The sequence below is a fragment of the Coffea arabica genome, chromosome 10c (genome assembly GCF_036785885.1).
Source record: "Coffea arabica cultivar ET-39 chromosome 10c, Coffea Arabica ET-39 HiFi, whole genome shotgun sequence".
NCBI lineage: Eukaryota > Viridiplantae > Streptophyta > Magnoliopsida > Gentianales > Rubiaceae > Coffea > Coffea arabica.
The window spans coordinates 5,864,372-5,983,605 of record NC_092329.1 but is presented as its reverse complement, the minus strand read 5'-3'; the positions used below and the strand labels follow the sequence as shown (position 1 = coordinate 5,983,605).

At 35.9% G+C, this 119,234-nt stretch overlaps 14 protein-coding genes and 1 pseudogene across 29 annotated transcripts; 6 read left to right on the top strand and 9 right to left on the bottom strand.

Annotated features, from left to right (window-relative positions):
* The first annotated feature begins 9,526 nt into the window (after positions 1-9,526).
* LOC140015665 (LOB domain-containing protein 38-like) lies at positions 9,527-10,431 on the top strand. Of its 2 annotated transcripts, none has more exons than XM_072068413.1 (2): positions 9,527-9,710; positions 9,815-10,431. In XM_072068413.1, exons 1-2 carry the CDS (start codon positions 9,527-9,529, stop codon positions 10,225-10,227), a joined length of 597 nt encoding a protein of 198 aa, XP_071924514.1. In that variant the 3' UTR covers positions 10,228-10,431. The 2 variants fall into 2 exon arrangements, with proteins under 2 accessions (XP_071924514.1, XP_071924515.1); XM_072068414.1 differs by having other exon boundaries at positions 9,537-9,710; positions 9,826-10,431.
* A 7,064-nt stretch (positions 10,432-17,495) lies between these two features.
* On the bottom strand, positions 17,496-23,585 carry LOC113712648 (QWRF motif-containing protein 2). The gene is made up of 6 exons (XM_027236143.2): positions 21,621-23,585; positions 19,810-19,929; positions 19,133-19,249; positions 18,909-18,998; positions 18,087-18,194; positions 17,496-17,915 (listed from the first exon to the last, which is right to left on the bottom strand). Exons 1-6 carry the CDS (start codon positions 23,109-23,111, stop codon positions 17,841-17,843), a joined length of 2,001 nt encoding a protein of 666 aa, XP_027091944.1. The 5' UTR covers positions 23,112-23,585; the 3' UTR covers positions 17,496-17,840.
* An 8,821-nt stretch (positions 23,586-32,406) lies between these two features.
* Positions 32,407-34,840, bottom strand: LOC113711889 (uncharacterized). The gene is made up of 3 exons (XM_027235123.2): positions 34,243-34,840; positions 32,989-33,050; positions 32,407-32,803 (listed from the first exon to the last, which is right to left on the bottom strand). The coding sequence occupies exons 1-3, from the start codon at positions 34,340-34,342 to the stop codon at positions 32,612-32,614; spliced, it is 354 nt and encodes a 117-aa protein (XP_027090924.1). The 5' UTR covers positions 34,343-34,840; the 3' UTR covers positions 32,407-32,611.
* A 6,939-nt stretch (positions 34,841-41,779) lies between these two features.
* LOC113711706 (protein SYM1) lies at positions 41,780-44,053 on the bottom strand. 2 transcript variants are annotated; one of them, XM_027234875.2, is made up of 4 exons: positions 43,482-44,053; positions 42,822-43,050; positions 42,322-42,446; positions 41,780-42,176 (listed from the first exon to the last, which is right to left on the bottom strand). In XM_027234875.2, the coding sequence occupies exons 1-4, from the start codon at positions 43,842-43,844 to the stop codon at positions 42,093-42,095; spliced, it is 801 nt and encodes a 266-aa protein (XP_027090676.2). In that variant the 5' UTR covers positions 43,845-44,053; the 3' UTR covers positions 41,780-42,092. The 2 variants fall into 2 exon arrangements, with proteins under 2 accessions (XP_027090676.2, XP_071925865.1); XM_072069764.1 differs by having other exon boundaries at positions 41,780-42,071; positions 43,482-43,953.
* A 1,158-nt stretch (positions 44,054-45,211) lies between these two features.
* Positions 45,212-52,876, top strand: LOC113711653 (transcription initiation factor TFIID subunit 4b-like). 4 transcript variants are annotated; one of them, XM_072068892.1, is made up of 16 exons: positions 45,268-45,448; positions 45,540-45,645; positions 46,454-46,659; positions 46,846-47,073; positions 47,172-47,267; positions 47,385-47,475; positions 47,570-48,363; positions 49,832-49,965; positions 50,107-50,194; positions 50,340-50,475; positions 50,598-50,653; positions 50,765-50,821; positions 50,936-51,076; positions 51,168-51,233; positions 51,314-51,572; positions 52,603-52,876. In XM_072068892.1, the coding sequence occupies exons 1-16, from the start codon at positions 45,410-45,412 to the stop codon at positions 52,773-52,775; spliced, it is 2,670 nt and encodes an 889-aa protein (XP_071924993.1). In that variant the 5' UTR covers positions 45,268-45,409; the 3' UTR covers positions 52,776-52,876. The 4 variants fall into 4 exon arrangements, with proteins under 4 accessions (XP_071924991.1, XP_071924990.1, XP_071924993.1 ...); XM_027234820.2 differs by having other exon boundaries at positions 46,747-47,073; XM_072068890.1 differs by having other exon boundaries at positions 45,212-45,448; positions 46,454-47,073; positions 51,168-51,227.
* A 1,278-nt stretch (positions 52,877-54,154) lies between these two features.
* LOC140003849 (casein kinase II subunit alpha-2-like) lies at positions 54,155-59,806 on the top strand. Its single transcript, XM_072068893.1, has 10 exons — positions 54,155-54,386; positions 55,436-55,565; positions 56,115-56,309; positions 57,360-57,517; positions 57,664-57,754; positions 57,840-57,905; positions 58,557-58,639; positions 58,772-58,835; positions 58,936-59,004; positions 59,525-59,806. Exons 1-10 carry the CDS (start codon positions 54,301-54,303, stop codon positions 59,582-59,584), a joined length of 1,002 nt encoding a protein of 333 aa, XP_071924994.1. The 5' UTR covers positions 54,155-54,300; the 3' UTR covers positions 59,585-59,806.
* An 840-nt stretch (positions 59,807-60,646) lies between these two features.
* LOC113711652 (uncharacterized protein At2g23090) lies at positions 60,647-62,924 on the bottom strand. The gene is made up of 3 exons (XM_027234819.2): positions 62,667-62,924; positions 62,465-62,505; positions 60,647-60,959 (listed from the first exon to the last, which is right to left on the bottom strand). The coding sequence occupies exons 1-3, from the start codon at positions 62,740-62,742 to the stop codon at positions 60,840-60,842; spliced, it is 237 nt and encodes a 78-aa protein (XP_027090620.1). The 5' UTR covers positions 62,743-62,924; the 3' UTR covers positions 60,647-60,839.
* Positions 62,925-71,162: 8,238 nt separating this feature from the next.
* On the top strand, positions 71,163-75,420 carry LOC140015709 (uncharacterized). Of its 3 annotated transcripts, XM_072068489.1 has the most exons (5): positions 71,172-72,903; positions 73,696-73,801; positions 73,888-73,994; positions 74,959-75,027; positions 75,155-75,420. In XM_072068489.1, the coding sequence occupies exons 1-4, from the start codon at positions 71,414-71,416 to the stop codon at positions 74,978-74,980; spliced, it is 1,725 nt and encodes a 574-aa protein (XP_071924590.1). In that variant the 5' UTR covers positions 71,172-71,413; the 3' UTR covers positions 74,981-75,027; positions 75,155-75,420. The 3 variants fall into 3 exon arrangements, 2 of the variants coding, with proteins under 2 accessions (XP_071924590.1, XP_071924589.1); XM_072068488.1 differs by lacking the exon at positions 74,959-75,027 and having other exon boundaries at positions 71,178-72,903; XR_011822329.1 differs by lacking the exons at positions 74,959-75,027; positions 75,155-75,420 and having other exon boundaries at positions 71,163-72,903; positions 73,644-73,801; positions 73,888-73,995.
* Positions 75,421-77,270: 1,850 nt separating this feature from the next.
* LOC140015710 (protein arginine N-methyltransferase 2-like) lies at positions 77,271-79,833 on the bottom strand. Its single transcript, XM_072068491.1, has 3 exons — positions 79,490-79,833; positions 78,529-78,924; positions 77,271-77,770 (listed from the first exon to the last, which is right to left on the bottom strand). Exons 1-3 carry the CDS (start codon positions 79,761-79,763, stop codon positions 77,457-77,459), a joined length of 984 nt encoding a protein of 327 aa, XP_071924592.1. The 5' UTR covers positions 79,764-79,833; the 3' UTR covers positions 77,271-77,456.
* A 3,722-nt stretch (positions 79,834-83,555) lies between these two features.
* On the top strand, positions 83,556-89,547 carry LOC113712341 (uncharacterized). Of its 3 annotated transcripts, none has more exons than XM_027235724.2 (6): positions 83,556-84,112; positions 84,312-84,426; positions 84,694-85,341; positions 85,445-85,628; positions 87,723-87,783; positions 88,628-89,547. In XM_027235724.2, exons 1-5 carry the CDS (start codon positions 84,036-84,038, stop codon positions 87,746-87,748), a joined length of 1,050 nt encoding a protein of 349 aa, XP_027091525.1. In that variant the 5' UTR covers positions 83,556-84,035; the 3' UTR covers positions 87,749-87,783; positions 88,628-89,547. The 3 variants fall into 3 exon arrangements, 2 of the variants coding, with proteins under 2 accessions (XP_027091525.1, XP_027091524.1); XR_011822399.1 differs by having other exon boundaries at positions 83,558-84,112; positions 87,723-87,880; XM_027235723.2 differs by lacking the exon at positions 88,628-89,547 and having other exon boundaries at positions 83,558-84,112; positions 87,723-88,307.
* A 402-nt stretch (positions 89,548-89,949) lies between these two features.
* On the bottom strand, positions 89,950-93,016 carry LOC140003846 (protein TRIGALACTOSYLDIACYLGLYCEROL 5, chloroplastic-like). Of its 3 annotated transcripts, XM_072069497.1 has the most exons (5): positions 92,736-93,016; positions 92,525-92,585; positions 92,352-92,405; positions 90,308-90,340; positions 90,094-90,216 (listed from the first exon to the last, which is right to left on the bottom strand). In XM_072069497.1, exons 1-5 carry the CDS (start codon positions 92,773-92,775, stop codon positions 90,159-90,161), a joined length of 246 nt encoding a protein of 81 aa, XP_071925598.1. In that variant the 5' UTR covers positions 92,776-93,016; the 3' UTR covers positions 90,094-90,158. The 3 variants fall into 3 exon arrangements, with proteins under 3 accessions (XP_071925596.1, XP_071925597.1, XP_071925598.1); XM_072069495.1 differs by lacking the exon at positions 92,352-92,405 and having other exon boundaries at positions 89,950-90,216; positions 92,525-92,569; positions 92,736-92,924; XM_072069496.1 differs by lacking the exon at positions 92,352-92,405 and having other exon boundaries at positions 89,950-90,216; positions 92,736-92,917.
* Positions 93,017-94,422: 1,406 nt separating this feature from the next.
* On the top strand, positions 94,423-97,132 carry LOC140015663 (uncharacterized). Of its 5 annotated transcripts, XM_072068411.1 has the most exons (6): positions 94,424-94,733; positions 95,008-95,044; positions 95,303-95,596; positions 95,697-95,795; positions 95,926-95,985; positions 96,089-97,132. In XM_072068411.1, the coding sequence occupies exons 3-6, from the start codon at positions 95,428-95,430 to the stop codon at positions 96,691-96,693; spliced, it is 933 nt and encodes a 310-aa protein (XP_071924512.1). In that variant the 5' UTR covers positions 94,424-94,733; positions 95,008-95,044; positions 95,303-95,427; the 3' UTR covers positions 96,694-97,132. The 5 variants fall into 5 exon arrangements, 3 of the variants coding, with proteins under 3 accessions (XP_071924510.1, XP_071924512.1, XP_071924511.1); XM_072068409.1 differs by having other exon boundaries at positions 94,423-95,044; XM_072068410.1 differs by having other exon boundaries at positions 95,008-95,596.
* A 1,377-nt stretch (positions 97,133-98,509) lies between these two features.
* Positions 98,510-107,016, bottom strand: LOC113712611 (uncharacterized). Its single transcript, XM_072068533.1, has 5 exons — positions 106,838-107,016; positions 105,584-106,720; positions 103,312-103,336; positions 100,276-100,370; positions 98,510-99,889 (listed from the first exon to the last, which is right to left on the bottom strand). The coding sequence occupies exons 1-5, from the start codon at positions 106,874-106,876 to the stop codon at positions 98,759-98,761; spliced, it is 2,427 nt and encodes an 808-aa protein (XP_071924634.1). The 5' UTR covers positions 106,877-107,016; the 3' UTR covers positions 98,510-98,758.
* Positions 107,017-111,209: 4,193 nt separating this feature from the next.
* Positions 111,210-113,054, bottom strand: LOC140015717 (uncharacterized). Its single transcript, XM_072068532.1, has one exon. It carries the CDS (start codon positions 113,052-113,054, stop codon positions 111,210-111,212), a length of 1,845 nt encoding a protein of 614 aa, XP_071924633.1.
* Positions 113,055-116,249: 3,195 nt separating this feature from the next.
* LOC140015574 (F-box/LRR-repeat protein At3g48880-like) lies at positions 116,250-118,145 on the bottom strand (annotated as a pseudogene).
* Between the last annotated feature and the right edge of the window lie 1,089 nt (positions 118,146-119,234).

The window sequence follows — 119,234 nt, the reverse complement described above, 5'->3', positions numbered from 1 at the left end:
GAGGTGGGAAATGGTGACATGGGGATCCATATGGTACGCTAGGCCTATGAAGCTTTTGTTGGCATGTTGGTAGTTGATGCTTTTGGGCGAGGTGAGGTTGAGTTGTGTTGAGTTGTGGCCACTTGGATTTCACATGTAAATCTACGACCATTTCTTGTTTCCAAGTTGAAGATGACTTCCTTCAAAAAAAAACACAAAAGAGGGCCGGGGGGGGGGGTGTTCAAGATGAGTGTACAAAAGGCTGCGTCCATGAGGTTCACGCGTTACACCATAGTGCCATCTTAGCCGCATTTCTTTAGTGATTTATATATTGATTTCTTACTTCTTGCTACCAAATGTATGTGTTGTAGTATTTACTGAATTTACAACCAAAGTATTATACCCCCATGCCTTACGTGACATGAGTTTTTTGTGGTGTAGTGTAGTATGCAATTAGTATATGACCAAGTAAAGTTGACGTCAATGGGAAAAAAAAAACAGAGTATCTTGCATTTTTTTCTTATTTAAAAGGAGACTCCAAACTTTATAAAGGAAGAATGAGAAGAAAAAAATTCAGCATGCCTTTTGGGTTGGGCTGTGAAATTGGCTTAGGTTCTGAGTGTGTGTGTTATTTGCGGTTGGTTGAGAGAAGAAAAAAAGGTAGGGCTCGATAGCGAAATCAAAAATTTCGTAATTACTTAACTAATATTTCTACTAGCTAAATTGGATTTTAGGGACAAAGAGTATCACATATTTGACTAGAAGAGATAATGTGCGGCTCCGTTTGGATTAGCTGTCTTTGAAAGTATTTTTGAAATAATTTACTATAGTAGTGTATATGAAAAATTTTTACTGTACATGTTTTTGGAGGGATCTTTAGAATATACTTTGGAGTACCTTTTAAAATTAAAAATTTGCAGAATACTTTTTAAAAATTAATACTATCACCCACAACCACCCACACCGCCACCACTCCTCCCTCTCCTTCCCCTCCACCCTCTAGCCATCCCTTCCCCTCCTGATCTAGTCGTGACTAAATTGCGCCAAAAAGTACCAAATCTTCTGGTTGTGATCTGGCCACGACTAGACCATGGCTTCTGGTCATGACTAGCGACCAGATCGAGGGGAGGTTTGGAGGGTGGCCGGGAAGCGGAGGGAGCGAGTTAAAGGGAAGGGGAAGAGGGGAGGAGGAAGAAGAGGGAGGGGGAGGAGAAAGGAGAAGGTAGGGGGTGGTGACGGTGGTGGCAGTCGGGGTGGATGGTGGTGATAGGTGAAAAAATGTTGTAAAATTTATTTTCTTTATGTGTATTTGTGAGTTGTTTTTTTATATATTGTATGGATGAAGTGCTTTTTGAATTGTTTTTGTTTGTGTATTAATTGTAACATTGTATTTGAAAAATAGGTCAATCCAAAAGAGAAATTCTTTGCTTTTTATTCTTTAATTTTTTTTTTTTAGAAAAAAGAGTAAATAGTGTAAATGACTTGTTAATCACGATGAGTAACATACATGATACATCACATGCACACCTAGTGAGCTCTAATTTAAGTGCCCTGCCTCGCATGATTCCTGAAATCTTTTTTTTTTTTAAAAAAAAAGGGCTACTCTTAGCTAGACTCCAAGTTTTTTGTCTAGTTGAGTTTTCGGATTAGCAATGATGACTTGACAAATAGAAATTAATTTTTTTGATATAATACACTAATCAATAATTTGCGGTGCATTTGTTAATGTTTATCCCCTACAAAGACGGTGAGGATAGGAACTCGCCAGACCTGGATGGACGGTTTGGTGTGGGATAAGATAATGATATTACTGGCAAGTTGTTTCCCCATACTGATACTGGTGCTGATTATGACAACATATTAATTAGTGTGCTGTATAGTTAGTTGTTTTGCTTCCATTTTCTGCTTACAGTTGATTTTGGTTTCCATCCCAGCTGCCGGTCATCCAGTGTGCTAGCTAGCAAGCAGCTGGTAGCTTTGCTTTACTTAAGATGTAGGGAATAGAATAAGACTCTTCTATTCACAGCAAAACGTTTAATCAACTGTTAATCAGTCGTAAAGAATATATTCTTAAGAAGCTGTCATGAATTTTCTTTCTAAATCAGCCAGAGATTATATATAAATATATAGCAGTACAGGAGATTAATTAGGATAGTTTTGAGTCCCTAATCCTAATACTACACACCATCCTATGTCCATAAACTGAAAAAGAAAAAAAAAATTTGTTTTTTTTTGGGGGTTCTACTTCCGTACGATATTCAACTGTACCGACATTTTGCACTTCTTAAGAAACAAGAAATATATATACCGACAAAACTCACTTACACGTTATCGGTCACACAAGAGGCCAATAATGACTGGATTTTGCTAATGGTGACACTTGTTAGTATGGCAGATTTTAACTTATCATGCAAGGCTTTTGTTCTGGGCTGTTTTAGAATTTAATGAATCTGATTATAATAAAAACTGATGATGAAGAATAATCATAATCAGCAAAAGTTGAATGATTGTAGATTTTGATTTTCTTTTTATCATTAAAAAAATATATAATCAGAATGCAAAAGCAATAAAGAACCTCACAAAAATCGATTATTCAAAATCAGAATTTATAATCAATTACAATAATCAATCGAGAACGAGTCTTACGTATATTCACTTGTTCACATTTAGACAACATCCTTACATTTAGTACAATTTCTGTGTTTGTTTCACACCTTACCTCCTTCTGCAACTTTATACCTTGGTCGAATTATTCATGCAAAACGCTGTAGAACATCTTTATCGAATTTGTAAAATAATTTTGTAATCAATAATGGTATGACACAAGACCAAGCCATTCTCTACATTTAAACGTGTTAATTAGTGAGGTGAATAAAAAAAAAATGAAAACAAAAGAAAGCAAGCAATCCTTGATAAAGATTGGCGTTAAAAAGAAGGAAACACAATTAACATGCATGTTTACCATGCTATGCCCCGCAAGCAATTCCACACATATCACATGAAAAACGTGGAAGGGATTTACTCACTTCTAATCTTAATTAAACACCTCCCCTCCCTCATCAATGTAGTATTTATCTCAAACATATGAATTTTAATAATTAATGTGGTTGAACCCACTCTTTATTCTTAAACGCCTCATCAGCGTTAATTAGGAACCAAATCACACGCAGACAATTACGCCAGAAATCCGGTGGATTAGCAGAGTCATCAATTTGACTAAGCCTTGCCTTGGTGGCACCTTTAAATTAGTATAGTATGTGAATCTAACGCCTTTGTTAAAACTAAGCAATGCCCGGTGTCATATAGAAACCATTCCAAAGTTATGAAAGAACGCAAATGATCTAGAAAAGACAACTAAGCAAGGCCCGGTGTCATATAGAAACCATTCCAATTCATCCACCGCAGAAGCTAATAGCAGCCATCAACGTCTACTCGGAGGGGAAATGGGAATGACTAGAGACTTTCCACATTCACACTTTTTCCAGTGTTAGGCGTTTGGTTCACATTCATTCCCCCTTAACCTTTTTGGGTTTGGAATGGAAATGATTTCGTTCAACTGATGGATTAATCAAATGGGCTGAAGTCAAACACTTTTACACCTGTTAATATAATTGAGATAATTATATATATATATATATATGACAATTGGATGCATATGACAACGAATGATTTACCCAAACATTAGTTTTAAATGTTATTGACTTTGATTGATACTCATTCCTTGCCGATTTACCAAACACGCTCTAAGAAGAGTTCATCACACATACGCGGTCCAATTCACCGTAGTTGGAACCTAAAAGTCATGCACCTCAACTACGTCAAAACCTAGTTGCTTCGCCTTGACAGATTCGTGCTGTCGCCACGTCTCAACTCTCGCGTTTCTTTCTTATTATTTAGGTATTCCTTTTGTGTAGTAAGATTTGATCAAACTCTTTTATCTTATGTCAACCTAACTTAAATCGTGCTTAACATGAAGACTATTCCAGTATGCCGTGGAAAATTAGTGGTTGGCCACTTGAGCAAGAAATTGTGGCTTCAACTAACTTCGGCCTCCTGTTTTAATTAGTTGGTCGGCATTCTTCCCCTTGAAACGGTTCATAATTGCACCTACTTGAAAGAAAACTACTCTTAACAGTACTTGATGAAGTCTTCTCTTATTAGCAAATGTAGCTAGAGTAAAGTCTCAGAAAATGTATAAAAAGTTAATCCAAATCATTTTCATGTAAAATTACTCGTAGTTATTTATGTTATACATCATCAAAAGAAAAAAAAAAAAAAAAAAAGAAGAAGTTGTACGTTGTCCCTGGCTTTGAAATTCTAATGCTTACTGTCCTTCCTGTATATATTTCTTAAGTCTTAACCAACCAACCGTGGAGGATTGATGTGCTAGTACTTTTTTTTTCTTTGTCAATTGTCATCATCTACCCCTAATCTAACATATTCTAGGGGTGATCCAACAGGGTTACGAAAAATCGATTTGAACTGAACCACCACAAATGCATTACGTCCAAAATGGATTTAAGAAAATCGCATTAAGTGACAACTTTAATAGAAAATAATGTTTAAACTCTTGTCCTTTTACCTCACAGTACATGCATGGCAAACTACCGCAAAGGTAGTTGGTTGGTTTGCTAGTGCCTTGTACTTGAGTGGTGTTATATTGCTGATTAGGGTGCCAAATGGTTGGTCACGTTTCAATCCAGGAGCTCGTGTCTGCCAAGTCAATTTGAGCTATTTACGGGAACACCGACTAGATGCTTTGCCCCCACCGGAATCAGAAAAAGAGAAAAGATCTTTTCCGAAGGCTGTAGGTAGCATGTATACTCATAATCTTGCGTTTAAAACTCTTTATAATTTGCATAAGGACAAAAAAAAAATACTATTATTGCCCTGTTGTTCTTCAAATTTTAAAGTTTTACAAATCATCAATCCCATTTGGTGAGTCAGCAGCTTGGGATGAGCTAACAAAACAAGAGGCTTTCTGCCTACTTGGAATTTTCTCTGGCACTGTTTTGGACCAACTCAAGAAGGTGATCGATGCAGTTAAGTCACAAAGGGAATTCTCATTGGCCACATCAGATAGATACAACACCATTTGGATCACGCATGGCCATTGAAACAGCCACAAGTTTACAATTACTCCACCCTGTATAGCTTACATCAACCACCAACCAAGTCCCATTGGTTGTTCTTATCCACGGGCCACGGCAAAAAAAATCGACCCGGTCTGGTGGCTAATTAGCTTTGAATAATTATACTTGGTAATACCTAATTATATCCACCTTCTCCTTTAAAAAAAAAATACAAGCATTTAAAATCTTGATATAGTGATAACTAAGTTAAGGTATTTTTCTCTTTAGAGAGATGTCAAGTACGAACTCCGTACGTTTCTTTCTCAAATCAATCATTTTCGAGGAAGTTAAAGAAACCTTGTTTGGATTGTGATTTTCTGCAGAAAAATTTTTATATTTATCATGAATACATATCTCAATCACCTTTGTATTTCACATACATCAAATTAGTACAATACATTTTTTTTTAATAAAAACTTCTAAAAATAACGATCCGGATAGGGTTTAAAGAAATCTAACAACTCCATCCAAAATGAAGGTTGCACGCCTTATAGTCGATATATAAATGTGAAATCATGCCCGGATAACTAAACCATCATTATACATTTGATCGATGAGCATTGTTAATGGCATTTCAGTTATTATTAATAACAATCTTATGTTCTTTGTATTTTTTCCGAAAACATATTAAAATATGGAGTGTCATGGACAAAAATAGAGTGCCAAAAACAACAGTCTTGATCGAGTAATAAAGAAAAGAAAAAGAAGTGGTATATTCTTTTGGCTTTTATACACTAGAAATGCTTGAATAAATTACTGTTGGCTGATTGAACGTTCGAAGATTCATCAGAAGGTCCTGGAAGGTTATCAATTTTCACCAAACCTACATAAGGAGGTACGCCAAAATGGGGCTGTGCATGCTGAAAACTGGTGTTAATGGTCTGCACCAAGTTATTCAAGGAACAATGAAGGTAATTATCGTTATTTTAATCCTGATCCATCTAAACCAACTGCCGAGAGATTTAACTCTTTACAGTCATACATCTGCAAATGATTGTGCAGAGCTAATCGTAATGAATTCTAACAATTACGGCAATGCGAAGATTAACAAAAGGCACGTACTTGTCAGTTCAATCAAGAAGCTTATTTGAAGTCGAGCAATAAAGCTAGAAGAAAATCTACAAAAGATTTATCTTTACGTCCATCTTGATTATAATGATGGCATTTCACGAACTTGATCTAAAAAAAGTTGTTCATGCAAAAAGGATTATTAACTGACAACGTAGATTGTAGATTGCTTATATCTTGTAACAAACTAATAACTAAAAGTATTTCCGTATAGGAGTATCACTTAAGGTCCATTTGAAGTTGCGATGACTTAACCAAAAACCACTTTAATGAGCATAGAGGTTTTGGTCAAAGTACTTGTTAAGGGTTTAATCGTATAATTTTGGTGCATACTTGAATAAATATTTTTTTCTATTTGATAATGTGCAAATATAAATTTATAAAACGTATTTATCTCTTAATTTAGTTCAAAATTTGCAATAGTTCTTGTTAGTTTGGATAGAGCATTATTCCAAATTATTATTTGGAATAATGACTATAGCACTTTTTGTGATGTGATGTATGTGAGATAAAAAGGTGATTAGGAATATAAAAAGGTGAATTGGGAAATGTGTTTATGATGCAAGCGAAAAAATTTTTTGGAAAAATTTGCTATCCAAACATAGCTTAAAAGTTAGTTTTTTTTTTTATTTTTTGAAACTAAAATGCTGTTCTAAAAGTACCAATTTTGAATTTGTACTAAAAGTGTTTTAATATCCAAAAACTCTACTCCTAAATTCAATGAATTTAATATCGTCCAAAAACACTTTTAGCAAAAGTACCACAATGCCAAACAGGGTCAATGTAATTATACATAAGAGTAGGTAAATCGTTAAAAACTTCAGGTCCTGGGCTACTCTGTGGGGCGTTCAATTCCTTTCGAGGTTCAAAACTTCAAACCTTCAGCCACTGTCCATTGGGCTATGTAGCATTTGAGGCCCAATAAAGTATCCATAAGAGTACATTATGACGAATCTGCGTCCAGTTAGCCAGTTAGGGACTGGGTTAAAAATTGCTCCAAATCAAGTGTTTCGACTTTTGGGGCTTATGGCCCACAGTTCGTTCTCTAGCACAGAGGCGATGTTAGAATGGACTCTTTACTCTATGGGCACCAAGAAAAGGCTACATTCTCCACTCTGTTTGGATTAGCTACTTTTGAAAGTGTTTTTAAAATATTTTATTGTAATAGTGTGCACGAAAAACTTTTATTATAAATATTTTTTGTGGTGTTTTTGGAGGAATTTTTGAAATATATTTTGAGGTACCTTTTAAAATTTAAAAATTTTTTAGTGTTCTTTTTAAAAATTAACACTATCACTCACAACTACCATCACCCCCACCCACTATGGCCACCACCCTTTTCCTCCTCCTTTCTCCTCCCCTCTCTCTTCCTCGCCACCCCCGCACCTCCCTTTCCCCTTATCTCGATCTGGCCCCTCCCCTCTCCCCTATCACAATCTATTTGAAGCCAGATCGGAGGGGGAAGGGAGGGCCGGGGGGAGGGCAAGGAAGAGAGAGGAGGAAGAGAAAAGAAGGAGGAGAGGGGAAGAGAAACGAAAGAGGGGATGGTGGCAATGGTGGTGGATGGTGATGATTTGTAAAATTTAATTTTTTTATATATATTTGTGAGTTATTTTTTTATATATTGTATGGATAAGCTGTTTTGGAGCTATTTTTATTCATGTATTACTGTAGTATTGTATTTAAAAAATTAATTTTTGAAAAAACAAGTGAATCCAAACAAAGGAATTTTAATATTCTATTAGGCCACTCTTTTTGAGTTATCTTGAAAAAAATTGTCCACCATCGCAGGTGAAAAGGCGTTAACTACCCATTTCTATCAAAAAATTGTACTTTATTCTAAGATTTCTTTTGCCTAAAGAAGTTTGACTTTCAAAGTGAATAAATTTTGAAGTAGAAGGTCATTCCGTACTTGTTTTTCATCTTGCAAGTTGCTTTTGAACTGGCCAAGCGTAGTCATCATCGCAAATTGTTCAAAGAAGTTACGAGGAAACTTCAATAATTTCTCTAGTATTGAAAGTTTTGGAATCAGATGATGTTATTTTGGACTAATTGGGTATTTCACAACTGTTGTCATTCTTTTGCAATTTAAGGACAAACATGTTATGTGTAGAAATGTGATATGCTGTTAATCACTCTCTCCAAGGTTGAGTGACCAATTAAAGCCCCATCTTTCTCTTTTATGCTGGATGCAAATTTCAGCACCCTTTGCTTTGTTACGCTCTTGTTGGATCTTGCTTCTGCGTCATTTAGACAAATCATATCGGAGGGAAAAGAAATGCAAGTCAAGATAAAAAAAATCCAACGGTGCAGAGAAAAAGAAGGGTGTGGGATTGGATATCAGGAGTCTCATTCTATCCACCTCCGAGTCCCCCTCCCAAAGCACCACGAATAAAAGGCAGAGACAAAAACAGATGAAAGGGACATCCAAATCCAATGGTGGAAAATGACTCATCACGAAAGCCGCGGAGACACGCAGCCGCTCGAACCCAAAGTTTGGAAGATATATTCCGTCTTACCATCCATCATCACGAACTCGTCTTTTAACCCCACCATAAATTATTACAAACATCACATCACTTTACACTCGCACTCACAATTTCCTAGTAAAGAATAAATCAATTTAACCAACCATAGTTTTTTTTTTCTTTTTTTTGTTTGAGGGTAACCAACATAATTACTTCACTTTTTTCTCAAAAAACCCTTAAGCTGATCTAATATATCTTTAAACCATAGCAGAGGGATTAGGGCAAAATGACAGTTTTCATTTCCCCGATGTTGGTAGTCATCATTTAGCTATCAACACCAAAAAAAAATAATAATAAAGTGTGGAATTATTACCTACGCCAGATATTTATCACATGATTTGAGCTTCATAAATAACAATTAAATATTTTTCTTATACATACATTGACTAGTTTTTTTCAAATATCCTCACTACCTTCCAATGATCCCTACATCTCCACACCTTCACAATATATTAAACTAAACTCAGACTATCAATAAAATCTAAATTTTAATACTCACACAATTAAATGCCTCAGGAAGTAAAAATTATTATTGTAAAGTGTAAAATATTAATAAATAGATAAAACCCAAATGGTTTAATTATGATAGCATATTGTTGTGTCCCGCACACTTCTACAGTGCAACTCCCCACTATAACTTCAACGTCACCCCCGCTTAGGCTTTGGTCCCATTCACCCCTATTCTCCTATCCTCTTTCCTGTACTACTAGTATTTTGCTTTTGCTTTGGCTTCAAGAAATCCAAAAACACACCGAAACTTTTAGCTAATTAAATTCGAGGGAAATCAATATAAGATTACCTGAGAAGAAGAACAAGAAGATGAGCTGCAATGGATGTAGAGTTCTCCGAAGAGGATGCAGCGACAAATGCGCCCTTAGGCCCTGTTTGGGCTGGATCCCCACTCCCCAAGCTCAAGCCAACGCCACTCTTTTCGTCTCCAAGTTCTTCGGCCGCAGTGATCTCATGTCCTTCATCACCGCCGTCCCCGACTCCAAAAAACCTGGTAACTGAAGATCAATAGCAAATGAGAAATGCATCGTTTGGAATTTTGCTTAATTTTTTTAAGGAAAAAAAAAAGTAGAAATTTTAATTTGTTTTATCTTTTAGCTTTATTTCAGTCGCTGTTATATGAAGCATGTGGTCGTACGGTGAATCCGGTGAGCGGAGCGGTAGGGCTATTGTCGACTGGGAACTGGCCAGTGTGTGAAGCGGCGGTGGAAACAGTCCTCGCCGGCGGAACGCTGCGGCCTATGAACGGTGTCGGAGTATTGAGTCCTGATTCGAATGAAGCCTCGGAAGCATTCTGTAACAGCGGCGGCTTGTGGAGAGTTCAACCGCCGTTTTTCATGCATGGATCGGACGGTGATGAAATGATGGTTGAATTTGAATCTGATCAGAATATGTCTGCGTCGGCCTCGTTTCGGTCGTCGGAGGCGTCTGACGTGTGGGGGAGTTTTGGAAGCTGTGGTATTGAAGGAGTTGGTGGAAAAGAGCCAAAGCTTTTGAATCTTTTTGTGTAATTTCGCTGAATTTTGTGGCGGTAGTTACTAGCATATGACTAACGAGTGAACTCGGAACTCGGTTATTTTGTAGCATGTGGCTGAGTTCTGGAACCCGGTGAGTCGAGAATCGGCTAATTGTTGTGGTGGTCTGAGCTGTTAGCTGACCTGTTATGACTATTTTTGCTTTTTGGCGAATAAATAATTCTAATGGACTACTACTAATCATAACTCGTAATTTTTATGGAATTCCATCTGCAAAATATAGAACGGCCTTTGAAACCATAATAATAATAATAATATATTAATGCCTTTCAGTTTGAGAGAGAAATTATTGAGGGTTTCAAGTGTCATTTAATTGCCTTCTTCATGAAGGGCTTGCGTTTAATCTCGAAGGATAAACAACAATAATCATCACGTAATATTTGTTTTGGTAATAAGAATTGGTAAATTACTTGAGCTTATGGACATATTTATGAGAACAATCAAAATTTATGAAACCAATTGAGTATAATTTTTAAATCACGTTATGAAATGACTCAATATTTTATACACTGATAATTAATATACACTATCACTATTGAATCTATGATATCTGTGTAAAAATTGAATTTATTCTTCATCTGACGATGCTGTGTATAAATAGGAAAGATTAATCCTTAAAAATTAGACAATAAAAAGAAAAATACAACCAATAGAGAAATCATCAGTTCAAGTTATAGATTAAAAAATGAAGAGACGACAAAAATGTCCGTACAAGTTGTTTTGGAACTGGTCGAAGCTCGATTGCCGTGTAGTTGCACCGCCGAATAGCGGAGTTCATGTGATACTCATTCCCCAGCTTTAATTCTTTATGCAAATACTCATAAATTACTCCCCCATTTCGTTTCTGTCTGCACAATTCAATAATAATGTTTTGATTGGTTTTAAGTTTATAATAACGACTTATTGAGTTGTTCATTACTACCATAAGTCAGGTTTATATTATTCTTTAATCTATGCAGTACTTCTTGCGTTCCGCTGCTAGTTTGGCGTCTCCTAAACGTACATGATGGTATCGGGCACGGAGCACTTAGGAATCAAACTCACTTTCTCATTGGCTTCCGTCAGCAGAGGTCCGATTGCAAGAGACTCGATCGATTATAAGAAAATAAAACTTAAAACCAAGAAGAGGAAATGGACACTTTCATCTCTGCATTTCTAAACTTTGTGCCACCGTTTGGATTGAAGGAATGAAAAAGAAAAGAAAGGAGAGTAGAGGAAAGTGGTTTTCGCCGTCTTATTAAGATTAAGGATGGAAGGAGAAGAAAGGAAATACAGTGATTTTGAGAGTGTTTGGATAGCTATATTATTTTACATAATATTTCGCTCGTATCACAGACACATTTTTCAATTCGCATTTTTATATTTTTAACTATTTTTTTTATTTCACATACATCACATCACAAAAAGTACTATAGTAATCATTCTAAATAAAATTTCAAACTAATACTAAATTTTTATTAGAATTGAAGAAGCAAAAGAAAAGGATCAAGTGTTAATATATTGAAAAAATTAAGGAGAAAATGATCCTTTAAAAAATTCTAAATTATCTAATTAATTTAATTTCACTTTCCTCCGTTTCCCCTCGTTTTTGGATGGGAACCATAATTCAACAAAATAATTTAGACTTCTTATCCTTTCCTTTCCCTCCCATTTCCTCAATCCAAATGGTGCCATATGCGTTCGTCCTCAGCTGGCTTTGTACTACTGGTTTTTATGGTCCTGAACCTTTCTGAGCAGTCTCATAACTTCAAGAAAAATCCTTAACAAAAAGGGATTTGGAAGTCTCCACATTTCGAAAATTATTTTGGTCGCATTCGGGGAGTTGGATCCAAAGTGTGAGGCAAAAGCGATTAATACCCTTTCTGCACGGAGCTTTTCATTTACAGTCAACTACTTTATGATACTTTAGATAGTCTATTTATCTTTTTCTAATCCTCGAAAAAAAAAAATACAAAAATGATGATGTTTTCACAACATGCACCAGCATAGCCATTATCCATCATCTCTTTATTGATGCATAATTTCTTTGAAGGTTCCTAAATACTTTAATGAAAACTCGAAAACAAAAACATATAATCTAAGACAATGCTGATAGTTATGGACGCAGTTCAGGTTCTCAATTGAATTGTTTCCACCAATACTAAAAAAACATATATGAAGTAAAATCAACCCTTGTTATAGTAGAGAACCATTGAAAATATTGTTGACCATTATATTATACAACTCTAAGACCATGAAATGCATAGTATGAATCTATTTACTAACCTTTAAGAATAATTCATATTTAAAAAAGATGTTCCAGTCTTTCCTCTGCATTTTGTTTAGTATGTGATTAATCATTTATTTAATAGGCCTTGCGAGATTAACAAAAAGGAAAAGGAGGTCAATTCATAGCATATCATATCATCCAGTAGGGAAAACATGCGGTACGCGTCAGCAAGGTCCCTGGTTTTCTCCTCCATCAGCAGTGGGATCCACGTCATCCCTTTTTCTTTTCATCTTTTAATGTACTCCCCTCCAATAAAGATTTTGTTTGGAAAAGAGTCCGGACAATTGGAGTCATTGGACTGCAACAAAAAGGCGAGAGAAATCATAAATGGCAAACGATTCGCTAATGGTTGCACTTGCGTCGCGCCGCTTCCCCACATGAGGGTCCTACTCCCATTGCAGCCTCTAACTGCTACTTCTAGTCTACTTCCACATTTTGTTGGATAAACCTTTCAAAGAAAATTTGAATTTTATATACATTAACTATATATACACTCTTTCATTGTTAAATTTATGATACATGCATGAAAATTTAAATTTAAATTTAAATTTTATATCATTATCATTTATTTATACAAAAATAATAATGTAGGAAAGATTAATCCAATCTCTTATACATACATTAGCGGGTCTATGTTTACGTAACACATGTAAAGTTAATATTTAAATTTAAATTCATTAAATATAACATACATTTAGATCCGTCAGTATATATACATTATGAAAAATTAATTTTTTACGAGACAATTAGAAATAGAGAAAGGTAATTGAAAAAAGTATGAAGGATGCACCCAAAAATTTTCTCAGAAAAAAATTACAATCCAAATAGACTAACGTTCCGTTTTTAACCCCTTGATGGTTAACTTTTTTTTTTTTGTCAGCAAAAATACATACACAGACCCAACTAAACCAAAGAAGTGCTTTGGCACAACCCTTAGATTTTTTTCGCTGCAAATGAGGGTTCAGCCCAAGGAGGGACTCAAGCCCCTCCCTAATGACCACTGAGCCATTGGCCCAGTGGTTCCTTGATGGTTAACTCAAAATCGTTTAATTCCACCATACACATAAATATCTTGATGCGTTATTGTAGGGTTCTGATTGATAGAAAACCAGCTACGTGACCCACGAACACAAGCTCAATTCGTTTCCTTCCTCATTTTTCTAATAATCAACAGAGCATAAATAAATTTGCATCATTATATTAAGAAGAAAAATATACGATAAACTAACAACCAATGAACCAATGCATGGAAGGAAATTGAAAAATTGCAAAAGATGGGAAACATACGTAATTATCATTTGAATTTCGGTAGGGAATTCCCAGAGTGTGTTCATGAGTAGTTTAACCGAAATATTGTAGATTTAAGTAAACGTTACAGGAAGTTAACTTGCTCTTCACGTTAGACATACACCTTGATCTCAAAGTCAAACATCTTACCTTTCTAATATTCTTTGTTGAAGAACTTTTCATCTGTATTTTCCTCATCTCGTCTACAGACAAATAAGAAGATATTAGCATTGAAGCAATAAAGACGTTACATTTTTACATGAAGAGTTCATGGAGTACCCGTACCTGAATGATAATCTGGATCAAAGGGTGCTTCCTGTCTCTTTCTGTGGCCGTTGTCTTCAAGATTTCTTCCATTCGACGATCTGGTTCTGTGAGTAAACAAGATGCACGTTGAATACAGTTAAGAAAGACTACATGGAGCATTTCATTTATCATCTACATTGACAGAGTAACGGTAAATACTGGAGGAAAAATCTAGTAACATGTAATCTTACAGAAAGGTTTGTATATCTATGCTTTGCAGTGAGCAACTAATAATCTTCCACCCAATCCTAAAAGATTGTAAGGACGTAATCAAATTTAATGAGACTTTATGAATTTATTACTCACAGTGGCACTCGCGTAGAAAGCAAAAAGCATATTAGCGAAACAGGATTCTGACGACGTTTTCGTTTGATTGAAGAATAAATTTAAGAAAAACACGATGCTTGTTAATAATAATTGATAAAAAAAAAAAAAAAAACATCGCTGATAATTGGAATCACGCATTGATAACATCAACATGGTTGGTAACTGTACAAATTTTACTTTTATCATTTTTTTTTCAACGAAAAAAACTCGGTTAGACTGAAGACTTAAAGCAATAGCAGGCAATATTCAGAATCAAGTCAAACATCACAGAGTTTGTCTCTCGATAAATCTCAAAACAACCACCATCCAGGAGCAAGGAATTTTCCTCGGGCTATAGGTTAAAAAATCACAAGGATACCAGAATTGTCGATTGAAATTTTGAAAAACAACATCAAAAACAAAATTAAGAGCTAAAATAAGCCTTATCAGCAAGAAAGAGAGGAGAATCCTAAAAGCTTGCCATTCATCAAATTTTTAAACCAAATCTAATTTCCTGGTTAATCAACCTCTTCTTGTAATATTGATGTTTGCCTGTAAACCAACCTAATATTTCTCAAGAAGATCGTCAGTTTATGAGATATGGGAAAGAAAGGCCTTATAATGTGAATTTTCCAATTGACCGGTGGTGTGGACACTTCATCAGCCAAAACAAGGAAATCTTCGACACTTGTCTTTCAAACATGTTCAGGTTTTATCAAAATTACCTGAGATGTTCCTAGAATATGTAAACCAAACAATCCTTGCTACCAGAAATTCAAAGGAGAGGACCAAAAACTCCACAGATAGGCACAATATGAACAAGTTCTCAAAAGTCCATAAATTGGAATGAATAAAATTGTCAAGTAAAAGTACCATGTCCAAGAGAAGAACAAATAAAACATTAGATACTATAATTTGCAGTAGCTTAAGCCTTACCTTCCGAACTGCAAAAGCATAAACGAATATAATCAAGCTTAATTGAAAATCTTTCATCTGCTGGAAGATGCTGAATCATATTTGCTTAAACAACAATAACAGTGACTAAGTTTTAGATATTTTCCCCACTATCATGCATGAAAAGGGGAAATCTACAAGTAGTATATATGTTTCTTTTGGAGATCAGTATCCACATCATTTATCATGAATTACAGATTTCCAATCATTCTTTGTACGATCATAGCAAAACTAAAAATCTAACAAAAGAAAAAAATCAACACTTTGACCAACATATGACAATAGTTCCCGTATTGTCAAAATTATCAACCCTGCTCCTACTGAAAATTAAAGACGCTTGTATGTTACTATGAGTGATCCAAAAGGGGAACAACAAGCTGTACGTATAGGAAAGGCAAATAGGAGAGAAGTTTTTTAGCATAACTTTTCAAATTTTCATTGATAAATAACTGATACAGATGTCCAATATTTGTGGTCAATATATACAGCATACCATGAATCATTATCCAGTCCAAACAAGGGAAACATGTAACCTTCATCGCAGATTTTATGGCTTTTGCTATTGGATCTTCATTTACCTAATTCATCCTGCCATATAACACACACCATCCCACGAAGCATTATCCAATCCAAACATATTCATGAAATCCAGTCACAATTACCTTTTCTTCTTTTTCATAAGAAAACTGAAGAATAAGACCAAGTCAAAGTGCTAATGAAATCAAACATTAGTAATAAAAGTTCACTTAATCTCGACACTGCCAAGAACAGCAACTTCTACAAGTTACTTACGAATGGCAGCTTAGGAGATTCAAGGTTTTTCACAACGAAGACATATAGGTTGTTAATCATTTCAAGACCAATCATCGCAAATAGTTTATGATTATTCCAAATGTTCTGAATGAACCTCAAGGTAATGAAATAAACAACTTACATTTGCTAGTTATTACATTGGAAAACATCATATCTTGACCATTTCATCACAAGAAGGAACCTCTACTTAGTTATTTGGTTCGCTTCTTGTTCCCTATAGCACGGTAAAGGGGGAAAATATAAGATGGTGTTTAAAATTTTCATTTTCCTTTAAGCACTCGACATTCACATTGTATTGGTTTGTATGGTCCATTGTCTTGAAGTTTTCAGATAATCAAACCAATAAAATCTTAAATCCACTCATAAGAAAGAAAATCAAGAAATAAGAAAAGAGAAGAGGGTATCATCAGAATCCTAGTAAACTAAGGCATAGCATGCTGAATTTGAAGAGCCAATTGCATTAAAAAAAGTGAAACTCAAACCCAAAAAAGTTATCAAACAAATATATAACCTGACAATAGTGCTCCAACCATTAGCTGTTCATATATACACTCCAAATAATATTCTGTCCCTGCAATAATTCCCCGAAAATCATTAGTACTCCTAAGGATCACCCCATGAAGTAAACAATCAAAAAGTAAAAAAGCCAAAGTAGTTGATCAAGGCAAAAAGCATATGATGATACAGCAAAATCAAGAACACGAGAGGGCTTTAGGGCAGAATCAAAGCATATCACTGGAAATCAGAAAAAATTATGAAACATGCAACACTAATCTGGAGCAGTACATATAAAGATTAAAGACGCATTTCAACCTGCATCATTTTAACAATTGAACTCAGATACCAAAAATAGGGGGGGGGTTAAAAAATGCACTTACCGAGAAGAAGAATCTCAGCATTTCTCTCCTGTAATAGTGGATCACCCAGAAGAACAAAAGAGACGAGAGATGGAACAGAATGAGAAGATTACTGAGGTAGAGAAGGAAGGGAGTGGGAATGATGTCACAGGCAGAAAAAGTCTTGCCCCCATTGCTATCCTGCTCTCGCAGAAAGACAACAAAAAGCAACCAACCCCTCACATCTCAAGCACATGTTTGGTTAAGATTTATGGCGGAAAAGAAAATGAAAAATAGAAGGCAACTGATGGTGTGGGTTAAAAAAAAAATTTTTTGAAAAAAAACCTCTGTCAAGTGCTACTCACATGGGACGACCGTGGTAGTGTAGCAAAGTTAGCTACTTAGTCCATATGTGTTAACTAAAGCAGCCAAAATAACCAAGCAAACAAAAAAAGAGACAAGAATACACAGAATGATACGAATACGTGCATTTCCATACAAACTTGAGTGAGAAAGCCTTTGATTATCAGAATCATCATTAGAAATATTTACATATATATCACTAAGCTACTGAACATGAGCAGTATACAAATCTAGGTCGTACTTCAATGATTTCCTACCAACTGTGCATGCCAAATTTTTTTTTTTTCTTTTTTTACTACTTTCCAAAGATTGAAGAAAATGCCCATTCTTCAGTTCTTCAACCCAAAAGTTAACTGTTTCACTGTCTGTCAATCACCACCTCTCGTGTTATCCAAGGCAAAAATTGGCCTTTTGGGGAAGTTTTAGGATTTCACGTCAGTCAAGTTTGATCAGCTTTAGTCTTTGGTTGTTAAGACAGGATGCAAACGTCTTAATTGCAGAATGTGTGCTCTGAGGCTACAGTCCTTCACCTGGAAAACATAAAACCTTTATCAGGAGAGTCCTTCAGCATTTCAATTGTTAGACAGTGGGGGATCAAACACAATGATAGAAGAGATAGATACCACTACCAACCAAATTTGATATTAATTGTATAAGTATCAAAAATTTCCACAGAACACAAAACTAAATCTTACTGTTACCTCCATCTCTGTTAACTTTGACAAATGATCTCTGGATTGCTCAATCAGATTGCGCTCATTTGCTACCAATCTTGCAAGTTCGCAGATCCATTTGTTGACTTGCTCAACCTGTTGACCAAATTGTTCAGAACATAGTAGAGAAGTATATTCCAAGTTTATGGAGAACCACAAGTATGATAATGGAAGCATGTGTCTGTGATGTTACTTTGCAGGTATAACTTGAGCTGAATGTTCAGAGCCTACCCAAAGCATTAGACTAATTAAACAGTGGTACATCTGCCTACGAGATCTTGTACACTGGCTGCTTAAACCTTCCCGCTATGCAGTAGGAATTTTTTTTTTTTGGGGAAAGGAAAAACACAGAGAAAATAAATGATTTACAAGTAGACAAAACATGCTCATTCTATACGTAGTAACCAATATACATTTCTTTTCTTTTCTTTCTTGTAGACTTAATGTTTCCACATTCTGACAGGAAATAGGCATCTCTACAATTCCTTTTCAGTTTAGCGTTTTTTGTTTCAACATAAAGAAAAACACCTTGAACTTGCCACTCGTCGCATATGCGAAAACCTAGCCTATCATATAAGTTGAGCTTGCGGTGGAATAGTGTCCATCTATTTACCCTTCAATTATTTTCCCTTGCTGATAGTTTGATGGAAAGATGACAAGCTACTAAAACGATGCTCTTCAGTTGCAAAAGAAAAAGCGTAGAAGCAATAAGGTTAAAATGAAGACCAAACAATTAACAGTTAACAAAGTTTGCTACATATATTTGATAATAAACAGTAGCTCCTTGTATTTATTAAAAACAGAAATCACCTTTGGGAGCAAAGAGCATATGGAGGATGCCATTCCTTGCATCACATCAATAGCTGAATAAACAGCATTTTTAACATCCTGAATGTCTGCCTGCAAAAAAAGACAATTGGAGAAGGGAAAATATTAGGCCATCACATGCCAAACTTAAAAAATGATGGGCTGTCACACATAACACAAATTTTAAAAAAATAAAAATAAAAATAAAAGAAGAAAAGAACAAATACCCTGGCACCACCACCAACTGGAAGACGCACAGTGCTAGATTCCAAAGCTTCTATAGCCCCTGACAAAGCAGAGCAATGATCTCTCTCAATCATGTCCCAGTTGTCCAGATATGGAACCTGAAATAAATAGACACAAATTGAGACTTAGTACAGATCCAGACCATTGCTAGTAGATGGAAACGGTTCTTATCATGTTAACTAAAGCATGAAAGATATGCCAAACGTATTTAATTCAGTGGCATCCACATTCAGTGGCATCCACTAAAGATACATATAGCTGGAACTGGCCTCAAAGTCAAAAGGTATATGGGGCAGAAGAATTATCACTTTCAACATGGCTAAGATCAAGAAGCAAAGAAATTTTCTTTGTTATCATGAAATTAACCTGTTAAAAAGTTGCAACTATTGCAGCACATCTGCATTTCCAGGTTAAGCTGGACAAGCACGTGAGCATGCACAGATGCGCAGAGACAGAGAGAGAGATATATATATAGAGAGAGAGAGAGAGAGATTAAATCATCTGATGCACATTCAAGAAAGAACCAATAGATAAATCATGAGCTAAGGAAGAAAGGGTTAGAGCTTTCCAGATTATGGTGCTAAAAGCATGAAATAAGTCTTCAACAACTAACTAGTAATTCATATACGGCATTATAACAACAACAAATGAGTCTTACTTGATCATTAAGGATGGTGAATAGCCTCAGATTCTGACTCAGTAGTTGCAGCTCCATTCTTTTTGATTTGACAGAATACCGCAATTTTGAGACAGTCACCCAGGCATTATACAGACTTCTCTGGTGGATAAGTAAATCAAAGGAAATATCAGCCAACAGAATTGTAGCCTTAAGTAATTAAATTGTTGCAAGGAGCCCATATTATGACTGTCGACAAAATAAAAATTTGGCCTAGGATTTTTTCAATCTATGCCCTACAGAATATGATAATTATGGGGCAACGATGGTTTTAGTGTTAATGTCATAATAACCCAAGATTTCATGTGCAAGGAAAGAATGTACCAAGGCTGCTAGGTTCTCATTATAGAGAATATCAGACCCAATAGATGACTCAACCCATAGCTGAAGCAAATGTTAGAAACTTGATGATGTCAATAAAGATGTTTAGCGGCATGAAAAAATGCATTTGGTTACTTTGATTCATAAACTGGATTTCAGTAATCAACATAGATTGTTTCATTTGTATACTTAGATTACTTTCTTTCATTTATAAACTAGATTACAGGGGATTCATGAAAAAAAAAAATCTATAAAAAGGATCCTAAACATTATTGGTGGGTAATTTTTAATCATGTCAATCCAAAGTCCTTGTCCACGATGTTATCTACTGATTTCAACTAATTGTAACACATTATTCGTGAATTTTATGTTTTTTCTATACTAACAAGTAGTGGATTTGTTAAAGGAAATGCATAGAAGGATGTTAAACAGTCACAAGTAGGTCAATTATTGGTACAGAAGTGACACCATGTCTCAAATGAGGCCGAAATCACCTGAATACAGATAAATCTAACCACTAAGTCTACCACGTCATTGATTTGCACAGCTAGGAAAAACAATACCCATAGAATGATTCTAGAAAATAGCTATACTGTCAAAAACTTTATAAACAAAACCAAGTAATCAAGCTCACCCGAACTATTCCTTTTACTGGAGCTCTTCTTCTCCAGCTCCAGTAACTTGAAATTGCAAAACCAACTCACCTTGGGTTTCTCTTCCTGAACCTATTAACCAGGGTCTTATTATCTCAGTGCCTACAAATAGGTTTCAAATTTGAATGGGCTGCATCTAGCTATTTATTTAAAAAAGAAATTCCTAGCATTTCTCAATAATCATTTCTCCGCCTACCATTTGTATACTAGTATACTTCTTCTCTCAAGATTGGCAGCAGAAGTAAGTGCCAAATTATTTTTTCGCTTACGGTGTCATTGTCTAAAATGCATGAAAGCAATCTTTCCAATTTGAGTTATTATCAGAGAGGGAAGTAAATAGCCACCCTTTTCTGTCATGTCTCTTTAGCATTTAAGCTCCTCATCCCCAGAAAATTCCCTCAGAACTAGCCATCCTCAGACTCTATCCTAGTTATTAATGGCTTCATAAATGTTAGCAACAAGGCATCCACCTACACCTGACTTTCAAATTCGAAACCAAGTAGTGTTGTTTCTACTAGTGAAGGTAGCAAAAAGTATGCACAATGGTTCATTTCCCAGAGACTCATACGGCACTGGTAATAAACTGGTCTACGTTAGTCATAGTTATCTGCATTGAAATTTGATAATTCCAACCGCTTATTGCAATTGAAAGCCTCCACAGAGGAGCCCAAAGGAATGCAACAGAATACCACAATAAGACAGCAATTAAGTGAGGAACGAACTCCAAGCAAAGCTATATCCAAAAAGAGACAAAGCAAAATGTGCATGAAGGTGCAATCTCGTCTTTCGAATTAAAGAAGGGACAAACATTAGCACTACCTCTGCTGTCTCAGTCCGAACCAATTGAGCAGCCTCTGCTCTAGCATTTGCAAATCGCCACTGCAACTGCCTATTATACAATAACCTCAATTCATGTGCATCTTCGATTCTGTTCTCCCCCACCTTCCCTCTTCTAATATCAGCAGCAAAACTCAAAATAGACGGCGTGCTACATACATCATTACTCAACATACTTGCAACACCATTTCTCATCCTCATTGGACTAGTCATCCCTCTAAATGCAGAATTGATAGATGAATTCAAACTCCTATTTGGTGATGATGGCCTTGGGCCAGCTCGAAGAGGAGATACATACCCCGAAATTACTCGAGGAGATGATACAGGGGTATCGTTAAAAGATTTTTTTGCACCAATTAACTTTGAAACATTTTTAATTTTTGATCCATTATGTTTTGACAGTGGCGAACCAGGCTCCGGCACTCTTCGGAGCCTATTGTTTGTCTCTTGCCAAAATCTCGCAGGCACGATAATGCCACGTAGGCCTCCTCGTGATTGAGCCAAATTCCCACATTCCTGTAAACCTGTAGTACTCCCTGAAGAAACACTCTCACTATCTGAAGGCGCCGCATCTGTAGCAGCATTTGATAAAGCTGAAGTCCCGTTAGCAACAACCTCAGCTTTCTTCTCCAGCTCAACATCTTTCGTAGCTGGCTCCAATCTTTTTTCAGCTTTAAGTCTATTGTTAGCATCGATTGAAGATTTTTGCATTGATTTAACATCATTCGAAGATCCATTGAATCTGGATTTATCAGCAGCAGCGCCAAAATCCAAGCTCCGAGTCAAAAAACTCGAATTCCCAGGCTTCGATCTCCCAGGCCATCGCTGCTGATCATTAGGTTTAAAACTTGAATTTTCCATCCGATCCTTCACTGGCGTCGGTTTCCTCCTCTCCGGTGTACCTCTCCTCGCGCTACCCGCACCAATAACCGCCTGAGCAGAAGCCGATGCCGGAGCGGGAGCCTGCTTCGCCTTACTTGCCGACATCGAAAACGATTCACCTTGAAACGACACAGACAAACTCCTCTTCGACGTCAGAAGTAGCTTCGCAGCACTGGACATCTCCACCGACGAAGGCTTTGGAGTGACCGGCCTCCGACGCTCCGCAGACTGCGCCCGACGCAGGTAATTCTGCGGCGTTGGAGTCATCGCCGTCGTTGTCGTAGTCCTTGACACCATCGGCGAAGCCGACCGGCGCGAGGAAATGGAATTTCCTGAGTTCGAAGACGACGACGTCGAAATTGAAGAAGATGATGACGTGGACGAAGACGATAAGTACCGTGACGTAACCTCTCTGGATTTCGGCCGCCGTAGCTGGCCAGCAGGTCCATTTTCAGCTTCCGAAGGTAGCAATGGAGGTCTCTTTGGATTTAGCCGGACATTACTACTATCAATTCTACTAGTACTATTCTTATACGAGAATTCTGATGAGAGCTTAGGGTTTGGTGTTTTAGCAGAAATAGTAGCCACCATTGCTAACTTCACATTTCTTAAGAACCCTAATCCTCCGAAAAAAGCACTCAATTTAATCAGAGAAAGTGAAAATTACGACCGAGCAATGATGTTAACTGTGTACGTGTATCTAGCTAGCGCCTGAGAGAGAGTGGAGAGTGGGGTTTATGCATAGTTTTAGAGAGAGAAAGGACGGAGTGAGGGATCGGGAAAAATGACCGTTACCGAATCCGGCGACACTACACGCGGAAGTAAGGGAGAGAAAGTGCGGGCCTGTTAAGGACGAGATTTTGGGAAGCATAACCGTCGTTCCAATGTGTGACTGTGTGAGAGAGAAAAATTGGTATGCTTCCGGGGCTAGGCCTATTGCATTAAAAGTTGTACATAGATATGGCACGGACCGCATGAGCGAAGTCGTACTCAGACTCCTCCTTCACAGGCGGTAGAGTAGGATTTAGGGAGTATTTGCTGGGTTTAACGGAGTGAGGTTTTAAAAGGGTAGCTTAATTTAAGAGAGCGAAAGTTTTATTTGGTGACATATTATTATTGGTAGCTAGCCAAATCAAGCCGAATTCTTCATATTAAAATGAAATCTAATTTCAACTACTAACGTATTCATGCTTGGGTTGAAAATGAATATTAGAAATGGGTTGCAAAACAAGTTTTATAAATTATAACTCCATCAAACTTGGTTATTCGGAACGAATTGATCTTCCTCATAACCCGAGCATCCTAAATTCATGTCATCGCGTCCGGAAGAAGAAAGAGTCGTAATTCTTGAACTAAAATTCTGTGCCATCCATCCATCTAGATCTGAGAAAAAAAGAAAAGGAGTAATTCTTGAATTGAAATTCTGTGCCATCCATCCAAATCTGTTAGTATACAAAATTTTTTTTACACGAATAAATTAATGTCTATCTGATTGTTCATTAGTTGGTTGTAAGTTAATAATATTCTGTTGTGAGTTAATTGTGGTCTTATAAGAAAAAGTATTTTTCTCCAAAATTTCTTTTTTCTTTTTATCAACACAGGAAATATTCCAACTTTTTTTGTCAAATTAATCTCCCTGTGCGTCTGTGCACCCTGCCTCCCAATGATACATAAACGGTAAAAGAGGTGGTTCAAACATGCGATCTCGTGACTCAACTGAGCTACCCCAAAACCATTCAAGCCAATTCCAAAGGGCAATTAAATTAATATATTCAAACCCAAACTTTTTCAAGAAAGAGAATTTAATTTGATTCTTACATGGACGGACACGTGGAGGAAGAAAGCTGGGGTAAGGCGTAAGTCACTTTGGCTGCTAAGGAAAGTTGAGTGAGAGTGGGGGGGCACTGATGAAGGTTTTTTTGGTGAATCTTGGGAGAGACGTTACGATGATGACAATTGATTAAGGATATTCTTTAGTGTCGGTTTAGATGAAAATTAGATGAAAATAAATATTGGTGGAGTTTAGTTGGAGCTGTACTAGATACTACTGTTTGGAGCTGTACGTGACGTGATTGTTGATAGAGATTAGAGAATGACATGAGTGCAAAATGAGAGGATTAATTAAGAGGTTACAGGCAAAAATGGGTTAAAAGGGTACTTCTGAGAAGGCAACCTTTTCTTTGCTCACAAGGGCAGGCGAAAATTATTTACTAATTCAAGTAAGAATCAACATCATTACTCTTCCAATTAAAGTATTAGAGCTATCTAATGGTTATACTTTTCTTTTACTTCTTGTAGATTAGACGATAATAATGATTGTTTGTACGCTGTTTGATGGGTTTCTGATGAGGAAATGATGTTTTGGCGACCAATTTTCATTGTAGGATAATTACTCAACAAGGCCCTGTTTTTTCCCTTGACGTACACAAATCCTTCTCATAATACGGGTTATAGCATGGAAGGAACTAGACAACATCTGCGCTATGCTTACTCGGGTCCGTTTGGATGTCCAGTTTTTTTTTGCCTATTTTTAATAGACAAATTTGGATAGTTAACTTCCCCACATAATATTTCGCTTACAACATAAATATATTTTTGAACATATTTTTTATATTTTAAATTACTTTTTTATTTTACATACATTATATCATAAAAAACGTTACAATATTTATTCCAAATAATATTTTAAATAATACTCTATTCAAACACACTCAAAATTTTTCTTTAATTTTATCTACAATAACAACTAAAAACACCACAAAATTTTTAACATATGCATAATAAAACAATAAAAAGACACATGCTCATTCCTCTCTTCTACTATCACCTTCCCATTTCAACCTACAAGCGCTGTCACTACAGCCTTCTACTTTTTTGCTCTCTCCTCCTCTTCCTCTCCTCTCTTGTCTCTCCCTCCTTTCCCTGTCATTCTCTCTCTCCCCTTCCTCTCCTGGCCCTCTTTCCCTCTTCCTTGTGACCTTGTCGTGTGACCAAATCTAGTTGTGCACTAGTCTATGATCACGCCGAGAAGAGGGAAGTGGAGGGAGTGAGGTGAGGGAGAGATGAGAGAGGCGTAGCAAGGGAAGGAGGAGAGGAAGGAAGGGAATGAAGGGGGAAAGGAGTGAGAGAGAGAAAAGGGGAGGAGGCGGCGCCGCTAGCACCAATAGGGGTGCCAACTGGCAGTGATGGCCAACAGTGATTGAAGCATTGGTGGTGACAGGAAGGAAGAAGAAGAGGTGAAAGAAAGGGAAAAGAATAATTAAAAAAAAAAGTTCTTCAATTTCTCTACAAAAAGTTCTTCTTATAAATTTTACACTAAATTATAGTATTATGCAAACATCTAAAAAACATATCATCGAAATGGACTTGAATTAGGAGACAGCTCTCAGAAAACTTGAAAATATCTTATATTATGAGCTTAAAGATAAATATATCAAGATTCAACTTGCCAAGGTAAATTTTTATGATTCCATCTATCAATTTGTATGGTATTGAACCAATGTAATTGTCATTTCTAATTGTTTGAGACAATCAATAATCATGATTTCGATTTTGTCTGTCATAACATCACAACTTTTCTGATATTTTAGATCCATCTACTTTATTTCAACTCAATTCGCCATGCACAATTGTTTATGAGATGTCTTTAATTAAAGTTTTGCAACTGTAGCAGCTTACAATTAAGTTTACTTACTAGCGGTGACATAATGAATAGGCTATCCAACCCCAACTAACGCATAAGGCGTCGTGTGGGAGTTTGGAGTTTCCGCCATTGTTCTTGTCATAATAATTTGACAAGAAAGAAAATTATAAGTCCAATAATTCTTTCCAAATTATAATTATCCGCATAACGTATGATGTAGGAGCACTTTTCTTTTTTCAATTTTTGCTGCAATGATCTATCTCTTTATGACTATTCTTCCAACCAACGCTTTTAAATGAATAACTTGTTTGATTTTTTTTTTTTTGGACAAAAAGTAAATTTTATTAGCAAATTACTAGAAATCGTCCAGCATGATTTGATCTATATTGTTACCCTAATGATAAGTTAAACATGCATTAGAAATTACAAATTTGTAATTTAACAGATGGAATAGATCCAAAAAAATTATGAACAGATCTGAAAAATACATGAAATTTTAAAGTTGTCTTCTAACAGATAAATTGCTGCAACTCCCTCCTAGCATGTTGTAATCGTCAGATCTACCAATCAACGGTTTTAAACTCCAATAATGATGATGAAATTTATCAAAATAAACCAAGATTCAAAAAAAAAAGAAGTCAAATCTGACAATGAGATCTGAAATAAGTTCATATCTAAAAAAACACAAAAAATTCTGTAGGAACCCTTTGGAAAACAAAAAATTTTCACTAGAAAACCTTAGGAGAAACAGAAACCTCTCACTAAGAAAACTTATGCGAGACTTTATTTAAAAAAAACTAAAGTAATGTGTGGTGGTCTCCCTCTCTAAGAGAAGACTTTTGAAAAGAGAAAAAAAAGTAGAGAGAAATTAGAGAAGAGGAGAAGTGGAGAGAAGAAATTAATTAAATATATTTGGCCAAAACTTATACCATGAGTGCTTGACTGATAAGATAACAAATCCTACCAAGTTCCACCTTTAAATTATGAAATTTATGTATATCGATCAACCTATGAGAAAGTCAAATTTTGAAGGAAGACACTTTAATTAATACACTCACCATTGGACATATTAGTTCAAACAAAACTGAAATTCGAAGGTGCAAGAATGGATGATGATTAATTCTTGGTGAACCAACGGACAATTAAGTGATCAACTGCGAACATCTACATATTGAGTTATTGACCAGACGTTAACGTCAAGATTAGTTAAGGACAATTCATCTGACTACTAATTGAGTATTAAGGTTTCTTCAATCATCGGAAATTGAAAGTGATAAAGAATGTCGGCCGGCCCGTTTGAGTTCGTGAAACGCTAACCCGATCCTTTCTTTATGATAATCCCAAGTATTAGGCATTTCCATCAAGTGTACAGGTATAAAAGTATTTCTATCAATCAAATATACTAAGTTAATCAGGATTTCGATAGATAACAAGCACGCGACATTTATACGTCACAAGAGACGTATAATTGATTAATCAGTAACTAGTTGTACTAATTTAAACAGAGAATTTTTTTTTTTGTGGATAACTTTTGGTTTTCAGTGCAAATAGCGGATACATCTGATGAGAGCGTAAATGAACACACTTAGGCATTCTTTTTTTTTTTTTTTGAAAACAATAGAAGTTTTTTATTAATATGTCAAAACTGTACAGTACTTGAGTAACTACTCAATCAACTTTACATAAGTGTACCCTGACATCTAAGGAGTGACAAAAAATCTCTCCTTATCTATTAATATGCCTAACGCATATTCACTAATACTTTTACATAGATTCATACTACCGGTATTTCTTACATAAAAGGAGTACAATTGAAACAAACTAACTAGGTTGTTAATGTCTTCTATCAATGTCCACATTCTAATGTCTTTCATCATCCCTGCTTCAGCATTCATTGGATGCAATCCTTTGCCAGAGTGTTAGCTTAATTGGTAAAGATAGACCACTTTCTCGTAAAACATCATGTATTCAATTTTCACTGTCAATATGAGAATTGTGTTGGTGATCGATCTGTAATAATATAAGTCACTGATGATCTGTAAGAGTCCCTTTAAGCAATCTATGATTTTAGGGGGCATGTACTGACTCGTGATGGTGATTGGAATTGAATTTATCCAAACTTTTTCTTATATTAAAAAAAAAAATCCTTACAGCTCATCAACATAAAGCATTACTACATAGGCATCACTATGCTTCAGCTGCAAGGATAGTCATCAAATGTTTGTTACAAATAAAATGAGATAAAGAGGACCAACTCCCATACATACAAGGATACTTGAAGGCTATAATCCTTCAAAGAAATTAGTTTTTCATTTTATTTTATTATATATTGACGATGTACACATTATTATCACTTACATAACAATTAATTTGGATTTAAAATTAAGTTTTCATATATATCATAGATCAAATCGCGACTCTCTTGATTTTGGGTTAATATTACTTTCGAAGTGTTAGTTGTTTAGAAAAATGCAATTAATTGGGACACTATCTAAATACAATGAGGGCAACAACACATGTATTCGAATGTTAAATGTGATACAGAATAGGTGTACAAGACAGACAAACGGTCAACAGAAAGATCTCTAAAGCTGAATGCCGGAATCTTAACGCCGGGACATCAACTTTGATAACGAACGTGCCCGAATCAAAGCGCAAATCCAAGACATTACACATGCACATAGAAGGACCGCTTCCCCTTCTTTCATTCTTTGTTCTAAAAGTTCATACCTTCTCCAGCACGTAAGTGGAAATGCTTTTCTCTTTATCTTCTTTAGTTATCATCAGACAACTCCGCTAGGTTGTTTTCTAGAAATGAAAAGATACCCATTTTTCACTTAACTCCAATTAGGATCATGAACACATTTATTTTAGAACAAAAATTTTCAGCGGTCATTAAACTATTATCCGTATCGACTTTTGATCATCAAACAATTTTTCGTCACAAATTAACCACTAAATTAACTAATTAGCACACTCATGGCCATTTCATCAATTATTGTTCTTTATCTATAAAATATTCAGAATAAAGTACCTCTGGTAGACAAATATACCCTTACATTTTGACATGTGCTCTAATTATTTTGTAAATTAAGAGCAATAATCGACGAAATGACCACAGGTGTGCTGATTAGTTAATTCAGTGGCTAATTTATAATGAAAAATTGTTTGATGATCAAAAGTCTACAGGCGCTGAGGTTTTTTGCTCTTTATTTTATGGTCCAGCTTAACATCTCAAAGTTTTCTTTTGGATAAAGAAAGGACAATTGATATATTATACATGTAGTACGAGTTAAAATAAAGATAAAAGAGCCTTAATGATGGTTAATGAGAAAATAGTGAACTAACGTGTAATAGTGAGTAAGCGTCCATCTTTAGAGAAATTTTGTAATGCAAATAATAATGACTACGTAGCCAAACAATAATCATGAGTTAATAAATAAGCTGAATTTTTCACATTTTATGGAACATATGCTAATAAAGTAATAATTATGTAGTAGGACTGGAGGACTACCACAGTATATCATCAATTAATTGGAGAATTTAACATCCACTTTACAGCAAAAAGAGATGGCATGGATTATGGATGCTACAGAGTTATCATCATATGCTAGCCCTTTGGCCTTCTTGTTCGGTCCCGAATCGCCTTTCTTTGTCAATCAGTATCTTTACTTGTTATGCGCCTTTACTTGTGTTCTGTATGGTTTAGGTCCTACTCCCAGCAGGCACTTTCTCTGTTACCACGTAAATTTGCTCTTCTTTTTTTTTTTTTTTTTTTTTTTTTTTCAAGAGGAGATTTCAAATCTTACAAATTAATCATTAATGAGGGGAGCAAAATAGAAGGATACTTGAGAGTCGAACCAGGGAAGTAAATTTGTCTTTGGAGGATATGGGTTCTGCTTATTCGGAGCCAAATATCTTTTGGCTCGAGAGAGCATGCAATCATATCTGCTCGATGTGTATTTGCACTACATTTGCAACTTGAAGCCATAATAAATGATTTTTGCTTCCGATGGAAACGTTTGATTGAGCATATACATTGATTCCCTCTCACTACATCTCGTCTCCAACTCCAGTTTGTCCTACAAAGCTTGCAACCAGCATTCACGTACCTTTCCACCTTAATTTTTGTAGAAATACATTAACCCAATACTGGAATTAACACTTTCATGTATCTCTTGCCGTGCTACTTTCTATAATATACAGGGAAATTTGAGCACTAGCATAAGGAAGAAAAAGGGGAAGAAAAAGAGGAAAAAGAAGAAGAAGAAGTTCTTCGTCCCCTCTCCAAAACAAGCCACAAACAGACACATTATTGGCTTTGTAATGCATACTTGATCGGGTTTTTGTTTCTTTAGTAAGCAATATATATGAGAAAAAGCACGAATGAAAGCACAAATTTAGATTGACTGAAACAGAATCAACTGTTGCTTCTCCTTAGCAATCCATGTACCATGAAATCCCTCAATTTAGACGACCTCAACTTGTAGGTTTGACGAAAGTTGCATTTTTTTTTTATTTTTCTTTTTCAAATTGCTTTATTTTGGTTTCAAGAATAAACTTTGCTGAAGTCTTGGGAACTTTGCTTGTACTGGATTTATATACACGTATCGGGGATTTGAATTCTCGAAAGTTTTGTGAACAGTCAGTCATCAGTAGGTGAAGTTGTCAATAGTCCTTTCTTTCAGTTAAAACGTAGTAATTATATTAGCGAATAATGATAGTTAGGAGATGGAAAGCATCATACCTTAAGAGTCACTTCATATATATTGCCTAGTGTTATTGGTACTGATACTGAAGTAACTTAAGAAACTTCACTTAGAAACTCAATTACCATGGCCCAAATCCAGTCTCAAGTGTAAATGAAACGACAGAGAAAACTACACACACACACATATATATATATATATAAGAGGTAGTTTTCATATCTCCATGATCTTATTATCCACTTAATTTCCATCCCACCAAAGAAAGGAGTGAAAACAATTGAGATCTTTAGCGCCATGTCATTTTCTCAACGACAATTCAGTGTCACTTTTAAAATTATATCAAGTGTCCAATTAATTTAAATTATCACGTGATATCTGATTCTAACTTAAATTAATTGGACGCTTGGCATCAGATGAAGGAGTGATACTGAGTTGTTACTAATTAAGTGGCACTGATTATCTGATTTGGAGTGAAAATGTGGGGACTAACACAAAACACGGCCGGGTTTCATACTATTGACGATCATTATCATCATGCTAAGAGTTACTGTTTTATTGGACGGAGAAAGACTATACAGAATGATGCAGTTAGTAGGTTATCCAAAATAGAGGTTAATAACCATTTGGAAAAAGGAAGGAGAAAAGTTATGGGCTGTGGTGGGGAGGGTTTTGGAGTGGGCAACCATCCAAGTTTCAATAATAAAGGCTTACCCTTGAGGAAGAAGGAATCTTCCTTCCAACTTTCCCAACCACACTGCTTTGATTATTAGTAGTAAAATTTATCATTGCATCCACTTTAGTAGACTCACCCACTCCATTTCAGGATATTTAGACAAGAAAACATTAGTTTCCTTGCTCTCCTTTATCCATGCAATTGAGCATGATGTCTTTTGCCTTGATGCCTTTTTTCTTTCCGGGAAGGTGGGATTTTGGTTGTCTAAGAACCGTTTTATACAAAGAGCCAAAGATAAAAATATAATTGTTGAAGCAAATTAGTACATCCTTCATTCCAGTCACTAGTAAATTGACCATGGAATGAATAAATTACAAATTCCCTAGGTTTCCTTCTCGCATTGTACTCCACATTGACAATTTTTTTATGCAACTAAAAATTTTTAAGGTCAATTTGCGTTCGTTATTCATGGTAAAAGTCAAGCTGGCTATTCTTGAAAGGAAGCCTGACGGAAACCATTTTGCTACGACAGCTGCTAAGTATGCAGCCTAAATACTTGAAGTCAGAAAATTAACATTGGCGGTGCAAATCACGGCTAGAAAAACTGCAGGGGCTGCCATCATGTAGAAAATTTCCCGTATCAAGGACAAGGATGTTCAACAAAAACATGCCTTTAGCTATTGGAATTAGGATATCTGTTGAAGATCTATTTTCTGAATAGGATTTTTGATTGACTCACCAGATAAGCCTGTTAACTGATGCTGCCTCTGCAGTTTTACTGTGTGCTTAAATGCCAATTATCTGCCTAGAATCAACTTAATGCTTATGCTGATTTCCTAGGTTAATTAAACAATCAAAGGATTACAATTTAACACTAGCTATAATCATAATATATCGATCAACTATGGTTTTCTTTTAGGCAAGGCCTATAGGGGCCTCATGCAAGTTTTCATTCAACGTAGACATATTACATGATAGACAAGAAAACTAATAATCTCCGACACCTAAAAATTATTACATTCTTCCCCTTCAGGCACGAGCATCAAGAGGGAGCTTGGAAATCGTCTTAAGGGAAGCCGCCTTCTTTCTGGTGACCAGGGGGAGGAGAAGGCTTGGGGATGTAAGGCATGAGAGGAGTACCATGTTGGATAGGCCCAGGTCTTATGGAAGCCTTTGAATTAGGAGCTGGATCGATTGGACGGTAATCATCAAGCTCTGCATGGCCTGTTTCATCCTTATAAGTACTTGCAGTGTACTCCTGCATATCAGAGAAAGAAAGAATCAGATAAAACCAAGTGACTACTTAGGACTAATCTGACATGAAGGGGGGGGGGACAAAATATTGGAGCTGGAATGGCCTTTCAGGTATTTATCAATCAAATAGTTGCACGCAGATAGAAGTGACTTCCATGCCTGAAAGTCTGTCTTAATTGTTAAAAGTACCTTTAACTTCCTACTCTGGATAGTCACTGTTATATCACTCCCAAGTTGATCGAGAACCAAACCTGAGATTCATTTCCAAGTAGATATATCAGCATTCAGCACCTGACCTGGACTAGAAAATTATTCTAGATAAAATTCGTACTATTGTTTGTAGCATTCTATTGATACACTGCTTCTCTAACTATTTTCTGTTATACCATTGCTTATGAAAGAAACAACAATTATTCAGTTAACAGTTATGTTCTACTATTGGGATCGGTTCACGTGGCGATCGTCTAGTGTACAATGAAAAGGTAACCACAGGCATATGCCAGAAGAATACTGGGATCAAGAGACAGCATTAGCTACGAGCAGTCAATGACCTACTTGATCCTTTTGCCAAAAGTCCAATTGGCTGGAAAGTTAATTATACAGATAATCTCAGTTACGCCTATTTCTTAAGGACCAATCTTTATTATCATAGAGGCACAAGGTTGTTCATAATCCTTGTAAACTCCTGGTCCAAGCAGCTCCCTTGAGGAATCAAACTGGCGGCTGGGTGACTTTTGTCAATTTGGCCTTTTGTACCGATAGATTTGTGACAATTATGGAGAAGGACGAACCAAAACTTTTAAGCCCTTTAAACAAACTTGAATAATCTGGAAATTAAACCAAAGTGAAACCAGATAAAAAGATCATATTTTCAGAAGACAAAAGTTCAAAAACAGGACACTGAAGTTCACTCAGATATTTCTCAGTTTTATTTTTTCTTGATTTTCTTTTGAGGAAAAGAAGCAAGAGAAACTGTCCATGGTGTTTGCTTTGCTTCCGGTGGCATTTTTTTTCTTTTTATGCAATTCAATTACTGTTATCAAACATCTTCCGACAGGAAACTTAACTGCAATTCAATATGTTTCTCTTTTTTGGGCATACAAGGTTAGTTCGATATGAACAATCATCCAACAAAACCAATTCCTATTAGTATAAAAACACCAGGCCATGAGTTGAAACTTATGAAAGTTGAATTAAATGTAGTCTGAAGGAGAACATAGGCAAGCTCTTCAGAGGAAGTTCTATGAGTTTAAAATTGAATAATGACCGTAAATTGATCGAACCCCTTCTCGCATACTACTAAACAAAAGCATACATTTTCAAAATTTTCATGTAATCTTAACTTCTAAGTAGACGAGCATGGTGTCCTTATCTGGTTTATCCTGCACAGAGATAGAGAGAGACAAATTTAAGCATGAAAAGAAGAAAGATGGTAGAATTTACCGGGACTTGATGAGGTGATGCTGCTCTCAGTCGAGAAAGCAAAGCATAAAAAACCTGTCGAAGTCACCAAGAACAGAACCCATGAACCAAAGTTTTTCATGCTGCCAAAAAAGTGGAATCTAAGTATTAACTACCACAAGCGTTTTCTTGCTCTCTTGAAACCCAAAGGTCTGCACCTTTTCTCACAACCAAAAGCAATGTAAAAAATGCAAAAAGTGGAATGACTCGTATGTTCTTGACTACGAGGCCTTTAAATAAACTCAACCCATTAGGCAAATTCCTCAGAAAATTACCACCCCAGGAACTGAAACAAACCACAGTCGTCCAGAATACCCGCAAAGATAAGAAGAAAAATGGCTATGAGCCCATGTCTAGGGGTATGTCATGCATATTAAAGAAAGGGAAATTTGTATGCAGTATAAAAAATGATTTTCGGCTGTGAGTCATCAAGAAAATCATGTGGATTTCAATGTCTTCCATAGCTGTGTGAGAGTTGAATAGTGATGGGGGATGAGCGGTAGTAAATGGGAGAGTTATTGTAGTTTGTTTTGTGTAGCAGAAGATGGTGGGATGTGAAACGAAATGAATGCAAAAGCGCGATGGAAACTGAGCCCCCGCTGCCCCTGCAGTCTTGAAGATTGCCCTTTTGGCCCCGACAACCAAATCCAAAAATACTACTATTTTGGCGGTGATTACTTTTGTGCCATTAAAGAGGTGCGAATAAACTCTCCAAATTTGTCAATTTCCTGAATTTTTAAAAAATAACAAAAACAAACAAATTTTGTTTACTTGGCCAAAACAATCTAGTTTTATACGTCCAAAGGAAAAGAATATTAGGCTTCATCTTTTACATTTTACAGCATCAAAATTAGTGTCACCGACCAAGTTAGTAAATACGCTATCATCCCAATTTCCACGGCAAGACAAATATATACTTCCCTTCTGGTTTTATACATTCACCTTTACATTTTTTATCAAGTCAAATGACTAAAAAGTCCATCATTCAACTATTTTAACTTTCACATGAATAAATGAGGTAGTTGCGATTAGGGCTGTTCACGAATCGAACTGCTCCCGATCGACTCGACTCGAGCTCGAGCTAATCAAGTCGAACTCGAGCTCAAACTCAAGCTAATCAAGTCGAGCTCGAGTTCAAAAACATTAAGTTCGTTGGGCTCACGAGCTCGATTATATATATATATATATTTTTATTTTTTTTATTTTAATAGTAAAATTATATATATTCTTAATATTTTTTTATTTGTTAAAAATTTATTATTTTATTCATTTTAAAAATAAAATAATTATTATTTTTTTATTTTTTGAGCTCGTCGAGTTCGATATTTTGAGCTCGTCGAGTTCGAGCTTGAGTTCGAGTTTCATAAAATTAACTGGAGGCTCGGCTCAATTAGGCCAAAACTCTACTCGACTCGACTCGTTTGGACCCCTAGTTGCGATAATGATTGTTTTTAAAACAATTAATTTAGTAAAAGGTAGAAAGAATATACATGGAACTAAGGCCTTGTTTGGCAAACAAGTTTTTTGCCAAGTTTGTCTGTTACAAATTTTTTAACAACTTTAGCTACAGTAATTTCAAAAAATTTCTCAAAATGTTTAAACTATACTCTTCAAAATATTCAAAAATTTACACATTTCAAAAAAATTTTCTACAACTTTTACAGTAAGCTACAGTAAAGTTTTAGATAAACATCTAAAAAACTCATTTGTCAAAGATGGCCTAAATCCTTTTGTTGGCATGGCACTTATTTATATGGAATCCGGGCTAAATGGACAATGGTTTTGGATACACTACCGTCCTATGTGTTCAATTTAATTGGCCAGACAGAAGCAATCTTCTAAACTTAGAACGAGAAATCTCACTTAAAGACAAAATAATGCAAATTAGTCTCTTTAAAATCTGGGGAAATTAGTCTCTTGCACTCCTTGAAGGTATCAATACTATTTAGTAAGTGAATTGAAGTGCAAGAGACTAAGATGGAATTGCGAATATCAATTCCCAAAATCTGTCATCTTTTGCTTCAACTCCTAGGGTGGAACTCTTCAATTTCTTCAGGCAAATATACAGCCAAAAGGATGGGAAAAGAAGAAACTAGAGAGGAAATTTGGGAAACTCGGACTTCAGATCCATCTAAAAGACCATAAGGCCGAGGATATAGCGGTTGACTATTCCGCATGACACCAAACAGCCCAGTTGACAATTACGGAAGCAGCGTGGGCTCGTAGTGGGAGATCATGCTACGACTAGCAATTCACGGTAACGGCCCAAAGTCAAACCTTTGCTTTCCAAAGATCCCAAAGGCCACGGCGGCAAAATTGCCCATTCAGCTGGGCAGTGGTACCTACTAGAACAAGAAATTACAAGAAGTTTTGACTTTTCTTTGTAAATTCTCCAATATCCCTCGTGGCCATTATTTTAGTTATTAAACTCGGCCTAGTTGGAGATTGAATCCCTTTGCCCAGTGAACCGGGCATTAAGCAGGCTAGCTTCTATATAAGGAATTGATTTAGTCAAATTTAGTTAAAATGGTACAATTACTTATTTGAGCAGCAACTTTCATAATAAGAAACTAAGAGATGTTTCGACCTTTCTCTTTGTAAATTCACCAATCAAAATCATTTGGTCCACAAATTTCTCCATCAGACAAGCTTAATTTTGAAAAAATAACTTAATGTATACTCCAAACATTAAATAAGACTGATAAATGAGTTTTGTCTTGTCATCCAAAAATAGAACTTTTTGAGGGATGCAACCAATTGAAGCTATGCAAGACACAGACAAGGTGTAGCCTTCACCAACAACCTGGAAAAAGGATAAAAAGAAACTTACAACGCGATACAGAAGCTATAGTTGAAGACCCCTTTTGCACTAATTTCTTGGCTTGATATATATATATCAAGCAGAACAACCAAATAGGCTCGGAAGTCTCCTAGACTGCTACTGTTCGTATGCAACATACAAGCAGTTAAGATTATTAGTAATAAGACGCCAAAGAGCATAATCCCACAAATCACACTAACCACAGCCAAGAAATCAAATGAAACACACACCAATTTATTTTGCCACAGACAAGTGCGAGTGACAGGCCACTTCCCCCACCTGAGGAGGTTTTGATGCACGATCATGCGACCATGCACTCACACATCTTGCATTTTATAATCCTTCTGAACTCCAAAGTTGTAAGACAGTGCCAAAAAGTTTTATCTACCACAAGCATTTTGGAGCTTACAGAATAATCACAGCTAATAATTTGACTATACACCATGGTGGCAAAGCAATATTGGAGCAATATTTGCCCACTCAACAACCCTGCAAAATCGTCTCTTTGTGCTTCCTGCAGCTGTAGATGTTTGAAGCGGTGCGTCATTCTTCTTCAGCAACTCCCACAAGATGTGGACATCCTCGTACTCACAAGTCCTCACATCATGGCGAAGCTTAACAAGCCCTGCACAATTTTGAGTTTTTTCACAAAAATCTCTAAACGGGATTGGAAGAGTAAATCTTTAACAACATATGAAACAGTTTTTTTTCGACAAAATCCGTAGACATCAAGCTTCTCAAAACCTGTTTCTATCTTCTGAAGGCTTTGGAGACAGGAGACCAAAGTCTAGGTGACAACTTCATGATGCAGAAAAGATCACCAGCAAGAAAAAGAAAATGATGGGCTTTGACTATTACCAACATCCATAGTATAAACAACCCGAATAAAAGAATTTAAAAGGACAAGAAAAGCATTATGTCAACCTCTGCTTAAGCAACTGATCAAGACAGTTAGGTTACGTTTTATTTTTTTTTTCTTTCCTCCTTCAGTTGAGGCTATTATTACCTCTGTTCTTCTTGCAACGATATGACTCCCTGCCTATATTACACTAAAACAAGCTACGTACCCTGCATAAGGCTTTCACATCATTCAGAAAATGACATGTGCCACGTATGGAAAAACCTCCTCCTAACCTTGGCTGGGATAGAAACAAACCGCCCTCTTAATTTCCTATTTGTCAATATGGTCGTAGTAAACGCTAACAACAAGAATTCTCGGTTTCTTTCCTTCATCCTTTTTACCTTTCTTTTAACTTTTCCAGTCTCCGAGTCAACTAGACATATTTCCCTATCAGGAAACTCTAATACATGATCATCGCTCAAAAAATTTTACAACCCCTCAACAGTCAACACGCCTTCTTATGCAAATTGTACACTCAACACGCCTTTTATTGATTTTTGTAACGAACTAGAAATTGTGTAGACCAATCGAGCTCAATCGCCAAGTTTTAAATTGTCATTAGATGCAAATTGCCTTCAAAAATCACAGAGTCTAATTTGTTGAGGCCCCTCTTCCACCATACACCTACTTTGATCACTAGCATCATCCATTCATTATGATATCCATCATGACTCATACAAGATTCACCAATCCCACCAAAATATCAGAACTAGAACTTTATGGGACGAAAGAACTCTGCTAACAAGGTATGCCGAGATCAAAAAGATGAAAAAAAAATCCAATACGTGAAGACCAACAAAAAAAAAAAAATTTTGATAAAAAGGGAAACTTAAAAAAAAAAAAGAAAAAAAAGAGAGCTGACAGAGGAGGAGGAGGGGAAGGAAAGTAACTGACCCGTTTTTCGAATACCAAGATGTTGAGCAACATTAACCCAAGCTTTTCTGATAGGAACGATCATTTTGTCCCACCACTCCATGAAATTCAGTTACCGTCAAAATCCGCAGATACCTTTTGCTATATATAAAACAAAATATATATAAATACATAACTCACAACTTGTTAAAACAAATAAAAACCCATGAAGAAGAGGACGAAGAAGCTTTTTCTTCTTTTTCTTTTTTGGGTACCTGAAATAAAGGAGGCAAAAACCTCTGACGGAACGAAATCTATCTCCTCTCTGTCTCTCGCACTCTCTCTCGGAGGGAGGGACCGGAGGGTAAGGGGGAAGCTGGATATAGGCGTGGTCGTTAATGGGGCGTTAGATCGTTGGGACTGACGTTTTTAATGTTGCTGACGCAAGAGCGGGAGTTTGAGGTGACACGCGTCGGGAATCTACTTTTGTAAAAGTTCGTGTGGAGACTGTGTCCGAATCCGATGTTGTGCGAGTCCCCGTTGATTACGACGCTTCGTCAATCAGTTTCAGTACCATATTTTGGTCGTCCACGCGGGCGCTTTTTATTGGTCCGAGTTTCTCGTTGGTTGGTCTACCCATGTGGGAATATTATTCACTATTGTGGTGTGGGTCTCACGGAAGATCTTTTCCCCTACAGTTTGAACCTTCAGTCCTAGCTCCTAAGGTTCCCAGGAGACATGCGAGATATAAACAGAAAGTCCAGATAGAAAAATTCCACATTCCTTTCGGCGTATTTACAATCATAAAGATTCATCAATGTCCTGATATCAAAATTCTTGTTCTAGATCCTTCTATCAATAATGTTAATTACTACCGTAATGATGCACTTAAAATTTTCCATATGCAAAACATGAGAGTTTATTATCAGAATGGTGTTTATTGATTTTTAGACTTATATACACGTAGCTTCGTTTGGATTAATTGTTTTTGAAAAATTTTACTATAACAGTATATATGAAAATTTTAAACTACTTTTTAGAATACCTTTTAGAGTATTTTTTAAAATTTTTTATAATATTTGAAAAACTAATTGATCCAAACAGAACCCTTGTTTTTTAAAAAATGACCAATCCAAACGAATTTACCTTATATTATTTTATCCTGAGCTTTATATGAAGGCTATCACTTACTTAGCTTTTGCTTGGATTGCTATTTTCCGTAGAAAAATTTCGTCATTTTCCGTGAACACATTTCCCCATTACCTTTTTTCCTCACATACATCAAATCGCTACAGTAATTTTTCCATGAAAAATGACGGAAAATGCAATCCAAACGGGACCTTAGCTTTTGGATTTTTTTGTTTTTTACTTGAGATACTTTCATAAATTAATTCAGCTATTTAAAGGATATTCTGCCAAAGTGGGCATCTTTGACCACGATTAGATTAGGCCAGTCATAATTCTACAGCATTTGACAACCATTGACAATCCCAGAGCATGAAAAGGGGTGGCAAGCCCAAGAATTACAGTCTCTTTCCATGGTTTTCATCAGATCTGAAAACGCTTTTGTAGCGGGACAGGGATTTTGTAGCAACTAGCCAGAGCACTTGTTAGTACAAGATGTAATAATCTCTGTAAACGTTATAAATTATTGTTTTTGACAGCCCTTTATCTTCTGTAGCTATCACTGGTCAAACCACAAGAAGAAGAGGTTAAAAAAAAATTGTAAATACAGGTAACGTTGTGTAGCACATTCAAATTTAAGTTCTTGATACAAGAATTCAGTGAGTTCATCAGAGTAAGAGATGCAAACTTTCTGTAGTAGTACGTAGTTTTGGTAGATTTTAACCAGTAAGGATTGGGAATGAATGATGAGGACGTTTTATAACCCTCAAGGCAGGACGGCTCAATTTTGCCCACAAGTTTACCCTCAAGAATTTTCCAATGCTTTTGTTGTTACTTTACTATAATCCTCAGAAGTTTACAAATCATCCGCTTGATAAAGATAATAATGACACTATGAAAGGTGCTACAGAACCTTTCAATAAGGACACAAACAACCGGGCGAGGGGTTGGGTGGTTCGGAGAAGGAGAGTGTAAGTGAGAGATATTGGATTCGAACCCTTCCACTAACCATAAGATAATTAAAAAATAAAAAAAAAAGGAAGGAAGGGACACGAAGAGCAAAATTTTCCATAACAAATTCTGTGATGAGTATATATTTTCTAATTGAATCCACCTGGTTTCCGATTACAGCCAGGAAATGTTTCATATCTCTGATTATGCAGCATTTGCTGGCTAGCAAAAGCAAGGGTTGGATATAATGTCACATACTAAAACCAAGACTCGAACTTGAAAGGATCATCACCAGTAATCCAGCTGAAACACAGCTTCCTGAAACACTATTATAGATGAAGTACACCACCATTGATTCCCAAAACTATGACATTATGTGGAACTAGAAGCAAATCTGCAAAGATAGAAGAAATTGTGCTGGAGACAGCGCACTCTGTGTTTTTTGCTCTTTCCATCAACTTGGGAAACTATGAACGAAAAATGGACATGAGACATCACTGCTGAATGGAACCACAACTGCAATTGGTAGACTTGCCATGTACATTTCTAATTGACCATCCCTTCAAACTTTAAGGGTTGCCTAAATGGATCATCTTAATGATCTCGTTTTCCATTTCTTCCACCAAAATTTGAATTAATATCTTTCAAGTAGTTGGTACCCCAAAAGACCAACAGAATAAAAGGAAATCTGTTCTCCAGCTCCTGGCTATTGAGGAGATGCGTCAGCAGATAAGTAGATTTATCAAAAAAATTAACTAAGCATGTCAAGAAATAGAAAATTAATTGATTCTGAGGCAGACGCGCTCAAAAAAAAAATTTCTGAGGCAGACAGATAAAGAACGCCTATAGGAACTTCTTTCCCGCGGGTATGACAAAAAGGTAATATATTTCCAAACATCTGAGAACAAAAAAAAAGTGCAGATAAAACCATTGCGTAGAAGTTACTAAACCAGAAAAGGAAAACAAGAAAATAAAAAGTCAAAGTCAAAATAGTAGGGAAATATCTAGAGACACATTCACAAGCCCCCTAGATCCTCAGTTCTATTGCATACTTGCCTGCAGCCTATGGAATTGTAATTTGATGTATGCTGATCTTTCAAACATGAAGGGTGATCTATCAAATGAGTTACAGTTGTTCTTCCGCTCATGGAATACAGCCAGCTAAAGCAAAAGGGGGGAGAACTAATTAGCAACTGCCCTCTGCAAGCTTGCCATGTAGGTCAAATATATAGTCCAGATGTATGAAAAGGAGCTGTTCATCAATGGCTGCAGCAAATATACAAATGATAAACCATCACCATTTCAGATATTAAAAAACTAGGATGAGAAATCTATCCAGCATCCAAGCTACATAAACAAAGGAACTTAAATCTTCCATCCCAAACATGTCCAGATTAAGAAAGAGCAGAACCTGTAAATGGACTGGAATAATTTTGTATGTGAAGAAATCACATAATGGCCAGAACATAAGGCCATTCAACAATGTTGGGAGCACGTCTCGCTTCAATCTGGCAGTAATCTCACTCGCAGTTTCACCTAAACGTGATACGATTACCAATTACTCAACAATTTCAATCAAAATGAAACAAAAGAAGACTTGTTTATGCTGAAGCAAAAAGCTAGGATTAGCGTAAAACACAGAGATGCATAACCACCTAATGCAAAATCACAATTAATCAGTGAAAACACTTAAATTGCCACATATAGAAGTTTAGTTGCAGCATGGTACGGAATTATTGTAGAAAGAATATTTGAACTGCAGAAGACATCACTTTTTTCATTTTTATACTTTCCAACATATTTGGAAGGAAAAAATCAGCGTGCCAAGCTCCAACCATGAACTATGCTGAATCCACAGCAATTATAGATCCAAAAAACACTTTCCAAAGAAAAAAGGAAATAAACCAGTACCTTGCATGGCTGCATTAAATGAATAGAAAACAGAAGTAACGAAAGGTCCAAAGACAAGCTGGCCGATTACGAGCTTCTTCAGTGTCGTGATGAGATCCCGTTTGGGAAGACACCAAGCTATAAAGTTAAACCATATATGCTGTGCAGGACCAAGTATAACCAGCCCATACCCAGCCATCCTTGATGTCCTTACTAAATCCAGTGAACCTGAAGGTGGCATTGTAATCATCTGGCAGTTAAAGGAAGAAAGAACAGCAACCCATCAACCATAGACACTTTGCTCAACTTTATCTACACAATAAGGGGTATATGTCTGCAAAGCCTCAACGATCATAGTCTGTACTGATTGGGACAATTTGCTGGCTCAGCTGTAACCAATTTTAAAATTTGTGATTTTTTTTTTTTATAAGCAAGGATTTTCATTGAGAATAAAAGTTCTTTCTTTAACATTTGTTAAATTAGTTTCACAATAAAGATGTGCGGGACAAATGACTTGCTATTAGCCTAGAAAATTTCAAAGAAAACCTAACTTCAGCAAAAAAAAATTGAGCAAATCTAAACGATATTAATGTTGTGCACGTTTCATACCGATACATTAAAACATGCCCTGCATACTCAACTAGTCACCCTAGTTGATTAGTACATTAAAATTCCAAGTACCTGTGAAGTAATGTCAGCAGCTGCATAGATCAGAGAACAAGATATGCTCTTTGTAAGAATGGGCCGCGAATCCAGCATTGACAAATACCAAGAAAGAAAACCCATCTTTCGATTCCCCGATGAAGATGATGATGAATAGTATGACTTGTGAAGGAACGAAAAAAATATCACTGAATTTCGACAAGGGGTTTGAGAAGGAACCCTAATGGTAGTACTTGGTTGTGGTGTGCTTCGGCATTGTGGGATTTTTTTGGCTGGCAGAAATTTAGAAAAGCTACGACGCTGTCGTTGTCGCTGTTGTTGAGAGTGTTGGATAAAGGTTCGTTTGGTAAAATGATTTACTACAGAATTAGCTAATCTCATCTTGAATTCTTGAATGTTTGATGTTTCTTCTGAGATTGGTTATGGATTTACAGAGACACCCTTATTATTTCGGGAAGAGGGAGAAATTGTACCGAGAGCCGAGCTTATTTATATGGTGGACTCCGAGGGGAACTCGTGGCAAGTCGCGGATGGATGGATGGGGGAAAAAGTTGCGTGATGCGTGGCGGGAAAGGAGCTAGCAGCACGCTACGGTGTTGTACTGTACGAGAACCTTTTGTGCCCAAATATGTAGGATGGTGTAGCTTATGTCAATTAATCTTTTGGGCCCAAATCTCTTTCTACAACATAAGCCCAATAATTTCAACTAAACTTTGCAGTTTTATACATTATAGCATGATATCTAGCCCAACTTAGGTATGAAAAAATATTATGTTGGTCCATTGGTTGTTTTGCAATTATTTGGCCTCACCGTCGAAGATAACAAATCTAAGTAGTGTATTACTATTTATTGGACATCATAAAAGGCATTTTGCACGAGAATTCTCTTCTTCCTTTTTTTTTTTTTGTCCAGCTAAAAACAATTTTAAACAAAGCTCAAATCCTAGCATTTTGCTACTTCATCGAACTATGCACTTGAGTTTTTTACCAAGTTTGTCTGCTATAAGTTTTTTAAAAACTTTAACTATAATAACCTTAAAAAACTTTTCAAAATTTTTAAACTATATACTTCAAAATACTTAAAAATTTGTTTAAAAACTTCTACAGTAAAATACATTAAAGTTTTAAACAAACATCCAAAAAACTTATTTGCCAAACAAGGCCTATATAATAAGATGGTAAACAAGCAATGGTACTGCTTGACCAAATGTAAATATAAATTCATTCTTATTTAGATGTTAGTATTCATCCCATTATATGTAAGTTATTAGTTATGGTGTCCTTACTAGTCTGTATTAATTCATTGTTGTGGGCTATTTATAATCTTCTTTTTTTTTTAAAAAGGCAATAGCATAGAGTATAAGCTTTTATATCATAGCGGTTAAAAATTTATTTTTTGTCTCAAAATTGTTTAAAAGTATAACTTGCAATCATATTTTTTAGAATATTATGTTAATCTTAAATTGAAGGATGAATTTATAATTTGGATAATAAATTTATTGGAGAGTTTGACTATTAAAGTTTCACCATTAAATTTAACAGAAAATCTAACAATTTTCACTTTAATTACAAACATAAAGAAGGTAAATTGTAGATTTCAAAACTACCTTCAAAAAAAAACTGCAGGGAACTAAATGTACATATGTCAAACTATAGGGGTTTTTTTTTTTGTATTTTAACAGTATTATTATTACTACTTCTTCTTTTTTTTGGGCCCTATAAATACCGGTACACCTGAGAAGAGGATCCAGCCATCCGGGCTGATAAAGCGAGTTACTTGACAGTAGTGCTTCTTTCCTTGCAAATTTCTCCGGAACTTCAAACCAGAAAATTGAAGATTTTCAGTCCTTTCCTTCTATGGCTATTTAAGCAAATATCGTCCATTGTTCGAAGTTCAGCACCTGCAATAATATTCAATACGGCGAAGCAATTAAATTTTGATTCCAATGGACCCTTCAATCATGAAACTCCTGGAAGAAGATGAGGTTCACGACCATGGAAGCACGTTAAGCTAGTTTATTCAGGTTAAAGCCTCGAAATATTTTAATTTTCACGATTGAATTTATTGTTTTGCAGGATGAGACGATGCATTCTGGGGCCGACGTGGAGGCCTTCACAGCTGCCCTGAATAGAGATATCGAAGGGGATATTTCCACATCTCAGCCCTCTGATTCAGATAGTAGTATGAATTTTCTCTATCTTCCCTAATATTTGCCAGAATTTTTTCGGTTATTTCGTTTCTTTTTCCCGTTTAGGTTGGGGTAATAAATTGATTTTTTCTGTCTTATGGCAATGTCATCTAAACAGCACGAGCTCAGTTCCGGAGAAAATTGATTTCCATGGGTTTATAGATTCTTGCGTAGCTTAATTGATAAAGGAAAATGTTGGAAGCATGAGATTGGTTTCAGATGAGAAAATTATGAGCAGGATTAACTGAAAATAATGAAATTCTCATGCCCCGAATTTGAGGATTTGGGTCCTGTAAATAACCATTTTGTGATATTCTCCTTTAGCATCTAAAAGAATATTTGTGCTTTTGGTTACGGGACTGCATGGAAAAAGTTTTTGGAATGAGACTGTAGCATTTTTTTTTTTGTGATGTGATATATGCGACATAAAAAAGTGGTTGGGAAGATATAAAAGGTGATTGAAATATGTATTTGTGATGCAATCATTTTTTTTTGGGGAAAAAATGCGATATCCAAACAAACCCTCTTGCGGTGCATGGGCATACAGCAACATTTTTCAAATGTGTCCTCATTTTATAGATGAATGCATGCATGTGTTGAATCTTTTCTACATTGGAGTTATTGCAGATTTGGTTTAAGTTCTTATTCTGAGTGGTATATAAGGAATCATGGAATCAACTCATGTCGAACACCATACACATTCTGTTTGTTGCTTCTTACTATAGAAATCTGCATCTGAGGTTGGCTTGAAATTTGTCTTTAAAAGTGCATAAGTACTGATGTATTTAACTGGAATACTAGATGCATTGTCTCAAGGAAGTAGTCATGCTTCCAGTCAGTTTCTTCCCCAGTGGCAAACTTCGAATCACGATGACAATGCTAATTCTCTAAGTCAGCAAGATCCTCTTGGTTCACAGAAAAGTGAGCCATTATCAGCGGAAATGGATGTGAAACAACCTGGATTGGTCCACGAGAATCAGAAACAACAAGATAACACCATGCAGGAGGTGAACATCTTTTCCGTCCAAAATAAACCATCCCAGGACAATTTGCATCCTCCGCAAGCTGAGCAAAAGATGGTTCCTATTTCTCAGGAAATTAATATGCAGGATGCTTATACTAATGTTGTCCATAACACTGGGCCTGAGAGAACACAAAATCCAGATCATGATGCTCAGCTTGTAAACTTGCAGAAGGCAAATAATCAGCAGGCATCATTTTCAGCAATGAGTAATCAACAGGCTGTGGTGTCAACAATGACCAATCAACAGCCCAAGGCTCCAGGAACAAGTAATCAACAGGCCAGCAACGCATTGAATCGTGGGAAACAAGTGCCTTTTGCTCTGTTGCTACCTGTCATACAGCCCCAACTTGATAAGGATAGAGCAATGCAACTAAACACTCTTTACCTTAAATTAAGGGTGAGTTGCTGAGTCCGGTTCCTTTCTGAAATGTTGCATTTTTAGCATCAATTAAAATCCTTTGCATTTTCATCCTTAGGTTGAGTTTCTGTTTTCAGAAAAATGAAATCTCTAAGGATGGTTTTGTCCGGCACATGAGAAGTATTGTCGGAGACCAGATGCTGAAGATGGCTGTTTATAAATTGCAGTCTCAAGTAAGTAACTAAGTAGACATAAATTTCCATGACTTCCTGCCTCCTCCAACGCTTGTATGGAAGAAAAAAAATCCCAGTTTAGTTTAATTTATGCTAAATTTCTAATTTGAAAATCAGGCTGCTCGAAACACACAGAATGTGCCAAGTCAAGTTCCATCACAGTCACAGGTTTCAACTCAGCAGCAAAATTTGCCAACCTCATCTACTGGTGCCAAAATATTCTCTTAATCTCAAGCATTAGCACAATTCAATTAGAAGTGCAAGATCTCTTCCACTGACTAGACTTCTTTTCATTTCTGCAGTCGCCATGACAACAGACTCGACCAATAAGGTATCTGATAGCAATGCTCAGAAACCACGAGAGGTTGAACGACTGCCAGATTCACATGGAGTCCCATTAAGCCAAATGTCTACTGCTAGTTTGGCTGCTAATCAAGATAAGGAACGCTCTGCTTTTCCACCACAAGGAATCAATAAGCAGCATTCACAGCATATGCTCTTCTCACATCCGTCTTTTCCGACATATGGGAATACTGGGAGCATTCATCGCCCGTATTCGACAATGAATACAAATACTTCAACACCTCTCAAACAACTACCCCACGACTCCCAAATGAGACCTATTCCAGCTCATCAAACCATGAATGCAACTCAATTGGGAACAACAACCCAGGGCATGAATATGGTGAGTGTGACGAAGTTTGATGGGCAGAATTCTTTCAATGACCCTAAAAGATTGCAAAGTGGAAGTCTCACACCCGCCACCAACAGTCCAGTGCTGCCCCAGAATTCAGTTCAGTGGCAATCATTATCTGCTAAAGAGCAGAAAAGTGGGATTCCATCTTCTACCACCTTTGTTAAACCAGAACCGCTTGATCAGTCAAATGAACAATACAAATCCCAGTTTTCAGCTACACAGGGGTTGTCATCCTTCCCTTCCACAAATGTTGAACAAGGAAACACTCTTCCTGGAACTTTAAAGGATGAAACTTTTGAAATGCAGTCCTCCAGATTGGGGTTCTCGGCACCCACAAGCACGGTGCCAACAAATCCCATGTTGTCATCAATGCCCAGTCAGATGGAACCTAATAATACGGTATTTTTTGTTCTGATCTTTGTGGCTGCTAGCTTGTTCTACTTTTGCTGGTAGTGGTAGTGATTCTGTTAAGAATTTGGATTCTAGCATCTGTCTTTGCCTTTCCTAATTTTATCTCTATTTGTATTTGTCTTACATGGCCACTGGTTTTAGCATATCAATACTCTACATTTCGAAATTGAAGAGAACTTCCCAAATTCATCTAGATTTCAATTAGCATCTTTCAATTCCATTTTTATGTTTTCACAAGTTATGGGATAGGCATTCTTGGTTTGCATCATCGGTGTGAAACTCGATAAATAAGATTTGGTACTTTTTTTTGGTTCGGAGTCCACTCCTGTGTCTAGTAAAATTTGCTTATTTTTGTACCAAATTGCTGTGAATTGGGGTAGTATGGTGATTTAGCTTTTAGCATATTATGATGCAGTATAAGGCAGTTGAATAGAAATTATGCCTTTGGAAGCTTAAGACAAAAGCTTTTGGTATTACTTGCAAGCAAGAGCTTTTTGTGGTCCAGAGTTACTCATGGTAATTCAAAAGTCCGTAAGATGGCTTGATCAACATCTGGCAACTTTGTCAGACTGCTGTTTTGGTCGAACCATTGGTAATCTGCTTCTGGACTTCTTATGAATGCTTTATCTGAAGTTTGGGAGTCAAGTGTATTTTGGTCTTTTCCTTTTTTTGGCTTTGACTTTGCTGTAATTATGTTTCTTGAGTTCATATCAGGCCTTAAATGTATTAGGATCTTAATTGAAGTCTTAATTGTTAAGATTTCTAGATTTATGTGTTTCAACTAGGAATCAAAAGTATAATGATAATAGGACTTTTAAGTAGGAAACAAAACCATAATCACGATAAAAATTTTGGGAAAGTAATTAAAATCTGAATGATAGCAGGATTGTCAGGTAGGAGTCGAAGTCCTGATCAAGTAGCATTCAGCTTTAGGAGAATTTTTTTAGCTTATGAGTATCCTTGTAGTTAGTTTATTAACAACTCTGGTTAATAAAGGAATGAGTTCCATTGATTAATATCTTCATGGTTCTTCCTTCCCTGATGCGCTTAAATTCCCCTTCTTTGACACCTGTTTTCCACGTGTTACTGTTTGCAGAACAGTTCACGGTGGATTCCCTTAATTTTCTGGTGGGGAGCGTGGAGGACTTTTCTCTAAACTTGTCATACGTAATATTATCTGAGGATGTGGGCTATCATCAGACTTTACTAACAATCTTGTTGTTCGTCAAGTGATTCTTTTATGTTATTGTATTTTAGCTTTTGCCTCTGATTTAACTATGATCTCTCTTCTGGGTTTTCCAAAAGTACAAATTTTCTAAAGTGAAAATGTAACTCTTTTGCTTCCCAGCTGTAAAAGTTTCTTTCCTATGTCGGTGCCCAGCTCAGAATCTTGTCGATCTCAGCATGATTTATTTACATCTTGTCCTTTTTTGGTTTCCCCTACCCCTTTTACCAGTTAAATTCCAGGATGCATTCTTCTACCTCTGCCAGCATGGGGATTGGAACCAGTTCAAAGGCTCCCGCTAAAAAACCTTCGATCGGCCAAAAAAAGCCACAGGAGGCCCTTGGTTCCTCACCACCTCCATCAAGGTTGACACGAGTCATGTGACTGATTAGGACACATGATTACTTGAGAATTTTTTAATTACTGAGGCAAATTGTCTTTTTCCTTCTTAATGTTGGTATTTATGTATAACGATTGCTTACATACATTTGTGGCACATCTTCCAGTAAGAAGCAAAAAGTATCTGGTGCCTTTCTGGATCAAAGCATTGAACAACTCAATGATGTGACTGCTGTCAGCGGTGTTAATCTCAGGGTACTGACCCATATCCCTTTGCTAGAAACAAGATAGAAAAGAGAAAGACAAGAACCCTATGTATTCAGTTTCACGCATGTAGGACAGGCAATTTGCACTGCATTGTATTCAACTCAGTATCATGATAATTCAATGCATGAAACAGGAAGAGGAAGAACAACTATTTTCTGGTCCAAAGGAAGATAGTCGTGTTTCAGAAGCATCTCGACGTGTTGTGCAAGAAGAAGAAGATCGGCTGATTTTGGAAAAAATCCCTCTTAAGCGGAAATTAGCAGAGATTTGTAAATCCTTCACTCTATTGACAACCTGTTCTTGCTTTTGGTAGATGAATTTGTTGTTGTACAACTCTGTTATTAGAATTAAAAGGATTGATCTGGGTTTATCTTTTGGCTATCTGTGGCAGTGGCAAAATGTGGTTTAAAGGGTATCAGCAATGATGTTGAGCGGTGCTTGTCTCTGGTGAGATTTTAAGATAGTTATTTCCCCTTATTCTAAATTGTATAGGTATTTCCCCTTCTTCTAAATTTTATGTTGCATTTTCTTTTATTGTTCTGCTCGTTTTTCTTTCAGTGTGTGGAAGAAAGAATGCGTGGGCTGGTAGGTAATCTTATCAGATTGTCGAAGCAGGTGAGTTTTACTTTTAGCTATTTTCATTGCTCTTAAAGCAGTGAAGAATTGTTTGAATGAAAAAGGAATCTAGTCGTCTAAACCCTTTGATGGACTTTGATGCATTTTTCATAGCGCTTGGATATAGAGAAGTCTAGGCACAAAACTGTTGTGACCTCAGATGTTCACCAACAAATCATGTTGATTAACCGAAAAGCTCGGGAAGAATGGGAGAAGAAACAAGCTGAAGTAGAGAAACAACAAAAGCTGAATGAAGTGAGTAATTCTTGTCTTTGCCATCAGTTGACTATTCTATGCTTTTTGACAGTTCAAAAGCGTTGTTACTTTTGATATGTCTGTATCGCAGCCTGAGAGTAATCCTGGGGTTGATGGTGAGAAGGAGAAGGATGAAGGTCGTGTAAAACCGGTAAAGGTACCTAGGCTTATTCATCTCTAGCTATCGTCTACTCAATGCTTTATGCCAGAGACTATACAAACTCTGTACACTTGCAGGCAAACAAGGAAGAAGATGACAAGATGAGGACAACGGCTGCAAATGTTGCTGCCCGAGCTGCTGTTGGAGGAGACGACATGCTGTCAAAGTGGCAACTGATGGCTGAGCAAGCCAGGCAGAAACGTGAAGGAGGAATTGATGCAGCATCTGGTTCACAGCCTGGAAAAGATACAGGCAGAAAGCCGTCATCAGGAAGAAGTTCAAGGGACAATCAAGAAGTGGAGAAAAGGGGCCAATCTGCTGCTAATTCCACTCCTGGTATATTTACATTTTCTTTTCGCTTTCAGAGCATTTTCAAGGATGATATGAAGATCTACTGAGCCTCAAAAGTCTTTGCTGCATGTTTAAGCTGTGAACAGCTTTCTTCTTAACCTTGCTTAGTATAGAGCTGATCTTGGATATGTCTGAGCTTGCTATATTAGTGGCATGTTGCTGTTGCTGTTCAAGATTATCAGATATGAATGAAATTGTGCAAGCATGGTAGTGGATAAAACTTTGCTAATTGGGTTTTAACAGTTGCTATTTTGTAACACTAGCACTATGGTTTGTTGTCAATTGATGGTATCAGTAATATAGATATTCGAAAGGAAGGAACTGACAGAAGCATATGATGTGTATGATATTTTAATAACTCAACCACTTAATGCAGTGCATTCTGAAATGTAACAAAAACTTCTACTATCAGATAAAGTGCTAGGTAAGTCGCTAGTGAGCAGCTTCTTTTCCTTTGTTTTTCTGGGCAAAATCCTGGTAACAGGGCCTGTTGAGGTAGGCACTGTGAAAAGTTTATGTAAAAGAGTTGACATTTTAATACGTCTTCCCCCTTCCCCGCCCCACCCCCAATAACCAATCCCCCGGATGCTCAGCAAGTGTTCACTGTTATATACTCTAGTATGAGCTCAAATGTATCGGTTAGTGCTGATATGTCCCAAGAATTTTGAGCATCATAGTGTTTCGTTTACTAGTCTTCATACTTCGCTGATGGTGATTGCTTGATGGTACAGAATTGGCTTTCTTCCTGTTACTGGTATATTTATTGTCTATGAAAACATGCCTATGGCTGCATTACTGCAAAGTGCTTGTGTTGAAACGGCTCACTGCTGCTTTGAAATGTTCGACAAGATTTTCTTTCCAACTGTTATACCCAGCTATTGGTGATATTACGTAATGTTGGCTGACATTTTATTGGAGTCCTAGCATAATCTAATCGTGCATTGTTCATGTGGCACAGTCTGCTTTGTTGTGGGATCCATTTTTTTTTTTTGGTTAAACTTGCTTTTCTCTGCAGGAGCAGCTAGAAAAGTAGGAAGAAATCAAGTTGTAGTGACACAACCCAAGGTGGCTCGCACTATTTCAGTCAAGGATGTGATTGCTGTTCTAGAAAGGGAGCCTCAGATGTCAAAATCAACGCTTATGTACCGATTGTATGAGAGAATCCGGAGTGATGCTAATGACAAATGAGTTGGGGTTATCCGAAAAGGGGTGTAGCAGCTTACTGTTATATGCAATATTACAGTTGTTTAAATCAATGTCTTAAGAGATCTCAGACCTCTCTTGTCACAGTTTTCAATAGTGTGTGTGTGTAGGTTTTGTTTAAAACCTTTGAACCAAATAGGCCCAAATGATTTCTGACCAAAATAGAGAATTAGAAAGACCAAAATTTCTCCCTAGAAAAGTCCAAAGAAGGAAAATGAAAGTAATAATCTCTTTTGCCAACAGCTAAAGCGATAAGATTATTGCGGGAGCAAAATGAGTAAGCATCTAAATTACAATTAACTCAAGTATTTGTGTTTATTACGCTAACTTTTAATTTTATTGCTTAAGAAAACAAGCACCATGTATAATTGAGATCGGGTTAGACAGGACTCGAAATTGGATACGGACATTCTTTATCTAATTTAGATATGTAAGTTTCAAATAATGAAAATTATATTTAGCATGATAACGAGAGCTGATGGAACTTCACCAAGAAATCAGCAGTGGGCCATAAACTGGGAATTGGCATAGTCGCCAAGCAATCTGGAGGGAGGATCAGAGCTGAATGGACTTTAGTGGATAGAAGCTCGCAAAGGGATATTCAAGATGAAGGTGTAGCAGTAAGGTTGGCACTAATGAAAGCAAGACAACAAAGTTGGCAAAGAATCAAAGTCACCAATGCTAACAAGCAACTTATTGCCTTGCTAAGAGATGGGAAAGGAGACAATCCAAACACTGCCACGTTGATGATCGAAGACATACATGTTTTAGCTAATCTGTTTCAAATGTGCTCTTTTGAAGTTAGGAATGATAGTAATATGACTCTATGTAATCAAATTAGCCATTATGCTCTAAACATACTTATGGATGGGGAGAGATTTTTTGGCTCACCTTAAATGTCATGATACACTTTGTAAAGCTGCTTGAGCCGTTGCTCAAATATTGTACATTTCAATTATTTATGAAATATCATCTATCGTTTTCGAGAAAAAAAATGATATCAAGTTCAAGTAATTTAAATAATTTAATAACTTCGAGTTAAAAAAAAACTTATAAATAAAGCTCGAATACAATCTCAAGTGTATATTCAATTTAAAAGAAATTTTATACTTATTAATATGAAATATCTAGCTCAATCCCGTGTCTAAACTTATTTTTATGTTTATTTCGAGAAGTGCACCTACACGTCGTCGGGAGTTTTTATGAAATTTATTTTATAATACATGGTCCGGGTAGAGTAATTTTTAATTTGAACTCCAGTTTGAAGCCGACCCGACTCAGAAATTCCCCAACAGGCTTGATATAAGTGCCTCAAGCTGAATTGGCCGAAAGGGTTCGGTCTCCTTCTCGTTTTAACCCAAAACCATGAGGACCCATCCAATATGTCATAGGCTCATAGCTGACGAATGACGATGGACAGCGGAAACAGAGAAAAGATCAGGTGAAATTTCGTCGGATTCAATCGTCGGAGCTTCAATCCTAGCTTGAAATTCCAAATTTCGTCAGAGCCATGTCTCGAGCTCGAGTATACGCAGACATCAATGTCCACCGTCCTCAAGATTATTGGAACTACGAAGCTCTCACCGTCCAGTGGGGGTAAATCCCGCTTAATCTAGATAGTTAGCTCTAATTAGCCTATTTCTTCTTTTACTTGTGTATTTCATATCGTATTAGTGGATATCTAGGTTTTATATAACTGTTTTTTGGATTAACTTGGCGGAATAATTGGCTAACTTTTTGTAGTTAACTTTTCAATGTTTAACTTATTTTGTAACCACATTTTATCCGCAAATAATCCAACTTTTATGAAATTGGTGGAACAATTATGTAACCAGGTATGATTAGATTTTTGTTGCGGAGTTCAGTTATTGGCTACATTACTGTTCAAATTATGCATACCTGCGCCTAATTTTGAGTGTATACTGTGTCTGAAATTTATTGAAGAAAAACCTTTTTAGAAATATCCCATTCTTGCTCATATTTTTGTCGGAGTGTCGACTTAAATTTCAGATTGCACTCAATCCTTGGGTTCAATACACTTGGATTAGGTCTGTAGGGGATCTTTTATGCAATCTGTATTTGACTATAGAAATACCTTGGAGTTTTGTGCTATAGAACTTATTTTTAAGATGATAGGGTAAACTATGTATGGTGGCTGTGGTAAGAGTCCGTTGTCGTCATCATATGGTCTGTTTTGAGATTGTTGCATTTGCGTTCTTAGAAATTAGGGGACTTATATTGGTGGTCATGTATAGACTGGCCAGGCCTCATGTTCGTCGCTTGTATCAATACTTTGTACATTCTAGGGAGGAAGAAAACAGTTTTATTTTTACAAGAGGATGGGAGGGAGGATAATTGAATGCAGGCGTTGTGAAAATTGTTGCCGAGAACCTAACAGGAATCTAGTTTTTGACTCGTGTGCCAATTTGCTTCTGTGCTTCATATGTATTCTCACCCTCTATGCCACCAGAAGAGGAAAAATTGAATAGAAGTTAAAGCTGGATGATGGAGAAAATGAACAAATGAAAGAAAATTTTCTGTCATTCTCTCCAATTTAAGAAACGTTTCTTTCGTTTAAACGTTGTGTAAGCATGTTTCTTAAGGTATGATGTCTTTGTTTTCTTTTTTGTTTGTTTTGTTTCCAGTGACCAAGATGACTACGAGGTTGTCCGGAAAGTAGGAAGGGGAAAATACAGTGAGGTTTTTGAAGGTATAAATGTTACAAACAATGAAAGATGCATCATCAAAATCCTTAAACCGGTGAAAAAGAAAAAGGTAATTCTTGTAACCTGATGGATGCCAAGTTGGAATAAGTAATGTTAATTGCAATAACTACAGCCACATGTGTATACACGTGCGCGCGCACATATGGGATAGAGGGAGCACAATCATGGTATGAACTTGTTTGTACAGATTCGAATGTATTAGGGACTACCGATCTGTGCTCAGAATGTAATTTAACTTTGTGATGTTTCAGTATTTATCTGGTCTGATAAACCTAGCCTTTCAGCAAAGTGAAAAAGGTCCAGTAAATGAGTTTTCTTGGTTCTTCCTGGTAAAAAGGTGTCCCATCTTTTTGTTTGCAAGACTTGAACATGAGGAATTTCCATTGAAGTGGCTATGTTTGCCCATGTATCTTACTCATGAAAATGTTTCAAGTGCATATGGATACAGAATAGAAATGTCTTCATCTGAAAATGGTGCTCCTGCTTCACATATATATGCTGTTTCTGCGAATTTTCCCTTCATTTTCTAATTAGCTTGTCATCTCAATCAATTTTTCTACTTTCTTCTTTACTATATTTAATTGTTTCACATGTGCAGATCAAGAGGGAGATCCAGATACTCCAAAATCTATGTGGTGGTCCCAATGTTGTAAAGTTGCTTGACATAGTCAGAGATCAGCACTCGAAAACACCCAGTTTGATTTTTGAGTACGTGAACAGCACCGATTTTAAAGTCTTGTACCCAACGCTGACAGATTATGACATACGTTATTACATATATGAGCTTCTCAAGGTTGGTGCTTCATTTTATCTTACTGAAATTCTTGGATTTACAAATTTGCACCCACATTTTGTTCCTTTTGCTTCGTAACATTCTGTAATTAGTTTTCCCGGGAATGGGTATTTTCCTTCATGTAACCTTTTGGATTTTTACTGAAATTCTTGGATTTACAAATTCGCACCCACATTTTGTTCCTCTTGCTTCGTAACATTCTTTAATTAGTTTTTCAGGCAATGGGTGTTTTCCTTCATATAAATTTTGGACGTTTATGATGTCACTTTTGTGAATGCTGAAAGATATCAGGAAGTTCTGCTTGTGTTGCATCTAGTTTCAGATTTCTGCATTACGTCTAGATTTTCTGGATGCTTTCTGCTTTTTACAGTTTATGCAACAGATATCCATCCTATCATTTCTTTACATGCAAATTGTTTTGAGAATGCATGGAAGCGCCTCTCTCATCTTACTGAATCCTCACCAACATGAGTACATTACAGTGTCCGAGCAAGTTGAAAGCCAAACTTGTTTGGCTTTCTCATTGGTGCATTTGAGTTCAGCTGTTTCCTGAGCTTGGTCAATAATTTTGGACTTGGAACCTGACAACAGAACATTTTCCCTCCCAGCTATTGGGTATCTTTAAGACATTCTATGGTAATTGAGTACATTGGTCATGCATATAAAAGTATGAAATGAAGCTGGTAAATGGTCTTATGTTGCAGTTACATAGTCTTGGTGGCCGGGGACCATGCACAGTAAATTGAAGATAGCAGATCAATGTTGTAAAAAGAAGTTTGGTGATCTTTTCAATTTTTTTTAATCAGAATTTGGTAAAGACAAGCAGAACATGCTTATCAACTGTTGAATCACTTTGTTTCTTTCTTACCTTCTCAGTTGCTTGTACTCTTTCGTGTGCATAGCCTATTGTCTATATTGAGATGCTGTTGAGGGTACTCTTTCTTGCATTTCTGAGTGAATGCCTCATGATCATCGTGGTCAAAGTAGGCAATATTTGGAGGTTCCATCCATACAGCAAGGTTAATAGCGTTGCCTTTTTCTTAATTGTAGGCATTAGATTATTGCCACTCACAGGGAATAATGCATCGGGATGTCAAGCCTCACAATGTTATGATTGATCATGATCTAAGGAAACTTCGACTGATCGATTGGGGTCTTGCTGAATTCTACCATCCTGGCAAAGAATACAATATCAGAGTGGCTTCAAGGTCTGTTTTTCTGACTTCATCTTAGAACCCATCGTTGCTAGGTCTCTCCACTGACTTTATGCTGACTATATATTGATCTGAGAGATTGCTCTTGAGCTTATATATTGAGTCCTGCTTTTTTAATTTTCTGTATAATTCTTTTTCAGGTACTTTAAGGGACCAGAACTACTTGTGGATTTGCAAGACTATGACTATTCTTTGGATATCTGGAGCCTGGGTTGTATGTTTGCTGGGATGGTAAGCTTTTTGTGCTTATTCTCCTGCTTGTTTGCCTTTATTTTGTTCCTATGTGGCCTTAAAAATTTTTAAAGTCAACCTGCAGATCTTTCGAAAGGAGCCGTTCTTTTATGGTCATGATAACCACGATCAGCTTGTGAAAATTGCCAAGGTATTTTTTGAAGCACTATCTTGTCACCTGCACTTGTTTAATATTGGCTCCTTAGAGGCACATCACCTCATATCCAATCATCCTCAGACACAAACACAGAGAAAAAGTGAGACGGCGAAGATAACCAGAAATATTGGTTCCTTTTTGTCTGTAAGTGTTTTGAAGCAGTATAGCTGTCATTGTCTTCTCACAAAATAGGTCATATGTTTCAGAACCTCAACTTGTTAGGGTACTTGTGTTTCGCTTACTTGGTTCATTCCCTTGTTTCTGGTGTGATGAGGTTGTATCTTGAGATGAGGCAGAAATTGGCTTGCAAGTTTTAGGGAGAGAATGGCTTTATACTGAAAGACATTATAGAGGACAGTTGATGGCATTTTTTGAGTTCAACTGTGTGTTTTTGGCATGATGCCAAAACCAATTCTCTAATTAGTTCAGATATTTTTAGGTCTCACCATATACAAGTGATTGCAAAGTCTATAATTCTTCATCATTCATTCCAAGTCCACACATAGAATTGCTGATCCATAATTAAAATCCTTGACCTAGGCGTTGTCTTAGTTTCCAGGTTCTTGTTGTCTGGCATGTAGTCACACAGCACCTGGAGCTCTAGACAAAGATTAAGTGCTTATCTGTGATGTTATCATGTTATAGGTTCTTGGTACGGATGAGCTGAATGCTTATTTGACCAAATATCATTTAGAATTGGATCCGCAGTTTGATACTCTTATTGGAAGGTACTTTTAATTAATCATAATTGAAAGTTCACTTATGAGAAAATTTCATTTGTCAAACCCATGCCTTACTGGACTGTCAATGAACTTTTAAATTTAATGTGTAGTTTCTATGTCTTTATTTTTTTACCACAGGCACAGCAGGAAGCCCTGGTCCAGGTTTATTAATGCTGACAATCAGCATCTAGTTTCCCCTGAGGTGATGAATATACTGTGTTAAATTAATTTTGCCTTTTGACTACTACTTGCTCTGACGTGAGCATTGGATACTCTCTTGGTTGTTTTTATGGACTGGTCAGGCCATTGATTTTCTTGACAAGCTTCTTCGTTATGATCATCAAGATAGGCTTACAGCAAAAGAAGCAATGGTAATTCTGGATGCTCTTCAATATCCATAATTTTTGTTACTCTGTTGCTGAGGATTAATCTAGTATTACTCATATTTAGGATCCAGTCTACTTTGAATTGGATTCTCCAGAACCTGTTGGAAGTTATATTTGATGTGATCAAGGTTTGCTGTTTTGAGTAATTTGTCCTCGATGTTATATGTAGTTACTCGGGGAGTATTTGATTTGGGTCCAAAATTGCACTTTCCTGTTCCTGTTGTGGATCTGCCATTTTATTTAGCCTTGCATTGGTTTAAGTTTTTTTTAGCACTTTTGACTTTAGGCAAATTTTATTGCAAACCTTTTTAGGTCAGAATTTTTTGATTTTCCAAGTCTTGAATGTTTTGGAGTCCAGCGTTCAAGTAAACTTAAAGAGATACTAATCTTTCTACTTTTAGCAATATAGCTTTTCTATCCAGCTACCTTGATATGCAAGCCTTTGTTATCCCTTTTTGTGCCTTACTTGGCTTTGATTTCTGACACGTGCTTTTTGATGTTTCAGGCTCATCCATACTTCTTCCAAGTGAGGGCTGCTGAAAATAGTAGGATGAGGACACAGTAGACTGACACTTGCTTATGAATGAACTAGCGTGTTGTACTCTTTTTTTTTTTTTTTTTTTTGAGGAAATATTTACTGTGCAGGAAGGACCATAAGCTTCATAATGGGTTTAAAAATGTTTTATGTTGTCTCGACATTCTTCCAGCACGCTTATCCTTCAGACACTGTAAATTTCTAGTGCAAATACAAGACCAAGTCTTTCAGGTGTGGGTAAAATTAAAAATACATGGTGTTTCTTGCACTAAGGTAAGCTCTATGTCAAGTTTGAAGGTTAAATTGTCATTTTGGGGGGGCACCTGATTGGCTGCTGTATACCCTCCTAATTGAACACCACTATGCTTTCGGTGAAGGTTTTGTTTTTCACATGTACAATTTTATCTGCTTTCGTGGGGCCTTCTTTTGAGTTTCCTTTCATGTTGTCAAGCTAGTCTTCCAACCGGTGGAAGCTGCCTACAGAGCTTCCAAAGTCTCAGGTTGAAACAGAATATTGTGCTGACCTTAAAATCAAGCAATAGTGATCATAAAAGCTTATACGGTGATGAGCGATAGGAATCAATTTTCCAAGAATTCGTATTTATATTTGCACGTTGTGAGCAGCAAATGTAGGTTTATGCTCCAAATAGCATAATACGAATGCGAAGGATGACAACCCAAGTCTGCTTTTGCCGCAGGCAGTAAATTTGGTCTAATTCTTTCTGTTGAATGCCTGCCCACTTTAAAACTCAGAACATGGATCGCTTAATCGTATATTGCGGAAAACGGCGGAGGGATCATTACATTAGATATCAAAGGAGACGGTCAACTTCATCTCAAGAGTAGTTCTGCCTTTGCTTGGCTACCAAGGTCACCGTTTCTGTCATTCCCCCGAGTCGCTGAACGGGCAACAATGTCCTTGTCCTTTGCTCTTTATACTTTGTTTAGGGTTCATTTCACTTTGCACACCTCAACTATTTACCCGGTTGATCTTTGCCCCGTAAACTTTAAACCGAAACAATGATCATCCATGTGGGTCACAAATGGAAGGGAAAAGAATCAGCAAAACCACTTTTTTTTCCCACCTTCAGAGATAGTAACCAGATTTTGAATAAGAGAAGATATTTATCAACATATTCCACAAAGAGTTTCAAACTAGTTATAACCATCAACAAGTTGCAACACAATCTCAGTAACAGCACTGAAACAGCTTCAAACTCGCTAATGTTGACAAATCACAGACGTAGTCGAAACCCATCCTGAAAAGTTGTTGCCAACTTTCATATCAATTCTTAAGATGCGGGAAGCAAGCATAGAGATCAGATTTTGGGTGCTTTGCTTCAGCATGTTCCTTGCACTTCACCTCTGAGGTAGTACACATGAATGTCTGCATGCAGACCTTGCACTGCATTGACATCAAACAAGAATTTTGATTAAAGAGATGATAACATGCATAGCTTGCATTAAGTACTCATTTAAAAAAAAAAAAAAAAACAAAACAAGCTCATAATTGTTGGGTCAAAAGGGCCATAGACGAGGAAAGAGATAAACATTTACACATACGAGATGTTGGTGGTACATAACATATTCTTTCCCAGTTATTTCTTTGACCATAAACTTCAGAGATTCATATACAAATCACACTTCTAACTTTGCACAGGCATAGAATCTTTACAAGGTTCTTTAAGTTCATTAGTGGTAACAACTAAGAAACCTAACCTTAGTTAAGCAAATTAGTACAGCATGGAAGATACTCATGTTTCTAGATGTACAATAACTATATGGTCAGTGCTTCCTAATCACAATTGAGACCTGACTTTGAAGCTTATGTCATTCACATCCTTCTTCAGTACTTGTATGAATAGCTATTTAAATGGCAGGCTCCTGTGAACATTCTACTTTTAAAGAATACCAATAAACTGAGCAAAAACTAAGTGACCTTCAATATACCAGTAGCTACTGCTCTAGTAAGAGGTAGGTGCTAAAACTATCTTTCTTATCACTCCACAATGGAGATAACATCAGAAAGTCAGGACTTGAATACGCAAAGAACTCATTCAATCCGGCACAAAGTGTCATGGTCCACATGGTACTTAAAAACATGAGCATATCATTCAGGATTTGCTTGTCCAAAACATCCATCAACAATTCACACTTTGCGATAGAAAATTGCATAACATACAGAATATGCCACCAGAAAAATCCAGCTAAAACACGAGAAGTACGCATAAAGGATTCTAACAATATACAAAAATGGAAGCAAGGATGGTGTATTGTGCATATTATCACTGATAACATCTTGAAAGTCGTACTAATATCAATAACATACCCAATCAACCCACACTAGTAAAAGATCCCAATATAAATTAGCACAGAAACCCCCTCACCCGGGGGGAGTGGGGGAGTGGGGGGCAGGGGGAGGAAGAATTAGCCACCCCTAATTAAAGGGGGATAAAAGCAAAATAACAAGGAAATGAGTAAAAAGCATATACCATGAGATAAAGTATAGGTTCTGAAAACAATCTTACTGAATCCTTTCTTTTACAACAGTTCCTCCAACAACCGGAGGGATAAAAAGTTAAAATACCCTGTTAAAGTGGCCTAGCAAGATTCAATTTTTGTCCGATTCTTCACAGCCTAACTGGAAATTAACCCAAAAAAAAAGATCCAAAATAATTTTATCTAAAAGCATCTGCGGGAATTAATTTAGCAGTTGAAAGCCGATAAACCTTCTAATCTTAACCTTTGCGCAGTATTTTCAAATAGATAAGGGTCTTCTCATACGTATCACACAAATACCAAAACAGATAGATCAGATCGGAAGAAACAACAAAATCAACGACTACACCACCAAAGCTTGAAATTGAATTAAAATTTCGTTTCTGAGAGAAAAAGCCAAAAAAAAAGGACCTGGATATTCATGGCCTTTTTGTTGGTTTCCAGCTGACTTCCTGCGAAGACAAGAGATCAGAGAGACCCCATTCAGCAGCACTCTAATCTGATTCAACAACTATTATGCAGTACATGAAGAAAGAAGGTTTCTGTGGCTAAGATTTTGTACTAATAGTAGTATAGTACGAAGAGAGAACAAATTAACGAGATGGGTAATAACCTTTGCCGGCGTTTTTTATCTTTTCCAGGTTCCTCTCACGAGCCATCTTGGATTTTTGGCCATTGCCTCCGCCCATCTCTGCCTGTTAGCTGCTGAGAATTGCTTTCCCTCTGACCCTTTGAAGAGAGATTTTGCCCTCTTCTTTGACGCCCCTGCCTGTTTGGGGGCTGCTGATATCGCTCGTTTTTATACACAGAGAAAAAACGAGACGGCCAATTAATTACTATAATTACTACTAGTACTGGTACTAGTACCGCTTGAAATTACTATTGATGTTTTTTTCCCGGTACTCAATCTTAATACCTGTGCTTAGTTTTTTTTTTTTTTTTTTTTTTTCACCTAGGGGTGTCCGGGCCTTACGACCCTACTAATCCCCCAGGGCCGGGGAAGGCGCCCAACCTGAAATCCGAACGAAGTACACCTGGGACCATGATCAACATAGTCTAAAGAGGGGGATCGAAACCACTCGAGCTATCCCAGGAGGGGCAATACCTGTGCTTAGTCAAAGTTACGTAATTGGCATAAATCTATGGACTATGGGTAAAGATACACTTCAATCTGTCTCGGAATCGCAATTTTTTTTATTATATTTTTTTTCAAACATAGAACCACAATTTGATTAAACGATTAATTAAAAACACATTAAATTAAAAAAGAACAAGAACATATTAACTTACCACCTTATTTTCAATTTTTATTGTTTTATTTATTTATTTTTTGATACTGCAAAACCTATACTATATGTAACTACATGCTTTCAAGCGTAAATTCAACCCCAATTGATAGTTTCAAGTAGGAAAAATCGTCCAAAACGTCTCTCACATTTTATAAAATAACTTTTTTCGTCCCTCACTTTTAAAAATGTAATTTTATGTCCCTTACATATTTACATCGGTCAAATTTAGTTCCTAACTAGGTTTCCGATCATTTTTTGGCCGGAATCCATCATGTGCAAGGCACGTGATCATTTTTTAAGGGTAAATTTGTCAAATTATATTTTACATAATCTGATCTATAGTCCTCCACATTTTATAAAATAAAATTTTTCGTCCCTCACATTTTATAAAATGATTTTTTTCATCCCTCACATTTCACAAAATGAATTTCTCCATCCCTCATATTTCAAAAAATGAATTTTTCATTTCTCACTAATTATGTGTGTGAATACATTTTTTTTTAAACACATGTATATGTCTATTTGATTTTGCTTAATAATAATAGCATAAACACATATATGTAATTGGGCCCAACTTGTGGGCTATCTTCTGTTTTTGTATGATTATGACTAATATTTACCAATAGAACCTTAATTTGCATATTCTTATTGTATTTTGATCGAAAATAGCTTTATTGGCCAACTTGACAATGAATGCAAGATTTTTTACTAGCTAATACCAGATGAAATCAAATGATCACGTATAATATATGGTATTCGTATTGTTAAGTGAAATCAAATAGACACATACATATATTTATGATATTCGTATTATTAAGCAAAATCAAATAGATGTATATATGTGTTTAAACAAAATATATTCACACACATATTTTTTTTTTAGGGTTTCCCTCACACACATAATTAGTGAGGGATGGAAATATTCATTTTTTGAAATGTGAGGGATAGAGAAATTTATTTTGTGAAATGTGAGGGATGAAAAAATCATTTTATAAAATGTGATGGAAGAAAAAATTTGTTTTATAAAATGCGGAGGACTATAGATTAGATTATGTAAAATATAATTTGACAAATTTACCTTTAAAAAATGATCACGTGCCTTGCACGTGATGGATTCCGGCCAAAAAATGATCTGAAACCTAGTTAGAGACTAAATTTGACCGATGTGAATATGTAAGGGACATAAAATTATACTTTTAAAAGTGAGTAACGAAAAAAGTCATTTTACAAAATGTGAGGGACGTTTTGGATGATTTTCCCTTTCAAATATATGGTTGGCTTTGCTTCACATCAAGATAAAGAAAAGAAATTATGGGATAAGCATATGGCCAATAACATAACATGCCAAACGTTTTGTTGTTTTCCTGAAAGACAAACACAGGAAATTGGATTTTAATATGAAACCAGTGATTAAGATGTTTTGACACACATTAATGTACAGCCATAAGTCAACTTAATTAATATGTGAGTTAGAATATTCTATTGGATATGAACGTAAGATCATTCGATGAGAGGGATTCAATAACTGTAAAATAAAGATGATAAATTTCTGTAGATATACTTCCTATTTTGTTTCCAAGGACTTCATGGCTTCATGCATTAGTTAAGCCTAGGGGTGGAGCTGAACCAAGTAGCTCGGCAGCTGAGCTCGAGCTCGAGATCGAATTCGTTAGAGCTATCGAGTCGAGCTCGATCTTGGAAATATAATACTCGAAAGCTCGACGAGCTCTATCGAGTTTTTATAATATATATTTTAATTTTTATTATTATGAAATGTCAATAATATCTTTTATTTAAAATTATATATAAAATATTAATTTTTATTACTTGAGTTTGATTAGGCTTGATTGAGCTCGAATAAGCTCGATTGAGCTTGATTTGAATTAATTACATTTAATTAAACTTGAGCTCGAGTTCGAGCTCGAGTTCCATAAATTGATATCGAGCTCGAGCTTAGTTATATTTGCCTCGAGTCGAGCTCGAGTAGTCGACTCAACTCGACAGCAGCCCTAATTAAGCCACAAGTCTAAAATCGGTAGCTGTAGCTGTTTTTCTTTTTCATCTGTCCCAAATTATAGTCCACTTTCCAATTGAAAAATATAATTATCTTTTAATTTCTCTAAAATACCGTTATTCAATGTAGGTTATTATTATTATAAACTATCTTATTTAATATAGATTGTTAACCTACCCCATTTAACACATTTAGATTTTCCAAAACATATTTATATATGAAAAACCAGCTTTGTTATTCTTTCAAGTGAAATAATGTAAAATGAGGATTGAATTTTTCTTGATCATCAATTCAAGTTTCCATAAACCATCAATTCAGGTTTTCATGAATAATTAATATAAAGTTATACTCTATTTAATGTAAGGGTATTTTAGAAAAATAGCAACATAAATTTATTGTTCCAACAAAGTTAATTATTTTTTCTTAAATTGTGTGAAAAAAAACTAGAACTATCAAAATGGAACGGAGGGAGTATAAAGAAAGAACGAAAGAAAACTTCAATTTGAGATTACTGCTAGATTTCTTTCTTCCTTTTTTTTAAAATTTTTATACCAAGTTTTCTACTATATATAATGAAACAAGTGTCATATATGTGCCTTGTTTTTGGTTGCTTTAAATTTTACAAAATTTGATTATTCAAAATCAATAAAAGTTATTTTTTTGGGCTATTATGATTTTTAAATTTTGTAGTAATTAAAAAAATATATAATCAGAATACAAAAACAACTGAAAATATCACAAAAACTAATTACTCAAATCAGAATTTATAATCAGTCAAAATAATCAATCGAGAACAAATCCATGATACTATCTAGCAAATTGAATTTCTTAATATAAGTATAGAAAGTCCACTAATAGAACATATTAAAGAGCTACATTAACTCAAAATGAAACCTAAATTTAAAAAAGGAGTAAAAAAGAAGCCATGAGACGCAACAGCACCAAGTAGGTAGGGATTTAGGAGTGGACTTTTGAAGCCCGAAACTGCGAAGATGATGATAAACAGAGGGTGGAAATTGTATGGTCGGCCATGCAGAAACAATAATAATATACTAGTAGTAGTTTGAGACTATCATGGGGTGGCCGTAAATGATAAACCGATGGGTATTGTAGGGGCGTTGCCGTTGCGGGTCTTCTTCTTCCTGGGTAGACTAAGAATAGTGGTCAAAGAATTTGTACAGCATACAGCTGGAGCTCACTATAAATTAATTGTAAATTGGTGGTACGCATTCAAGAAGATTTGCCAAGAACAACAGCTGGTGGTCCTAACACGCTAACCAAGTGATACAAGAAATTTTGGTCACCGTCTTGATTTTGCTTTGTCTCTGGCTTGATGATCATGCCCAGGGACGGAGCCAGAAATTTATTTTTGGGGGGGCTGAAGTGTATTAAAAAAATTTTTTTGTGACGAAATAAATATATTTAATAAGTAAAATTTAGAATCAATAATTATAAAAATAATAAAAACATATAATTATACATACCCAAAAATTTGTTATTGATTAACACTTGAAGTATTGGTAGTTGTTGCACTCGAATAACGAAGAGGAGGCAATTGCATTCTGCGAGTCTTCATCCGTTGAAAACGCTGCAATATTTGCTCATTTTCAATTGTTGCAAAAATATCCTTCTCGATATATACAACCAGACAGTCATTCAACTTGCGTGTTGTATTACAATGGATCAAGAAAAGTACTACTCATTCAACCGTCGCCACAAACAATTGCTTGTTCATTTGTTCCTTCAGATTTTATTTTTAGCACGTTACCATCAAGTCCAAGAATTCAACTAGAAAATATTTGGGCCTGCAAGTGAAGCTGGTGGATCAATAATAATATGTATATTGCACAAACCCAATGGAAAAGCTACAAGAAGCAAAGTCAAAAGTTGCTACGAAGCTAAGTCCCATCATGCCCAAATTGATTCCTGCTGCTTCTGCTAAGATCCGGGTCGTGCCCCGGGACATAAGTTTTTGCGTTAGAAGATCGTAACAGAGAAGGATATCTTTTTTGTCTCGTTCATAAGGCGAAATGGTTAAAAATCTAGGAGTGTGCAGCAAAAGATTCTTCTGATGGGTTTGCGCAACATATAGAGCCTATCCAATCCAAAACCATCCGCTGATTTTTGAAGGAGGTTTACAGAGAGCAAAGCTGGCATGGGGCTCCATTCTAAATTAATGGGGCCCGGCGGCCTTCAATGCTGTAACTAATTGTTTAGAGTTCAATGTTGATGGTCCAGAGGTACAGCGCTCTCTCTGGGACTGGGACTGGGACTGGGAGATCGAGGGTTACCAATCCAGAGGCTTCTTCAAAATGAAACTGGACTTCCTCTGTGTCATCTGTGATTCTTTTGGGTCTGACTGATGAATAGGCTCCAAAAGTACCACATCCCCGTGCTTTGACGCATATGTTCTTTCCATAACCCACTTCTTTGACCGCTCCACCTGAATTGAACATCCTGATGAGGCCTATAGGAGCGAATCGAGAACCATTTGATGTTTCCTTGACAGGAACAACCGTGAAAACCTCGTACTCCCGTGCCATCAGTGTAATTGGCAGAGCAGCATTGCTTGGAAGGTAGACTAGATGTAGGGGTTTTTCCGGCGGCTTGGGGGGGGCTTAAGCCCCCACCAGCCCCCCCTTAAATCCGTGGCTGATCATGCCACTATCAAAGAAAGAAGGAAAGAAAGAAAATGTCCAACCTCTGTCTGTCTCTGGTGGAAGTTGGGAGATAGGGCAATAAATTATATGTCCTTTCCTTTGATCTTCCGGGGTACTACGTAATGGATTTTGTTTGTTTCACCTAACCTAATCCGCACTCGCAAAAAGTGATGTGTATGTATAAACTAGCAGTGCCCAACCCGGGGTAGCTCGTGTGGTGTGTTGCTCTTCTTTAGAATATGGTCACTGAGGATCGAGTCTCGGGGTTAATGTGTTCGAGAGGAATGAACCTCTTCTTTCGAGCCATAGGGGATTAGTCGGGCCGAAAGTCCGGATACTCCTGTGTCAAAAAATATATATATATAAACTAGCAGCATTGCTTACAGGTAAACAATGGGAATTGAGTAGCTCATTTTTTTCTTACGATAATATTTTTATAACTTAATATATTTTATTTTATATGGAAGGGGAGTTTAAAGATCTGACTAGACCAAAAAAATGTTTAATGAATTAGCATTTTTGCTAAATCAGGAGTTTCAATGATTATTCTCTTTGGAAAGCTCTCTCAGATTTTTGAAAACAATTAGTGCTGGACTATTTTTACCAAAGCAATGGAAGATTAATTTACGAAATAATATATTCGTGAAATTTAAGTGATAAGAAAAGAAGGGACAAAAATAAATTGAAGAAAGAGTGTGGTTCTTTTTGTATCTTACCTAACACTTTAGTCGCATAATCGGAGAGTTGATCAATTTTTATTAAATAAAAAATTAGATTGGTGTCTAAAGATTTTAAATATCACAGAAGAAGTAAAGAAAATTAAAGTGTTTCGGTTTCAGGACCTATTGATTTGGATTTTGGAGTGGAGATTTAGGCCCATAGCGTTGTTTTATAATGACCATCGGCTGAAGAACCAATACTCAAACAAACATTTCAATCCGTTCACAAAGCTCCTTGGGCTGGGCTTTCAATGTTAAGCAGTACTTCGGCTTGGAAGACTTTTCCTCAACAGATTGGGCTTCACAGTCGATTCATAGAAACAGTTCGTTGGATAACTGAAATTGGATTACAATTGCAACTATCTTCTAAATGAATTTACTCTAACGTTAACAAAATAGAATCCCAATTTGACAACCTATCTTAACTTCTCGAAGATGTAATTACACATTTAGACGCACAAAACGAACGGGATCAAGTTTTTTCTGTGTACCCAAATGGAGGATAGTTTAGGTTTGTAACCCAAAAAAAAAAAAAAAAGAGAATGAAACGCCGGAAAATTTAAATCCAATCTAGAAGAATCTAAATAATTGGTGGATTAGAAATCCAAAATACTTCCTAAGTATGCTACAAGACTCAAAGAAATTTGACACGTGGAAAAATAATCAGCTGTCCAAACAAACCAACTTGATCATATCATATGTGGCCATTTTCTTTTCGTTGGTAAGGAAAGGGAATCACATGTTTGCACCTACTGCCATAATGATGAAAGGAAAGCAGTCTTTACAAAAACAACACCGTCCTATTCAACAGGATAAGCTTACTGACTAAGCAAGCACGCATCTGGATCTTTTGTATCCGCCAAACAAACAATCGCTGCAAAAAAAAAAAAAAAAGAGAATTAATTTTATATTCATTAACACTTTATACGTTGTCACGGACTCATGGTTAAATACATGATACATGCGCAAATTTTAGATTTTTAATTCAAAATTTATACACGTGTTATGTTATGTGTCTAATAGTGACAGTGTATATAAGATTAATTTCATAAAAAATTACAATATTTTATGTCCTCATGCAAAGAGGATAATGATAGTGACACCGTTTGACTTAGTTAATACTAGCAAAATGTAATTCCCGTGTCCAAAAAAGTGTATCACGCTACAATTGAATTTTAATGGTCAAACTTTGGACCATCATTTTTTACATAATTTCTTGAATATTTTGAAAGGTTTTCTAATTACCGTATTGGAAACAGAAGAATCTTTTGTCAGCCGGGGCTACATTATATGGAGCATAATTTATCTGGTACAGGCATTTTGTTTGGGTCGCGTGTGTTCCCCTTTTATGCGTGTGCATAGAATTTGGACAAAGTTGTATGGTTCCAACCTAACGAAAATGCTCACATGCAATCATTACTTGCACCGGAAGGAATTAAGAATATTGATTATTCGTGTTAAACTGACTTGACACAGGAAAGAAGTTATCTCCATTTGCGATTTAGCTACATCAACTCACCTCCATACGTGACTTGTATAGTCGCATGGTATTTTTAAAACGGAGCAGTCTAACAAGTGTTTATTCGATTCAGATATATTTCAATTGTTAGATTTTTTTTAAAAAAGATAAAAATTAATTTAAAAAAAAGTATATAAATATAAGGAACGACAATAATGATTAATATGGGTATATATGCGACAAATTATGTGAAGTTTAAGTGTAGTGTCGGATGCTTAATAAAAAATCCGTTTAATCTTACAATTTAAGCCTTATTACGTTCTTATTTGATTTCTTATGTTGTAACTTCCGCACAATTTGCTTCTAACTTGTAGAATCGGTCAGGTCCTTAACTACGGTCCAGGAAAAAAGATTTTGCAAGTTATGGAAATCGATGCACTGCAAGAAGCCTACAAGGTTGTGATTGTGATTGCCGAGGAACTAGAACGTTATCCAATTTTTCGTCGAAGTATTTCCTTACTGCCGAGATTCCTTTTCTTTGCCATAAAAATTATGGTCCCCTTTTCTTTTACGAAATTAGTATAATGTGCTAAATTAAACTCTTATTTCTCTCTCTCTCTTCTTTTTTGGATACATAAGAAGGAAGAGGTCATTTTATCAATATATTTAAACATTACTTAATAATCTTAATAGTAGTCTAAGCTTCTCATTTATAAAGATTACTCACATCATAATATGTTATGATCCACTTTTTTTTTTTTTTGTCACGGGTATAAAAACCATGTAGTAAAACAAAATTAACAAAAATGTTTTCCACGATGAAAATTAAATGTGTACCAGGATTCAGAGGACCTGTAGCAAAGTTCACATGATCTCGTCATTTAGCTGGGCTCTTTATGCACTTTTCGTCTACTATCATCCAATGAAGAGCCAAATGCCAGGCCCCACAAACATGGAAAATTGTTTAGAAATTGAAAGACAAAAGAGTCTTTTGGGAATAGAGAATATGCTTTGCTCTTCCCTGTAAATATCCCTTGATAACTTGTACTTGATGGTGTCTTTCATTCTTGGAATGCTAATATTTTTCTGCAATTCTTATTCCTTCCGTTATACTTTAATCTTTCTTATCTCATATACAAGTTTCCCCCTCTGATAGTAGTCTCCAAAGTTGGGATTTTTTTTTTCTTGACAAAAAAAAAGAAAAAGAAGAGTGCAGAGTATGGGGTTGTTTCTGGAGCTCCTTCTGACAGCCTTTGTGGCTTTGGTTTTCTCTTTTGTTATTGCAAAGTTGGTTTCAGTTGCTGTTCCCAGCAGTAGTGAGGAAAAGAATCTTGATCAAAAGGTTGGAGCAGAGGAGGTGAAGGTTGATAAAGGGTTAAAAGTTGGGAGGGCTAAGAGCAAGAAAAGGAGAGTGAAATTTGTGGATGATGTTGTGGTTGGAAACGTTGTTCACCTGGAGAGTTCTGAGGAACCCGTTAAAAATTTTCATACAAGTGAAAGTATATCCGAAAAAGTTGGGATTTTGGATAAGTCGTTGGAGGCTGATTATGGATTTGGGGGTGAAAAAGTGGATAAAAAATCTGAAGTACTGAGGGCTTATGGTGAGAAATTGGTTGAGGAACGTGCTCATGAAAATATGACGAGGGATGCAAAGGATGGTGATGTGGAAGGGAAAAAAGGGTCTGAAGATGTTCAACTGTTGGATGAGGCAATCGACGGTGAGGCTGTCGAGGGAAAGAAAGAAGTTGCTACATTTGGTGAACTTTGTAGTGAAAAGAATGAAGAGGTGGTTGGTAGTGGCTTCAGAGATGTGTTAGTTGGAGAGGAGATGAAAACTGAGGGTATTGGTGGTGAAGACGGGCTAAAATTGATGAGTGATGGGAGTGATCAAAATGATGTTGTTGAAGGCAAAAAAGCGTCTAAAGATGTTGAATTGTTGGATGAGGCATTCCATAGAGAAGCTGTTGGAGAAAAGAATGAGCATGCTAAATTTGGTGATCTTTGTAGTGTAAAGAATGAAGTTGTGGTTGGTAGTGGCTTGGGAGGTGTGGTGATTGGAGAGGAGATAAAAACTGAAAGTACTGGTGATGAGAATGAGCTAAAGTTGATGAGTTATGAGAGTAATCAAAATGATGCTGCAGCTGGAGAAAAGTTGGCTGCTAATGCAGAGTACTTAAATAAAGAGTTGGACAGAGAGGCTGTTTATGAAAGGGGTAAACATACTGCAATTGATGCAGACAAGGTCTATGACAGCAACACTCAAATGGTGAGTGGAAATTTGGATGATTTGGTTGTTTCAGTGAAGGTAAAGTCTGAGGTGAAATTGGCCTACGATGATATCTCCCTTCCTCAAAATGAGGAAGGCAGAGTTGTGAGTACTAAGGAGGGCAATGCGATTGGAATCGTAGAGGACTTGAGTAAAGAAAATGAAGGGGTGGAGGATAAGTATATACTAAGGGATGAGAAAATCGATCATAGTGCTGCTTCTGATGATGATGACTGGGAGGGAATAGAGAGAAGTGAGCTAGAGAAGGTGTTTGCTGAAGCTGTTAATTATGTGGAGTATGGGGCGAAAAGAAAGGATGAACAGTTGGTGAGCTTGGGAAGTGATGTGCTGGTGCAATTGTATGCACTTCATAAACTTGCATTGGAAGGGCCATGCCATGATCCCCAGCCAATGGCGCTTATGTTCTCTGCCCGAGCCAAATGGTAATGGTTTTTACTTGGATAAAACATCCATACTCCTTGATTTTTAGAAAGTTATCACCCTGTTTTTCTGTGTATGTGTTTAATTAAGTTGCTTTAGTGAAGTGATTGTTATCCTGAACATAACTAGTGGGCATCTATGAGTGAAAGGAAGATAGGAGTAAATAGGACTATTTTCATAATATGGTGGTTGTTGAGGAAATGTAGAAGGAAGTTGGTACAATTTTAAGCTAAAATACCTGTCAAGATTGGCAGCCTAGTTGTTTTTAACTGAATCAATGTGAAAATATCTTTGAAAATCTGAAAATACATTTACAAGGGTTGTATGAGTTACCGTGCAACAGAGAAAAAGTGTAAATGTAGCTGACAAAAATAGTATAGGCATAAGAACCAATATGTGTGTGTGCATGTATCTTCAGCCAGACACCCCTTAGACTGGAATTAGAGTTCACAGCCTTCAGTGAGGAACTAACTCATTGTTAGATTTTGATCCTTTCCTTGACCTTCCCTGTTTCATAGAAGACAACTCTGTTAGTACTACTTAAATTTGTAAGCGAGAACAGAATATGGTAAAAGTTGATTGATAGATTAAATACCTTGGCTTGACTCATGAGTAACATATACCATAGACATGTAAGATATGGGGGTTTTGAACTAGACAGATGGACTGAGTCCAATGATCACCTTAGGACCAACCAATGAAAGACGTTCAGGGTATAGTTTGATTGCTAGTTACATAACAGGGTTGAAAGCTGCTATGTGTGAGTGATGGAGGCCCTAATTCCATTGTGCAAGGAATGCGTGGCAGCAACTGGGAAACATGAGGCCAGAGGTCGCAATGGAGGAATATATCAAGATTCTGTCAGACAACAATCCTGGTTGGATGCAACATTCTTCTGCTGTAAGTTTGTCCTGTATCCAAGTGAAGTTGCTCAATAATCATCACAGGAAGACTGTTAGCCTCATGCTACTGCCTTTGAGCTGCAGGAAGATGAACGGCATGGTTCTTTAAAATCCGAAACTGGAGTATGTGGCAATCCAGATACTGAGTCAAGCTCTGTTCAGGACCCTCAGATTAGCTTTGAAGTTGGAAAGTAAGTCTTTATTTTGTTTTCCATAGACAAATTTCACATTTTGAGTTAAAGGTTCTGAAATAGGTACTTGATTCCTTATGCTTCTGTGCCGCCCTCTATTGTCTCTTACCCTTTCAAGGAAACTAGTTAAATACATTACTTTCCTGCATCCCTTCTAGTCAAAGCATTAAAGATAGGAATATGGTTCTTAGATGACAGGAAAATTCAGTTATTTCCTGCTTCATTTTTTCTCGAGGTCATAATGATTTATATACTATGCTGTCTCATACTATAATGTAGCTTCTGCTTCTTGTTACTGGTCTACTGAGGGGAATAGATCAATGAGGTTGAGTTGCTGAGAGGCATGAGGTAGTTAAGTTGTGTACGTGCTGATTTGGTATTAGTCCATTTGAAAGCTTATTTTCTGGAGATCTTTTTTGGGCAAACTTTGACAGCATATTGTGGTCTTAATTGAAATTATTTATGTAGTCTGAGTTTTGGCTACAATCTGACCAACAAAATTTTTTTTTAAAAAAAAAAAAAAGGACCTGTCATACAACATCCCCTTGAGATCTAAGAATTGTTATTTCAGCCCTTATTTTCTATTTCAGCAAGGCTTATTTGAGGAGCTTCATTGAAGACTACTGATAGTTTCAGCATTTGAGGCTTTAGGTTGATGTTGAGTATGCTGGTTGGTCCAGCATGGCATATACTGATCTTGTGCTTTTTCTTAATGATGATGATTGGAATCCGCGGCAATTCCAGCTTTCTATTTCATTTACTGTGTAAATGGTTAATGTTAAGGTTGTCAGGGGATTACATATTCATCTTGATTTTAGGAATCTCTGTTATGATTTTCTCTTGAACTTCAAGTCATCCTACCCCGTCATTGCTATCTATTACAATGCTGAAAACCACTTAGATGGCTTGAGTGTCCTTGCTTTGGTATTAATTCCAAGGTTTTGCTGGCATTCGTGATGAACAGTCCAAGTCCACCTGTAAATTAACATCGCCATTTTTTTGCTTGAGGACTGCCTTTATCCAATCCTCTTAGGTTCGGTTGCCTTCGCCCCTCAAATTTCTAAATCACTCTGCATTTCCTCCACTGATCATGTTTTAGATAATCACCTGTTGCTACACATGATACGATAATTCTGACAGAATTTGCTTTCCAATTCCAGGACGAAGAATGAGAAAGTTGATTAACCGCTTGTGTTGGCAACAAATTTGGCTCCTTCTCCCGAAATAAAAGCACAATGTAATTTTTCCAACCATGTGCAGTGTGGATTTGAACCGTTTGGCTGTTTGCTATCATTCATCTCTCCTTGGTGATGATTATGATAGTGGTCATGCAAGTTATATATATATATATATGTATATATGGAACATCAGCATTTGTCCAGAGATCGATTGGCCTCTTGACTTAATCAATAATTCTTTTCACGTACTTGGGTCTTCATTGGATTATATTTCTTTCCTGTATTGTGTTTCTCTAATTGTTAAAAGATTTGGCTTCAACACCCTTGTCACAGCATTATTGCTTGCCTTTAGATAGTGTGATCCTTAATTTTGTGCGATGTGAAGCTTTGGTTCCAACTGACGGGCACAACCTATAGTTGATTTCGGCACATACAAGGCCACGGCTAATAAGAACGTTATTATTCTCAAACAGTGGAAGTTATACACTAGTTGGAGATCACTGTTGCAGATATATAGCAAGCATAGCTATTAGCAAACTGCAGAATTATTACACTGGAGAAAGTGCTCTTTATTTCTTCACTAATGGAGCAATTATAGCTCAGGAAACACCTTGGCTATGTCATGGTTTCATGCTGCATGGGAGCTGCTGCTTGTCCCTGTCTAGGCGCCCACCATTGATTCCATACTGCCCTTCTCCGTTGTTACCTCCGCTGCCATGACCAGCACTACCGCTGCCATATCCTGAGCCAGGGCCCCCGCGCCAGCCCCTGCCATAGCCATAGCTGCTGCCCCGACTCCCTTGCCTGCTGCTTGCACCAGGACCATAGCTACCACCATTCCATCCACCACTATTACCACCACCACCTGGACCATATTTACAGCCTGGACCACCACCTCCACCCAATCCAGACCCACTGCCACCACCTCCACCCGACCCACCACCATTACCACCTACAGAGCCATATCCACTGCCGTCATTGCTGCCTCCGCTTCCAGCCCCGGAACCACCACCATTACCACCTACAGAGCCATATCCACTGCCGTCATTGCTGCCTCCAATTCCAGCCCCATATCCACCACCATTGCCCCCAGAACCTGATCCATATCCATTGCCACCACTACCACCACCATTCCAGCCGCTACCAAAATTACCAGCTGTCAACCCCACATGGGCTGCCCTATTCACGTACTTCTTCTCATGCCTTTTACCTATATGATACTGATTAACAGCCAAGGTTTTCTCAGGCCTTGTAGCTTCGACAGCTACACAAGCATAAAACTCTAGACACACCACAAGCAGGAAAATGAGACTCAACAAACCAACATCATGATGTGCCATTGTCTTTCTCACAAAGTTGCATAGGTTAAATTTAACGGAAACTCTTGGTGGCAATCCTTACTATAAGGAACGTAGAAAATATTTCAAAGAAATGTAAACGGAAATGAGGCAAAATTTAGGAAGTTAAGGCTCAGAAAATGGTGCAAGGAAGTCGAAAATAACTTAAACATGCAAGCCAAGAGCCTTGACGAATGACATACTTTATAATTGATAACAACTAGTAGTACTGATTTATAGCAGAAAGGGAGATCTGCTCGTCTATTTCGGTGGCAGCTCTCATATATATAGGAGATGCTAATTGTTGGCTTATGCATCTGCTGTACAAAGCGAGTGAGGATGTTGCAGAAAGAATGCACAGAAGTCTCAAAGCGTGGGGTATGATTCTGGTAGAGATGGCAATTTGCATGAATAATGCGAGAGCCCATGCAAACAAAGTGTGGCAAGTGGCCGCAAGAGATTAGGCTGCTTTCATTTTGCTTTCTTTCTTTGTGTATAAACATGGATCCTTATTGGTCTAACAACTTCTGGGATGATCAACTCGAAACTAAAGATACCTTACAGATCCAAAATTTTGTGCAAAGGGATACTTCAACGCACACCACATAACAAACCTAAATATTGCTGCAGATCTTTAACCGTACATGCTGGAAATCAAAACAATGAGCCTTTTCTTCTTTCCTCTTTTTCCTTCTATTAGATGCAAGGCTCTTACATCTATGTAAAATGCTGGAGACAAATAGCACAATGAAGAATTGTAGTGAATGAAAATTCTTCAAGGCAGGACTACAATGGTCATTAGAATACGAAAGGCACACAAAGTGCAAGAGTCGTTAAGGTTATTCCAGCAGTCTAACATTCAGATATTTCTAATCAAGTGCAATAATGCATACTAATCTCTTTTTTTTTTTTTTTTGAAGATTTTCTAAAGCTATTACAGTAAAGTATCACTCAGAATCCTCCACAGCTTGACAAACAGCGAGATAGTATGTATCTAACTGCCAATATCTATGTTTCACACCCTCCCAAATTTTTTCACCCAAGCAGTCCTTTACAGGTAATGGTATCAGCTGCGTTGAATAACCCAGACTCTCGAGTTCTAAAGAGACCAACTGACAGTAAACAACATGAAAGAAAGGATTGCTTCCGCAGAGGCCATTGAAGAATGAATATATGCCTCCAGGCTTCAAAAGTGTAGGAAGATGTTGATGAAACTCTCTCATATCTTCATAATATTCCCCATAGGTGTCAAAGAATATCCCTGTACAAATGGAACAAATAAGAACCAGGCACATTTTCACATCACACAGGAAGATTTTTGACGAGTTGGCAAAAAAAAAATGCTTAAAGTGTCTTTCGATTAGGAGTAACAAGTAGTTATGTTGAGAATTGGCTTAGAGGTAAAGTTGCTCTATTGTGAATCCAAATCCATGCAATACAAGGGATACCCCTTTACTACCACTTAAGGTTGCTAACTCATGACCCTTCTCAAATACTATTACAGCAGAAGCCACATGCACAGACGTTTCTCTTAGAGTTATCAGAAAAGATGATAGTGATGGTGATAGTTCATGACCAACCAAGAAAAAAAATGATAAATCTCACAGCTATGCACTTCATAGATATCTTCAATTTATTATTAGTAGACTCTATAAATTCAAACATCTCTATACAATATAAGTAGACTATATAATCATGCTGAACGCACGTATGTCTGTAAGGAAACAAAATATGCTAAACAAATTAAATTGTCTCTAAGATATAAGTGTATATTGTATACAATATGTCATGTATTTATTCATCTACAAGGTATAGTCTCATCAGCATTTGGTTTCAATAATTTTCAGCAGAGCTTATTATTCCATGAAAATGATGCCAGTCACAACAAGAAAAACAATCTGATTATTTATGAAGTACTACTTTGAATTAGCTTTAAAACAATTTTTGAAATTCTTCAGGCCTATACTAACACTAATTCATGTGTGAATATGGAAGCGGATAAAGCAAATGTCATCTTACCATCATAAGATCCAAGCTGATCAAGGACATCTTGCCACCGACCATAAATGATCTTCACATTCTCCTTATCACCCCACCCAGAGTCAATCATACGCTTATACACCCCTGGATGAGCTTCAACAATGGTATGACTCGTGGGATTGTACTGTTGTATAGCAGTGTCAACAAGGCCCATCCCAAATCCAATGTTCAAAATGTGTCCACCTCCAGAGCAAACAGCTTTTGCATGAGCCTCCATCAATGGCTTTTCCCATGCCATCATTACTGCTTTATCTTCCGTATCCATCAACTTGTCCTCACTAAAATTCACTCTATCTTCCAAGTAATCAACATTGGATCCCCCATTTTCACTTCCTTTCCTAGCAATTGTTCCTAGCACCAGCTCAGCTTGTATCCCTATTAGAAAACAATAGAGAAACCAATTCCCTAATGTTAAATTTCAGAAACAACCACCAAAAATAATAAAAAGGGAAAAAGAAAGCATTTCCAAACTAAACTAGTACTTGAAATTCAGCATCAGCTACAACCAAAAAATGAAGAAAATGCCACTCCAAACAGCTTACGTGCAAAATCAGCCTAACTGAGCCCGACACTATTAGTATTCAACCTAAGTTTGATTCTCTTCCTCATCAAGCTTAAAATTGTGTTCAACCTTAACTTGCTTATTGCACAAGTCAAGCTCAACCAAGTTTTTATCATGTCGATCCCAGGTCCTGCTCGAATATCTTGATTTCTTTTCTTTTTGTAAAAACTACATTTTTATAGTTATCCAGGTCCATTTTGAGCCGAGCTAAAAATTAATGCCAATGCTATATCAACTGGGTCCTACAAAATTTCAACATCAACTGAATTCCTAAATATTCATTAACTGAATTCCTAAACATTCAAGCAAATGCAACTGTTGAAAGAAAAAAGGTGATAATAATTATCGAAGGTTTAAGCAAGAATTGAATCCACAGACCGGCGTTAAGGAGGAGGTCGAAGGCGTCCTGGTGGCCGGCATCCATTGCGAAGTCGCCGGCGGAGAGGTTAGATGGGGAGAGAGCATTCCAGGGGGCGCCGGCTTCGAGGAGGGACTTAACAGCCTCAGCATGGCCGTGCTTGGCGGCGTGCATCAGGGGAGTAAGGCCATCTTTATCGAAGCAGCTGACGTCAGCTCCAGAGTCAATTAAGGTCTTGAGCTTTCCAACGTCGCCGTTTCGAGCTGCCTCGCAGACTAACTCGTCGTTTTCCATGGTTGGTTGCTTTCTGGGATGGGGTTTTAGAGAGTGAGAAGAAAATCCTGCTGTGTGGGTTTAAGATTAAAGAAGAATGCTTGAGCGGGGTTGGAAACTTAGAAAAAAAAATTTTAGTGGGGTTTTTTTCGATTTAGCATTTTAGAAGTGGCATTAGTGTCAAAATCGTTATTCACTAAAGACCCTGGAGGTTTATGTAATTTCCACTAATCTGCCATTGCTTTATTAGATATGGCAATAGGCTCCCCATTTCGGGTTTTCTCAATTTTTTGTGACAAAATAGAGGGTTCTCAATTTCCCAAGGAGACAGCTGTTAGTACTAGTGCCGGTCTTCAACATCCTATAATCTGATTGTTAGTATTAAATTTGAAACTTGATTGTAAGTCTTTGTCATAAAAAATTTAGTGAAAATCTTTGGAGGCATGTTTATTTGGATAAGAGTTTATTTAGATGATTTATTTGAGATAATTATCGTAGCACTTTTTGTAATCTGATGTATGTGAGATAAAAAGGTGATTGAAATTTGTAAAACAAATTATTTAAGAGTAAATCTTTCCTGCACTGACGTTGTATACACTATGAATTATGAATTTGAATTTATTCTATAATTTGAAAAACTAAAGCAAACGAAGATATGAAAAATAGTCACAGTTATAATCTATAATCAATTCAAATCATCAACTGAGTACAAATTCAATATGATCAACAAAGATTTAATGCTCCAAAGCAAGTATAGAACCATTAATCGAGTTGAAATATTTTGAGATTAAATAATAAGTAAATATTTTCTACACTGACGGTGTATATACACTATCATCGTTAGATTCATGACATGCGTGCAAAAGTTAAATTTCAAATTCAAATTTTTGCATAGTTGTCATTCATCCAATATTAATAGTGTATGCACTGTCACTGTGGGAAAAATTTGATTATTGTCCAAACTTCTATTTGGAGGTTTGGATTTCAACTAAAAAACAAGTAATTCAATAAAATATATGAAAATTTCAATCAAATGTATCATGTACATAAGAATCCTTTGAGATATCACATAAGCATATAAGTCATCCATTGTATACGCCTTAATTCATAAGTCATCACAATCAATACAACTATTAAAACTCTTAAAGGAAGACAAATATTCCGAGACATAATAAAATTGCAAGTAGCAACCTAGAAACGATAAGTATTGGAAAATGGAAGGATAAAAAAGAAGGCAACAGTCCTTGCATTATTAGTACAGAAAATGATCTCTGGAGCCAAAAATAGACCAACCAATACAAGGATTAAAATTTTGCATTATTGCCTTGAATATTATTTATTACACAACCCAAATAATATTAAGTACTAAGTTTGTATATGTATTTAATAAAACTATTTATTAGTAATTTAGTATGTTTATTATACATCAAATATTATTATTATTAGTTAACAAGTAGTGTGTTTGGATAATAAATTATTTGAGATAATTTTGTGAAAAAATACTGTAACATTTTTGTTGATGTGATGTGTGTGAGATAAAAAAATGATTAAAAAATGTGTTGATAATGCAAGTAAATCAGTGTGTGTAAATAAGGCAGAAATAATGTTTGGATACCAAATTTTTCTAAATAATATTTTGCTTACATTATAAATACATTTCTCAAATCACTTTTTTATATTTTCAACCACCTTTATATTTCACATACATCAATCACAAAAAATACTATTCCAAATAATATTTCGAATAATACTTTATCCAAACAAACCAATGTATAATCCAAATACGCTCAAAGTATGGCATGCACTCCTATGTTTTAAGTCTTGCTCAACTATAATCGGAATGGATATCCCATTATAATTGTTCTAGGCAAACTCGTCCCTAAGATGAGTCATCATTTAAATGTTAGTAATAAAGTAAAATTGCATATCCCAAAAAAAAGCTTGTTCTCGTTTGTGTAGATCTCGCAAGACATGTTTATGTAAATGTAGAGAAAATCAGAATAAGTTAAAACCACTTTTGAATATATTTTATAATTTAATTTTTCTACTATTAAAAAATTTGAACCTTAGATGCAAAAGCATTTTTTTTTTCTGAGATACGATAGATCTAGACTTACTCTATACTAGAGGAAGGAGGATTTGAAGAGATTCAAAGAGAAATCGGAGGAGACTGAACTGTCACCAGTCTAAACGAATGTCTATGCACTAGTTGACAACATTTTTCAGAAAATTCTGAATTTTAGTCTAGACGAATGCCTGTGCACTTGCTGACAACATTTTTCAGAAAATTCTAGATTTTATAATGTAGACAAAGGAATTTGACCCCTTGACCTATACATAGTTTTTTAAAAGTCTCCTGGTGACTAACTATTATAGAAATAGTTGGTTTTAGATGCAAAAGCACTTAAGAACATCAAGAATTACTCCAAATAATGGGAGTGCTTGGATAGCAAATTTTTCCAAATAATATTTCACTTGCATCATAAACATATTTTTCTATATATTTTTCTATATTTTCAACTATCTTTTTTATTTCACATACATAACATCACAAAAAATTTTACAATAATTATTTCAAATAATATTTCAAATAATACTCTATACAAACAAACCCAGTCCTGCTACCTAAATAAAGTATTTATGTGTTTTCATCATTCATATTTCAACCATAATCAGCATTTTACATAAGTAACAATGGGTTTGATTTGGATTATTATTTTCTAAATTTTTTATAGAAAAATATATTATAATGATATGATGTAGTGGGGGCAAAAGTAACACTAAAATTTTTTACCTACTATTTTTCTAGTTTTTTAAGCAAAAAAAAAAAATTACCAAAAAATACAAATGATGCATATATTCCATGAAAAACATAAAAAGACAAATTCAAAATTATTAATGTAATAATAAATTTATTTCAAAAATAAACTAAACTATTTACAATTGTTCACTGCAAGTTTTTATATTTTGATATCTAATTTGGTTGTGGAAATAAGAATGGCTCTCAGTTGTGGAGGCAAAATGAGGGACCAGTAGAGGGAAGGGAAATTGGGAAGTAGGGACAAAGGAAGTGAATGATATGATTAGATGAATTTATCAAGAGAAAGAGTAGTTAACTGCTTGGTTGTGAAAGGTAGTGGCTCTCGATTGTGGGGGACAAATGGGGGCCCAGAGGAGGGAAGAGAAATTGGGGAGTGGAGCCCAAAGAAAATGAATGATATGATTGATACTTGCTAGTTGAAATGAAAATATTTTTTTTTAACTTATTTCAAATGAAATTTGTGCCCCACATATCTTCTTAGAATTTTAGTTTATGAACTAACTTAAAAAATCACGTAATTCTTTCACATCCTTTTTAAGAAAACTCTGGGGGCACACTTAAAATTATATTAAAATTGTAGAAGTATTATAGGAATTTAAGGGAGCAGTGGGGCACCTTAAATCCGCCCCTAAAAAAAACATACGAAAACAGTTATTTGTTCAATAGTAAACACTAGTGAGTGTGTTTGGATAGAGAAAATAATTTGTCTCACAAATCTCAATTATTTTTTTTATTTTTTCAATTATTTTTTTATTTCATATATATTACATCACAGAAAATGCTATAATAATTATCTCAAATAAATCATCCAAATAAACTCTTATCCTGTTTTTCATCCACCGGAAGTCTGGAAGGAGAAAAGTTGTCAACCGACTCGGACTTCAAGAAGAATAGTCGATTGGCTCTTATCTTTGCGTCTTACTCGTCTCAACTCAATCATTGTACACTTATTTTGACCACGCACCTAAAATCCTCTTAAAAAAACCAACACGGTCCAACACCATCGAAAACGACACCGTTACCTTCAGATTTACTCCTCAACGACAACCACTCGCCGCCTACCTGGAAGGTCGCCCCATGCTACAATTACATCCGCCACGCTTAAAAAAATAAAAAATAAAAAAACTCAAAAAGTATATATGTATCACAACAGGAAAAAAATGATAAATCCGAACAATACCGTAATTTGAGGTTAATTCCAGATAGATTATCCAATACCTTTCCCTCTCGCGCCTTAAATTCTTTCTATTTTTATTTCTGATTTGGATAATTGAATACAGATAATCTATAGATCTGGAATTTCTATTTTTTTTTGCCGGAGATTCTAATTCTTTTTAGCGATTTTTTGATTTTAGGGTTTATTTCTTTGAAACATTCTTTTTGGTGTAAATTATTTGTATTATTTTTTGGAAAATCAAATTAGAGGAAGAAGTGAGCGAGACTGAAATCTTGGCAATTAGGTTAATAAAAATATGGCTTCACAATTTGATCGGTGGGAAAAAGATCCATTCTTCTCTGCCGCCGAGGAGGTTCAGGAATCTGCCGACAGGTACCAACTTTAAATTCAAAGTTCGTAAAAATCCTTGCTTTTTCCTTTTTGGAATTTTTATTGCAGTTTTTATGATTAATTGGCTTTTTTCGTGAGAAGTTGATCTGGATTATGTCGGTTGCAGTGTTTGGCCGGATTTGAGATAATTTTTTGGGTTTTTTTAAAAAAAAATTCGTTTGTAATATGTTTTTTTTGGCAGGATGGAGTCAACTTATAGGACATGGATTCATTCTATGAAGGATTCCGGCAGTCTTTGGAACTCCGATGAGCTTCGTAGAGACCTTCGTACTGCCCTTGGCACGACTAAATGGCAGGTTTGACACCCCTCTGGCAGTACTAGAAAATGATCACGCGTTTTTAACCACATTGTGCACTTCTATGCACTGTTTGCTTAGTTTCTAGCTCTAAAGCGAGCAAAAGGGAAAGGAGAAAAAAAGAGTTCATAAAGCTAATGACAAATGTGTTAGATAGTTGTGTTGTAGCCTGTTGTTTATGTTGGGTGCTTTTATGTTTCTTCCAACTTTTTGGTGTTGCAACAAATAGTGAATTGGGTTGACGGTTGTTCTGCCAATGATATGCAGTTGGAGGAATTTGAACGAGCAGTTAGTTCAAGCTACACGAATAATGCAGCTGATGATGCCAAGGATAGACATAGGGAGTTCGCTATTGCAATCGGGAGCCAGATTTCAAAGGTTGAAGCCTCGTTAAATGAATCAGCTGTTTCTCGGGGAAAACCACCAAATCCATGGGTACATCTGGATGAGGGAGAAAGTGACGAGCTGGCTTTGTTTCTCTCAGGACCGTCAGCGTCCTTTTCTGGGGATAAAAACTTTGGAAGACTCCATGGTAGAGAGCAGCAAATAGCAAATTTGCAGGAGGGTGATAAGCAATCAGAACTGAAGCATCCTACAAATTCTTCTCATTCTTTGGAGTTGGGGCAACTGGAGAGTAAGGAGGTGAAGTTGCCTGGGCACCGCAGAACTGCTAGTGCTAATGCTGACATGGGTTACTGGAAGGTTTCAGTTGCCGAGGATGCATTGCCTCAGAGTTCACCAGATGTTCAATCAGATCTACCACCGCCAAAGATTCCGAGCTTTTCTGGTTTTCTGAATACGATAGAATCTGCAGCTAAGTTGAAGTGGTCAAAGAATGGTTATAGGAAATTGAAGCTTTCAGATCAACATCCAGAAGCTGATACTCCATTACCTCGAACTCAGCCCTTGACTCGAGTTAGTGCGATTTTTAAACTGCTTTATATAGACTCATTTGCTGATTTTATTCACGTATATAGCATGTTATTGATTATGATGAAATGAACTTTTTAACATGCAGGGCATTAACTTGTGTTACGAGAAGAGTAAGAGTTGCCTTGAGGGTTGTGATGAATGTTATGATAAGCAACTTTATGGTTGGTATGGCGCCATCCAAAGACAGCTCCAAAGATCTCAGTATCACATGCAGTATAGTAGACCCATGCAAGTCGTCTTTTCAGCTGTCATCCTTCTCTGTGTGATTGGTGAGCCTGCTGATTATGGAGCTTTTTGTCTTTTTGAAATGGATGGTGAAGCTTTCTTTCTTTGATTCTGATATTTAAAGCAGATGTTGAGAATTTTGCTTATGGTGCAATTAATGTTTATTCCTTCTAGTCCTCAAAGAGAAAGTTTTATGAGCTATAGCAATGTTGATTAACTCGAGATATCTAGATGTGGCTGCAGCTAGAAATTTTAAACTGTCTTTTTTCTTTAGGATTGAATTGCATGAGAATATAGAAATTTATGGGAATTTAATCAGATCAAATGAAAGTTTTTCGATTTATGTTGGTTTAATGCTTTGATTTTGTTTCCTGCGATTCTTTTGAATAACTGATAATAAGATGATTGTACCGTGCCTGATTATGTTTGTATGTAGCATTGAGAAAGGATGTTTGTTGCATGAAATATTTTAGAATTCTAAAAATACTAACTTTGATCTTAATCTAGTAGCATTTTAAAATTATTGATGCTTTTGGGGTTGATTTCTTTCCTGACAGTACATTGCTTCTTTATTTTAACTGTGTGTTAGTATTATAAAATATCTTGGTACCATATGCTTCTTCCAAGTTGCAGTAATTTGCCATCTTAGTGAGTGGATGCCTCTTTTTTTTTTTTTTGGTTCCTTTTTCTTTTTGGCAGTTAACAAGGAATGTTGTTTCTTCAGTTGAATTTTTCCTCCAGTGATATGATTTATTTTTCTTGCCATGCCTATATCCGAAATCAATATAACTGTATAATATTGATATGCCAAAGGAAAAAGGTCCTTCATTTTTTTAATGACTAGAATTTCTGGTGCATGCTACCTCCTGGAAAGATACCTGATTATTTGATTGTTTTTGCCAGTAACTAAATTGAGTGATCTATCAATAGGAATATGATCTGTTTTGGGACTGATTGAGCCGCTACTCACGAGGCATGTTAGGTGATTTACAGGAAATTTTACTGAATCACGTCTGAGATAGCTTGTATAGCAAAATGTCAGGCTGAATCACACAGGCAAAGTGAGATTAGAGGAAATTCATGTGTCCTGTCCTTGGTTATGCTGGCTAATTTGATGCCAAATATACTCAAAGCATGGGGAAAAGTAAAAAGTCCACCTTCGTAGCATCTAGAATGGCGTAAAGTCCTCTGTTTATGAAGTGGGGTAGTTGGTGGACATAAGCTTTTTGGCAGTGATGAATTTTGACATATCATGTATAAGAATTATATTCTGGATAATGGGTATTATAAAGGGGATTATGGATGAATAAGATCTAATGATTGCATGGTAGTGGCTTTAAAATTAATCATATTGATTATGACATCTTTTACTAAACTAATCTGATTTTGCCTAAATGTGGTCCTATCTTTAATTGTTTTGTCATTGTAAGACATTGAGATTTTTTTAAAAAAATTAATCTTGTGCAACTGTAAGTTTGGTATAGTTTATCGTATTATAATAAGAGGTATTTGCTGTATGAACTCCTAGCAGATCTCTCCGACTCTTTAATAATTGTTTGACAAGCATCTGTGTCATTCTTCTCTTTTGAGTTCAAAGTCAGTAGTGCTAAGATCTGCAACCCTTAATAATCCTAGATACATGTGCCTTGATTGCTTGGTAAATGATATTATTCACATACTTGCGTTTACCTAGGTGTACACTTTTAAGGCTTTACCAGATATCTTCAGCCTCAAGCCCATCCACCCACAGTGGCATTAAAAGAAAGGGAAATAATGACGAACAATGTATTTTGGCTTGCCAATGAAGTGGTACAAATGCGGAACCGAGTTGATATGGTTCTTTTTCTATTTGGAGACTCTCACAGATCAATGTCAAATTTGGTCCTTTTAAATAATAATGAAAGTATCATATGCAAATAGCTAGTCTAAAATTATCTGCTCCCAGTATCCAGTGAGGTGGTGTGGGATTATGTTTGTACACATATCTTGCAATTTGGCTTGTCTATGTTATAATCTGATTTGGCGAAGCATATGTGTGTAATTCTGTCTGAACAAGAATGGAGATAGGCACTTAAAAGTTTAAATTGCATGCCTTGTCCTTGTGGGATACTTATGTGGGATTTTTATTGTCTCTGCAGTTTTATTGGCATCTCGTGGGTTCTGAAGAACACTATGATCCTTGTATTGGCAGTCACGGAGGTATGCTGGCATTCTTGATGCTATTAGGTGATGGACAGAGCTACAATTTGCTTCTCTTTCACCTGATTTTATGCTTGGGAATGAAAGCTCTAATTAGGTTTGCAAATCAATTTTACTACAGTAATTCCCACCTAATGCTCTTCTGATAATTGTTAAATTTTAGTTCAGATGATGGTGGGTGAATTTGTTGTAAAAATGTATAATCTCAGGATAATTAGCTCTACTCCACTGGCTAGATGATGCAGCATATTACTTTTCCTTTTCTCCAGTGTTTTTCGAGTCCCGCTTTTATCATTTATGTGCAATGATAGTTCTTGTACCATGTGCTTCTTTGGAAGCCAAAATACACTTACTTTCGTCAGTGTTGCTTCATGATATTTTGTCCTATAGCATTATAGTGTTCTCTTGGAAAGCCATGATGTATAAAGTAACGAGACAGTATCAACTTTGTGTAGAATTTGTCTGGGCGTCCTCTCATTTCTATGTCCGTAAAATAACAGATCTGATTCCACAGTTATGTTTTATATTTTGTTTTTCCAGTTATGAGGTTCGTGGTGCTAGTCATGCTTGCCTAATATTAGTTTTATTCCCTCATGTATTCGATTCATCAAATATGTTGCACCAGTAAAGGACTTTCAATAGTTAAAAACGTGCTCATTGAAGTTGTTATCCAGTGAATTGGAAGCCAAAAGGTTTGTGACATTATGTCTTCTGTCAATTTGGGAAAGCAAATGTCTTGTGCTTGTATCTTGTAGTTGCAGGGTGACTGCTTCGGAGATTGCTTAAACCCCTCTACTGCATCATTAAGTTCTTATCCTGATTCTATCTTTTTCATTTTCTTCAGGACCAGATCGAAATTATTCACCATTTACCTTCTTATTTCGGAGATTCCTTGAACCCCCGCAATGCCTCATGGGTTAAGGTTCTCTTAAATAATTTCTACTTTCTAGACGACCACCTTAATAGTTTCACCATTTACCCTTCAACCTGCTCTAGCTTAGCTTCTTTTCGGGTTGGAGCAGTGTCCGCTGTCCACTTCCACTTGTACTACTGGATAACGCCTTGCTTGAAGTACCCTCTCTTTAAAGGCGCTTGGCTAGCTGAGGGCCAACCGGACCTGGACCAACTGCCTTCACTTCAGATACCTTTTTGTGTTTGAGATTGGAAGTGCATGTATGGCTGCTAAGATCCTACCTCACCTTAATTGGGCTTCTGAAATTCCATCTGCTTAAAAGGAAGTCACGCTGCCCAACTTTCTGGCACAGCTTATTTACTCCACATCCTTCTATAGAAGAAGAAAGGCAACGGGTATACTAGACGCCCACAATGTAAATGTAGCAGCATCAGGAGAGCAGCAAGCAGTGCTTGCTCATGGTTTTGGGACTGATCAGTTTATATGGAAGTGCTTGGTGTCCCATCTGCTTCACGACCATCGTGTTGTCCTCTTCGATAACGTGGGAGCAGGTGCGACAAACCCCGATTATTATGATTTTGAACACTGCTCCACCGTCGAGGGTCATGCATTTGACCTCTGGGCAATCTTAGAGAGAGAGAGATCCAGGAGTGGGCATATCTGGAGATCTAAATGCGTGCCTGTCCTCTTTCTGCTGCAGAAGTACCATCGTTGGTTGCATTTGCTGTGTCAGGTTGCATGTTTACTTAGGTTTGAACAGTTGTGGAAATGGCTGAGGTTACTTGCCCTTGTTAACTTCTAAATCTAACGTTTTGAGGTTAATGAAAGATTTTACCAATTATAATCGGAAAGTTGTATCCCAGACTCTCATCACAAGTCAATTTACAGTGTTGTGAACCAGCGGTATGTAAGAAAGCTACGAATACTGAGACATTCAACTAAGGATGCGTTACATAAAACTAAAGTTTGAAATCGAAAGTTTGAATCTATTATGTTATTGAATTGTTAAGTATTAAATTTAATATATTTGAATGCATATCACATTCAATGATAAGTGAATAATTTATTATTTAATTTGAGAGCAAGTTTTATCCAGAAAATTCAGTGTCACTTAATTAATTCAAATGTTCAATTTTTGATTATCAAACGGTTTGAATATATTAATATTTGAATCCATTAAGTTTAAGTGCTGAATTAAGTTATCAAACAGGACCTAACTTCGGGTACCTCTAAAATCTATGTCCAACTAGGACTGCCGAAAAGGAATACAAGCAAGCCTTTACAAACTTAATTTTGGTGCAAATGTAGTCATTACATCACGGAGTAATCAGTAAGTGAAAATCAGCATGACGCATATAGTTTCTGAGTGCTTTTTGATAAGTCCTTGCACTAGCTACTTTTGCTAGAATCTTTGGCGTCAAGATCCGTCCCCTGAAATATAACCCTTGAATTTCGGTAGTGACTACCAAAAGCTGCACCAAATCCCCATCCAAGGCCTACACCAACTCCGCATCCACCACCTTCAGATCAGTGAGCATACATCAGAATCCAAACAAGGTCATAACAGAAGTTATATTAGGGGGAACGATATCAAATGAGATGCAGTTTTACCGACACCGAGGCCCAGAAAATTCAAAGGCATGCCTGATAAGGACACAACATTTAAGGGAAATTGATTAGAGATGGGTACAAGTAGAAATCGAAAACAAGATATACTAGCAATTTGCCAAGGGGAAATAAGAAACTAAGTAAGAAAGAACAATGTTCGCAACTGCAGCCAAGAAAGGCCTTCAACCATGTCGCAGAAAAATGAGTAGAATTTGTTCTTCAACACCCATCAGAACTGAATCCAGTACTATATATTCACCAAATAAGGACACTGAGGAGTTACACCATAAAATTCCAGAGGGAAGCGTGAACGGCAACCAAATAGGACAAAACAGAAAGCTTTGTACTTCAATTGGCTATCAAAGCTCTGTAAAAAGTAAAGCACAGTACAGAAACATGGCCAAGATATTTCATCATTAATGCATAGATCTATCCCGTCTTATTGACCATTATAAACACATTACTAAAAGAAGAAATCTCAGCAAAATCCATCATCTTCTGTCAAAGAACATAGATAAACCTACATCACAATTAATCCATCATTTTGTACTTTAAGCAATACCTGAAGGAATTACAGGTTCAATTTGAGCAAAAAGTTGGGTAATGATCACATAGATAAACCTGCATCACAATTAATCTTACTGTCCTGCAACAACATGTCCCCTATTACTCCTTTACATTGTTGAAATCCCTCCATGACATCATGACTCCCACTGCTATAGTATCAGGAATAAAGCTTAGCTGAACTACCTGTTTCTAGCGTAATTACCAGTTCACCCATCTAAAATTTTCAAACATTCTTAATCTAACAAACAATAAGTTACCAATTATACCATTATAGCATTTGTGTTTTAGAACTAGATTAAGTATTAAGAATTAGGCAGGTGAATAGACATTAAGTAATAGCAATTCTATGGACCAAGGTTGACAGATGGTAACTTCATTGATAACTAAATGTGTCATAAAATAATATTTCATATATCGAACAATGTTATAACCTGTAATAGTAAATTGAAATTGACAAAAGACCAACATATTGCAATCCAATTCTGAAACATCCAAAATTAGAAAATGTTTTAGGCGCTTGTAAACAAAAAACTACATCCTTTAAAAAAAAAAAAATCTTCAAGTTCAGTTGTTATCAAAGGGTTGACACAGTTATTCTCTATTTAGAACAAAGTTGGTTTGAGTATGACCTAAATTCAGGAAACCTGGTGCCTAAGTTGCAAATTGTTACTCATTCTTTTTGAGTAGCATGACGCATAAATGATGATGCATGCGTTCCAGTGAGCAGCCAATGTTCTGGAGTTTGAAACAGTAATAATATTGCTATGCTAACCCTGAAATATGAAAATATCTTCGTCTACCTCAGATTAAGAACAGATATTAAGTTGTTAAATATTCAACACAAGATTAATTTTAAAAAAAATATTCAGCTTGCCAAAAATGCAAGGTCACTGAACCAAGAATGCAGTCCTTGACAGGTGTAAAACTCATCTAACAAATACATTATCTCAGCACGATAAATAAACCTTGGCATCCTAAGGTTGCTAAATTCTAAGCATAATCATCCATAAACTAAAATTGGAAAAGAATCTTCATAGATATTTGAAGGAATGTGCACAAATACTCATATATAGTACATATATCTTGACAATGAGGTTTGCTGTAAAAAGAAAAGTTCACAGATGCAAGATTTCCTATGACTGGAAAATTCACTTATTAGTGCAAGGAATCATAGCATAGCTGAATCTGATCGTGCCAAACAGGATTTTTAAAATTTACTACAGAAATCCCAAGTAGATTACGGCCGAGGGAAACATAAATTCCAGGTTAGGAGGTCCCGGATGCAGTTGCTACAGGGCGAGTTCAAATCCTAGTACCATCGAATTCCATGGATATATCACGATTAATTATTAAAGCTAGAAATTCACAATCAATCAATCCTCATCCCAGCTAAGCATGATGCCCTTAGAGCGGGTTATTAGTGCTAAGACTTAAAGAGGCAATATAGCATCAAAGAGTTTCACATTCTGCTAGTGCTCACCTGGTTTTTCCAAAACAGTAAGCTAAAAAACAAAACCAGAAAAGGGGAAAAAAGCTGTTACACAGAAAAGTTAGAATTACCAACAGGAATAGAATTAAAAAAAGATAAACAAAAAGAAAAAGAAAAAGATGCAGAGGAATGAGAATAGTAAAGAGTAGAAACTTCAAACTTACCACCAAAACCCCATCCCACCCCAAAACCGCAGCCAATGCCAAATCCTGAAAAAGAAAACAACTGCAAACAGTCAGGTTACAGAAAGGGCCAAGCTTGATAAAAGTAAAAAACAACACACAAATCGAAATTCAGAGCTAAATCAAAATTATGCCAAGAATTTCTACATCAGCAAATGGGTATTAAAGAAAAAAAATTAAAAAAAACACCTACCAAAACCCACTCCTGTCCCATTGAAGTTTTTAAGCCCCATCGCCTTTTCCTTCAGGCCTGTTCCCTATATTTTTTTTTTTAACGGGATTTTAGGGGGATTTACACCTGAGAGCAGGGGAGAAGAAAGTGAAGAAAATGGATTCTTCCTTGTAAGGACACTGGGGATGAGAAATCAGAATGATGGGCTACTGATAGCAGAAAAACTATATCTGGGCTGACCTAGTACTGAAACTTTTCCATGTTGTTGGCCCAGAGTTGGAGCAGAGGTAGCCCGCTTAAAGCAAATCTTAGGCCCAGTGTAATGGTTTTGAATAGGAGCAAAGCTTTTCAATTTTCGGCCATTATGTTTTGAAGTTCGACTGGTTTTGCTCGTTTCTTTTCTTTGGTAGGCAGACGAAATAGTCCAAAAAGATTTTTCCATCAATTTTCTTATTCTACTATTCTCTCTATAATTGGAAAGAAATAGTTCTACATACCATATCAATTAATTGTCCATCTTCTTTTGTGTCCAGTTAAATTTCTCAAACAACGTGGTGTTTTCATATAAATTTCTTTTTTCATCCTCTTCAAATTCCTAACAGTTGATGAGAATTATTTCGGAAACAAAGAGTAAAGTCATATAAATTTGATGTTGGCCACCAATGATATGGTCCATAATAGTTTTACGATCATTTCTCTTTCTATTCTCTCCATAATTGGAGAGAAATAGTTCGAGATCTCTAACTACATAAGGCGTCGAAGGTCTTGCTACAGTGATTTCGCTGGTTATTTTGTAATTTGGCTGTTCGATTTGTCCTTCTTTGTCCTGTGGTCCAATATGTAGCCGTCAACGTCCTCTGCTCTCAATCTGTGCCCGTGAAGGTGTGAAGCTCCAGTTACAAGTTATAAATCAATTGTCCGGCTTTGTTCTATTAAATCACCCGTGCTCCCTGCTTTGTTCGATTAAATTAAGCCCTCTTCATTATTAAATTAAAGCTGCTCACTTGTTCGATTAAATTAAATGCTCGATACAGACTGATAATTAGTTGTATTAAATTAAAACTACTCAATTATTAAATTAAAGCTATTGTGTTTTTAGATTGAGTAGCATGGCATAAATGTGCTCAATACAAAGTGATAATTAGTTGTGTGTCTTATTAAATTAAATCTAATTAGAGCTTTTGTGTATAAGATTGATCTCTCAATTATTCAATTAAAGCTATTGCATTTTCGGATTGAATACCATAACATAAATGTGCTCGATACAAAGTGATAATTAGTTTTGTGACTTATTAAATTAAAGCTAATTAGAACTTTTGTGTATAAGATTGATAATATTTGTTAGCTATTGTTAGCTTTAAGATTGAATATCATAATATAACGTATATGTGCTCAATACAAAATGATACTTGGTTGTCTACCTTATTAAATCCATTAAATTAAACTCTCTCGATTATTAAATTAAAGCTACTCATCAGATCTTACATGGTTCTTCTTTGTTCCTTTCACATTACGTGGCGCAATTCTCCTTTGAGTGTGTCAAATTTTGCCTGACGTGTTGCATGGTTACAAATTACACAGTCAAATTTTGCCTTACGTGTTGCATGGTTACAGATTACACCTTGCAGATTGCACTGGGTCAAATTTCATCTTACGTGCTTACAGCTTACGCATTACAGCTATATTTGGTTCATTCGGTGATTACAGATATGCTTGCTTCGTTTGGTTCTTTTATCATAGTGGACTTGCAATCATTACGTGGATTTAATGCATGCATGTGCTTGCTTTTACCAAAGCACAGGCTCTTTGTATAGTTAAGCACTCTGTGTGCTATATCTACATTAGCTTTTCCACCGTCAGTTTCTTTGCTTTGACTTTCTCTACGTGCATACCAGCAACTATTATAATGTTTTAGAGATGTTTCTCTTTTGTCCTGCGTCTTTCTGTTAAGCCTCCATCTTGTGCCAGCTTTTGGTGATTTTTGTTTCCAGTTTTCTCGTTCTCGCTCGCTTCAATCAGGTGCTGCCTGTTTTTCTTTACTGTATTTCTCCACTTTTGCGCCTAATATAGCTGTTTATTACGTTGTTCCTTCGGTGAACTTTTTGCTGTTTCACTGTGTTTGTTTATTTTTGTTTCGTATGCTTCAGATTATGCTTTTATCATTTTCTCTTCCCCATCATTTCCATTTCTTTGTTGCAAGTTTTTAGTTTGCATGGACTCTGACTTTTCTTATGTTAGCTACTTCCATGTTATATTTATCTTTTCTGTGATCTTATCGGTTTATTCCATGCAGCTCAGCTCAACCATCCTATTCGAAGCTTATTGTTCAGGTAAAGCAATCTCTCCTTTACTTATTTGTTCCTCATCTGCTTAGTGCTTAGCCTGTTCTACTTCGTTGTGTTTTATTTTCTATGTTTGTTATCGTTTTGCTTATTAAATGGTAATCATCTCTTTCATTCACGCTTGTTTTGTCTCCTCCAAGAAACTTTAGATGATTTATGATTGTGATTGTTGGATGTCATGGATAACAGAATTTTCTTAATTTTGGCTACAATTGCATATGGGTCGGAAACGTAAATTTTCCTCAGAAGATGAATATCGTTTAGAAAAAAGCCGTCGTGATCGCGAAAGATATATTAGAAAATTAGTTCGACATAAAAAGGCAGCTCTTTTGGCTATTGAACCCCAGAGTGCAGAAACGCAGGTTTTACCTATGACCACTGCTCCTCAGACAACTGAGCACAATCTTTTTGATGTTCCTGTTCATCATGATTTGCCAGCTAAACATGCAGTCGGCTGTTTCTGTTTGGATTTGCCTGTGTTTTCACTTCCAGATAACACAGATATTCCATCAACTTCAACTGTGTCCAGCATTGATCCATGTAGTATTCTTCCCTTATTGTTATGTGCTCTTTTTTTGTGTCCTTTTTTCCCCTGACCTATAGCAGGCTTGATCATCTTGTTAATATTTTATTCATATAGTTTGTCCAGCTATAAACGATGATTTGGTTTCACAGAGTTTCTTTAATTCAGCTTCGTCACATGTTCATGTACACCAATTTCCTCTTCCTCCTCATTCAGGTAGTAGTGATATCGTTCTTTAAATCATCCACTCACTATCAATATGAAATCAGAGAAACATGCTAGCTCACTCAATCACTTAATTTCTCCATAAAATATTCAGCTTGCATTTCAAACTTTCAATTTTCAGCCTCAAACTCATCCATAAACGAAGGATCTAATATAGCAACATCTTCAAACCTTCGACCGGGTATGTTATCAATTTTCAATCTTGCTCCTATATCCTATTTATACTGGTCAATATACTTTTATTTCTTGCATATCCAGATACTGGCCATGCTGTATACTTTTAGGTAATCATCGCCGTCGAACAAATATACCGCTCATAGAGCAGATACAATCAGAGCCAAGTATCTTGCCATTTGTTCCAGATTGTATTCACTGCCATGCTAAACGGTATTACATGGAGCTGCCTCGATTCTGCTGTGCTTCTGGAGAGATTAAATTAGCACCAACCAAAATGCCTGATAGATTAGTACAGCTTTATAAAGCAAACACTCCTGAATCAAAAGAATTCAGACAATGTGTTAGGAGTTATAATAACATGTTTGCTTTCACATCTCTGGGGGTTCATTATGATAAAGATCTCAGCAAGAGGAATGATGGTATCTATACTTTTAGGGTGCAAGGACAGATATACCATTTTATGAACTCATTATTTCCTTCTGATGATGACAAGGCATCAAACTTGCAACTGTATTTTTATGATACAGAACATGAGTTAGCAAATAGAATGGCTATCTCAGGCAAATTCAAAGAGTCTATTGTACAACAGCTGAGGTCTATACTTGATGAAAATCCATATTCTGCTTTTATTCGAAGCTTGACAGAAGTTCAGGACCTAGACAGATATCGGATATTTCTAAAGTCTGACAGTATATGCCGCTCTACTTTTTAACAACATTCATCCCACAACAATCAGCAAGTGAAGCACTATCTCAGCAAGTCATACAGAGCACGCCACACACATTGCTAACAAGACCAACATCTCCCCTAAATAATACGCCAGAGGAGACTGTTTCAGACACAAACATCACCGAAGCATCTGCATCTTCAACCCCAACCACTGACAAAACAATCTCGCCACATCCAAAGCTGCTAGAGACCTCATCCTCCATCAAGCGCAATCTTGAGGCAGATTTCTCTGAAAGCACAAAGCATCAAAAACTAAACTAAATAGTTTACATTCCAGTTGGATGTAAAACAAAAAATTGTACTTTTTGTTTACGAATCATAGCAGCTTTCTACAATTTTGTTCTGTACAAATAACAACTAACTTTTGTATTAAGCTGCAATTCCCAATGATCATGTATATATAAAAAACGCATGGTTTTCTACTTTTCTGTTTATAATCCATCTCTTACACAAACATCTTCTTTACAAAAAAACCATCAGTTAACACTCACCAACAAGATAATATGGGCACCCCGCGACACCCGCGGGGTCCAACACCTAGTATCACATCAATGCTCCATTCAATAATTTCATTTTCTTGTGATTTGTCACATTTGGTGCCTCCCATTTTTTGAGCTCTACCTTTCATTTCTAGATGTCAGCTTCCTTTCTTGGAAAAACATGCCATGCCGATTTCCCGTAAGGAGTTCCATTCATTGGGGAAAACAAAACTGAGAAAAGGAATAACCCCTATTTTCTTTGTTCTTTTATTTTTTTGGGATCAATTGTCACCATCTACCATCTATATCTACTCTTATTTCCACAGAGAACCGATAGGGACTAAACCACCATCGGACCATACGGGTGCAAAGCGCCCACATGGATCTAAGTAAAGACATATTAAGTGACAATTTTTTGATAGGGACTAAACCACCATCGGACCATACGGGTGCAAAGCGCCCACATGGATCTAAGTAAAGACATATTAAGTGACAATTTTTTGATGGAAAACATGATTTGAACCCTTGATCTCTCACCTCACAGTAAAGGTAGTGACCAACTCCTCTAAAGTAAGTTGGTTCCGTGTAAGGAGGGCAATTGCATGTTTTAGTGCTTTTTGTTTCTGTAACTGCTACTACTTGCTATGGAAGACCACGAGACCCTATCTTGTAAAGTAACACTAGATTTTATTTTTGAATTAATTTTATCTACACTGTTAGTGTATATATTCACTAACGGGTCTAAATGCATATTATATCATCTAAATTTTACATGTGTGGCATACATCTAAATCCGCAAGTTTAGACTCTGACGGTGTGTAAAAGATTTATCCCTTGTTTTTTTTGCTTAAATGCTTTAATATTGTCCTTTTCCTGTTCTGATTTTCACGTTCAAATTGACTATATATTATCTTTGGTTTTGTTGAGTGCGGGCAGGGTGCAAGATTTGAATCCCGACCTAGGTCTAAACAAGAATTTTAAATTCTTTTTGGTGGCCAACTTGTCTAAAACAAGTTAGTTAATTGACTTCAACACAATTAATTAATGCTTTTTGCATAATTAAAAATCTTTCCAAAAAAGCAGCTACTTTTACTCTTAGTGCCGCCTTGTTTGGAAGCCAAGTTTTTTGTCAATTTTGTCTGCTACAAGTTTTTTAAAAACTTTAACTACAATAACTTCAAAAAACTTTTCAAAGTTTTTAAACTATACACTTCAAAATATTCAAAAAAACACACTTCAAAAATTTTTTAAAGAACTTTTACAGTAAGTTACAGTAAAGTTTTAGATAAACACCCAAAAAACTCACGTTCCAAACGAAGATGTTCGTCAAAATGACTCGAAAGGGAGGCTTCCATTCCCAATAATGCTGGAAAAGTTTATGGTGCGTGTGAAATTGCAGATATAAGTATACAACAATTACAAAATCACACATCTAGAAGAAACAGACAAATCAAGCCTATGCTAAAGATCCCTTCACTATAGTTTATTCCACAAAACCAACACATTTTTTAATTCAATCACACAGAGAAATGATTACCAACATCAATCACAGTTATACCATGGGCTAATTTAAGGGATAAATCCGTAAGCTCTCATTTTCTCAATGCTGTCGAGGAATGACTTTGTCGAGTCCTTGAATCTCAAGAATCCAAGCTCCTTGCTCTTGTTCATACAGCTCACTCGATTATCCGAATAGAACACCACATCTGCAAGCCAAAATGCTGCAATATCATTCAGCTTTGTAGGCACCAGTTTGTGCTTCTTCACAATCTCATCCCACACCGGCTCCTTCCCCTTCATCAATTCTGCCATGCTTGTTTCCTTCTGCCCTTTTCTGTATCCAACCATTTCTAACCCAAACTGCTCTGCCAATATTTTCCAGATGTGTTTCCACTTGAAGACATCTCCATTGCTACAATTGAAAGCTTGGTTCTTGGCCTTGGGCTCCATCGATGCCCATATCTGTTGCTCAGCTAGTAAATCCGCGTCCACAACATCATAGTAACAATCCCAGGAGAAGTCGCTTCCAGGATACACCAAGGGCTTGTTCTCGTGCTTGCAAATGGTAGCATAAACGGAGATGGTGCTGACCATGTTCATCATGCTACAAGGGGAGAACCCGAAAACCAGAGCAGGTCGATGGGCGGACCACGTCAAACCAAGCTTGGCCTTGGTTTCTTCTTCAAGAATGTCCTCCAGGTCATAGTAGAAATTTGGTATGGGCAGTCTAGGCAGGTCCTCAGTGAAAGGCGACTCATGAGGTTCTTGCTTGTATCGTTCGTCGAACACTCCAAGGTAGTATTTGATACCTGTCTGGAGACAAACGTGCTGGAGATTTGGAGCATTGGGGATGACGACTCTCAGGACGTTCCTGAACATGGAACCATTTAAATCACAGTCCTCCGACCCAACCCAACATACATAGAAAATGTGAGTGATGTCGATGAGAGGGGAGAGCTTGGAAATGGTTTCTCTAGAATTGGAGATGTCGCATTGGATGTAGTTGAGTCGTTTGTCGGATAACCAGGTGGGACGAGGGCGGCGAGCCACACCATAGACCTTCCAGGGATTGCCAGGGGTATCATGGAGCAACAGCATTTCAGCTAAGCTGCTGCCAACAATTCCAGTGATTCCTATAATTAGAGCTGCACTGTTGTATTCTTTTTGTCCTCCGTTCTCCACACATTTCGTCGGCGAAATCTGAATACAGAAACACAAAAACAAACACAGCGAATTTGTTAGTTAGTCCCAAGCTGCTTTTTCTTCTCTTTCACAAAGCAACATGATCAGCTTCAAATTAATACTATTAATTTAAAACCTGATAAGCAGATCAGGTTTCAAATTTATAGTACATGAACCTGATCAGCTTCAAATTAACCATCCCCAATAACCACAAATGAATATCATCAGGAGAGATCGATTTCAAGAGACTTGACACAAGTTTAGGGAGCAAGACGGAAACGAAATGACAGTGGAACAGACCATGAAAGAGCAGTGAAATTAGTGGTTATTCAATTGCAGGCGAGATGAGGATCACACTAATAAAATGGTACTTAGTAGACAAGTAATACATTTGCTGTACATGCCTGTCCTGCAGCAACGGATCTGTTCCACCACCAGTTGGCTGCCATGTTGACTTGTTGATTGCAAGACCGAAACAGGACACAAAGGAAAGGGCACTCTAATCAGCTCAAGGCTCACTACTAAGAACTATGACTAAAAGCCTCGAGTGTTCAGTCTAATATGATTCAGGTTCTATATATAGTGTTGGGATTGCAATCCTTTTATTTATTTATTACTATGCATGCATGCATTATCTGCTAAGATCTTGACTAGGAGCATTCATCTTATCCTGTTTTACATTACAAAAATGATATCTTTCTCACTATAACGCATAGAATACATTATTTGCAAAAACGCCTAAGAATAATTACTAGTACTGATACAGATGGGTTTAGTGAGTATGGTCTAAATTGAAGGGACACTAATGCACTAAGCCTTTGTAAGGTTTAATTGTTGTTGCAGTTATGAAAAAGGAATGTTAACATGCATCAAATGAGGGGCTAAATTTCACCGCATTTTTATTAATGTTACAATAATAATTTAACATTGGCTTTGGTAGGATAGATTATTATTCCAAATAATTATTTAGAATAATTACTGTAGCATGTTTTGTGATATGATGCGTGTGAGATAAAAAAGTGGTTGGGAATATAAAAAGGTGGATTGGGAAATATATTTATCATGCAAGCGAAATGTGTTTATCTTCCGCAGTTCCAGAAAATACGATGAAAAAAGAGGTAAATTAAAAGAGACTAGTTCTTTTCTACTAATTCATATCCTATACTCGTAGGTTCATTTATTTTTTTAAGTCATCGGATTCTGTTGCTTTATGGATGGAGTATCTTTGGCCTTTTTTTTTTTTTTTCTAATTTTGTTTACAATGAAATCAAATAGCATATAGCACCGCCGAAAAATACTATCTAATCTTGGAACTAGCATATATTTGGTAATTTTCTGAAGTTTTTAAAGTTGTTCTCATTGACATTATGGAAGGACATTTTTGTAGCCAACTACTAGTGGTTATAAGCAATATAAACATTTTTTCAAAAAAAAAAAAAAAAGTAATAGAAACATGCCCTTTAAAATCTAAGGGCACCATTGAATTTATTGGGTTTCACCACCACCATTACTAGAAATTCAACTCCCGGCCAATTTTCCATTGCAGAGGCTCGTGGGCTCAAAACGAAAAGGACATTGCAAAATCAATGGTGAACATCCTCTTTTTAATATTGAATAGATGAATCCCTCGAGGGCCGCATGTACAAAGCACAATAGTATAATACAAAACTAAAACATCCCTGTTTGGATTGTTATTTTCTATACTTTTTTTAAAAGAAAAATATACTGTAACGATTTAATATGTATAAGGTAAAAAGATGAATGAAAAATATTTTCACGAAAAATGCAAAAAAAAATTTGGAAAAAAAAGGCCAATCCAAACAATTTATCATTAATAATTAAATCTGCTGGCTATTTAATGTTTGTATTTTTTGGGTTTCTGTCTTTTCTTTATTAATAAATAATAAGTATATGCAAAAAAAAAAAAAAAACAGAACGTAAATGCTTTTAAACAGTGACACGAAAAAGGCATGCTTTCAGTCCACATCACACGCGAGTAGATAAGACTAAATAACCCTCGAGGATCGCATGCGTAAAATAGTTAATCAGCGCCCCTCCCCTTTCACTCCATATCACACGTCTATAGATGAGTTTTTTGTCAAAATAACACTCTTTCTAAAAAATATTTTCAATGTGATTTACTTTCAAATTTTATTCTCAAATCGATGTTATTGTTGCCACCTAATTACCCTGATTGCCATGTAAGATAACAAGAAAGGAAAGCTTTAATCTAGTTTATAGTTTCCAATAAAAACTAAAAATTTAAACTGTTTTATTATAGAGGCACAAGAAAATTGCACAACTTTGATAATTTCCTTATAATTATTTAAAATAAATTTTACCATTATTGACCTTGCTATTGTTACTCACTGCAATTTTTTTAAATGTATCAAACTTATTGCATATATTTTTTCAAAAATTAATTTGCAAAATACAAAAATTGCAATGAACATTATAAGCAATAACAAGAAAAAGTTACTAAAACTTCAAGGCTATCATATTTTTTTTTATGTTATGCTTCCTACTCCTTGAAAAGAACTTTTACAAAAAGTAATCAAACTATTGCAATTAAAATAATGCTAAAGTTTCTCAAAAGTAACACAAGCCATTAATTGATGTTGAATAAATGTGCAAAAATACTTCAAGTATACGAGATTATTTGATTATGTGATAGAGAGGCACTACAAATGAACATGCTTATATTGAGTATGAATTTATGTTGTTACGGAGTTTTCCTCTTAGACATTTTATCAAACACACGGTGTGAGAAATCATTTGTTAAAGCAATTAGTATTCAAAATTTTTTGAAGGCCATAGGAATGTTCCAAAAACTGCACAATAGAAAAGACAAGAGAATAATCTTCATTTACCTTGAAATTATCAATTCGAGGAGAATATTTTCATCTACAGATACAATATCAGGAATGATAATGAAGTTTTAGATGTTATTAACATAAATATTGGCTTTTAACAATTACATTTGACAAGGAAAAATAACGAAAGGACACAAAATAATAAAGGAAAAAAAAGTGGGAAGGTTCAGAGAGAGAATCAGGGAAGATATTAGTTGGGAAAGAGAGATAGAATGTGCCTCTATCTCTATCCTACCACATATGCAGCCTATATGGAAAAAAAAGAATTATAAAGGTAATAAATTTTAAAATTAGGTTATTTTGGGTATATGTTTCAAAAGAAGAGTTATTTTGGTAATAAACTCTCTATAGATTGAGTTAGATGCATTTGATTATTACTAAATTGATTACTAAGTGTTGGGTGGGATAAAATCCAAACTCAACCATGACTTTTGTTTTGAAATTGAAGGTGGTTTCCTTTTTAAACTAGTGAAGTTGAGATATACTTTAGTATAGTTAGATGGTAGAGTTAGGTTTTGGTATTACATTTTTAGCTTTTTAGTTGATAAATATCTTTGATCTATTTACTGATCTTTGGATAAGCAGTTGCCTCCTGAAAACAAGTATTTACATAGAAGATTATATAGAAAAAAAGTTTTAAAAGAGTTTGGCCAATAAATGCTCGTTAAGAGGGGCTCAGATGTTTTTTTTTGGGGGCAAAGTGTAACTATGTCATAGAAGTATTCAAATTGAAGAGGCGCAATAAATATGAATGTGTGTATTCATTTGGTAAATTGAGTATAATTTAGGTTTTAACAAATACTTTCGAGGCATTCGTTAGAAAAATATTTTTTAAAACAATACCGTAACACCTTTTGTGCATGACGCATGTCAGATTAGAAATTTTGATTACCCTAACATTTATCTATTTTTGTAATTGTTGCTATCGTTGTTGTCAATGAAAAATGATATGCACTCGTAATTAAAACAGAGCATTGCAGCAGAACTTACGAGGCTGAGAGCGTGGGTCATTTAACTATTAATAATCACCAAATTGCTTGGATTTAAATGAACAATCGAACACAAGAAAGAACTAAAGAAACAAGACAAATTAACCCAATACATAATCGAACTTGGGAAGATGGTTTATTAAACCAAAACAAATCTTTTTTCCTTTAAAAAAAAATGTTATTTACACTCCATTTTTTTTTTGGTTATTTGTACTCCTATTATTTTAAAACAAAAAGTCTAGTAGGAGAACTGTAGGATTTTAAAAATAGAAAGGGGATCGAAAGATTAGAATTCAGAATCACTATATTCCAGGTCTCCAACCTTAATCAATAGGTCAAAACTTTTTCAATGCACTCACATCATCGTCTAATAAATAAACATTATATGACTAAAATCATAATAAAAATATGATTAATAAAAATGGGAGTACAAAAAATATTTTTCTTTTTTTATTATCTTTTGTTTGTGGGTGTTGGGAATCTCTGCAAAATAGACTCGTTGTTTATATTTTCTTTTGTCATACCGGCAGCACGGGTTCCATGCATGATGAGTGACTATTGACGAGTAATACAAGTTCCTCGAGGATCGCATGCACGCTCTAAGAATAGATTTGACTAAATGACTTCAACGTGTTATCCGTTCGTTGAAAAGTAAACAACCTATTGCGATGAATGAGAACCAATTGATAAAACGTTTCACTTATAATCGAAAGATTACTTATCAGGATGTTTCACTTATAATCGAAAGGTTACTCGTTAAAGTTATTCGATCTGGTCACTATGATAATTAGTGAGGAATCACTATTAATTCTTTTTATTAAAGAAAAAAAAATCACAATAAATGCTAATCGTTACATATTTCTAGCTTTCTATCTTACTTATTTTCAAATTGGATATTTTTTGGAGAGTTTCTTGCTAGCTTTTCTCTATTATTTGTCCTATTTTTTTCCCCTTCTTTCCACGCGCGTTATTCGCTGTATGTGTCCTTTTCTTCCCCTTTTATCTTGTATGTGGTACGAGATTGACTCACCAATGAAATGCATACATGAAGCTTGAATGTTTGCTGCATCCCTTTTTAAGCTGCAAGAAAAACCCATAGCTCCATCGAGTTTTTGTGTGAAAACCCACGACCATTTGTTGCAAAAGTAGTGGATAAGGTCAAAAAATAGTTTGCAAAGTCCAATTCAATGATTATGACCATTGTTCTGAGCATTTGTGGTTCATCTTTAATTTGATTTCCAATATCACACAGGTAGACTTGTGAGACAGTTTACGACAAGAAACTTCTTGGGCTCTTTTCTCACCAGGCAAATTTAGTAGTGACACAAGAAATTTGACGTGAAATAGATGAGAACATTATTCTGGCGTTTGGACCCATTGCAATGTCCAATTAATGCATGGACGTGACATTCTCTTGCTCCTATTATGGTCATGAGAACCCAAAAACTGCAAAGAGAAAATTTTACAATTACAAATTGTTACTTGTTACGTCATTCCATGCGTAAGAAAAAAAAAGGCATTATTGATTTTTTCCGTGGGAAAAAAAAGTGAAATTAGTTTTGTGATTCTATCAGGGTATCACATCATCTATGGACATCCCGGCCAGAAAAAGAAGAGAACCAACTTGAAAAGGATAGAGAAAAGGGACGAGGGGGTGTCCGGTATCAAAGCTAGTTTGTTTATGATGTCATTCGTACAAAGATTACAAAAATTGAAAGGAAAATACAACAGGGAAGTTCAATTCCTGGGAGGAAAATTAAATCTTCCTTCACATATTTATTGCAAAATTTAACCACCAGAAGTAAAATATTTATTTAGAATCAAAAGCCTGCAGGAAGAGATACAAATCATGGAACAATTTTGTGAGCTCTCATCTTGTCAATCACAGAAATGACAGATTTTGTAGTGTTCCTGAACCCCAAGAACCCATGTTCTTTACTCTTGTTCATGCTATCCAACATACACTCTCCACTGAAAATCACATCAGCAAACCAACAAGTCGTCACCTCCTCCAATTTCGTAGGAGTCAGCTGATTCTTCTTCACAATCTCATCCCACACCGGTCCTTTGTCCTTCATCCACTCACTCATGCTCACGAATTCCTCATTCTCATCAACTTCCACGTACTCCAACTCGAATTCCTCCGCCAGCACTTTCCACATTTGCCTCCACTTGAACAAATCCCCGTTGCTGCAGTTGAAAGCTTCGTTCTTTGCGTAGGGATCCACGGCCGCCCAAATCTGGTGCTCCGCGATCAAATCAGCGTCTGATGCCACCGAATAGCAATTCCAGGCCGCTTTTGTGCCTGGAAATTTAAAGGGCACCTTTTCGTGCTTGCAGATTGCAGCGTAAACGCAGATTGTGCCAATCACATTCATCATGCTATACGGGGAAAAGCCAAATATCGCCGCAGCCCTGTGGACTGACCATGTTAGTCCTTGCTTCTTCTTGCAAGTTTCGAACAATATGTCTTCCAGGCTGTAGTAAAAGTTGGGGACGGGGAGTCTGGGAACATCCTCGACGAATGGAGTTTCGTGGGGCTTGATTTTTCCCAAGGATTCGAAGGGTCCGATGTAGTGCTTGTGGCCTGTCTGAAGACAAATATGGGTCAGGTTTGGTGCGTTTGGGACAACGGCATTTAGGACGTTCAAGAACATGGCATCATTGACTTGTATGCACTCTGCCTCGGATGGCCGATTAGCCCAGGTTACCCAGAAGATGTGGGTGACGTCAGTGAGGGGAGAGAGCTTGGCCCGAGCGTCATCAGCGTTGAGGACATCACACTGGATGTATTGCACCGGGTGGTCTAGGCTCCAGGACGGCCGGGGGCGTCGCGCCACCCCGTAAACCTTCCATGGACCACCCGGGGTGTCGGAGAGGGGGAGGATTTCGGCCAAGCTGTTGCCAATTATGCCCGTGACTCCCGCCACAAGGGCCACACTCTGGAAATTCTTGGAAGCAGGTGCACCATCTTCCCCCAGCGTTTTCTGCAAATTTTCCCAAAATATCAGTCAAGAACATGCTCATAGAATTGAACTTAAAAAAAAAAAAAACAGCAGGGGAAATCAAAGACTAGATAGGATCAGAAAGAGCAGTAGACTTGCCCTTGCAGCTCCAACAGCACCAGCCCACCACCAGCTCATTTTTTCAGAGAGACTATGGGAGGATTTGACAGAGGAAATTGGAGAGGGCTCCAGAGACAAAGATGCAATTAAGGGCACAAGTTTCAGTTGATTTAAAGAGAGACGGCAGTGGTGTTGGGTGGCTACTGGCCACACTAAAATTTGATAGTTAATTGCTTCAAGACGTGGTTTGTTGGATGGTGAAAAAAAATATTATCAATTCTTAAATTAAATAATGTTAAATATTAAAAATTTAAATCATTATCTTTAATGATGACAGATATAAGTCGAGAAAGCAGTAACCAAAAAAGTTTTGGATTCCTATAGAACGTACCATCGTTTCATTTTCATCAATGATCGTTGATTCCGAGAAGTTTTGTATATTGATCGAGCGGCCCCGCTGATTGATTTCAATCATGTATGGGCCCCACTGATTAAATTAGATTTGTGGTGAAGAATTTGTTTTTATTTGTATGACAAGGAACAAGAGCACTAAATTGGCCCCTTTACGTTGGCATTTGGATTCATGTTTTTGACATTTAGTAGCAAAATCCCAATCAATTTTTAGAGTCTTTTGTTGGTTGTTGCCTTCTTCCTTTCCCCTACGGCTCGACCTGCTGCTGGCCTCTCGCGAGATGGCACGCTGACAACAGCCACCCTCGAGTTGCGCGTGCACATCTTCTTCATTGGTCGCGCGATTGAAATTGTATTTTTTTTAATTTTTGTTTGAGAAATTCGTTGCTTCACTTTTATTGTAATTAATTTTCTTAAAAGTTAGTTAGTTCCCTCCTATTTATTAAACAAAAAAAAAAAGAAAAAAGAAGAACTAGTAGTAAATTGAATCAAGTAAAGCTGATTTTCTCAGTTGGAAATGACCAAGAAAGGCCCTGTACGAGGTTCATCAACTGTGACATCTTAGGAGTATAAACTGTCTAAATCGAGATCGGATGGTGTACTGCTCGAGCTCAAATTTGAGCTACAATACTACTCCTTTCTTTTCTTCCATAAAATTTGTTATTTTTGAAATAAATTTGTAATTTATATATAGTGATATTAGTAGGAAATAAAATTTTTACTTTCATCTTATATTCTTAGTTGTGAGTCATCTTTTATTTGATGTATTGATAATTGTGACGAATAAGTGATCGGTCAGATGAAGGATAAAAATAAAATTTTATTGAAAAAGATAAGTTAATTTTCATAAGATAACAATTAATTTGGAACAAAACATGACAAATTTTATAGAGTAGAAGAAGTTCAGACTCATCGAATTCTTAAAATTTGAGTTTTACCTCAAGATCGATCTGGTTTTGGCTCACTCAAGATATAATAGTTAAATCAATTGAGGTTAACAATTGGGTTCATAATTAGTGGGTTAACAGTCACTAGTTCGTAAAGTATATAACCCAGTAAGAATAAGTGAAATTGTTCATGGGCTTACGGGGCCCATTAGTATAAGATCTAAAAGCAAGATTACCACGAGCCTATGATCGTTAAAAAATAATAATAATAATAAAACGCGCAGCGGCTCCGTTTGGATTAGCTGTTTTTGGGGTTGTTTTTCAAAAACAGCACTGTAGCATTTCGTTTTTGAAATACAAGTCCGTTTGGATTAGTTGTTTTTTAGGTTGTTTTTCAAAAACTATATGAAAAATTTTTACTGTAGATTTTTTTGGATTATTTTTAGAGGTATTTTTAAAACATATTTTTGGATATTTTTATAATTTTATTTTTACATACATTTATGCATTTATAATACATTTATAAATATTTATAAATAAATATATTTATATATTCGCTAAAAAATATATAAATGTATTATATTATATATAATAAATAATATAAATATATTTATAAATGCATAAGTGTATATTATTATAAATGAATATTATATAAATGTATAAATGTATAAATTATATATTTTTATATAAATATACATTTATGGATTTATAATACATTAATAAATATTTATAAATAAATATATTTATATAAAAATATAAAATTTATTAAAAATATATTATATTATATATAATACATAATATAAATATATTTATAAATGTATAAGTGTATATTATTGTAAATTTATAAATTATAAATGAATATTATATAAATGTATAAATGTATAAATTATATATTTTTATATAAATATACATTTATAAATATTTATAAATAAATATATTTATGTATTTATATAAAAATACATAAATGTATTATATTACATATAATACATATTATAAATATATTTATAAATGTAAAAGTGTATATTATTATAAATGTATAAATTACAAATGAATATTATATAAATGTATAAATTATAATTTTATTAATATATATTAATATATGTATAAATGTATTAATATAATTAATATAAATGTACAAATGTATTAATATTATGTATAAATATAAAATTAATATTATGTATATTAATATAAATGTATTATAAATGTATTATATTATGTATAATACATAATATAAATGTTTATTATAAATATACATTAATATATATATTATGTATAAATGTACATTTATATAAATGTAAAATATATATTATATTATATATAATTTATATAATATGTAATATTCATATAAATATATTATAAATATGTAAAAATATTTTTTAAGTAAAATAAAATATTTATAATATGTAAAAATAAATATATAAATATTTAATATATATAATATAAATTAATATAAATTATAAATATTATAATATTATAAATATGGTGTTTATATAATATTTCAATTTGTAATATTTATTGTATATTTCATTATATAAATATTCATATAATATATAATATATAAATATATAAAATATAATTTTCAATTTGTATAATATACATAATATTGTATATATATAATATAATATACATAATATAATATATTATACATAATATACATTATTACATATTATGTATATTATATATTATACCTAACATTGTTAGACATTATTATACACAATAATGTACATAATAATATTATACATTAATAATGTATATATTATAATATAATGTACATAATATATTATGTATAAATATTTACACATTTATGTATACAATATTACATATTATGTATATTATATTATGTATATTATAATATATTATGTATAATATTAATGTATATAAATATTTATATAATATATAATATATATAATTTTCAATTTGTATATTTCAATTTATATTAATATAATATATATATATATAATATACATAATTGAAATATACATATGTAGTTGTTTTTGATAAAATGTTTGGATATGGTGTTTTTGGAGTTGTTTTAGAAATACACATTTACTGTAGCATTTGGGATGTGAAAAACAGTTTTTCAAAAACAGCCCCAAAAACAAGGATCCAAACACACTTGTTTCAAGCAACATGTAAACAATAAGATTGGACTCAATTTTACGTTCTCTTTAAAATTTAAATCTGTGGATTCGGTTTCCACAAATGACTAACTCTGGAGCAATGAGGAACAACTACCTTCATCCTCTTCAAATTCATAGCAAAATGAGACGAAAAATCAAATGATTCTTTATTCTGATATAAAACTTTCTACAATTTATATACTCCTAACAAATCTTTACGATCGATATCCCAGTGAAAAGTATAGTCCCTGTGCATTTGGAAAGTGATTTAAATCCAATAACTTGTTAAAATTAGGAAATTTCAAACTTATAATATAGTAAGAACAACATGCTTAAGGACTTGCAAAGTTAATGTATACCAACCCCCACCCCCCAAACAAAAAAAAATAAGAAAAAAGGGGAGATGCAAACCTATTGATCTTGTTCAAGGACCCTGTTCTATGGAAAAAAAGAAAGTATGATGATTTGATGTAAGTGCAAATTCTACCAGAAAAGGGATTTAACATGCAAGGAGCATTGCTTGATTGAAGGAACAAATTAATGCATTCAATTTAACGTGGACTTGTGGTCCTGCCCACTTCCGTTCCATAAGTGATAGTAATCCTTAAGCATGCAGGTACTAGAAAAAGGAAAGTTTTGAATAGTGAGTGGAATACAAAATTTGCGATCGTACCCTAAGACCAGGTGATATCAATTACTTTACGGGAGAGGAGACTACATTTGATCATCAATCAAGTTAGCATCTTGTCTTCTTCTGTGTTTCCCGCTTTTCACCAATCAATCATGTTAAGACCAATTCCTGTTAATTGTTTCTTAATGATCGGTAGAATGCCTCATTGATTTGAAAAACTCTCTCCACTTCCCCCAGCTCCATCAAGATTCCTTCTGCCTTTCCAGTTTCCATGCAAAGGTTCTTGAGAAGTGGTGGACAGACCTGATCCAATGCATAAGGCAGGAGTAATAAGTACTATTAACTCTTATGTCGTCGTTCATTTATTGAAGAAGCAAGTATATAAGTCGTAAAAATCTAGACTTGGTGATAAACATAGATAATGGAGCTTGATTACCTGCCATGAAACCCTTCCCTTGGATGGAGATTTTCAAACTCGGGAGTTTGTCCTGGTAAATTCTAAGATCATCATCTTTTTGCGATTGTTCTTCTGTTTCAGCACGTTTGCTTAATGTCTTTGACTGAGCAGCTTTAAAGAGCCATGTTGAATCCATCTGCTTGCAGATCATCCGTACTGCATAATATGGTATTTTCACATGTTTTGTGGCTTCTGATTTGATACAACCATTGATGAACATAATACAGTCCATTAAGCTCTCTTTACCCAATCCCTTCATGTCATATGCCTGTGATCTTCTCCAAAGACTCTTGCCATGAGAATTCGGAGGATTAGAAAGGCAAAGTGCTCGAGTTGTATCGCTTATGGCTGCATCAGGTTCCTTCAGCAGCAAGGAACACTGAGCTCTATTACTATACAGCACAAGTCTCTCCTTTTTCAATCTCGTGGGGCACAGCTCTAATGCTTCTGTGTACTTCAATTGTGCTTCTTGAATCTTTCCCAACTCAAAGCTATGATTTCCCTGTTGTTTTATCAAGGCCACCAATACTCTTTGCTCTTCGAGTTTCTCAGCAGACATGGTCTTCTCGTTCATTCTCTTCTTTATATTGAGATTCCATGTTTCTTCTAATGCTCTTTGAACATTATTGCTCATGACGATCTTGGAGTTTCGTAGTTTAAAATCACCGAGAAGTACTCTTGCAATCTTTTCACCAATGTTTGACCTTCCTCCAATGTCCCTAAGTTCAATCAAATCACTAAGATGTAATGTGGCAATTTCGATTACTTTGTACCTCGTATCTGGATCTTTCAGAAGTAAAAGAAGGCAATCAATTCCCATGTACTGCCAATCATCTGAAGATCTGGAGAGATTACATAGATTTTCTATGACTTGCTTTATTTCTGCTATGCTTCTTCTTCCAAGTTTACTATAACAAAGAATTCTGATAAGTCCAATCCCTGAAGGAGATGTGCCATTGGCAAGTCCACCCCACATCTCAGACAAATCCTTCAAGAACTCTGGCTTACACATGAGATCTAATGACCTCCCTTTGATGGCAAAGCAGTTTAGAAGATGAAGACACCAACATTGAAGTTGACTAGCCCATTCCTCTGCCTTCCTATTTTCTATCTCCAAATCCCCGAGACCTAACCCTCTCGTGAGCAAGTCACAATGGTATCTCAACCTCTTCTTCTTGTCTTTTACCCCTACAAACATCTTATAAACAACTTCCAGACAGGTAGAAGCCAAACGCATGGCTAATCTAACCACTTCTTCTTCGTAAAGCGCTATAGCTTTGAAGGTCGTTTCATAGCTTGCCAAATGTCCTAGTGCTCTAACAGCTACCCTTTGCTCTACCCAGCTCATCTTTCCTCTAAGAAGCTCCAATAATGGTGGTATGACACCAGCATCAACAGCTTTGACAGCATACTCGGCATTGTTTATCGTGTAGGAACCAATAATATGAGCTGCATAATATGCATTGTAAATGTTTTGATAGCTAAGAAGCCAATCTACATCATTGACACTTCTTTCAATAAGACTTGCCATGCATTCAAAAACACCTAAAGAAGGAAGCTCTCCATCTTGAGGTTCAGTCATGGCAATATTCCACAGCCCACTGAGTACTAGAACAAGTTCTTGGTCTTCAATCTGATGCATGTTTCTCAAGTAGCTTGCAATTCCAGCTCTCCTGAGCAATAAATCTTGTTCCTGGAGTGTGCAAAAGAAACACCTACTCATGCTTCTACTCAATTGATCTTTAGGCATATTTGCAATTTTGAGGGGTAGGTGTTTGAAATGGAGATATAGGTGAAAGACACTAATTTGTCCGTTTTGTATCAAAAAACAATAGATGATTTCAGAAAGGTTTTACTTCAGGCTTCTTTGTTTTTGTCACCCTATTGCTGTTTTCTTTCACAAAAATATGAAGCAAAAATAAGAGAAGTTCCAACGGAAGAAAACAATCCTGCGGTAAGGAGTGACTAGAAGCCGCTCATGAGATGAGATCATCTGATATATAATGCAACAACTTAAGACAAAGCTTCATGTCTAGGAGCTTTGGCCTTTTCTTCTTTCCACTTTCAACAGCTCTTTTTGCTGTTGTTTTTGATGATCTATTGGTGAGACCAAAAAGCTTGTTTGCCCTTAACCGGAAAGTGTAAAGGGTGCACATATAATCCATTGAAAGAAAGTAAAACCTAGTCATCAGGAGCCTGAATTGCATGCATAATTTTCCTTCGAGGTAATTCTCAGTTTTGCCTTTTTGTTGCAGTAAATCCACGTTTTTTCCAGTGCGTCCAGTGATTACAACTAACATTAGACAGATCAAACTATCCACCTGACCCCTAAACTATTCTCTTAGCACTCTTATGGTCCCTTAATAATATATTATTGCAAACAAACCTCTCAACAAAAAAAAGTACCAAGTTTAAGGATTTCAGTCAAACTCTGGCATTAGTGCTAGATAGAATGAGGGATAAAAGTGTATAGAAAGGGTTTAAACTATTTCTATTATCAAGTTTTGGCCCCTAATCTAAATTTTATCTAGAGTATATACTTTTAGCCCTTCTAGCCATTTTAGTCGGAAGTGCAGGCGGAACTAAATGGCATTTTTATCCAATCATTTAATTTAATATAGTCATCCGAAGTAGAATCAGAAGGGTTAAGATGAAGAATACATTTCATTATTCAGCATTGCAAAAAGCTAAATCTAATCATAGTAAAATGAAGTGCATTCTCCTTCTTTACCTTTTTAATTCTACTTGCGATAGTTATATTAAGTAGTTGGACACAAACATCCCTTCGTTTTGGTTGCATTTAAGATTAAAATGACCAAAAGGGTTGAAAGTATACACTTTTAATTATTCATGGATTACCCTGAGACAAAATTTAAATTAGAGACCAAAACTTAACAAGAATAGTTTAAGGACCCCCTAAATACTTTATTGTTGAAAAATTCTTGTGTTCGGTCAATTTTTTCTCTCGTTTCATCAGCATTAACGGTTAAATTTGATGAAAGTACTTAAACTTGGCACTTTTTTTTTGGTTGACGGGCTTGCTTGCGACAATATATTATTGAGAGGCCAAAAGAGTGTAATGAGAATAGTTTAGGGGCTGAGTTAGATATTGCTTCATGACATTTTTGTAGGCAAAACTATTATTATTGTTTCAAAGTATGTATCATTATCTCTTACAGTTTTTCCCCCTCTGTCGGCAATCCCCGTAACACGACTTAAACAGAAAAAGGATTATCGACCCTATCCCCTTAACATGACTTAAAACAGGAAAAAGGATTTTGTATTGATGATGTTCTTGGCCACCTTAGCTGGTGAAAGTAACAGTTTTATTTTTTCGTCGTACGAGGTGAAAGTAACATATACTTCAATAATATGATCAAGAAACTCTTTTGTATGGCGAGTCTTAGATTCAACCCAGACTGGAGTTGCAAAACCAATGTTGATCTCGGGATGATGCTAGTCATGCTAGGCTTTGAACTCTTAACTTCTACTACTTTGCAATCTATGTGCATTAAAGAAGATTTGCTACGAACACGCGCAAATTAATGATAGGAGAGACATTTGATGTAATGTGGTGCAAATGCTGCGGAAGGATGTCAAGGACCACAACCTCAAAACTGGGAAGTTTTCCCTCTTCAACTCAGTAAGTGATATTGTGGTCCATTTTCAAATTAGCTTTTTTCCAACTGGTGAAGAACACTAGCATAGAAAGGTAGTCCTACTGCTAAGCACTAGCATACAAAAAGGGGAAGGTCTCAAGAAAATGCGGCTGCAACAAGATTACCCACAGGCAACAGCATAAAAAGCAGATTCACATATATTATGTTAATTAGTACTAACGAGTATACTATAATCTTGTTTGTCTCCAGCTCGTGTACCTTCAAGAATATTCTAATGGTTATGATTTCTAAAACTGAGTTCTTTCAACAACATCTCTTCATCTGGGATTCTTTTCAAGTTTGTTTATTCTAAATTGTATAATGCGCGTGAAAACATCTATATTAGCTCATCAGGAGGGAGGACACTTGCTTAAGTTTTCTAGTCAAACAGAAACAGGATTAATGTAAGTTTTTTTGCCAACTCTGCATGATTGACTAAAGTTCCCGTTCTTTTTTCAAAAATTTCCTGTTCTTGTGACTCTGCAGCGTGCACAAGGAAGGTGCAGGGTAGATGTTTTCACCTGAAGCAACAGAGAATTTTGTTTTAAACTTGATAGCAGAATGACAATTGAGGGACTGGTTGTTGAATGAACCATAAAGTTTGAGATGGAAGGAAAAATGTCAGGGCAACCATAACGGGGGTAAAGAAGTATTGAGTCTGGATCTCAAATTCTTAACAATGTAATTCTGTCATCATTTAGGGTCTGTTTGTTTGGAAGGAAAATATTTTCCAGAAAATGTTTTCCTGATTTTCTATTGTTTGGTTGGGTTATTGCTTTGGGAAAATTTTTTCCTGCTGAAAATATTTTACATCAGATGCTGTAAAATGACTTCCCATGTAAATGAACTGAAGTTATTTTCCATATCCGTCTCGTAAATCGTAAGACTATCCATTCATGCTCCCCCACCAGCCTTAAGATTCAAAACAAAACCTACCACTTGTGCAATACCCCACTAAAGATTTGTAGTCTTCATCTCCTCCCAAACATTGGAAAAAACATGGAGAAAGTAATTATTTTCCTAGATAAAATTTTCTATGGAAGACATTTTCCGTTGAAAATATTTTACATTGAATCAAACGGAGCCTTAGGATAAAGAGTAGCAGTGTACAGTGCCCTAACAGCATACCCTTTGAATAACTTGGCGACATCTAATTCCAATGTCAAATGCCAAGACTAAGGAGATCTATCCTCTGTTGACAAGGCAGAATGGGGAGTGTAATAAAACTTTGTTGGCAGAAGAAAAATAATTCTTTTAAGATCCCAACTATAGGATGTTAATGCTAGTGTACCAACTGCATAACTATTTATTCACTATTCAAGATTGAGCCAAAAGATGTATGGAAATATTTTTTCTTTATTACAGAACCATCAAAAATAATTGTATCATCCCAAATATGGCATCTGAGTGGAAAGAAGCATATTTAAGGCCCTGTAGTAGTATCATTTCTTGTCCGTCGGCCGAGATTATTTGGACTGAGATGAATGATTGTTACATTATTTTTCTATAAACCAGTCTGGCTTGTTCCTCCTCTGCATAGTAGTGATAATCATCCTCTTCCTCGCTTGAACTTGACCTCTCGCATCTGAAAGTTTTGATATGAGAAGCAAGCTTCCTTATCTCATTACCATAATCAAATCCGCTGCAGTCACTCAAGTCCAGGAGTTCAAGCTCTCTGCAGCTTTGCAATATCATCAAAAGGTTATTCTGGTGGAAATGGACTTTCCTAAAACTTAAGTACTTGATCTTTGGCATACTGGCTATGGCAAATGCTTCTTCATGACCTATCCAACTATAGCAGCAAATTAGCCCTACAAAGTTCTTTCAATGAAGCCTGAGCTGAGCAAACATTTCATTAAGCATATAGCAATGTCCAATGCTCAATACTTGCAAGTTCTTCCATTTACTGATCAGGTTTGCGATGACTGGTCCGTTGTGATACAATAGATCAAGAGACAAACCTAAGAATTTCAAGTCCGGGCACCTGCTAGTCCAGAGAATTAATACAATTTCCGGGTTAGTTATCCTGATAACCACAAAACTGAAAGAAAATTTTCAGTGAAGGAAAGGACAAACTTACTCATCTGAGATATATTCTAGTGCTTGATATGAGCAAGTGCCAGGAAGCACCAAACTTGTAGCAGACCTCTGACCTCGGCTAACTACAAATTTAGCAAACGAAGCATTTGGAAAATGATGCCACGATAGACTGTATGAATGCACAAAGTGCATTGTCATTGTTCTGGGCAATTTTTCTGAACATCTGATATCAGGGAAAACGAGAATCTGCCAACATTTTGGGTCAAGGGTGGCTTTGTACCATGATTTACACACAAGTGGAATACTCAATAGAAGTGACTCCATCCCAACCCATTTGAACACTTCAACCAGGCAATCGATGTTCAAATTCTCCCAATCTCTTTGAGCCATGTATTATCTTCTTTCCTCGTGTAAATAACAACAAATGACTTGCACATCAGTTAACTGTGACATATCTTATTAACAATTGGACAAGCCTTGCCATATTAGTAAGGTTCTTGCATCACAGTATTCAATTCATGGATTATAAATGCCAGAAACAGTTTATCATTCACTAGCAGGGCTAAGTGCAGAGGCTGCATTTGAATTTCTTTTCCAATCGAGTGGCATGGAAACCTTGGAATTTGGATTAGCTGCAGCAATTAAGAAATGATAAGCTAACAACGAAGAACTGAAGAGAAAACAAAGCCTATATCTATATGGCGTACCAGAATTCAAGGCGTCCTCATAAGCAGAGCCTTTTCAACTGCCACTGGGTGAAAATTTTGAAGTAAAATTCATTCATTTAAGCTATGGATTCTAAAAAGAAAATATGCTCCATTCCACCACCTCTATGCATCTTATGCACAATAGCTGATAACTTAAACAGATTAGCCGTGGAAGCAATGTTTCAAATTGAGTTTGAGATGCAAAGAATAAGACTCACAATATAGATACAAGGCAACGCCTTTTAGTTTGAATCTTCATGCTGGCCGGGCGGCATTTCTCGTTCGGGAGCTGTATTCCCTTAGATTGTCAGAGGGGAAACAAGAGGAATTGATGAAGCAACAGAAGACATGGATGACTCTCAAATAATCACTAGTGGAGCTGTATGCAGCTGTCCTGTCAGTAAAGCTTTTACAAATAAATTAGTAATAAGCGTGGATCGCATGCGTGAAACCAAAAGCGGGATATATCATATTTGTCCGTTTGGATTGCTTCTTTTTTTTTTCATTTTTTTAAAATATATTATAGCGATTATATATATATAAAAGATAAAAAAATAATTAAAAAATATATTTATTGAAAACGTAAACATTTTTTGGTAGACCAAAGAAATGTATCGAAGTCCTTTTAGGTATATTTCTACTTGGATATAAAAGTTTTGATAAAGAGATGTACTACAATCTTTTAATCAATGACATATTAGGTAGGTCAAAAAAGTCTGCTGCCTAACCAAGTAATATGTTTTCGGAAAAAACATATTAGAACCAAGTAATATGCACACAAAGAAGATACTAACCAACCAAGTGATGATTTGGTATGTTTAATTAAGTGGTAAAAATTGACAGGGTGTCGAGTCTGTGTAATAATAAATACCTGTTCAAATAAAATACAAATTCTGTATATAGCGGTAAGCAGGATCGAATCCACAGGGAGTGGGGATAATTTAATTTCTTCTCAAGTTCCAGATATGGGGGGTTTTTGAAAATGAGAGTAACTAAATTACTTGGAATAAATTAAAATAAAATAAAATAACTACAACTCAAATAACTAATTATCACAATAAAAATAATAATGGACGAACTCTAGTCAAGAGACAACTTCGGAGATGGTTCACTTAATTCGATCACAGATACAAGGATTATTCCAGTTACTATCTGATAAATTAGTTATAGTTGTCATACACGCGATAAACAACCAACTCTTTCTCAATTTGTCGATAGCCAAGGTACGACCGTTGACTATTTCTCTAATCAGGAAACAACCCTAGGTACGACCATAGAAGTTCAATTCCCTAATTGCATGAATAATTAAAAGAGTCTAATTCTAACCAATCAACACACTACGAGGGTCTCTTTAAGTTAGCCTGTCTATCTCCCTGACACAAATCCAGTCATGTTAGTTGCCACCAGTTTAGAATAATTAAATAATTACGGATTTAACTACCCTAATTGGTTTCAGATTATTGAATTAATCTAGAATCCGGGCCCTGGATAATCGAATAATAAAACAACCATATGAACATAAAG

Excerpts from the sequence above, each read along its gene's own strand:
- LOC140015665 (XM_072068413.1), top strand. The coding sequence starts at position 9,527 with ATGAGCTGCAATGGATGTAGAGTTCTCCGAAGAGGATGCAGCGACAAA. Across the intron at positions 9,711-9,814 it reads CCCCGACTCCAAAAAACCTG|CTTTATTTCAGTCGCTGTTA; the intron begins GTAACTGAAGAT and ends TTTATCTTTTAG.
- LOC113712648 (XM_027236143.2), bottom strand. The coding sequence starts at position 23,111 with ATGGTGGCTACTATTTCTGCTAAAACACCAAACCCTAAGCTCTCATCA. Across the intron at positions 18,195-18,908 it reads TATGCTCTTTGCTCCCAAAG|GTTGAGCAAGTCAACAAATG; the intron begins GTGATTTCTGTT and ends TTTGGTCAACAG. Across the intron at positions 17,916-18,086 it reads CAAAGTTAACAGAGATGGAG|GTGAAGGACTGTAGCCTCAG; the intron begins GTAACAGTAAGA and ends TATGTTTTCCAG.
- LOC113711889 (XM_027235123.2), bottom strand. The coding sequence starts at position 34,342 with ATGAAAAACTTTGGTTCATGGGTTCTGTTCTTGGTGACTTCGACAGGT. Across the intron at positions 33,051-34,242 it reads CATCACCTCATCAAGTCCCG|GTTTGGTTCTCGATCAACTT; the intron begins GTAAATTCTACC and ends AATGAATCTCAG. Across the intron at positions 32,804-32,988 it reads TCCAGAGTAGGAAGTTAAAG|GAGTACACTGCAAGTACTTA; the intron begins GTACTTTTAACA and ends TCTGATATGCAG.
- LOC113711652 (XM_027234819.2), bottom strand. The coding sequence starts at position 62,742 with ATGGGCGGAGGCAATGGCCAAAAATCCAAGATGGCTCGTGAGAGGAAC. Across the intron at positions 62,506-62,666 it reads GATAAAAAACGCCGGCAAAG|GAAGTCAGCTGGAAACCAAC; the intron begins GTTATTACCCAT and ends TTGTCTTCGCAG. Across the intron at positions 60,960-62,464 it reads AAAAGGCCATGAATATCCAG|TGCAAGGTCTGCATGCAGAC; the intron begins GTCCTTTTTTTT and ends ATGTCAATGCAG.
- LOC113712611 (XM_072068533.1), bottom strand. The coding sequence starts at position 106,876 with ATGAGCTGGTGGTGGGCTGGTGCTGTTGGAGCTGCAAGG. Across the intron at positions 106,721-106,837 it reads GTGCTGTTGGAGCTGCAAGG|AAAACGCTGGGGGAAGATGG; the intron begins GCAAGTCTACTG and ends GAAAATTTGCAG. Across the intron at positions 99,890-100,275 it reads GATCCGTTGCTGCAGGACAG|ATTTCGCCGACGAAATGTGT; the intron begins GCATGTACAGCA and ends TTCTGTATTCAG.
- LOC140003849 (XM_072068893.1), top strand. The coding sequence starts at position 54,301 with ATGTCTCGAGCTCGAGTATACGCAGACATCAATGTCCACCGTCCTCAA. Across the intron at positions 57,518-57,663 it reads AATATCAGAGTGGCTTCAAG|GTACTTTAAGGGACCAGAAC; the intron begins GTCTGTTTTTCT and ends ATTCTTTTTCAG. Across the intron at positions 58,836-58,935 it reads AGCATCTAGTTTCCCCTGAG|GCCATTGATTTTCTTGACAA; the intron begins GTGATGAATATA and ends TGGACTGGTCAG.
- LOC140015717 (XM_072068532.1), bottom strand. The coding sequence starts at position 113,054 with ATGCCTAAAGATCAATTGAGTAGAAGCATGAGTAGGTGTTTCTTTTGC.
- LOC140003846 (XM_072069495.1), bottom strand. The coding sequence starts at position 92,775 with ATGGGGCTTAAAAACTTCAATGGGACAGGAGTGGGTTTTG. Across the intron at positions 92,570-92,735 it reads TGGGACAGGAGTGGGTTTTG|GATTTGGCATTGGCTGCGGT; the intron begins GTAGGTGTTTTT and ends TTTCTTTTTCAG. Across the intron at positions 90,341-92,524 it reads GGTGGGATGGGGTTTTGGTG|GCATGCCTTTGAATTTTCTG; the intron begins GTAAGTTTGAAG and ends TGTCCTTATCAG.
- LOC113711653 (XM_072068889.1), top strand. The coding sequence starts at position 45,410 with ATGGACCCTTCAATCATGAAACTCCTGGAAGAAGATGAG. Across the intron at positions 45,646-46,453 it reads GCCCTCTGATTCAGATAGTA|ATGCATTGTCTCAAGGAAGT; the intron begins GTATGAATTTTC and ends CTGGAATACTAG. Across the intron at positions 47,476-47,569 it reads TTTGCCAACCTCATCTACTG|TCGCCATGACAACAGACTCG; the intron begins GTGCCAAAATAT and ends TCATTTCTGCAG.
- LOC113712341 (XM_027235724.2), top strand. The coding sequence starts at position 84,036 with ATGGCTTCACAATTTGATCGGTGGGAAAAAGATCCATTCTTCTCTGCC. Across the intron at positions 85,342-85,444 it reads GAACTCAGCCCTTGACTCGA|GGCATTAACTTGTGTTACGA; the intron begins GTTAGTGCGATT and ends TTTAACATGCAG. Across the intron at positions 85,629-87,722 it reads CATCCTTCTCTGTGTGATTG|TTTTATTGGCATCTCGTGGG; the intron begins GTGAGCCTGCTG and ends TTGTCTCTGCAG.
- LOC140015663 (XM_072068409.1), top strand. The coding sequence starts at position 94,927 with ATGGACTCTGACTTTTCTTATGTTAGCTACTTCCATGTTATATTTATC. Across the intron at positions 95,796-95,925 it reads TCCTCTTCCTCCTCATTCAG|CCTCAAACTCATCCATAAAC; the intron begins GTAGTAGTGATA and ends TTCAATTTTCAG. Across the intron at positions 95,986-96,088 it reads ATCTTCAAACCTTCGACCGG|GTAATCATCGCCGTCGAACA; the intron begins GTATGTTATCAA and ends GTATACTTTTAG.
- LOC113711706 (XM_072069764.1), bottom strand. The coding sequence starts at position 43,844 with ATGAGATTAGCTAATTCTGTAGTAAATCATTTTACCAAACGAACCTTT. Across the intron at positions 42,447-42,821 it reads ATTTAATGCAGCCATGCAAG|GTGAAACTGCGAGTGAGATT; the intron begins GTACTGGTTTAT and ends TATCACGTTTAG. Across the intron at positions 42,072-42,321 it reads TTATTCCAGTCCATTTACAG|CTGGCTGTATTCCATGAGCG; the intron begins GTTCTGCTCTTT and ends CTTTTGCTTTAG.
- LOC140015710 (XM_072068491.1), bottom strand. The coding sequence starts at position 79,763 with ATGGAAAACGACGAGTTAGTCTGCGAGGCAGCTCGAAACGGCGACGTT. Across the intron at positions 78,925-79,489 it reads CGACCTCCTCCTTAACGCCG|GGATACAAGCTGAGCTGGTG; the intron begins GTCTGTGGATTC and ends GTTTTCTAATAG. Across the intron at positions 77,771-78,528 it reads TCAGCTTGGATCTTATGATG|GGATATTCTTTGACACCTAT; the intron begins GTAAGATGACAT and ends CCATTTGTACAG.
- LOC140015709 (XM_072068488.1), top strand. The coding sequence starts at position 71,414 with ATGGGGTTGTTTCTGGAGCTCCTTCTGACAGCCTTTGTGGCTTTGGTT. Across the intron at positions 73,802-73,887 it reads GGATGCAACATTCTTCTGCT|GAAGATGAACGGCATGGTTC; the intron begins GTAAGTTTGTCC and ends TTTGAGCTGCAG. Across the intron at positions 73,995-75,154 it reads ATTAGCTTTGAAGTTGGAAA|GACGAAGAATGAGAAAGTTG; the intron begins GTAAGTCTTTAT and ends TTCCAATTCCAG.